This window comes from Periophthalmus magnuspinnatus, chromosome 10, assembly GCF_009829125.3.
Source record: "Periophthalmus magnuspinnatus isolate fPerMag1 chromosome 10, fPerMag1.2.pri, whole genome shotgun sequence".
Classification (NCBI taxonomy): domain Eukaryota; kingdom Metazoa; phylum Chordata; class Actinopteri; order Gobiiformes; family Gobiidae; genus Periophthalmus; species Periophthalmus magnuspinnatus.
Genome location: NC_047135.1, coordinates 1,735,096 through 1,879,274, shown reverse-complemented (window position 1 = coordinate 1,879,274; position 144,179 = coordinate 1,735,096).

Here is a 144,179-nt window from a genome sequence, read left to right as displayed (position 1 = left end):
AGTGGAACTTTGAGTCACACGGGTCAAATTTGACCCAATACCAGAGATGCCCCGAGCGTAAACGCCATTAAAGGAATAATACGTGTTTTTCAAAGACAGGGGGCAGTACGTGATCTCCACAGACCTGACTAGTCCTGATTTCTTCCTGTGGGACGAGCTTAAAGAAAAGGTGTTTGTGAATAAACCTCAGACAACTTAATAAAACGTGATATCGAGGATCAAATAAGAGCCGGAAATGATTTAAATGTGACGCAAAGTGTGTTGGATCGGGCCGTTCAGGGCGAAAACAAAATGGCGGACACTTAAAAAACATAGTGATAAGTTCAAGTGTTAGTGAACAATTATAACCAAAAATCTCAGAAGGTTCAGTTTATCTACGGTTAAAATTTGGTGAAATAAAAACCCCAGGATCATGTAGCGTGAAGAAGAAAAAAATCAAAATAATAATAACAAAAAAAACCCTCAAAATAACAAAAAATAATAATAATAATAATTAAAAAAAACTCAAAATAACAAAAAAACAAACAACTCAAAACACCTGCAAAATAACAAAAAAAATAAAATAAAGAAAATAAACTAAATTTTTTTTTTTTTTTTATCTGTAATAAAACTAACAATTACCCCTCAAAATAAAATAATAAATAAATAAAAACCTCAAAATAACAAAAAAAAAAAAAATAAAAAAAATAAAAAAAAAAAAACTTAAAAAATGAGTTTAACATAAGAATTACAGGAGCTACTGAAGATTTAAAAGTGTCAGTGACTTTTTGGTATATTTAAATTGGAAGAAATGTGTCCGTACAATGTATATTCTTCCCGAAATTAAAATGAAAAGAAACTGAATCGGCGCCAGAGTCGATGAAGCGGGAAGCGCGCCCGTGCTCACTTCCTGCTTAAAACGCGGCGGCTAACAGGTTAGCTAAGCGCATTTATATTCACAGTCTACGGTTTTCCGCCAATAACGTTGACACAAACTAACTTAATACTTGTTCTATTCCTCATTTCAATCATTTCTCTGTTTGTAATTGGCACAGGACGGCATTTCCTCTTCGGCGCCTCGCTCTGACAGGCCGGTGATAAAACGGCATTTGCGACTGGTATCAACTCTGGTAAATGAGCTTTAAAACTCAGTAAGGACACCACTGATATTTCTGTCAATGCAATTTGTGACTTTTATTTGGTCTTCTCTGTTGGACTTGCCAAAGTAATGTTGCGCTGGGAACAACATGGTTTGATGCATTGTGCTCCTAGCTGTCTCCGTAGACAATTAGCCTGACAGATGAATACAGAATATGAGGCCATTTCGCTCAGGAGATGGAGCGCTCCTGCTTCAGAGTACTGTACATCCATTCATCGGTTATGGGGGGCTATTTTCGCATGATCACAACAGGAAACATTAAAGCGTTAGCATTTGGTAATTGGGACTTTTAATAGCGCTGCTTTGAAAGTGATCCAAGGACATGTTTGATGAATTTGAACTTTTAATGTTACCTTTGAAATCAATGGCTCTTGACTTATTAAGGGAGCAGCGAGCAGAGCCTGGGAGGGATCTGTTTGCAAAAAAAATCTTACACAAAATAATTAGTTTGAGTGCAGGAGCTGGGTAATAAAATGGCTCTATACAAGTCCTACAGTGACATGTTCAGTTCTCACCCAGAGGAGGCTGTACATACTGTCGTCGTACAAAATTATACGGAATATTTGTTGGATTGTTTGGCCGTTTTCTTAGAACACATGTCAAACTCAAGGCCCCAGGGCCAAATGCGGCCCGCCATGTCATTTTATGTGGCCCGTGAGAAGGTAAATTAAGGCTTGACAGTCATTTTAAAATAAGTCTGTACTGATTTAATGTTTGTATTGACAGTAAATTAATGAGATTTTCCCAACAAGTGACACTGAGAAATATTTGGAAATAATCATCCCAAATTGTTCAGGAAGAGGAAAATTGTGGGCGTGGAAGGAAGTTTCAAGAAAGACGCTAAAGGTGAATACAAGTTTGTGCTTTAAGGAGAAAATCTGTGTGTTTTTTGTGTTATGAGGCGCGGTCGGTACAATCTACGTCGACATTTTGACACAAAACACGGAGCTAAGTGTGAAAAAGTGAGTCTGTAAGAAAAACGACAAATTGTCCAATAATTAAAAGGCTAAAAAAGTCTGTTTTTGAATCAGAGCTGAAGGTTCTGACCAGATCCACACTTTTAAAAATGTCAGTTTATCAGGAAATACACAGTTACACAGACACGTAATATTTGCAACTTGAATAAGTAATAAACACAGAAACAGTTATTTAACAAGTTTAAAAGTAGTTACATTTATTTTACATGACATTTGTTTACATTTAGTGACATTTATCCTGCCACAGTCACATCTGGCCCTTGACGGCGGCCATTTTGCGGTATCTATCTCCATGGAGATGAGCAGCAGACACCTCCAGACCCAAGTTACAGGTCAGATCGCAGGAGAGGCGTCCACGCTCGTAACAAGAAGAACACGTGTTAAAGTCTTATAAAGTCGCTGGTGAAACTGTGTGTGTTTAATGCAGGAATCTCCAACCTTTTTTCTCCAGTGAGACATTTTTACAAAACAAAAATGCTGGAGACATTTACAGTGATAATTGGCTTTTAATTGACCGCGTTTGAGCACGATACGAACAATACTGCATTTTCTGGACTATAAGTGTCACTTTTTTCACAGTTTTTTCTGCGGGTGCGACTTATACTCAGACTTATATGTGAAATTATTAAAATATATCATTTCACATGGTTATTGTCACGTTATTGTGAATTGTACCAGTATCTGCTCCTCCTGAACCACTGAACATTTAAAATATCAACATTACGGTGATTTAAAAAAAACATCTGAGAAACACTGAACCTCTGGAGTTGGTGGATTTGTTCAGAAGTGACACCGAGGATGAAGAATTTAATGGATTTATTGATTTGGAGTGAGATCCAGAGTAAACCTGTTGCTTGTTTTTTCTGCTTTATTTATCTGATTAACTGTTAATATCTTACGTTAACAAACCAGACACGTGTTCAGTTCTGTCTGTGCTTCATGGAGCTGAATAAATATAAATGTGTTACGTTAGCGTGATGTACTGATATTCAGCCTGTTGGTCCATTTTATTATTATTATTAGAACTTGACTTTAAAGATAAAATGTCTGTTCTTGGTCTTGGATTTTGTAAAATAAATTTCCCCAAAAATGCGACTTATATATGTTTTTTTCCTCATTATTCTGCATTTCTTTGCTGGTGCGACTTATACTCCAGAGCGACGTATAGTCCAGAAAATACAGTATATCACGATAATTATTAAAGTTGCAGACAGTTTAAAATGTTCTGCGTGTGAATAATTATAATTTTAATCTTATGAATCTTATGAAAGCAAAAACTTCTCCAGGAGAGTTAATTATAGGAAGTAAAGATTCACAAATACAGGAAACATTTTAACGCGAAATATTATCCCCGTCTTGTACTTTTTAAATATTGTTTCTTGGTGAAATGTGTATGTTCAGTGATAGTTTTAGTATCGATTAGTATCTGGGTGTCATAGAACAAAAAAAATGGGCTAATTATATATTATAACTTGAATTTAAAGATAAAATGTCTGATCTTGTCTCGGATTTTGTCAATAAATTTCCCCAAAAATGCGACTTATATATGTTTTTTTCTTCATTATTCTGCATTTTTTGCTGGTGCGACTTATACTCCAGAGCGACGTTTAGTCCAGAAAATACGGTAATTCAGAAATCTCTTGGTGAGCGATTTGTAAAGCGATTATGTAAGAAAAAACAGGTATAAAACATGGCGCTCCTGTCCATAAAATGTATTAAGAACATGGACTGTGCAGAAATGATCGAGTGACACATTAACCACAAATTCAACTCCATCTCAGTTTCCAAACGTCTTCACTCCTCCAACGTTCCATCCAGTTGACAGATTTTCTTTTCCTTTTGCGATGGATCAGACCTGGACGACCCCGGGAATGTCCCACAGTGCACCTTTAACTCACACGATATAGCCGCCGCCGTTGTTGTTGTTGTTGTTGTTGTCGTTTTTCTTTGCTAATAATAAAAAGCGTAATTAGCCGCAATGATGTTTTTAATTTGAAAATAGCCTTAAGCAGATGAATGTCAACTGTTGAACTAATGAGCTGCTCCATTTTAACTTTAAACAGAGAGCGCCAATAACATTTAGAGCAGAGAAACAAATAAATATTCTTTAGTTAGGAGATAATTAATTCCATTGAGCACGTCTATCACTGAATGTCACTAATGAGAGCTTTACATGGCCTGTTTATCCCGTGTTGGATGTGTCGACTTCAGACGACGGCGAAACTGCGACGAAAAATGAACACGGACTTATTGTTATTTATAAAGCAACGACTCTCATGATTAATTGTATATTTGTTGCGCAAAATAAAGTTTAGATGAATCTGCCAAACTTCCCCCAACTTGAAATGTAACTTTATGTTCAGAGCTTGTTGAGTTTTCCAACTTTTTCCATCAAGGTATTTAGACAAAATGCGCAAGTTATAAAGAGTTTTTTTTTAAATAATTGGCTTTTTGCGCAGTAGCATCTGTGAACGTCACCGTCAGCTTCGTTATTTCCCGTTCAGTTGTTTCCGACTCGAGCTAAAATGAGTAAATATGAAGTATTTTCCGGACGATAAGTGTCACTTTTTTCATAGTTTGTCCGAGAGTGCGACTTATACTCAGACTTATATGTGAAATGATGCTAAATTATTCAAATCTGCTCCTCCTGAACCACTGAACATTTAAAATTTCAACATTACGGTGATTTAAAAAAACATCTGAGAAACACTGAACCTCTGGAGTGGGTGAATTTGTTCAGAAGTGACACCGAGGATGAAGAATTTAATGGATTTATTGATTTGGAGTGAGATCCAGAGTAAACTCGTTGCTTGTTTTTTCTTCTTTATTTATCTGATTAACTGTTAATATCTTACGTTAACAAACCAGACACGTGTTCAGTTCTGTCTGTGCTTCATGGAGCTGATCTTGCGACTTATATATATATTTTCCCTCATTATTCTGCATTTTTTGCTGGTGCGACTTATACTCCAGAGCGACGTATAGTCCAGAAAATACAGTATATCACGATAATTATTAAAGTTGCAGACAGTTTAAAATGTTCTGCGTGTGAATAATTATAATTTTAATCTTATGAATCTTATGAAAGCTAAAAGTTCTCCAAGAGAGTTAATTATAGGAAGTAAAGATTCACAAATACAGGAAACATTTTAACGTGAAATATTATCCCCGTCTTGTACTTTTTAAATATAGTTTCTTGGTGAAATGTGTATGTTCAGTGCTGGTTTTAGTATTGATTAATATCTGGGTGTCATAGAACAAAAAAAAATGGGATAATTATATATTATAACTTGACTTTAAAGATAAAATGTCTGATCTTGTCTTGGATTTTGTAAAATAAATTTCCCCAAAAATGCGACTTATACATGTTTTTTTCTTCATTATTCTGCTTTTTTGGCTGGTGCGACTTATACTCCAGAGCGACGTAGAGTCTGAAAAATGCAGTATTTAAAGAGGTGGTGCAGGTGGATTAGGGGTCAGGGGTCAGAGGTCAAAGCTTAGGGTCAGACAGTGGACAGGGAGACGTCACTGATGTAAAATACTACACAAATAAAATTAATACTTTAGAAAGCGACATGTTTGTGTCTCAATGCTAACGCTAATGCTAATTTTAATAAACACTAAAACCTCGGCACAAACTTCACGTCGACACACCGTGAGCTAGCTAGCGTGTTGCTATTAAACGTTTTAACGAGAACTTTGGTCGACTTTACCCCGGTGCTTCCAAACATGTTTTATGTGTTTGAAAAATAACCTTTAGATCTTAAAGTCTCGCTGAGCCACAGTCTGACGCCGAAAACACCTCGATGATAAGTTTTCACGCGGCGTTTATCGAGTTTACGCGACAGGATCCTGAGCTGGAGTTTAACACCGTGAGATAAGAAAACAGAACCTCCGCCGCAGTGTTCAGAGCCGGAAAAGTCTGTGATACGTCCACATCTCCCTCTGTTTCCTCATCCCTCTGTTTCCTCAAACCTCTGTTTCCTCATCCCTCTGTTTCCTGATCCTTCTGTTTCCTCATCCCTCTGTTTCCTCATACCTCTGTTTCTTCATCCCTCTGTTTCCTCATCCCTTTGTTTCCTCATCATTCTGTTTCCTCATCCCTCTGTTTCTTCATCCCTCTCTTCTTCCTCCTCATCCCTCTCTTCTTCCTCATCCCTCTCTTCTTCCTCATCCCTCTCTTCTTCCTCATCCCTCTCTTCTTCCTCATCCCTCTCTGTTTCCTCATCCCTCTCTTCTTCCTCATCCCTCTCTTCTTCTTCCTCATCCCTCTCTTCTTCCTCACCCCTCTCTTCTTCCTCACCCCTCTCTTCTTCTTCCTCATCCCTCTCTTCTTCCTCCTCCCTCTTCTTCCTCATCCCTCTCTTCTTCCTCCTCCCTCTTCTTCCTCATCCCTCTTCTTCCTCATCCCTCTCTTCTTCCTCATCCCTCTCTTCTTCCTCGTCCCTCTCTTCTTCCTCATCCCTCTCTTGTTGGAGGATACACTTTCATCTGACTCGGTGCATAAACCCGTAGCTCCTCGTCTTTCGTCGTGTTGTGACTTTGTAGTTGATTTAGTAAAAATCTCAGTCAGAGGTGAAATTAAGAACCAGAGTAAAACAAAGGCTCATAATCTGCCTGGATAATTGGAGACTTTACCACAGGAGTCTGAACCAATCAGAGACAGGACGCACTTTTCAGAGGTGTAAACAGCCGGGGTCACGACCTCGTGAAATCACAAAATCCATGCGCCAACAGCGTTTTATTTGAGCATTCACCTGGAGCTAAGACGCGTTTACGGGCTCGTCCCGCGACCCTGGCGTCCTTGTGATTCTCGGAGGGACTGTGAGCGCTGATAGAAGGTTACCTCTGAGAATAAAACACTCAGCCTTCACAACAACAACTTTATAGAACACCTGTGGGAGCGCTTTATGAGCTCGCCGCTGCAGCGTTTTACATTTTTCACTTGGCAACGTGACATATGCTGCAGTGTGTGAGTCGCCCAGACAGCGCCCGGCTCCAGATGGGGCGGGTCACATGATCAGTGCGGGTTACGCCAAAATGACTGACCCTTTTTGTTGTTTAATGAAGCATTATATTCATTTATGGTTCCTCAGCGGCGAGCCGCGGGACTCGTTCTAGTAAAGAATATTTGATGAGCTTCACCTGATGATGCTACATCACATTTACAATAATATAACGAAATGATGAGTCAACAGCAGCCGAGCGCTAACACTCATTAGCTCCTTTTTAGAAGGGCCTTTCACAGTTCCCTCTGTTTCCTGCATTTTGCATTATGGAGATGGCATCAGTTATATATCTCTCCTGACGCTGCAGCAGCGATTCTTTCGGGGGCTGTTGAGATTCTGCTCAAGCCCAGTTTTCATTTTCATGGCTGCATTTACATGCTGTCCTTCTGTCTCCCTCTTTGAGTTATATCAGGGGCTTTATCACCTGAAATAAAGCAGAGATAAATGTTGCTGAGGAAGTGTAAAACAGCCACAGTGTGTGTGCACGTGCACGTGTGTCATTTAACGGTGTGTGTGCACGTGTGTCATTTAACAGAGTGTGTGTGTGTGCACGTGTGTTATTTAACTCTGTGCACGTGCACTGGCACACACACCGAGGAAGTGTCAAACAGCCCTCAGTGTGTGTGCACTTGTGTGTGTGTCATTTTACTCAGTGTGTATGTATATATGTGTGTGTTATTTAACGCTGGGTGTATGTGTGTGGGGGTGTGTGTGTGTGTGTGTGTATATGTGTGTGTGTGTATGTGTATGTGTGGGGGTGGGTGTGTGTGTGTATATGTGTGTGTGTGTGTAAACTATGAGCATTCTGCCGACTCGGCTCCTCGTGGTGGATGTGCTGATGGAGCAGAGCTGAGGGCTACAGGAGGTCACTGTCTCTCAAACGTGCACGTACACACACACACACACACACACACACGCACACACACGCTCACGTGCACACGCCTGTGCCTCGGTGACATTTGACACGAGCTGATCCAGCTGCCTCCAGCATCACTCCAGACTCTGGTGACATTTACCTGGGTCACACTGATCATTAGTTAAGGTCAGTTTCATAAGTGGAGAGGAAACAGGATCAGAGCCGGAGACCAGAGAGCCGAACCCAAAGAGCCGAACCCGGAGAGCCGAACCCGGAGAGCCGAACCCGGAGAGCCGAACCCGGAGAGCTGATTCGGTTCTTAACCTTGTTGTATTGAACCCCTCCAGTTCTATACGCACATTCACTGAACTCTTCTTAAAATAAAATATGTTTTTTCAAATTCAAGACACATGTTTGTTTTACTGGTGAACAAAATGAACCGAGCATTAACATCACTGTGTTCAAAGAATAAAACCAATAGTCTGCATGAACTCAAACAAATCACTTACACACCTTTTCACAAAGACTTGACCTTTTTAATACCACAATGAAATGATTTTAATGTTTAATCTTATGTATTCCAATAATGAACTTATTGTATTTATGCTATTTATTATTTTTAACATTTTAACACACACCGTAACTCCACAACCGATTGTGCTTCATGTAAATTCATGTCAAATCAGAGACATGAGGCTCTTTAAATATGTCACTGTCATTACAGTAATGTGCTTCTGTGGTCCCTCGAAGACGACCAATCAGAGCGCAGCTGTCGCCGGGATCCTCTCAGTCAATGGCGGGGCATCACTCTGGCCGTGTCTCAGGCTGTGTCTCTATTCACCAAAGTGCCAGAGACCAGAGACCCAAACACATGTATGTGTGCACATGTATGACAGTCTAGAGCAGGCGTGTCAAACTCACTTTCACCGAGGGCCACATCAGCAAAATGGTTTGTCTCAAATTTGCAAAGATATAAAAAATATGTCTGTGAAACTGCGTAACTCCTGATAAACTGACTTTTTAAGACAGTCATACATTTAAATTTACCTCGTCACGGGCCACATAAAATGACATGGCGGGCCGCGTTTGGCCCCGGGGCCTTGTGTTTGACACATGTGGTCTAGGGCATATCAGCCGTCTGCACAGAGCCTCTTTAGACTATAGATCCAAACACACGTGTACGATAGTCTAGAGCGTGTGAGCCGTCTACATGGAGCCTCTTTAGACCAGAGGCCCAAACGCACACAGGCCCCGCCCCCATCTCTCCATCGCCGCTTTAGGCCACATCATGTCTGTGCTTCTGTTGTTATTTTGTTTGTACTTAAACACTTTTTCTTCTCCTGAGCTCCTTTATTCTGGGATGTTTTGCGGTGAACTTTTAAGCTCTCCTGACGAGCCTCGTCTTTGAAAAGGCCGCTCTGGAGAATAGCCTGGGAAAATCAAAGCCGCGCGCTCGCACATATACGGTAAACACAAACACTGTATTGTACGTATGCGGCCGTGGTAATGAGCCAGTGCTGGGCTTTAGAGTGGGCCGACGCGCTCCGCCTGAATAATTAGCTTTCATCCACATGTCTATTTTCCAGACTTTCTGCTAAATTCCTCATAGAATCAGAATCGTTTAATATCCCGGCTCCTCTTTCTCATTCTATATGTGGAGGCTCGATTTCTCACAGTGCACGAGCCGCTTCCTCGTCGGACGTGGGCTCGGAGCTCGCCGCGGTGCATAGTAATAAATATGTCTATGGACAAAGAGAAAGGCACCTTTACAGCTCGGCGATGCAAATGCATTCATAAAGCTCTGGCCCGTTCATTAGGCTCCGGTCCATTCAGAGGCGGCTGACGGCGAGGGCGACGGCGAGATATTCTGATCACGTTCCACCGCCGTAACTTACTCTTTTCTTTATATTACATTTATATTTTTCTACTCAGCTCGTTGGACTCGTCTAGAGGCTTGTGAAAAGGTTTTATCTGTGAACGCAAAGCCACAGCAAACATTTAATGACATGAAACTTCACACAGATGTAAAAATATAATAAATATGATTCGTCCACATTCACGTGGAATTGTACAGTCCGCGCGTCGTTTATGTGGAGGCGAAAGGCGATAAAAACGACTGAGGAACGAAGGAGATCTGGACGTTACTGGACATTAACGTGGAGCGAGTTTGGATTTTGGGAGGTGTTTTGTGTTGTAAATAAACGACTTAATGCTGCTGTGGGGTTTAATACTGTGTTTAGCCAAAAGGGGGCGCTGTAAACAGGAGATGGTACAAGTACAAGAGCTTCAAGAGCGGACACGCCTCATTCAGGGCTTTTCTTTTCTTCTATTTTTACATCTTTCTACATTTTATTAAATATATGAAGTAAGATACATGGAATAATGTCGTAAAAAAAACAAAATAATTACTTAAAAAAAAAAATTTATAGTCATTTTTAATAATATTTTTGTAGGGCTATTTCACTGTTTTTCTTTGCTACATAATTCCATATTTCTTACCTCATATATTCGATGTCTTCTGTGTGTTTATAAAGTAGTAAAAATAGAGAAAAAAAAAACCTAAACAAAGCATTGAATTAGAAGTGTCCACACTTTTGACTGGTAGTGTAGATATACAGTTACTTCAAAATATATTTAAAATGAATTAAACAATTTACAACCACATTAAAGCATTGAAGCGTCTAACATCAGTAACTTTTCTTTCACTTTTACCACAAAAACAAATTCAAAACTATGTAAAACCGCATTATTTTAGGTTTATTGGGTCAAAATATATTATGTTTAATGCACAGACTGTTTATATGAATGAACATAGCTAACCTGCTAGCCGTTCCGCTCCAAACAGGAAGTCTGGCTCCCTCCACTCTGGCTCCAATTCACTTTCTATTGAAAAACTGTGTCCTCTCTCTGTACCTACATAGGTTAGACTCATTTCTGTCTTAAATGTTCGTATTAACCCTCTACATGATCCTGGGGTTCATTTTTTTTTAGGTATTTTGAGTTTATTTTTTTATGTACTTTTTTGTTGTTGTTATTTTTAGGTTTTTATTTTATTTCATTTTATTTTTATTTTGAGAGGTTTTTCTTTATTATTTTTATTGTGTTTTTTTTTTAGTTATATTTTTTTTATTTTGAGGGTTTTCTGTTATTTTTATTCGATTTTTTTGTTGTTTTGAGTTTTTTTTGTTTATTTCCTTTATTTTTTATGTTACTTTGAGTTTTTTGTTTGTTTTTTTAATTATTTTGAGTTTTTGTTTTATTTATTTTTTATTTTGAGTTTTCTTATTTATTTATTTTTTTTGAAAAACTGTCTTCTCTCTCTGTACCTGCTGCTGTCAGACTCTTCATTTTGGTCTTAAATGTTCATATTAACCCGCTCTACTTATTCTGAGGTTTTTATTTTATTTTTATTTTAAGGAGTTTTTGTTTGTTATTTTTATTATATATATTTTTTAAGTTATTCTGAGTTTTTTTTCTTTTGTTTTAGTTATTTTGAGGGTTTTTTGTTATTTTTATTAGATTTTTTTTTATTTTGAGTTTTTTTTTGTTTATTTCCTTTATTTTTTAAGTTACCTTGAATTTTTTTTTGTTTGTTTTTAAATTATTTTGAGTTTTTTATTTATTTATTTATTTATTTATTTTGAGTTTTTTTTTTTTTTTTTTTTTTTTTTTAGAAAAACTATGTCCTCTCTCTGTCTCTGCTGCTTCAGACTCATTTTGGTCTTAAATGTTCGTATTAACCCTCTACATGATCCTGGGGTTTTTATTTAAGACATAAACATAAACACTTCACTTTATGTTGCACAGTCGATGGTTAAATGTTTATAGCGTATATTTTATCCAACATTATTATAAATATTGTTAAGTTTGGGCGACAATAGCTCAGTCGGTAGTGTTTCTCCACTGACCCACAGGTTGACGGTGCAATTCCAGCTCCCACTGATGAATACTGCCATTGTGTCCTTGGGCAAAACACTTAACCACCTCCTCCCCAGTGCCTGTGTGCTCTGGTGTATGAATATGTGAGTTATTCCTTGATTTAAAGCACTTTTAGAGCTTTAAAAGTGGAAAAACGCTGCATAAAAAGTGACTATCTACCATGTCCATACTATCATTTTTTTGTTTTTTGTTTTGTTTTCGTCGCAGCCCGCGGTCCCCGGCTTTACACCAGCCGTATCCCGTCACATAATTGCTTACTCTTCACCTCTGAGTCCAGTTTAAACCAGTCACACGGGCGACTTTTTCACCAGATGCCATTGGCCGCGATGGTTAGCGCTGATTGCCCATTTATTACTCTGTCCACACAGGGCCATAATGTCATCCATGAGGTATTCCCAGAACCACCGTGACCCTCCAGATCATGAGATGTGAAATGTTCCACAATTTGAAGAATAGACTGTCCCATCCATCGTCCCCCCTCCATCTGGACCCATTTGGACTCCATAGTAAATCTGACCTTGCCACGAGCGGACCGCAGCAGACCGCTCTCCATCAGCAGACGTCAGGGCGGCTTCATCTGTCTCGGCTAAAATATGTTGACATTACAATGATAACTTTTCTCCAGCGTTCATTTAGGCGAAAAACTATTTGGGTTAAGTTATTCCGAGAATGTTCAAACCAACCCTGCGGCCAAACGCGGGCCTCAGAGCAGTTTTTGTGCCCTTAGGCTTCGTGCTGAGACGCTTTTAATGGCAAGTTTTGGAAATTCTTCAACATTAAAACCTCGCTAACAAACTTTGCTGCAAGATATTAAGGTTCAAATTCTTAGTCGCATTTTTCTATAGAGTTTTTCCAGCTTCAAGGCAAAATTCGAGCTGAGTTTTATGTTTGGAATTCTGACTACGAGTGTCACAGCGACCGAAGAGCCAATCAGGAGCGAGGATGTTGAAAGTAACGCCCCTTCCCGCCCGCACACTTAGCAACGCTGTCAATCAAACCTGTTGCTAACGCTAACCAGAGTGACTACGGGGAAAGAAGGCGCCTGATTTGTCTGTTATTAATGTTCATATCTTGAATCACGGACAAAAAAGTTAAATAAAAACACGACGAAGACAAGACGAAGATGAAGACGCCATGTTTTGCACCAAACAACATCGGATTGTTATTTATAGCAACGCACTTCCTGTTTGCCAACGTCTGCAGAATTAAGAACGGAGGGTTTTCTTTGCAGATTTCTGTCGTGGTGTTCATTTTCCTGGAGTTGTTTTATTATTTTGGACGATCTAGAAGTGACTGAGAGAGTGTGACGTCACCCACAGCGTTCAGCTCCAAATGGCGCTCGTCGACGCTCGTGGTTATAGCGACCAATTTAGAGCAGAGTTACATATTTGGAATTCAGTATCATAGCAACCAAAGAACCAATCTGGAGCGAGGTGGTTGAAGGTAACGCCCCTTCGCGCCCACATTGGTTTAACAGGGAGCGGGCGCTTAGCAACGCTGTCAATCAAACCTGTTGTTAACGCTAGCGAGAGCAACCGTGGAGAAAGAAGCCGCCTGATTTGACTGTTTTTATTGTTTATAGCTTGATTTACAGACACAATAGTGAAATAAAAACTTTAAAACTTTCACTATTGTGTCTGAACATTAATAACAGACAAATCCCGGTAGCGTTAACGTCTTAGGAGCTGACACATTTTGGGTTGTCTAGGCCGCAATACAAATGCTTTTCTCCACAAGGTCCTGGTGTCCACATATGAGGACATTATACTGCCTCTTAGTGGTGACAGAAGAGTATAACACATTAAAGTTTAGATTCAAGATGGACTTTGTTTGACATTGATCCAAGAGGCACAATTGTTGTTCCTCATTTTGTTTTTACTCAGGAAAAATGTTGCCGTGTTCAGACATTTAATAAACAGTTTTTGCAAATTATGATTCAAATGTGACTTTATTTTGTTCTTTTCAAAATGATTAAAAAGTAGAACGAATGCCCTCATATGTGGACATCATTTTTCTCATAATATAAAAAGATAATTCCTTATTTTTATCCCAATCAGCCCAAATAACAAAGAGAAATTAATAAAGCACGACACCAAAGCGCTCGGGTTTTAGGAGGATAACAACGGGTTTTGCTCGACCAGCGTTTCCTTCAAAAGCGTCGCTCCTGATTGGCTCTTTGGTTGCTATGATACTCACGGTCGGAATTAACTGCTCGTTTCGATGAGCTTCATTTGTCTGGAGCCGAACGCTGTGGGTCCATTTCTTTACGCGGCCAATGATCGTGTGTCAAAATTTGTTGTCGAATTACGTTTGTAGAAGTGGAAACTACAAGTACTTTAGATATTTCTGCAGAAAGAGAGTACCATAAATGTCAGACTATAGAGCGCACCTGAATATAAGCCGCAGGTTTTCATATTGTAACGTGAGATATTTACACAGAAAGACGGCGCACGGACACGCTTTTTTTAAACTACGACTGAAAATTGGCACCGACACGACATCAACACGGGATGAACACACCTGCAGGTTTAGAAAATAAAGCTGCACCAACACGGGCCTCTGCTTTTATTTCCTTTTGTCGTCTTTTTACATCGACCGAGTTGGATTCATTGACGCCGAGCTCACGTGCAGTGGATCTATTTCCTTCTTTATCTTAAAAACTGCATCGTATCCATTTCTTCGTGTGTTTGACCGTTCAAAATCAAAACTAATGAATTCTTCGGAGCGTAATCCGTCCCCACGTCTGTCTCACTTTTACGTTTGCAGCTAGAGAGCGCCCCCCGGTGGCCGTTATCCAGTAAAATTCCATAAATAAGCCGCGCTGTTGTATAGGATTCAAAGCGTGGGGGAAAAGTCGCGGCTTATAGTCTGAAATTTACGGTATTTATTCTTACTTTGGGCGCTCTTTTCTCCTAAATAAATGCCGTGTTTGTGGTTCGTGTTGCAAAGACGTGACCTCATGCGTTTCCTTTCCGTCCCGTCTCGTATAAGCTTGTTTATATGAGTTTTTCCAGTCTGCCTTTTACCCTATAAGCCCCCGCACACAGGAGCACAGCCCAAGGACGGCCTTCTCCTTGCTCTGTCAGTGACTCCACATGCATTGTGTGGAAATGGTGGATTACAGACAGATAGGGAAGCTTCCTCCGGGCTGAATAGACAGGGTCCTTCGTCTTTGCTCAGCACTTTTTGAGCTTGTTGTAAAACTTTTCGCCGTAGTCCGACACAAAAGAGATTCCTTTCCTGTCAGCACAATCCCGATTTTGTGCTCGGGTTTGGGGAGTGGTCGTTTGGGACACACACGCGCGGCGGAATTGAAATCCATTGTCCTTCGTGATAGCGTATACCACTAGCGCTACTACTACTTTCGCGGCCGTGTCATTGTAAGTGAATACAAAGAACCGCGGGCATGTGTGTTTCAGTGAGGGAATAAGAAGGACACTCTCCATTGAGAACCAACAAGCAGGAAACCTCTGGAGATTTCGGGCTTTTGGGCGGTGCGCAGACATTAGCCGGGGTCGGTGGAGGTGCCGGCTGGGATAATTACGCCGTGCACTAGCGAAACAGTCTATTGTTTCCATTCGCGTCTGGCCTCGCTCATGTATGTGTGTGTGTAACGCTCGCACGACTCTCAAATGGAGGCATTAATCTTTATGAAGTCTGGGCATTGACTGAGTGAATATGAAGACGTGATTCGATTTGGGTGCATCAGGCTTAAGAGTGAGCGAAAATGACGTGTTTCGGCCATTACGGGATCAGATGTTCTTTTTTAGTCTGGGATTCACATTCCCCTGATTGATATTCTTCACTTTATATCTGAAAGCAAAGTAACATGGTGAATATCCACAAAACATAATGAGTTTTGGAGGTTTTTTTTGGTATTATTTGGGTGTTTTAGTTGGTTTAGTTTGAACATCAGGCCTGTCGTTGTTCAGACGTCCCCTGCAGACACCGGAACGGGGCCCACGGACACAGGTTTGTTCTGTTTTTTAGTGCAATTTTATTTATATTGCACGTTTAAAATACAACTTAAACTGTCCAAAGTGCGTCACACAAACATATATACATAAAATACGACACATAAGCAAAGAACAAAACAATAAAACATCTGTACATCCTGCCGAGATAGAACCAAACGTCTTAAACTGCACTACAGACGTGAGGATCTGACAGGTAGAGGGCGCTGTTCCATTATCTGTTGATGTCACTCTAGTCGTTGTGCGATAACACCCCAAAATCATCTCATATATTGTAAAAATATGGGTTATTTTGCATGTGCTGTCCTGTAATTTTGTAGTTTTTAATGTTGATATATATTAACAGCATTATATATGTTCAAAATGACACTAGAATTAAAAAAATAAAAATAAAAATCCCATATTAATTAACACTACAGGAGTTAACTACACTTAAACTAACTGTATTCTCCGGAGTATGAGTCGCACCAGCCAAAAAATGCACAATAATGAAGAAAATAAACACGTATATTTCACATATAAGTCGCATCTGAGTATAAGTCGCACCCCCGGACAAACTATGAAAAAAAGTGTGACTTATTGTCCGGAAAACACGGTACATTTAAACTTAGATCGCAGCCAAATAAGACTCAGAATAAACATGTTAAGTGAGCGCCCCCTATAGCCGCCCATAGACTGTTTATATAAATGGACAGAGCTAACCTGCCGCGTGATCATGAGCGCACTCCCCGAACCATCGACTCTGGCTCCAATTCACCAATTCACTTTCCATTGGAAAACTGTGTCCTCTCTCTGTACCTGCTCCTGTCAGACTCATTTTAGTTTTAAATGTATTAATCCGCTCTACGTGATCCTGGGGTTAGTTTTTTTTTTTTTTTTTTTTAGGTATTTTGAGTTTATTTTTTATTTACTTTTTTTTTGTTTGTTATTTTGAGGTTTTTATTTTATTTTATTTTGAGTGGTTTTTGTTTGATATTTTTTATTATTATTATTGTTTTTATGTTATTTTGAGTTTTTAGTTTTTTTGTTTGGTTTTTTTGTTATTTTGAGGTCTTTTTGTTATTTTTATTAGATAGTTTTAGTTGTTTTGAGTTTTTTTGTTTATTTCCTTTATTTATTTTTATTTATTTTGAGTATTTTTTGTTTGTTTTTTAATTATTTTGAGGGTTTTTTTAATTTATTTTTTTATATTATTTTGAGTGTTTTTTTGTTTTGTTTTTTTAACTGTCTCCTCTCTCTGTCTCTGCTGCTTCAGACTCATTTTGTTCTTAAATGTTCGTATTAACCCTCTACATGATCCTGGGGTTTTTATTTCACTATTGTGTCTGTAAATCAAGACATGAACATTAAAAACAGACAAATCAGGCACCGTCTTTCCCTGAGGTCGCTCTTGTTAACGTTAGCAACAGGTTTGATTGACAGCGTTGCTAAGCGCCCATTCTCTGCTAAGGGAAATGGGCACAATTTGAACAGCCTCGCTCTGGATTGGCTCTTTGGTTGCTATGATACTCGGGGTCGGAATTAAAAATATAGAACTCATCTCGAAATTAGCCGCTATAACTGTTAGCCTGGATGAGCTTCATTTGGAGCTGAACGCTGTGACGTCACACTCACTTAATCCACTTCTTCACAGTCTGCGGTGCCGCCCCCTGGAGCCCGTTAACACAATTATCCATAAAACATCATATTTGTGACTTTCATTTCTTGCAGAATGTCTCAAAAAGTGTCTTCAATCCAATTAAATTCAAGTTTGTTTCTATAGCACGTTTAAAACAACTTCAGCAGAAACAAACTGCTTCACATAAAAGTCAAAAAATAAATAAATACTACCAACAATTTAACTATTATTTCTGTTTTGTTAATTACAGAATTTCCGTGTCTCTGGCAGTTAAAATATGTTGGAGTTTTGATTTGAAAAATAAAGGTGTGGATGCTTTGGATGACACGCTTCTGTGAGGAACGAAAAGAATGTGTTAAAATATTTGCAAACTGGAAAAAATAATTAAAAATGTCTCAAGAAATTTCAACAAAGTTTCATTATGATTCATTCACAGTAAATTAAACTTTTCTGAGTAAAAAAAAATCCAATATTTTCATGTATTTACAAAACCTAAATAATAATATACAGCTGTTGATAAAGTATTTTTAAAAACATATTTACAAAGAAAAGTGCTGCGATATATTAATTTGATTTGTTCTGTTTTATTCAGTGGTTATAAACGTTTTTAATCACAGTATTTTTGTTTTTGAGGCGTCCTGTTGATTAAAGAGGAGTCTTTTTGAATGAAGCTCTAAAAAATGTCTCCTGCTCGAGCGAAGACACAGTGTTTTATGGATTAATGAGACAAAATGGGAGACGCAAACTCAACGAAACGACAGAACAAAGTCACGACACCTCCTCCTGCGTCATTAAAGAGTTTTTTTTACTGTTAGCTTGAGTACAGTGGTCCCTCGTTTATCGCAGAGGTTGTATGTTCTAAAAACAACCCGCAATAGCTGAAATCTGCGAAGTATCAGCTTTATTTTGTACGATTTTTGTCTATGTTTTTGTCTGTAAAACCCCTCACCACACACTTTATACACTTTTCTCACACAGACTTTAACATTTTCTCACATTTCTCTCTCGTTTAAACTCTCTCAAAGTTCAAACCTTCGTAGGCGTCTTTGTCGGTGCAGAACGTTTCATCGACATTGTGGGTTTTGTCGGTGGAGAAAACAAATTGCAAACGTACAGCACTTCAGAGTCACACTGAGATCCAACGTTTATGTAAATTTGTCTGAACACATTCTGTACTGGACAGGAGACACGGCACGGAGGAGACTGATGGACAATGGTCTACAGTCCAACAGCCAATCAGGACGCACGACACAATGGTCTACAGTCCAACAGCCAATCAGGACAAAGAACACAATGGTCTACAGTCCAACAGCCAATCAGCACGCACGACACAATGGTCTACAGTCCAACAGCCAATCAGGACGCACGACACAATGGTCTACAGTCCAACAGCCAATCAGGACGCACGACACAATGGTCTACAGTCCAACAGCCAATCAGGACAAAGAACACAATGGTCTACAGTCCAACAGCCAATCAGGACGCACGACACAATGGTCTACAGTCCAACAGCCAATCAGGACGCACGACACAATGGTCTACAGTCCAACAGCCAATCAGGACGCACGACACAATGGTCTACAGTCGAACTGAAATAATTGACATACATTACAATTAGAAACATGTAATAAAATACATAAAATAACACATTAAAATTACAAACACAGACCTCGCTGGCTGACCCAACGTCTTTTTTCTTTATTTGTCAGGGACCGTGTACAAATTCATTAATCCAACAAAAGAAAAGATCATTTGTTCCAGATTTAGCGACGTTTACTTTCCCTGTGCCGTCCCGGGACAGTAAACACACATTAAACACACACATTTTATTTTTCTAACTGTGCATCATTGACATTAGCAGTAAAATCAGACTGACGTGGACACATTTGATTATCTAAAATGCACTTTTTCACATTTCTAGTGCAATTATTTGAATCTACAGACCCAGGATTTTTTTTGATACTATAAAATTTCGAGTGGATTGTGTAGTTTGTTCGGAATAAAGTTGAATAAATGTAAATTTAGGAGGTAGAACGACCTTTAATACACTTTGAATAACTTAATTTTAACTTTAATGTACTTGGATAGCCATATAAACCAGGCGTGCGTCTCTATAAGTGGTTGAGCGGAAACAAAGAAAACAACAACAGTTCCTACCTGACGACCAAAATAAAAACTCTAAAATATCATTCATCCATCCATCCATCCATTTTCTTCCGCTTATCCGGTGCCGGGTCTAAGCAGGGACTCCCAGACTTCCCTCACCCCAGACATGTCCTCCAGCTCCTCCGGTGGGACCCCAAGGCGTTCCCAGGCCAGAGAGAGACATAGTCCCTCCTCTAAAATACCAATAAATATTTAAATAAAAGGTAAATCAAAATTATGGCGGTAAAACCCAGAGTCACCTCTGTCAAGTCGCGCATGAAACAAAAAACGAGAAGTGAAGAAGAACATCTGAGGGGCCCGTGTAGAGGTGGATTAAATGAGGACAAACACGCGTCTAAAGTCTTAAATCGTAAAAAAAACTTTATGGACAACCTGTAGTTTTTGTGTCAGTGGCAAACACAGAAGTAATTTTGTTCCGTATGTTCTGATGTAAACGCCTCGAGAACGCCATGTCCAGGGGAGCGGTCACTCTTCTCACCGCAAAACAACACTGCGTTCTTGTGTTTTTCCGAGTTGGAGTGAAAATCTCTGGCCTTCGAGGGATTTCACTTTCACAAATCGCTCCCACTTGCAGAAAGATTGACGTGGAGCGGAGTGTACTTTTACTGCATGTGTACTTAGAGATAAACATATAGGAAAGCACGAGGCGGCGCGCTGAAGGATGTGAACAGTAGGGGGCAGTAATTGGATCCCTGAGTTATTGATTTCGCCTAAGTATCACGACAGGAGACTATGGTAAAGATGGGTTTCTCGCTACACGCTGATTAGCATACACTGCGCTAATAGCAGGCTTATTTTGATGATGTTTTTCTTTCGCTATAGGTGTGCCTTCAGTCTCACATAACACAGCAGGCCGTCGCCGAGAATCACGCCAATTTTCTCCTGTTTTCCTTTGATTTAGCGATCTCCCGGTTCCCTCGTTTTGTAATTGCGCTCTGGAGACGTTGCGTTGTTCTCGTCTTTAAACTTCAATTTGTGCGTCTGCGATTCTGCGAAATAAAACTAGAACTGACTGTTTAAACGCAGGGGAAGTGATAATCGAAATGATCTGGATTTTTTTGGTAGCAGGGTCGATACTTTGGCTTTAAGCGTCTGCCGATATCGACCGATAACTGAACATGTTATTTGTATGTTATTTATTTCCTTTAAACAAAAAAAATAAAATAATAAAAAAAAAAAAATCCAGAGGTGTTTTCTAACGACACAACAAATGTGAAAATACAAGTTTAATATTTTGAAACCAGTTTATAAATCAAATTGGGATATCGCCTGAACCGATATCTTGCAATCTGATATCCGATCCAGCTAAATTTTCAATATTGGAATTTCTACAAGCAAAAAAAAAAAAAAAAAGAGAAAGAACAACATCCCAAGATACTTGAACTCCTCCATTTGAGGCTCCACCCACCAGGAGAGGGCAATCGTTTATCGCAATTTATCGTCACGTTAAATTTCAGTATCGTCCAGTGATACTCAGACGTCTGTATAAAAAAGTACAACACTGTATGAATGAATGAATATATTTTATTATTGGGTCTTGCATACAAAAAATGCTGAGCCCTTAAATGGATTTATAAGACGAGATCAACAAAATACAGTCAAATACAATATTTCAAACACCAGCTGACTCATTTAAACAAACTTATTTACTGTTTCTTCCAGATTTGACGTAGACATGATGCCGATTTATTTAAAAATTAGACTGAAACAACCATCTCATCTTGTCGTCGTCTTTACCCCAGAACATCTCAGGGCTTTGGCTGAACATTTCATCAAATAAAGGATTTATAAATTCATCATAAAACGGACGAAACAACAACAAACGAGCTTCACTTTCCACTTCTCCAGCTCACATAAACCACAGAGTCTTTCTTCAGGGGCTTGAGAAAAAAACCTCCTAGATTCTAAGTCCAGACGAAGGATCCCAGTCGTACGATTCTCTTTGATATTCAATTCCAGTATCGTATCGTATCGTCCCTAAACTCCGCCAAACGAGACGCACTGACCATTTAGGTAAGCAGCTGTTGACATTAGCTACAAAATAATAAGAAAATAAAAATAACAGTAATAACAATAAAACATAATTTGTGCAGCTTTTGACACGTTCTATAAAATATCTGATGAATTAATATTATAAATAGAATCAGACGCTGTTGAGGTGATGGAAAAACAATCATTTCTGTTTCATTCTGTCAGTGTTTTGCTCCTGGATCCGCTCGACTCTTTGGTGAAAACTTGTGAGGAAATTCATTTCTTCAGCAACAATAAAGTCGTGTTTGAGCCTGGGCCGGGAGCCAGAGGCAGTATTCCGTGTTTTACAGTGTACTTCCTCAGAGACGGCGCCGAAGTGCAGAGAAGACACTTTACTCCTCAAGTCTCTGTTGTCCCCGGCGGACCCCTCCAGCCCTTTGGCCCCCGGGGATCCGCGCCAATAAGGACTCCACGTCTACGGATGCCACTTTGCATAAATGTTTAATAGCAGAGAAAACATTAGCATCAGTAATTAAAGCGGTAATTTAAGCCTCGGCGCCATCAACAGGCGGGCCATTTCCACGTGCGCCATTTCCACGCTAGAAAAACACTGTAATTAGCTTTGTGCTGATTGGACGGGGAGTGGGCCGTGCGTCTTCACCATGTGTCTGCCGTGTGTTTATTTGCAGCTCCGATGTTACGTAAAATTGACTCTTATGAACTTTTTAAGCCATATTAGAACGCACAGTTTCTAATCTATGTTTGTTGTGTCTGTTCCTTTTCGAAAACAATAAAATAAATGAAAAATAAACATACACACCCGGAGCAAAGACGTGTAAAGAAGTGGATCAAACGAGTGTGACGGTTCCAGTTAAATGAAGCTAATCGAGGCTAGCAGTTATAGCGGCAAATTTGGATCTGAGTTCTACATTTGAAATTCCGAGCGCAAGTATCTTAGCAACCAAAGAGCCAATCCAGAGCGAGGCTGTTGAAGGTAACGCCCCCTTCCTGCCCGCATCACTGGTTTTCGTAGGGAGCGGGCCCTTAGCAACGCTGTCAATCAAACCTGTTGCTAAGGGAGTGACCTCGGGGAAAGAAGGCGCCTGATTTGTCTGTTATTAATGTTCATATCTCGATTTACAGACACAAAAGTGAAATAAAAAACCCAGGATCATGTAGAGGGTTAATACGAACATTTAAGACCAAAATGACGAGTCTGACAACAGCAGGTACAGAGGGAGGAGCCGTAAGTGCGTCCATGATCACTTCCTGTTTGGAACGCGGTGGCCAGCAGGTTAACTACGTCGTTCTATATACAGTCTATGACCTGTGTTTTGTTTCATTCACACATGTTTGAGTAACAGAACAAACCTCAAAATGCTCCGTTCCACCTTCATTTAATTTCACTTCTATTTATTTAATTTAATTTCTATTTATTTCATTTCTATTTATTTAATTTTCATTTTTCTTTATTTCTTTAATTTATTTTTTTATTTATTTTTATTTATTTTATTTTTATTTATTTTATTTTATTTTATTTTTATTTTTTCAGAATCAGAAGACTTTTATTGCCATCATCAGTGAACACAGCTCACAAACTAGGAACTTACTTTGGTGATAAATTGCAACATAAAATACAACGAATAAATACAAATACAAATAAGAGCATGCACAAAGTTAAAAAAAGATATGATTAAAAATAAAATCAAATACTTATATATACAAAAATATATATACAAAAGCAGCATCAGAACAACAGTTTATTTATTTATTTATTTATTTATTTATTTCAAGCACATATATCAGGTTCACTTAAAGCACATTTTACAAATTAATCCTTATATAAGCTTGAAAAGGAGTGGGACGAAAAAAAAAAAAACACGTATTAAATCCCACCCCTATCTTCATTTAAGACATAAATGAAATTCTTCGTTTAAGCTTCCCACCTTGTGATGTCATAAAGTGGTAGTTTCCCCGTTAGCAGCTCCCCTTTACCTTTAGTTCAGTCGAGATAAGCGGCAACTCCTGCTCTAAAATGATCCAAATGATTCTAGAAATGAAGGTGTGCGGAGTTTAAAAACACAGTCGCGCACTTCCTGTATGACATCACAAGGTGGAACAGAGCGTTTTCAGTTATAAATATGCAGGATTTGCGGTTTTAAACATGTGCAAGTGAAACAAAACACAACTCCAGTTCTGTTTGTGACGAGGAAACGACATTAGAACTGATCAGAAAACAGCCCGATACGTCCTCTTTAAGCACACGGCCTCTGCTAGCTTAGCGTCGCCATTGATCCGCTCGCCCTCTCCTGGTCACGCTCATGATTGATTATCCGGTAGCTTGGACTCGTATCCAGGAAGTGCGCGCGCAGGGAGACGGATGGCTTTTGACATCGGTTTTGTCAGTGTTAAACATCAGGCCCGAGGAGGTCAAACATTCCGCTGGACGTCCCGGTGGAAGCTAGCGTTGTCCTATGTCATCACTGTGTCCCGCCAGCCTCTGCTTTTCCCTAATTCCCCTAAACTGTCCACTCTATCCTTCCTGTCCGTGCGGGGCCAACGGGGACGCTACCCTGCATTCTTTTTCATTAAAACGCTCCGATACCAGTACGACCGCGGCGTCTCTCTCCGCTGGCGTTAAAAATCGTTAGGAGTGCACAGAGGTCAGACCGGCTTTTAATGGCTCCTTAAAGTGAGGCCCAGGGGATCGGAGTCTCGCACACGGAGCATGCATCGCCGCGCTCAGACAGCAGGGGGCCCCGTACCAGCCGAGACTTTCAATCCTCGTTTCTGCCCGTTTGGCGCGTTCACTTTCCTCGGCCAAATAACTGCAGCGTTTGATGTATGGCTGAAGAGCACTGGGACAATATGAGTCTAAAGTCTTTGCTCTTTCCAGACGATTCAATCCATCTTTATTAATAAAAAACGGTATTTTTCTTCGTTGGCATTGGAAGCGAAAGGACGGCCGGTTTTGTCTCAAACTCAAATCGCAATTCCAAGAAAGTTTTATTCAAGGCCGTGACGTCGCCGCTGCAGCTTTCCTCGAAAACAAGTCGGCCATAGTCTGTTGTTAGGCAAAAATACAAAAAAAAAAAAAACAACTCACGTAAAAGTAAAATATATGGAAAAATCTACTGAAGTAAAAGTACAGATACCAAGGCTAAAAAAAAAAAAAAAAAAAAAAAACTCAAGTAAAAGTATCACATGAAAATATCTATTTAAGTAAAAATACAGACACCAAGGCAAAAAATAAAAAAAATAAATAAAAATACTCACGTAAAAGTAAATTATCATATGGAAAAATCTACTCAAGTAAAAGTACAGATACTAAGGCTAAAAAAAAAAAAAACAACAAAAAGAAAACTTAAGTAAAAGTATCACATGAAAATATCTACTTAAGTAAAAATACAGATACCAGAAAAAAAAAAAAAAAAAAAAAAACTCAAGGTAAAGTAAAAGTATCAAGGCAAAAAAAAAAAAAAAAAACAAAAAAAAAACAAACTCACATAAAAGTAAAATATCATATGGAAAAATCTACTCAAGTAAAAGTACAGATACCAAGGCTAAAAAAAAAAAAAAAAAAATTCAAGTAAAAGTATCGCATGAAAATATCTACTTAAGTAAAAATACAGATTAAAAAAAAAAAAGACCACTGGCACAAAATGAGTCTAAAGTCTTTGCTCTTTCCAGACGATTCAATCCATCTTTATTAATAAAAAACGGTATTTTTCTTCGTTGGCATTGGAAACAAGAAAGTTTTATTCAAGGCCGTGACGTCGCCGCTGCAAGTTTCCTCGAAAACAAGTCGGCCATATCGCGTCTGTTGTTATCAGTAATAGGAACATGTCAGAATCGGTGACCTTTGACCTCTCGTGAAAGGAACACGCTTCACTTTTGGCAGCCCCCGCGGCCCCGTCCCGGATGCTGATGGGGTTTCTCAGCAGTTTAATTAAGCATATTGAGTTTGCATCAACGTAAGGTGTTATATGGCCGTGTGGGCGCGCACACACACACACACACACACACACACACACACACACACACACGTGCAACAAGCCCACGTCCCGGTTCTGCCGTCCGTGCGCCGATCCATCCCGCTGACAACTCGCTAATTGCCGGGGGGTTAACTGGAAGTGGTGGTGTAATTGCATCAGAGTTTTAATTTAGGCCAGTCTCTTATTTATTTACCTCGCCATAGATTTTAAGGCGGCATTAATCGTCTGAGTGCGCGGTCCCCATTGACGCGCTGCACGCTACGTCCAGACAGCGTCCAGACAACCTCAGACAACCTGTAGATCACTCTCTCAGCGGGAGGAAGAAGAAGAGGAGGAGGGCGAAGAAGAGGGAGGTTGAACAAATGTTAACCCACAGTTTTCTAGGAAGTCTTAAAAAAAGCTTGAAATGTGACGTATCCAACGTCATTTTAGTTGTAAAGTCGACTCATCTAAAGCCACACTAAGGTTTTTATGCTGTAGTGAAACACACACATGCAGAAAACTGTGTGTTTGATGAATGTTTCACACGACGTCACAACATTCTACAGGCCAATAATAATTAAACCTACGGAGCCCGGTATAGGACATTTGCAAAAGATAATATTATAATTATCTCTCTCTATCACCAGAAAAAAAAAAAAAAAAAAAAAAAAAAAAAAAAACTCAAGGTAAAATAAAAGTATCATATGAAAAAAATCTACGTAAAAATACAGATACCAAGGCAAAAAAAAAATAAAAAATAATTTAAAAAAAACCCTCAAGATAATATTATAATTATCTCATTCCCTCAAGATAAATCTCGTTCCCTCAAGTTAATTATCTCATTCCCTTAAGTTAATATATATTTTAGAGTTTTTATTTTGTAAATATTATTCTTTTTCTTTCTGTCATCTGTGGGGCTCCGTATTTTACAGGTGGAGAAACTCAAATGAATATTGTTAAAATGTTTGTTTTTGTTGCAGTACAGTGAGTCTTGGGTCTCGTCGCTAAAAGAAATGATCAGGTTCAACATTTGTGCTTTTACCTTTTGGACATTTCGTGGCGTACGACGTAATGCTTAGGAAAAAAAACTGTCTCTTGCGCCCCCATCTGGCAGCACGGCGTCATCACAGTCTAGAATCTAAACACTAAGATAAGACATAAGAGTGTGATGACCTCATACTGCCAGACGGGGGCGCAAGAGCCAGTTTGTCTTGTTGATCACTCCGTACTTTGCCATGAAATATCCAAAAGTTAAACGCACAAATGTTGACCGTCTTCGACTCGACCCAGGACGTTATTGTATCGCAACAAAAACCTGCATTTTAATTTTAATATTAATCTGAACCGGCCCCATCTGTGGCGCCCGTGGATCGCCGTGATGTCATCTGAAACACGGCGTTCGAGGGTTTACAGATCATCCAGACTGAATCCTGATTGGCTGTTTAAAGGTGATTTGAAATGGTAATAATCCAGTGAGTTTTGTGCCGCTCTGGCCGTTTTTTCCTCCGTTATAATCTGTGGCAGTGATGAACGAGGAGCCTCTGCAGAGCGCTCTTATTATCAGGGCGTTTGAGCGAAACTTTGGTGAAATTCCTGAATATTGTCTGTTATGAGGCCTCGGTGCTCGGCTGTGTGGCGGTTATGACTTTCCCTTTTCCCGTTCTGACCTCCAGGAGACGCCGGAGCCTTGATAATCACATTTATTTGACGGGAAGCAACTTAAAAGCAGCTTTTGGTCTGAGGCTTTAGGGCAGGATGAGAGGAGGACTCTTAAATCTCTCTGAAACGTGTTTTGGTAAAATGTCATCTGCTTGATCTGTCGGACCAGAGTGGCTTTGAAAAATAAGGAGCATAATTGAAAAATTATAAAGTCTCTTTGAGTGGAGAGTCCTCTTTGATGGCGCCTCCTTTGTGTCTTTGGTTTTTACTTTCACACAGTGTAGTGGCGTGACGGTCCAGGACTTCAGACAGCTCTTTGGACTAAAACTTGTACCTGTCTCGACGCAAACGTTCAGAAGAAGAACCCGGGTCGACCGAGACTTTACGATCCACGACGGGGCATGAGTTAACTATTATAAGTTTCTTTCAGTTCTTGGATGTACATTCTATACTCGTCTGACTTAATAATGTCTCAAAACACAGTCGTATTTTTAAGTAGTGACGCCACGTCCCGAGAGATCTGTAAATACTCTTTAATCAATAATGCATTTTGAAGAGACTTGGATGTTTCTTTTACCCACGTCTGATTCTTTATTTAAGATGTAAGAAAATCAAAGCATCTCGGCTGAGCAAAATCTGCCTTAAATTCTTCTTCTTCTTCTTCTCCCGACAACAGTGTTTCTTTGGGCAGTTCACAAGAGAAACTTTGGACTTAGAATATTAGAGTTTTGACTTTTGTCTGATGCGTCTTCATTCATTTAATTAAATCTGAAGTAATATTCATGTTTAAGTTTGTTTTTTCGGAGTTTACATTGAACTGAAATAACTTCTATGTGTTTTTTCTACTTTATATTTCACTGTTAAACTGTTTCCTGAATTAACTTTATTAAACGTGTGTATTCTTAGCTCAGGAAGAAAAGTCAAACAGACCAAAAACAGAACAGACACATGAATAATTGTCTTTTATTTCTTAGTTTTGAAGATCTGTGTCCTCGTGTCTGGTTCATCTGGTTCAGCCTTGAATAAATCCAGTGTTGGAAAAAGAACTCAGGATTGTTGTTTAAGTAAAAGTACAGGGGCAAAAGTACAAGGTAAAGAAAATACTCGAGTAAAAAGAAAAGTATCAAAACTCTATCAAAATAAAAGTACAGATACTGAGGCAAATAAATAAATAAATAAATAAATAAAATCAAGTAAAAGTATCACATGAAAATATCTACTTAAGTAAAAATACAGATACCAGAAAAAAAAAGGAAAAAAAAACTCAAGTAAAATTAAAAGTATCATATGAAAAAAATCTACTTGGGTAAAAATACAGATACCAAGACAAAAAAAATAAAAATACTCACGTAAAAGTAAAATATCATATGGGAAAATCTACTCAAGTAAAAGTTCAGAGGCTAAAAAAAGCCTTAAAACAAAACAAAAACAAAACTCAAGTATCACATGAAAAAATCTACTTGAGTAAAAATACAGATACTGAAAAAAAATAAAAAAAATAAAAAAATCAAGTAAAAGTATCACAGGTGAAAAAATACTCAAGTAAAAGTAAAAGTATCACATGGAAAAATCTACTTGAGTAAAAATACAGATACTGAAAAAAAATAAAAAAATAAAAAAATCAAGTAAAAGTATCACAGGTGAAAAAATACTCAAGTAAAAGTAAAAGTATCACATGGAAAAATCTACTTAAATAAAAGTACAGGTACCAGGTAAGTAAGTAGTAAAAGGAAAAGTATCACATGAAAAAAAATCTACTTACAGGAAGTAAAAGTATTCAAGTACATTTTTAAACGAGTAAACTGAGAGTTGATGAAGAAACAACTGAATCCATCATTTTTTCAGCTGTTTTTATTCGTCTATTTTTATTTGCTCAAATTATGAACGTGTTAAAAATAAAATCCAATAATTAAAAAAAAAAAAAACATTTACTTTTCAGACCTGTTCAGAAATACAGTGGAGCAGAACGTCCAGCTACTGCTCTCAAATGTACTGAAGCAAAAACGTACTTAAGTAAAGTACATATACCTCAAATATACGTAGTACTTGACTGTTTTCGCCCTGTTACATTCCTCCAGTACGCACCGCGCGGCCTTGTATTACTTCACATCGTACATCAGCATAAAACATCACGGGGAGAGATCGGAAATGGTCTAAATTCCCAGAAGCCATTGAAATCTCTGGCGTATCTCCCCCACTTCCCCCCCAGCGCGCACTCCCAGACAATATCCACTCTCCCCCTCACTCCTCCGGACCCATCCATCCATCTCCTTGACGTGATTGTTCCTCTCTTGTTACTTTATGTTCTAATCCATCAGCTATGAGTAAAATGCCAATTACACCCCAACGTTCGATGCGGCCAGCAGACAGACTCAGAATTATGGCATGGTACATTACTGCAAATTGCTATTAAAGTTCCCCCTTTTTCCTCGGGAGCGTGGGGGGCAAGTGCGGAGTAATGGACCCTCATTATAAGGTACATCATTAGAATGGATTTAGTCATCTTATACTTTTATCTGCAGCTTGCAAATTTTCCGTACGCGCCAGAATATCCCGCCGTGTGAGTTGTGGCGTACGCTTTACGGTCTCTCTCCGCGTCTGAAGTCGAGGTTTTGTTCGACTGTGCTGAGTTGGAGTGTTTTGGGGTTTTTTTTGGGGGGTCTTTTACCGAATCATTATCAGCCGTGTATATGCGTAAAGATATTTAAGAAACGCTTCGAACAAGAGGTAATTGGACAAATGGCTTCTTCCGTTTCGTTTTAGTTAAGCTCAAAGGTGGAAACTTTCCGAAATAGACTAAAAAGGTTTCGTGGACGTGTTTAACTTTTTAATTTGCATATTTTGACGCGTCTTGGAGTCGTGAGGATTGTGTTTTTACTCAACGAGCTAAGTCTAAGCTAACGTTTAGCGAAGCTTTGGACAAGGAGGCGACAGAAGCTCAGGTGTTTGTCCACTGAGCTAAAAGTTGGTGATGCGATTCCAGCTCCCACAGATGAATACTGTTGTTGTGTCCTTAGGCAAGACACTTAACCCCCCCCCCCCCAGTGTCTGTGTGCACCGGTGTGTGAATGTGTGAGTGGTGACCATTGACCATCTACATGTTTAGGTTGGCTTTCCTGAAAATGCAGTTTCAAGTGATCTTGTTAGAAAATAAATAAATAAATACATAAATAATAAATAAAGAAAAAATAAATAAAGAAAAAATAATTACATAAATAATAAAACATAAGAAAAAAATTATAAAAAAATAATAAATACATAATAAATAAATAAATAAAAATATATAAATAATAAATAAAGAAGAAAGAAAAAAAATAAAAATAAATATAGAAAAATTAGTAAATACATAAATAATAAATAAATAAATAATAAAGAAAGAAAAAGAAAGAAAAAATATATAAACAATAAAGAAAGAAGAAAGAAAAAGTAAATAAAAAAAATATAAATAAAGGAAAAAAAGAATAAATAAAGAAAAAAAATACATTAAAAAATTAAACATTAAACATTAAAAATAAATGCATTAAAAATAAATAAATAAATAAATTCAAAATAAATGAAATAAATAAATAAAATAAATAAATTGTAAGCTTTAGCCTAAAAGACATTTTGGCATGTTTGGTTTTTAGATTCAAAGAAGCAATACCAAAAAAAACAAAGAAAACAATAGGGCTAGCCAGGATGCTAATACAGTAGGTGTGAAACCACTCATTAGGGGCTTGAATGATTATGCTAAGTAGAACTTAGCCTACAAATAGAAACTGTAAACAATACGTGTTTTTGTCTTCAGGGTAATTAGCTCCTCCTTCAGACAGATATAAGGACGTGTCCAACAGTGATCTGACCAAAACTGAAGAAGAAGAAGAAGTTTGGACGAGCAGCGAAAACGTCTTCACTCCTACAACATTTTGTCCATTTGACAGATTTTATTTTTCTTTTGCGACGGATCAGACCTGGACGACTGAGGATTACACAGATATTCAAAGAAGCTCTTGTGATTTTTGAAAATTTCATCAACATCTCACAAAAAAAACAACCAAATAAAGGCTGTGCGTGTAACTGCACTGAGCCGAGCTTCTGTGTAAATCTCTGTCTATGATCTCATCGTCTGTAACACACACTCAGATCACACAACATAAAACACGACTGTTCCTCTTGATGTGCGTCCGAGTGATACATGAAACTCCGCTTTTGCAGCCCAGGATTCAATTACATAATGAGCACAAGAGTAACCGCCAGCGTCACGTGAGGAGGGAATATGACAGGCCTGTGTGCGGAGCTGGAGATGTGAGTAGTGAAGGGGAAGTGCTGAGGCCGCCTGATAAGCCCCGTGCTGGGGGAGATGGATGGAGGTGCACGGGGGTGGAGGTGTCCTTGGTGTAGTAGTGAGTGTGTATGGGCCAGTGCTCAGTGGAACAGATGGAGCTGTGGGCAGATGAGTGAATAATGAAGTTTCACCCACTGTCGTGATTCTGCGCCCAGCCGCTCTCAGTTTAGTCCTCTGCAATGGTACTATAGTCCTCTGATGGTACTGTAGTGCTCTGAGAGTACTTTAGTCCTCTGATGGTACTGTAGTGCTCTGAGAGTACTTTAGTCCTCTGATGGTACTGTAGTGCTCTGAGAGTACTTTAGTCCTCTGATGGTACTGTAGTGCTCTGAGAGTACTTTAGTCCTCTGATAGTACTGTAGTGCTCTAATAGTACTGTAGTCCTCCGATAGTACTGTAGTCCTCTGATAGTACTGTAGTCCTCTGCGATGGTACTGTAGTGCTCTGATAGTACTGTAGTGCTCTGATAGTACTTTAGTCCTCTGATAGTACTGTAGTGCTCTGATAGTACTGTAGTGCTCTGATAGTACTTTAGTCCTCTGATAGTACTGTAGTGCTCTGATAGTACTGTAGTGCTCTGATAGTACTTTAGTCCTCTGATAGTACTGTAGTGCTCTGATAGTACTGTAGTGCTCTGATAGTACTTTAGTCCTCTGATAGTACTGTAGTGCTCTGATAGTACTTTAGTCCTCTGATGGTACTGTAGTGCTCTGATAGTACTGTAGTGCTCTGATAGTACTGTAGTGCTCTGATAGTACTTTAGTCCTCTGATAGTACTGTAGTGCTCTGATAGTACTGTAGTGCTCTGATAGTACTTTAGTCCTCTGATAGTACTGTAGTGCTCTGATAGTACTGTAGTGCTCTGATAGTACTTTAGTCCTCCGATGGTACTGTAGTGCTCTGATGGTACTATAGTGCTCTGATAGTACTTTAGTAGTCTGACAGTACTTTAGTCCTCCGATGGTACTGTAGTCCTCTCTACTGATACTACTCCTCGCTAGTGATACTGTAGTCCTCTCTGATGATACTGTAGTCCTCTCTGATGGTAATTTATTCCTCTGGTAGTACTGTAGTCCTGTCTGGTGGTACTGGTTGGTAATGTTTCCACGCTTTACTGTAGACCCCTCTGGTAGTACTGTGGTCCTCTCTGATAGTACTGTAGTCCTCTCTGATAGTACTGTAGTCCTCTGATAGTACTGTAGTCCTCTCTGATAGTACTGTAGTCCTCTCTGATAGTACTGTAGTCCTCTGATAGTACTGTAGTCCTCTCTGATAGTACTGTAGTCCTCTCTGATAGTACTGTAGTCCTCTCTGATAGTACTGTAGTACTCTTTGATAGTACTGTAGTACTCTCTGATGACTAGATTACAAAGGTTTGTTTTGAACATTCGTTTTTCTTAAAGTACACCTACGCAAATAAAATGACTCATCCCAGATGAACAGTTCGACTGTGAGAGGCTTAAACTCAAATTAAATGGTTATTGAAAAGGTCCTGTGGTGTCGTCCCACGATGGTAAAGGAATTATGTGGGAAAAATGTTTAATATTGACATTTAAAATTATATAGAACATGACAACTTCAGATAATCAAAGTGCTTCACACAAAAATCAACAAAAACAAATACACAAATAACAGTCCAGTTTGTATTAAATGCCAGGGAGAAGACTGACAGGCAGAGGGCGCTGTTCTGTAGTCTGGGTACTGCCTGGCTTTTACAGTTGACCCATAGACCCAGAGAGTGCAGACGTCTAAAAACAATCACATTTTGAATTTTCTGACATTTATCTCAATGTGTTTAAAGTTGAATTACCGTATTTTCTGGAGTATAAGTCGCACCGGCCAAAAAATACATAATAATGAAGAAAAAAAACATATATTTCCCATTTTAAATCGCATCTGAGTATAAGTCGCACCCCAAACTATGAATAGAAGTGCAACTTATAGACAAGAAAATATAGTATGTAACTTTTCTAGTGGAGTGTTTTCCTCCTGCTTGAATCCAGGAGGACGTCATAACTTTGTGAAGGTCCAGTCCATGGAAACGCACCGGGGACAATTTACAGGTCAACTCTGTGGACAATGCATGTTGTTTAAGGTATTTTTTTTCAGCTTTAAAACATCTGTAATTGAACATGCGCAAAGCCATAGACCAGCATGTAACGCACATGTGTCAAACTCAAGGCCCGGGGGCCAAATGCGGCTCGCCATGTCATTTTATGTGGCCCGTGAGAAGGTAAATTAAGGCTTGACTGTCATTTTAAAATAAGTCTGTACTGATTTAATGTTTGCATCGACAATAAACTCGCAACAAGTGACACAAATATTTGCAAATAATCATCCCAAATTGTTCAGGAAGAGGAAAATTGTGGGCGTGGAAGGAAGTTTCAAGAAAGACGCTAAAGGTGAATACAAGTTTGTGCTTTAAGGAGAAAATCTGTGTGTTTTTTGTGTTATGAGGCGCGGTCGGTACAATCTACGTCGACATTTTGACACCAAACACGGAGCTAAGTGTGAAAAAGTGAGTCTGCGAGAAAAACGACAAATTGTCCAATAATTAAAAGGCTAAAAAAGTCTGTTTTTGAATCAGAGCTGAAGGTTCTGACCAGATCCACACTTTTAAAAATGTCAGTTTATCAGGAAATACACAGTTACACAGACACGTAATATTTGCAACTTGAATAAGTAATAAACACAGAAACAGTTATTTAACAAGTTTAAAAGTCGTTACATTTATTTTACATGACATTTGTTTACATTTAGTGACATTTATCCTGCCACAGTCACATCTGGCCCTTGACGGCGGCCATTTTGCTGACGTGGCCCTCGGTGTAAATGAGTTTGACGTCTCTGATTTAACGCCTTCAATTAAACGGACATTTCTCCACTTAACTTAACTTACAATCCAAATTAATTTCTCTCGCAGTCGTATTTGGAAACCTTACCGCCGCATACCGATCTCCATGGCGACTCGTTCGTGGGGCCACGCGGGGACAAAAACGTTCTATATTCACTTTTTTATCAAACCTCACGACCTGCTCTTGATTTATCACCGTACTCCATTGTTCCATTTGCACTTTTGTTTCAGTTTCGACTCGTATATCGCCGTACGTTCCATCCTCACGATATTGCTCAATAAATCAAACCAATTCCGAAAGGACGACCCCATGAATCACGTAGAGTTTTCGCACCTCGCGTGACGAACCGGCGGCTTATTGGTCACCGGTTTAGCTAACGCCCGTCCCGTACTTGTCATCTTAGCGTACAGACAGCTAGCACTTCATCAAAATCAGCCAGTGGAAAGCTTACAAATTGCCCACGGGGTCTCGCCACGGAATGTAAAACAGCGATCAGTTTTGGCGCTGTCAGGGGTGATGTCATAAATGTAAACAGCGTCGTACATAACTTATGCAAATGGCTGCAGACGAGAGGGAAAGGAAACGACGGAGAGCGAACGCGGGACAGACGGAGAGATGGTTCTTGGATGATAATGTTCTTTATTATGGTTGGTTAAGTGATTAGCCGTGGGTACGAGACGCCAAATACAGTTGCCCTTGGGAGAGGGAGTAGATTCCGAACAAGAGTTTTTATTTTAACGATCTACGCGGCTGAATTATGCAGGAGATGATGGGTTCTCATGGCGCAGACAAGGCTCCGGGGACCTCTTCGTCAAATCATCGTCGAAACAACGGGAAAACTCTTTAATGCATTTGTGGCTGTTTTGGAATATAGTTATAATTACTGTCGCTATACACGCGGAAAGTACTTTTTGTTTCGTACAATTTGGAGATCTTTCATCATTTTGATTAAATACTTTTCAATGGGGGATCGTTACTGACGCTTTTTTTGCGCGCGGCTCCTCGTGACTCGGTTTAATAGGATTCTTTCTAGTTGGTGCTTGGGAAAAAAAAAAAGAAAAAAAAAGAAAAGCCCAAAAGATAAAATTGAAAATGAGCCTTTTGTTTTTGTCGCAAGAGTTTTTGGAGGGAAAAAAAAGTTGAAAAATGAAAAAGGGCTGTCAGGATATTTGTGATAAGGCGTAAATGGGGATGAAACGATGTGAAACTCTGAGCCCGTTGTGGCAATGACCTGTCAACTAGCAAAACGGAGCCAAGCGCAACTACAGCCTTTTTGATCCTTCCGAGCTCCCCTCCCTCCCTCTGTCCTCTCGGGGGGGAGTGTATTCTCGTCTCAAAGACTTGCAGCGTCACTCTTTCAACAACACAGAACCGTTTCAAGATGTAACAAAGAGGAGACGAGGAGGCTGGAGATTCACTTTTGGTAAATGGACGGGGTTTTTTTTTCCACTTTCAAGGCGTTTCAAGAGGTTTCTATCAAGGAATCGCACCGTCAACCTTCGAATCAGTGGACAAACGCTCTACCGACTGAGCCGCTGTCGTCCATTTTGAGTCTTTTAGCGCAGATGTTTCCGTTTTGCCTAAAAAGTTCCACAAAACGGCGTTAAACTTATATCTTTCCCGCGTTTAACCCAGTCTCGTTTGGTTTTATAGCTAAAAAAATGCATTAAAAAACGTGCGTTCTTACTCTGAGCGGGGCGGCCTCTCCACAGATCTGACATGTAGACTTAGACACACTTTATTGATCCACAGTTTAATAAAATAATGAAGAGCAAAGGTGTAAATGGGAATAAAACTTTCAGGATAAAAAGGAAAAACAGAAGAGGCTGGGGTCAAATAAGGACGTTATAGTTATATAACTGTGTGACTTGGTGTAGTCATGGTGATCAGTTTAATGCCAGGCTCTGGAATATTCCAAAAGTAATGATGTTTCCATGGAGATAAGTAGGTGGCAGGTGTAGGTGGGCCTCCTTCCTCCTCATCCCTGTTACTCCCTCCTCCTATCCCTCTCTCCTTCCCGCTCCTTCCTTCCAATTTCCCCTTCCTCTCTCTCTCTCTCCTCATCCTCCTTCCTCTCTCCCCCATCCTGTTTCCCTTCAGCTCCTCCTCCTTCCAGCTCCTCCCTCCTCTCTTCCTCCCTCCTTCCAGCTCCTCCCTGCTCCTCCCTCCTCTCTACCTCCTCGTCTCTGCTCCTCACTCCCTCCCTCCTCTCTCCTGCTCTCTCTCCTCCTCTCTGCCTCTCCCTGGGGGGATCTCAGAGACTGGCTCCTCTCTCCCTCCTCTCTCCCTCCTCCTCTCTACTCCTCTCTCCCTCTCTGCTCCTCCCTCCTCCTGTCTGCTCCTCTCTAGGAAGATCTCTCTCTCCTCTCCTCCTGCTTCCCCTCCTTTCTCCTCTCTGGGGGGGATCTCTCTCCCTCCTCCCTCCTCTCTCTCCCTCCTGCCTCCTCCTCCTTCCTCCTCTCTGCTTCTCTCTCCCTCCCTCCTCCCTCCCTCCTCCTCATCTCTGGGAGGATCTCTCTCGTCATCTCTCCTCCCTCCTCCTCTCTGGGGGGATTTCTCTCTTCATCTCAGGGACTCGCTCCTCTCCCTCCTCGTTTCTCCCTCCTCTCTCCCTCCTCCTCCTCCTCTCTCCTCCTCTCTGAGGGGATTTCTCTCTTCATATCAGAGACTTGCTCCTCGCCCTCCTCTCTCCCTCCTCGTTTCTCTCTCCCTCCTCCTCTCTCCCTCTCTACTCTCCTCCCTCCTCCTCTCTGGGGGTATCTCTCTCTCTTCATCTCACAGACTGGCTTCTCTCTCTCCCTCCCTCCTCTCCCCTCTCTCCTCCTCCCTCCTCTCTCTCCCTCCTCCTCCTTTGTGGGGGTATCTCTCTCTCCCTCTCTTCTCCTTCTCCTTCTCCTCCTCCTCCTCTCTGGTCTCTCTCTCTTCATCTCACTGTCTGTGTCACTGACAGTGCAGCAGTATTTATATATTTTCAAACGTTCTTCTTCCTTCCGCTCCTTTTCCTGTTGGCTCCTCTCGTTCACCCTGGAGTCTGGTGGAGTCGGTTGGACTCGTTGGAGAAACACCATCGCTTCAAGTCGACACAACAATCTGTGAGTTGTAAATCTGAACAGCATCACAGAAAAACTCCCCAAAAAGACGCCTCCCAAGTGTCGACTCCGTCCACTCAGAGCTTTAATATGTCGGATAAAAAGACGTTTAAATCAGACTTACTGAGCTTGTGTCTCTATAGTTCTCATCTCTGACATTTGTGGATCATTTTTGTTATAATTTACACATTTTAAATCACAATATTCACCTAAAACACATATGTCAAACTGAAGGCCCGGGGGCTAAATACGGCCCGCCACGTCATTTTATGTGGCCGTGAGAAGGTAAATTAAGGCTTGACTGTCATTTTAAAATAAGTCTGTACTGATTTAATGTTTGCATCGACAATAAACTCATGAGATTTTCCCAACAAGTGACACTGAGAAATATTTGGAAATAATCATCCCAAATTGTTCAGGAAGAGGAAAATTGTGGGCGTGGAAGGAAGTTTCAAGAAAGACGCTAAAGGTGAATACAAGTTTGTGCTTTAAGGAGAAAATCTGTGTGTTTTTTGTGTTATGAGGCGCGGTCGGTACAATCTACGTCCACATTTTGACACCAAACATGGAGCTAAGTGTGAAAAAGTGAGTCTGCAAGAAAAACGACAAATTGTCCAATAATTAAAAGGCTAAAAAAGTCTGTTTTTGAATCAGAGCTGAAGGTTCTGACCAGATCCACACTTTAAAAATGTGTTTATCAGGAAATACACAGTTACACAGACACGTAATATTTGCAACTTGAATAAGTAATAAACACAGAAACAGTTATTTAACACGTTTAAAAGTAGTTACATTTATTTTACATGACATTTGTTTACATTTAGTGACATTTATCCTGCCACAGTCACATCTGGCCCTTGATGGCGGCCATTTTGCTGATGTGGCCCTCGGTGAAAATGAGTTTGACGTCTCTGGTCTAAAACGACTTAATAAAAGAAGCAAATCCACTGACTTCCTTGTTAGAAAACTGCGTAGCTGACGTCGCTCAATGACTAGAACACGGTAAAACGGTAAAACGGTAAAACGCTCTGAAAAGTCGATTTTACAGATTTGACAAAAGCAACAGCCCCTTTTATTTATGTGGCTTTTCTTCCCATTCCAACGCGCTCCGCTGATGCACGGGATTGTTTTTTTTCTCCACTGTATGTGCGATGTAAACTTCGAACTACCAAATGAGCCGTGGACCTTTAGAAACGTGATCGAGAATATTTAAACGCGCTAAAGATACAGTGGAACGCCGCGGTCCCAGAGTAACCTCGGCCGACGCCATCACGAGACGCTGCGATGTGTGAAGTTGCAGGGATTTATTGAAATGTTTTTGGCCGTTCACCGGAGCCATGGACGAAGAAACGGACCGATACCAGTTTGACCAGTTTTATGAAATCAAGTCAAAATGTGAGAAACGCAGAGAGAAAAAAAAAAGCACTTTACATAGACGTCCATTTTGGAGTCAGGTGTCACTCGTTTATTTTTATTGAAGAGAAAATCACTTCCACTGGACTCAAAATTTAAATTCACAGCTTTGCAAAATCCTTTTTTTACAGAAGTAATGAAACCAAGTCAAAAATAAACAATACTACAGTAAGAAAACCAAGAAAACGCAGCACGTTTCCCAGGCGTGTGCTCTTTTCCTCGTCCGTGCTGTTGCTCTTAAAATGACGGTAACATATTTACGCAAAACTTTAAATAATAACAGTTCTAAAATATTTTAACGCCAACATTGATGCAATAAAATCAATGTAACTTATGTGTATAAATCAAATATTAAATCTTTCAATATATAAATAAATAAATTATTAATGGAAACATAAAACAGCAAAAAATGCAAAAAAAAAAAAGCGTGTTTAACTCCACAAAACAGCAAGATCACTATATTTTTGTTTTTTGATTATATTGTGGCATGAAAAATCACAGTTAGAGTCACATCATTAAGGTGAAGGTACTTTATTATTCCCACATTTCTCCAGTGCATTTGACCCGTCCTTTATTGTCGCTGGCGTTAGCAACGGGTTTGATTGACAGCGTTGCTAAGTGGGAAGTGATGTTACCTTTGATTGGCTCTTTGGTTGCTATGATACCCGCGGTCAGAATTACAAATATGGATTATAACCGCTCTGGCCTCGATGAGCTTCATTCTGACGCTTCGGGCGACGTCGCAATCACTTCCTTCGTCCACTTCTTTACTCCGTCTTCGGTTCGGTCGATCGTTCCGTCGTCTGTAGTCGGGCTGGATCGCGGTTCACAAAGAGGTCGGACTTGTGAACGTAACAGTTTTGAACAGGACGCCGCCGTATCCGACCTCTTTGTTTTCATATTTAATGACAGTCGCATTCAGGACGAGCGTCTCAGAAAAGCAGATTCACCGTGACCCAGATCGGTGTTTTCATGCAGCGAACTGAAGAAAATCCCTCTTTTTTTGTGCCATTCCTCACAGCTCCAAATTTTGACAAGCACAAAATGGCCTATTCACAAATTGGCAAATATAAAACCATTTTTTTAAAATAAATCTACATCAACACCAACAGCTCCGCGCGTATTATTCTCCTGAGACCCGAGCTTTAATCAAATAAAATAATAAAAAAATAAGTAAATAAAAAATAAAATAAAAATACAATAAAAATAATAATAAAAACAAATAAAAATAAAATAATTAAATAAAAATAAGTAAATAAAAAATACAATAAAAATAATAATAAAAACAAATAAAAATAAAATAATTAAATAAAAATAAGTAAATAAAAAATAAAATAAAAATACAATAAAAAAATAATAAAAACAAATAAAAATAAAATAATTAAATAAAAATAAGTAAATAAAAAATTAAATAAAAATAAAATAATAATAATAATAAACACAAATAAAAATAAAATAATTAAATAAAAATAAGTTAATAAAAAATAAAATAAAAATACAATAATAATAATAATAAAAACAAGTAAAAATAAAATAATTAAATAAAAATAATTAAATAAAATACAAATAAACAAAAAAAATTATATTCTAAACTCTTAGAAATATTCAAAATTGAACATGTTCTTGTTGCTGTTCTTCTAAAAAATTTGCACTGTGGCCTAAACAATCCAAAATGTGTTGTCCACAGATGAGGACGCCAGGTCTCAGGAGGTTATTTTAATTTACAATATGATTCGATTGAGAGGTTTTGTCTTACTTTTCTCCGTAGACAAAGACGACGCAGTAAATGTGTAAAAATGGAAGTAAAAAGGCAGAGATGCAGAGGCAGAGAGCAGCAGCGCCGCTCTGGACTGATCTGAACTTAAAGTGGCAGCTCTGATCTTCTAAAGGTCGACGGTGACATCAGGACGGCCCACTTTAGGTTTGATGTGGATTTGTGCTGATGACTCCATGCTGCTGAAAACTCTCTTTTATCCCGCGGCTTAACCCTTTCGGCTTTTTTTCCGCACGTACCTATTCGCAAACGCTCACAGAAGGGCACGTGCCGAGGAGGGTGGAGCCTAAAGTGACCTCAGGGACGAGCGGCGTTGCTAATCGTGTAAAGTTGTGGACTGGATAATTGCTCGAAGTGAGAGGTCAGGAGTTTTTGGTGAGTTTAGATGCGACGTTAGATTTATGTCAAGTCAATGCAGCGAGTATTTTTAAAGAGTAAAGAAATGAATAAATACGTGTGGAGTTAACAAACTTTACTCCAGCCAGACTATGACAACTTCAAGGTACGTTAAACGAGTAGAAGTAAAAGTATGATGTCAAAAAACGAGTACAGTTCTCCTTCGTTAAATTGCATTTTCGTGGTCTCGCTGTTTCGTGGATGTTTTTGGCGCAATTTTTGATGCTTTTTTCTGCGTCCTGATTGGCTGTTGGACTGTAGACCATTGTGTCGTGCGTCCTGATTGGCTGTTGGACTGTAGACCATTGTGTCGTGCGTCCTGATTGGCTGTTGGACTGTAGACCATTGTGTCGTGCGTCCTGATTGGCTGTTGGACTGTAGACCATTGTGTCGTGCGTCCTGATTGGCTGTTGGACTGTAGACCATTGTGTCGTGCGTCCTGATTGGCTGTTGGACTGTAGACCATTGTCCATCAGTCTCCTCCGTGCCGTGTCTCCTGTCCAGTACAGAATGTGTTCAGACAAATTTACATAAACGTTGGATCTCAGTGTGACTCTGAAGTGCTGTACGTTTGCAATTTGTTTTCTCCCCGACAAAACCCACAATGTCGATGAAACGTTCTGCACCGACAAAGACGCCTACGAAGGTTTGAATGAATGAATGAATGAATGAATGAATGAATATTGTTTATTTGAGCATAATAAAAACAAACAAAAACAAAAACAGTGTACACCCAGATCCCAAGTTTGTGCTCAAAAGGAGTAAGCCGAAGTAAAATACTTGTGTGCGCTTACCCCCCATATTTAACTAAATAACACCATTTAGATTACATTGCAGTGGCAAACCTTCACCAAACCTTCACCATCTGTGCGTGTGTATGTGTGTGTGTATGTATGTAGTGTGTACGTGTACAACATCCATACACATGCACGCACACACCGGGTGTGCATGTGCATGTGTATGCAAGTAAAGTGTATGTGTGTATCATTCAAACACATGCACATACACACCGGGAGTGCATGTGCATGCATGTAATGTGTGCGCCTAATGTGTACGTAGAGTAAAGACTCGCTAAATTACAGTTCATACAAAGTACATTGCGGCAGTAGATAATGAATGACAGAATTATTAACCAACAAAATGATGAGTATTCATAGTTTTACTATGATCCTTCTTTAGTAGCATAGTTTTTGAATATATTTAATCTGTATAGTCGTTTGAAGTTTACTAGAGAGTTACTACATTTTAAATTTTCTTCCAATTCATTCCAAAGATCAACTCCACGTCGGGTAATGAACAAACTTTTTAGGGTAGTACGAACACACTGTTTCCTAAGATTCAATTGTCCCCTCAGATTATATTTATTATCTCTAATTTGAAACATGCCTTGGATATTATTTGGGAGCAGATTGTACCGTGCTTTATATACAATTTGTAGAGTTTTGAATTTGATTAGATCTTCAAATTTAATTATTTTTGACTTAAGAAACAGAGGGTTTGTATGTTCCCTGTACCCAGCATTATGAATTATCCGTATTGCCTTTTTTTGAAGAATGGATATAATATTAATATTTGTTTTGTAAGTATTTCCCCACACCTCTATACAGTAGTTAAGATAAGGCAATATTAATGTACAATATACAGTATAAAGTGCTCTTTCATCCAGCAAACATTTAGTTTTCCTCATAATTGCGATGGATTTGGCTATCTTGTTTTTTACTGCAGTTAATTGAGGCTTCCAGCAAAGTTTATGGTCAAGAATAACTCCAAGGAAATTATGTTCACTCACACATTCAATGATTTCATTATTTATAGTCATCTTGGGTTCAGTGTCAATTTTTTTGTTACCAAGTACCATGAATTTAGTTTTTTTCAAATTTAGCGACAATTTATTACAGTCAAACCATTCTTTTAGTTTATTCATTTCCCTGGAGACCTCTTCCATCAACTGTTGCAGGTTTTTCCCAGAGCACAGAATTGTAGTGTCATCGGCAAAGAGCACCAATTTAAGCTTTTTGGAGAACACAGGTCATTGATATATAGTAGAAAGAGAATTGGGCCAAGTATAGAACCCTGAGGCACACCGCAAGTGATGTGCCTCAGAGTGGAAGAATACTCGCCCATCTGGACAAATTGCATTCTGTTTGATAGATAAGATATGAGTTTGAACTTTGAGAGAGTTTAAACGAGAGAGAAATGTGAGAAAATGTTAACGCCTGTGTGAGAAAAGTGTATAAAGTGTGTGGTGAGGGGTTTTACAGACAAAAACAGAGAAAATAATGTAAAAAATAAAGCCGATACTTCACGGATTTCGACTATTGCGGGTTATTTTTAGAACATAACCCCCGAGATAAACGAGGGACCAGTGTATTGTTCTTTTTGGTTTGATATCCACATCCTTTCAAGTTTCACACACACACTATTTTTAAAGATATACTCAAGTAGAAGTATCAAAGTAAATGTACAGTACTCACTTACAGGTAGTGCACAGGTTTGTAGCGGTGGGAATCGGTCGTCTCACGATTCATTTCAGTACAATTATGAGTCTCAGAAGATGCAGTTTTACCTTCAGATCAAGTTAGTGTCTATTTTTTAAACAGACTGAGCTGCAGAACTCGGCACAAACTTCATCTAAATGGTTCATTATATCGTTTTTATTTTGCACAGGATCAGTTTATCAGCCGTGAAATAATAATTGGCGTTATAACAGCACGTCTATTACAGAGTGGCTGTTAGCGGCGCTTGATGCTATCTGTTAGCTTCTCTGCAAACTGTTATAAGTGGAACTAGAGCCCACGCAACTTTTATTTAACACAATGACTTCATCTAAACGGCTCATTGTATCATTTATTTTTTTTCTGCACGGGATCAGTTTATCAGCTGAGAAATAATAATTGGCTCGTCTATTACAGAGTAGCTGTTAGCGGCGCTTCATGCTACTATCTGTTAGCTTCTCCGCAAACTTTTATAAGTGAAACTACAGCGCGGACGCCTCTTTGCTCTGTAGAGACTCTTTAGGTTTGATCTAAAGCTGCTTTTCGGTGCGTAACATGAAGCTGTCTCCGTCTCCGGCTCTGAAAAAAGTTTATGCTACAAGCTAACGGAGCGCCGCTACAAGCTAACGGAGCGTCGGATCAAGGGTGTCATTTTTTTTTTGAACCATCGGGCCCTTTGCCAACCGCCAAACACTCAACATTCAAACGCAGACAAAGCGACTACAAGCGCGACTCATTTTTGCAGCTGCGTCCAACCTCTTTGCTAACGACACCGCGCGCGAAAACCCTTTCCCGAAAACCTCAAACGTGAACGAAATAACACCTCGGACAAATCCTAAACACACAGACTCGACGATGCATCTGAAAAACTATTATTTCTCCCTCCCCGACAGTCTCGTTCGCTCGTGTTACCGCTGACCGATGAGGCCGTGTGGTCAGCGCCTCTGTGATGTCGGGAAAGAGCTGAGCGTAAGTGGCTCTATAGCTGCCGGAGTGAGCCTTTTAAAACTCATTTGACCTCGGCCGGTCTTAAAGAGAGGTCCGATCAGGTCAGACGAGGCCCTCTTGTCCATCTAACTGACTCCGGACCTTTGAAGCGGCTCCTCGTGGCAAGTGTCTATTAGATGTAAGATACCACTATTGTTAAGAGCGTAATTAAAGAAAATATTTAGCTTGCGCTCGTTTGCGTTAGCTCGGGGGCATGTGGCGTTTGAGGTTAGCGCACAACAAATGAGGATATTGTCGTTAACCTCCAGCGACTCTTCTGAAAACGCCGTTAATGCGAGTGTCGCTGTTAAATGTTAAGTTGATCGTATTAAGTAGCTCCTTCAAACTCGGAGAGCAGACGAGAGCAAAGACTTCACCATGACAACGGGAAAGTCCTCCGCACATCCCTCACGTCGGTAAAAGATGACAATGACTTTGATCGTGCGGATTCGAGGCGTCGGGAGTGAAAGGTGGTGCCGGTTCATGTTTAAGCAGGAAAACAAAATGATGGTGTTTAAGTTAAATCTGAGGAGAGTGTTTACTGTCCAGAGCACGACTGCTGCTCGGGGCGGGACTAGAACCAGGAAGTACCAGCACATGGGTCCTGTGGAGAAGAGAAGAGACTTTAAACCAAATCTGAACCAGGATTGAGCAAGGATTAAACCGGGACTAAACCGGGACTTAACCAAAACTAAACAGTGAATAAATCAGGACTTAACCAGTGCTAAACTGGAGCTAAACTGGGACTAAAACAGGACTAAACTAGGACAAAACCAGGTCTAAACATGGACTAAACCAGGTCTAAACATGGACTAAACCAGGACTGAAACAGGACTAAACCAGGACTAAACCGAAACTAAACCGGGACTAAACAGTGAATAAATCAGGACTTAACCAGGGCTAAACTGGGACTAAACCAGGACTAAACATGGACTAAAACAGGACTAAACCAGGTCTAAACATGGACTAAACCAGGACTGAAACATGGACTAAAGCAGGGCTAAACTGGGACTAAACCAGGATTAAACCAGGACTAAACCAGGACTAAACTAGGACTAAACCAGGTCTAAACCAGGACTAAACTAGGACTAAACCAGGTCTAAACCGGGTCTAAACCGGGACTAAACCAGGTCTAAACCAGGACTAAACCAGGACTAAACCAGGTCTAAACCAGGACTAAACTAGAACTAAACCAGGTCTAAACCAGGACTAAACCAGGACTAAACTAGAACTAAACCAGGACTAAACTAGAACTAAACCAGCACTAAACTGGGACTAAACCGGGACTAAACCAGGGCTAAACTAGGACTAAACCAGGTCTAAACCTGTTGAATCAGTGTTTGAGTTTAGTTCAGTTTAACCCTCTCTCTTCCTGTAGATGTGACTCAGACCTCGACTTTGACAAAGTTTAAATCCAGACTCAGTTCTGTTTTAATGTTTTAATGTTACTTTTATGATGATTATTTATGTTTTGTACCAAATGCACTTAACTTGCTCTTCCAACAATAATCTCATTAGTTAGTTACAGTTAGTATTATCTGGTTCCCGTGGAGGTGGTGAGGTGCAGGTGAAGCCACAGCCGCCCCGGGGCAGACCTTTGGATCCACGTCGCTGTTTTGCTCCATTGGCCTCGTCTGCCGATCCCCAAACTCTCACACTCCACATTCACACACAGACAAAGCGACGTGAGGCTCGACTCCGTCTTTAAAATGGCGTGGCGTACATCTTTCATGTGGAAACACCAGAATCGTCCCACTCTGCTCTGAAAGATGTTTTAATATTTAATTTAATCAACTTTCATCCACACAGTTTTATGGGACAGTGTAACTTCAAAGGCTGTTTTCCCAAAATGCATTTTTCCTCCATAGAGACATAAGAATCAGGCCTTAAAGCAGCTCATACACAACAAACTTTACAATCTTGGACCTGGACGAGATTTTGACGAAACAAACAGAAGGATTTTTATTTTTAATTTTTTTTATATCCAATTCCAAGTCTGATTTATTCAAGTTTCAACTCCAAAAAATGAGGCAAAATTTGAATTTTTAGGCTAATTCAGTCAGTTCTAGTTTACTCAAATACTAAATTAGATCCAAATTTCCCTTTTTGTATTTTTAGTATTTAAAATGACAACACAAAGAAGCAAAAAATGATGGTTCTTTTCATGTTTTTGTTTCGAATGTCCCAAAAATGGTGAATTTTCTCTGTCTTTTCCACATAAAACACCTTATTTTTTAACATAACAAAACATTACACGGTGAAAAACTTGTAGCACATTTATTTCTTACATTGAACTACAGAAAACTTCTCAAATCGACATATGTAAGTGGAAGATTTTGTCCTGTTTTCCTGGCGTTTTGCCGAAGGATCACAGCACTCCGGACTCTCGGCCAACGCCTGCGGCTCTGAGAAATCATCAACGAAACAGAAAATTAATGTGTTTTTTGCTGCGTGCTATGGGCAAACTATGAGTAAAGCTAAAAAAATGGATGGTTTTTGAAACACACAACACACAACAGCTCACTCTACCCACTCAGTTACAGCTTCCTTAATCCCGTCTAAATGAAAAAATATGAAAAATCCAAGGATATCCAAGATTTGATAAACCATATTCCTGTTCTTTTACCCAATTTTCCGACATATGTGACAACAGCCCCTGCTCCCGGCTCCAGGTTGCCGGATAAAACTCCATCATTCTTTCCCTCATTGTCGACTTGTGTCACGACCAAGGCTCCATCGCTCCATCCTTATTACTGAAAGAGAGGTCATTGTGAGTTCACCCTTACATCACTCACATTCTGACAGCGCCGCTACTCTGGGCTAAGTGAGAAAAAGCAACAGACGGGCCGCACAAGATCAGGCCGGTCTGAGGCAAGAAACACACACCAAATCATTTGAGTTCATAGCGAGATTTCTCCCGCTATCCCACAGCGAACCAACAGCCCACGAAGTCCGTCAACCAGCGCAGTCGACTCCGTGTTACTCCGGCGTTAAGTAGAGACCGAAGCCCTCCAGACCTGTCAGGAGAACAAATTCAGAAGTACGATCATAGACTGTAGTGGAAAAGTGGACCAAAAGTGACGTCACCCACAGCGTTCGGCTCCAAATGAAGCTCATCGAATTTGGAGCGCAGTATCATAGCAACCAAAGAGCCAATCCGGAGTGAGGATGTAGAACAGAGGGCGTCAAACACATTTTTACCAATGGCCAAATCAGGAAAATAGTCACTTTCAAACGGCCAGAAGTAATCTAAAATAAATATTAACTTTTATTTTATTTATTTATTTATTTTATTTATTAATATTTTGTGGTATTTTATTTCATTTTTATAACTTATAATCTAAAATAAATGTTAACTTTTATTTTATTTATTTATTTTATTTATTTATTAATATTTTGTGGTATTTTATTTTATTTTTATAACTTATAATCTAAAATAAATGTTAACTTTTATTTTATTTATTTATTTTATTTATTTATTAATATTTTGTGGTATTTTATTTTATTTTTATAACTTATAATCTAAAATAAATGTTAACTTTTATTTTATTTATTTATTTTATTTATTTATTAATATTTTGTGGTATTTTATTTTATTTTTATAACTTATAATCTAAAATGAATGTTAACTTTTATTTTATTTATTTATTTTATTTATTTATTAATATTTTGTGGTATTTTATTTTATTTTTATAACTTATGACCTAAAATAAATGTTAACTTTTATTTATTGATTTATTTTTTATTTATTTTTATTTATTTTTTATGGTATTTTATTTTATTTTTTATAACTTGTTCATAAACTTTCTGTATTTTTGTCAAACACTTTTTCACCAAGGGCCACATCAGGAAAATAGTCGCTCTCAAACAGCCAGAACTAATCTAAAATAAATGTTAACTTTTATTTGATTTTATTTATTTTTATGGTATTTTATTGTATTTTTATAACTTTTTCATAAACTTTCTTTCTTTTCTTTTTTTTTTTTTAAATATGGCTGTATAACTTGCTCTCTCCTGATAAACTGACATTTTAAGACAGTCGTACCTTTTAATTTACCTTGTTGTGGGCCACAGGAAACGACTTGGCGGGCCACTTTCGGTCCATGAGCCTTGCGTTTGACACATGTGCTGTTGAAGGTAACGCCCCTTATTCTCTGTCCATTTATATAAACAATCTATGCGTGTGATATTTCGCGGAAGTAAATAATATTGAAACCAAACCGTGAAGCAATTATCCTAAAAAAAAAAACTATGTTAAATGTACAAATGTGTGAAAACATATGAATTACAATGAAAAAATAACAAAATACATCACTTAAGTTGTGCGTTTGTGTCTATAATGAGTCATAAAAGTTCATAATTCGACGTTCTACAGCTCAAATCTCATCACGGTTCAGAAAATTAACCAAATATTTCCCACTAGTGCAAAGAAAAAGTCCGGAAAATAAACACGGACCGCCAAAATATTGCGTGTTGTAAACGGCTCTATCAATAACGTTCGTTTGATTGATTGATTGTGACAGGCCCACACCCGTCTCTTCAAACGCTGTACCAGATTTGTGCTTGAACATATCACAAGAGGCAGCGTTAGCGTCCAGAATACCAAACGCAAACTCCCGTCTCAAAAGGATATAGAAAAAGAAAAAAAAAAAACCCCTGGCTCAGATACTAAAGGCGCTCCCATACGCTTTTATACGAGCCCCGACATCACAGCCAATCGATTTTCAACAAAGCGAATCCAGGTAGCCATATTTCACCACTTTCTACCTTTTCAAGTGTTTGTTTGAGTCGCGGCCATTGAAACGCTTCCTTTGCCTTCTCTATTCCGGGCGCCGCTGTAGGGCTCCCAGCGCTTCTGTCAAACATGAGTTGATAATACTTTCCGACGTATTTTCCAAAATTTGATCAGTGTTGTTTTTTCCAGTCTGGTTTTCACTCTTTGCTCCGGCATCTGCCCTTCTTCCTGTTTGGATTTTTCTTGCCTTAAGTCACATTCTTCCCCGCTGCTCTTTTACTCGTACCAGGAGAAAGTCGGTTTTCCTTTTTTTTTTCCCCCCTTGTTTTCTTTCAAACATCTTTCATCTCTCCAGGTAACCACACCTCCTCCGTCTCGCCTACCTCCTCCGTTGTTTCTTCTCGACTGAAAGCTCGGAGTCGTGAGCGAAGTCGCGGGGTTTCGTCGAGGTCTTTGGCACGCCTGAGGAGCGACGCGCAACACGGAAAGGCCAAACTTTGTTTTATTATCGACATATTCCTAAAAGCTCATGCCTGTAAAGCTCGATCAATTTTATCCACCCTTATCCTATTATTAAAAGCCGGCCTGAGGGCTGAGGAGACGGTTCGACGGGCGAAGCAAAACTCGCACACGGCAAGGAGGAACGTAGCAACGGCAATCCACTCCGCTCCCAGCTCCGCGCCTGCTAAAACATGTATCTCGTCTGAATTTGATTTTCCAATACTGTCATTAATATACGAGGTAGCGAGGCCCCGGGTTGAGGCCTGTGGAGCGGCCGCGCTGCTGTAATCCGCCCAGACAGGAGTGAAGATAGAGACAATCAGAGCTCCTACGAAAAACACTTCATCACTGTCACATTTGGGCTGAATTCAATTTGCAGATGTTGGAGCGCCCCCCCCCTCCTCCTCCTCCTCCTCCGCCCGTCCGACACACACACACACACACACACACACACACACACACACTGTTCTTACTGTACCGTACAAAAGCACATCAGGTAGAGATAACTGTGTTAGAGGCAGGAGACGTGAGAGCACAGCCGAGCGCGCCAAATGCTTTCCGGGACCTACGTACGGTTTGATCAATGAGCCCGCTTTTGTACGCCTCAATCCGGGAGCTGCGTCATCCTTATAATAGCACAAAAATACAAACTAAAGTAGCGGAAAAAAAACACGGAAGATTAGAGTTTGGCTATTATACGACGCACAATGTGTAATCAGTAATCAGGGGATCTTTCACTGCAGGGTGTGGGATTTTAAAGCCTATTACAGCGCATTTTCTTTACAACAATAAAGGGGCAAAATGTTTGGTTCTTAAAATAGTTTGGTTCAGTTGACTGTGGAAAATTGCCAACTCGGAAACGGCGGAGGAAAGAGGAAATAAACAATCCTGTAATTATCACGAGAGGGAGAAAGGAGGGTTATTAGAGCGGTTGGCGGTTCGAATCCCACTGTAGACGTAAAAATAGAGCCAATCCGGAGTGAGGATGTAGAACGGGGTCAAATACATTTTCACCAAGGGCCACTTCAGGAAAATAGCCTAATCTAAAATAAATGTTAACTTTCATTTTATTTTATTTATTTATTTATTTTTTATGGTATTTTATTTTATTTTTATAACTTGTAATCTAAAATAAATGTTGACTTTTATTTTATTTATTAATTTTTTTATGGTATTTTATTTTATTTTTATAACTTGTAATCTAAAATAAATGTTGACTTTTATTTTATTTATTTATTTTTTATGGTATTTTATTTTATTTTTATAACTTGTAATCTAAAATAAATGTTGACTTTTATTTTATTTATTAATTTTTTATGGCATTTTATTTTATTTTTATAACTTTTAATCTAAAATAAATGTTAACTTTTATTTTATTTTATTTATTTATTTTTCTTATTTTTTATGGTATTTTATTTTATTTTTATAACTTGTAATCTAAAATAAATGTTGACTTTTATTTTATTTATTTATTTTTTATGGTATTTTATTTTATTTTATTTTTATAACTTGTAATCTAAAATAAATGTTAACTTTTATTTTATTTTATTTATTTATTTTTCTTATTTTTTATGGTATTTTATTTTATTTTTATAAATTGTTATCTAAAATCAATATTAACTTTTATTTATTTATTTATTTTATTTATTTATTTTTTATGGTATTTTATTGTATTTTTATAACTTGTTCATAAACTTTCTGTATTTTTGTCAAACACATTTTCACCAAGGGCCACATCAGGAAAATAGTCACTCTCAAACAGCCAGAAGTATCGAAAGAATCTAAAATAAATGTTAACTTTCATTTTATTTTATTTATTTATTAGCGAGCGCAGTTGGGAGAGCGGTTGGCAGTTCAAATCCCTCTGTAGACGTAAAAATAGAGCCCTTAGATCCACTTATTCACAGGCTGGTTATAGATAAATGTCGTCGTTTCGTCCTTGAGCAAGACACTTATCGCCCCTCGCCCCCTCTGTCTGTGCGCACTGATGCTTGGAGTGTCTTGCAGGTTTTCCACCAGCGGCGTATAAAAATGTGACCAAAGTTTAATCGGGCGTCACGGAGCGATCATGTGACACGAGCCGCTGATCCCGTCGCGTGTCACATGTGAAACTGAAGCTCGGCGTCGTTAGCGTCTGTCACTTTGTGTGTGTTTCCTGACGAGAAGAGACGGCGGCATCAAACTGACACTCCTCACTGTCCACGTTGGTCCTGTTTTGACACCGACTGAACCGATGTTTATCCGCTCGGCGCCTCCTCACTCACTGTTAGCGTCACTGTTAGCGTTAGCGTCACTGTTAGCGTTAGCGTCACTACTTCCTGTCCAGTTATACGTGACCGCTGGACTTCTGCTAAGGCTAAGGAGCCACGAGACACAGCGGGAACTTTGGGAGACAGTCGCCTTTAACCCTCTGAGGCACATGTGTCAAACTCAAGGCCCGGGGGCTAAATGTGGCCCGCCATGTCATTTTATGTGGCCCGTGAGAAGGTAAATTAAGGCTTGACTGTCATTTTAAAATAAGTCTGTACTGATTTAATGTTTGCACTGACAATAAACTCATGAGATTTTCCTAACAAGTGACACTGAGAAATATTTGCAAATAATCATCCCAAATTGTTCAGGAAGAGGAAAATTGTGGGCGTGGAAGGAAGTTTCAAGAAAGACGCTAAAGGTGAATACAAGTTTGTGCTTTAAGGAGAAAATCTGTGTGTTTTTTGTGTTATGAGGCGCGGTCGGTACAATCTACGTCGACATTTTGACACCAAACACGGAGCTAAGTATGAAAAAGTGAGTCTGCGAGAAAAACAACAAATTGTCCAATAATTAAAAGGCTAAAAAAGTCTGTTTTTGAATCAGAGCTGAAGGTTCTGACCAGATCCACACTTTTAAAAATGTGTTTATCAGGAAATACACAGTTACACAGACACGTAATATTTGCAACTTGAATAAGTAATAAACACAGAAACAGTTATTTAACAAGTTTAAAAGTAGTTACATTTATTTTACATGACATTTGTTTACATTTAGTGACATTTATCCTGCCACAGTCACATCTGGCCCTTGACGGCGGCCATTTTGCTGATGTAAAAACAACACAGTCGACCAAAGTGCTGCACACAGGTTAAACACACACAAAAAAAGAACATGATAAATGTCAACTCTTTACACGGAGTTAAAAGCCAAGCTAAAAAAAAAAAAAAGTTTTAAGAAGAGATTTAAAAACAGGAAGTGGAACAGGAACCAGTTAAAAGACGAGCAGCAGCGTTCTGGACCAGCTGAAGACGGGAAAGTTAGGTTTTTTATTGGGGAGACCAAAGAGAAGAGAGTTACAGTAATCAGGAAGTTACAAGGCTGTGGACTAGAATGGAGCGGTGGAAATATGCAGAGCGGGCGACGTTATTGACGTGTGAGTGAGAGGAAAGTGTCCTGTCGAGGAGGACGCCCAGACTCTTGACCTGAGGCGAAGGATGGACAGTCGAGTTGTTGATATCAATGGAGAAGCTGTTTGAGAGACCAAGGCTGCACGTAAAATTAAACACCAGGTGTGAACAAAAAGCAGCATTTTGTGTAATTATATATACAAAGGTCATTCAATAAATAAGGTGAATTTTTCAGTATAAGGACTTTTAATACAGACAGAAGCTTAGTATTTAATTTTTTACTTGTTTTTCACATGGATTTAATTTCTTTTTGTCGTAACGGGTGAGTGTAGTGGCCCAAAGGATGCAGACTCGGGGAATATTTACAGGATTTATTGTAGAAAAAGGACAATGTACAAACAGTGGGTGATCCGGAGGTGAACAGGTGAGCAGGAACACAGGAAACACAAGGACCGAGGACATGAAGGGATGAACGGAAGACAGGCAGACCAGACGGGCGTAGGGCAGAGCAGGCAGGAGACATCCAGGGCTGGAACACGGAACGCAGGAACAGCCAGGAATGCAGGGACAACAGGAATGCAGGGACACGACAGGGATGAAGTGAACACGACAATGATCTCGCGCTGAGTCTCTTCTCCCAGCTCCATTTAAGCACAGCAGGTGTGTTGATTGTGCTGAGGGGCTGCAGGTGCGCGCAGGAGGAGCCAGGAGCCCAGCCCAGATCTGGCAGGTGAGGGAGGGAAAGAGCAGGACAAGAGGAAAACCAGGAGTGGACAGTGCAGATCATGACACTTTTGCAGATTAAAAAAAAAACAAAACTTTGAGAGTTTTGGCGATTAACAAAGATGGCCGACCAAGAAGCTCCAGGATTGAACAGCGGTCAGTTATCAAGTTTTTTTTTTTTCTCCTATGAATTTCAACGGGTTTGCACCTTCAGCAACCAAAAACTTGATAACTGACCGCTGTTCCATCCTGGAGCTTCTTGGTCGGCCATCTTTGTTAATCGCCAAAACTCTCAAAGTTTTTTGGTTTTTTTTCTATCTGCAAAATAAATTAAATCCATGTGAAAAACAAGTAAAAATAAATAAATAAATAAAAATAAGCTTCTAACTGTATTAAAAGTCCTTGATTAATTTAAATTTGTGATCTTATATTTGACACTTTTTTTTTTTTTTTTTTTTTAAAGTTAGCGTTAGCTTTGAGACGCAGTGGGTTAGTGTGGTAGAAATTTTCCTCAAGATGCACCGCAAAACGTGTTAAAGTTGCGCTCGTCTCTGTCAAATCCTTCAGTCTCACAGGAGGCTACAGGTAACTTGGTGTTTTTCCATTTACACGTCTGCTGTTTTATTCCATCAATAAATCAAACTTTTTTTTTTTGTGTAGCACTTTACAACAGCAAAAACTGAACCAAAGTGCTTTTCAAGTGCATTAAAATGTAAAAACAACAATAAAAATTCTATATACAAAACAACAAACAATAAAAACAGTCATTAGCTGAAGGCAAACGTGAACAAATGAGTCTTTAGTTTTGGCTTTAAACAGGGACAAAGGAGTGACTGAGCCTAACTCTAGGGGTAAACAGTTCCAAAGTTGGGCACCAGCCACAGAAAATGAACGTGAATATGAGCCGTTAACAGCTCGCAAAGATATGAAGGTTCAAGATCACGCAGAGCTTTAAAAAACAAACATTAAAAGTTTAAAATCAATCCGTTCATGTCTGTTGTTTGATCGTCTTCGCTCGGACGCTAACGTAAAAGTGTTACTTCTCCAAACTGCAGCAGAACCTTCGTGTGTCAGAAGTGGGACTGTTTGTTCACCGGCGCAAACGTAATAAATCAACGTACGCAGTCTTCTTGTACGTTTTGGTGTTATTTTACAGTTAATTTCCACGACAGCTAGCTAGCGCAATACACAGGGCCTATCGTGCTGGTGGAATATCTTCTGCAGGGCTGGTCCGGTGAGTGACAAACTATAAAAAGCTCCTGAACGCACGATTTCTTGTTTTATTTCTTTACTCTTAAACCTCGCGCTGATATTGTGCGTCTCAACGTTGAGGTGAACTTGTTTCTACACGTGATTATTTTAAGACGTCCTCACTGCCACCTGCTACTTCTGTCCAAGACGTTTTGCAATCCATCTTTTTCTAGCTTCTGGTAACAGTTAACGGCCTACACGTTTATGACCTTATAAAATATGTAAAATGAGTTTAAAATGAGTCCTTATGCGACCAGTTTCTATGGACAGGGACAGGGAGAACCTTTATCAGAGTATAAGTACTAGAGGCTCCGTTGTTACGCATGTGTAGCTGTCTGTACCTCCAGAGACGTCAAACTCATTTTCAATTCAATTCAATTCAATTCATTTATTTTTGTAACGCCCAAAATCACAACAACAGTTGTCTCGAAGGGCGTTCATGTTTTGGTTTTGGTTGATGGGGGAAACCGGAGTACCCGGAGGAAACCCATCCAGACACGGGGAGAAACATGAAAAACTCCACACAGAAAGGCCTGGTGACCCGGGGATCGAACCAACCTTCTTGCTGTGAGACATGAGTGATGGCACTCAGTCACCGTGCCGCCAAGACACAAAAAACAAAACAACAGGAAGAATCAGACACAACAAGAAAAATCAGACACAACAGGAAAAATCAGACACAACAGGAAAAATCAGACAACATAAGAAATCGGCCAGGAGACCAGACGAGGAGGAGGAGAGCCGGGCGAGGAGGAGGAGAGCCAGGCAAGGAGGAGGTCCAACTGTCATCGGGGCATCTGAAAGAGATACACTCCACAGGGGGAGTGGGACAGGGGACAACATGTGAATAGCATTGCTGATGAGAAAATAGGGCAAAGTAGAGGATAGTGCTCAGGTTGCCATACTTCCCCCAGCTAGTTACTCCTACTGCAGCTTATCTTATCCCGGGTTTTAATAACCCTAACTCCCTCACTAAGTAACCTGGTCATACGCTATACCGAAGAGGAAGGTTTTAAGCCTGGTCTTAAATACAGAGACTGTGGGGGCCTGTTTAACATCAGCAGGGAGTTGATTCCATAGCACAGGAGCTTGGTAACTGAGTGCTCTCCCTCCCACTGTACTTTTGGACACTCTAGGAACCACTAATAGTCCTGCATTTTCACTGAGGGCCACATCAGCAAAATGGCCGCCATCAAGGGCCAGATGTGACTGTGGCAGGATAAATGTCACTAAATGTAAACAAATGTCATGTAAAATAAATGTAACTACTTTTAAACTTGTTAAATAACTGTTTCTGTGTTTATTACTTATTCAAGTTGCAAATATTATGTGTCTGTGTAACTGTGTATTTCCTGATAAACACATTTTTAAAAGTGTGGATCTGGTCAGAACCTTCAGCTCTGATTCAAAAACAGACTTTTTTAGCCTTTTAATTATTGGACAATTTGTTGTTTTTCTCGCAGACTCACTTTTTCACACTTAGCTCCGTGTTTGGTGTCAAAATGTCGACGTAGATTGTACCGACCGCGCCTCATAACACAAAAAACACACAGATTTTCTCCTTAAAGCACAAACTTGTATTCACCTTTAGCGTCTTTCTTGAAACTTCCTTCCACGCCCACAATTTTCCTCTTCCTGAACAATTTGGGATGATTATTTGCAAATATTTCTCAGTGTCACTTGTTGGGAAAATCTCATGAGTTTATTGTCGATGCAAACATTAAATCAGTACAGACTTATTTTAAAATGACAGTCAAGCCTTAATTTACCTTCTCACGGGCCACATAAAATGACGTGGCGGGCCGTGTTTAGCCCCCGGGCCTTGAGTTTGTGACATATGTGCTCTACTGGTATCAGATAAAACTTCTTTCAACTCTGTACCTGGTCTGCAAACACTTACTTCATGATTACAGATACTTTTGTGCAGAAAGTCGAATGTTACAGTGAATTATTTTCTATATTTTAAATGTGGCGTATAGAAATTACACATTTCCAGTCTCCTTTGCTTCCTCAGACTCTCAGGATTTCATCACCAAATATCTGCCCGGTCTCTCATTCCCGTATTTCCATTATTTTTACTTTCCACAGTTGGTTCAGGAAGGTTCAAGGTTCACTGATCGACTGTGTGACTCAAAAAAAGGCTAAAAACATGTGTCTGTCCTTCTTTTTCATAATGATGATCTTGATTTTCAGTTTGATTTTATTTGGTCTTATCAAATACAATTAAACGTAGCGGTCAATATTCATTTCCTGGACGTAAACGGTACAATACAGACTTTTTATCATTCCAATTTAACACGAAAATATGTCAAATTTGTTCGTCTAAAGTCTGAACTCTGCTCCGTCGCTTTTATGGATTCCTCGATTAAAAAGACCAAATATATTGACGATTAAACATGACGGATCTTAATTAAAAGTTGATTAATTGCGCAGGACTTTAAATCAGGACGTCCAGCTTCTCCGCACGCATTTGTAACGGTGCTAAAGTCTGAACGAAACCGCACGAAACAACGTTCTAACTTACGGTCACGAGTTTTAAACGATTTCCCACGCGCTTTGCATCAAGGAACGCGGACATCAGGAGCTGGAATCGCACCGCCAACCTGTGCGTCAGTCGATCTAAACGCTCAACTCAAGATTTTCACGTCCGGAGCGGGATTCGAAACGCCAACCTCGTTATCACTGGACGAACGCTCAACCGTCTTCGCTCCCGTCGCCTTATCGCTCCATCGTCGCCGATCTGTGAAAGACATTCCATTTTACATCTCAGCGGAGAAGACACGGACGCAAATGAAAATACTTTTTGTTACTTCAAATGTTGTTTTTCTTCCCACTGATTCGGAGTAAACCAAACATCGCCCGGTTTATGACGTCCCGTATGTCTGCAAAACTATTCCCGTCACTAATACTGAGTCTAAATGAGCCGGCTGGGATTCAAAACAACGCGCTTATAAACCCGGACGCCTTCTCATTTCAAGTAAAATAAAACCAAGAAGAACTGTCAAACTCTCTCAAATAATTCACCACAAAAGCAAATAACTGTACATTATCCTCTTTCTGGGCTTGTTTTGTTTCTCTCATATCTTGATTTAACTGGACAGAAATATCTACTCTATAATTCGAATATGACAGTATGCTATTTCCTTTTTAAACCAAAGCTTCTCAGACGGTGCGGGAGCGGCGGTGGGAGCGGCTGTGGGAGCGGCAGTGTGGCTTTGTGTGCGTTTTTCTAATTTATTAACTACAATGGATTGTTTTCTGTCGCCGGTTTGACACGGTAATGGCCGCCCTGTGATGCATTTGGCCACTTTGCTTCTTACTTTCAAATCAGTACACATAATAGGTAGTGATTACGGCGGCCCAACGGCGTACGCGCGGCAAATATTTCTTGTAAAGAATAGCGCGGCGTGAACCCTTTCAGACGACGCAGATTCGATCGATTAACAACCGCCTTTCGTTTCTCAAACAGTGATTAGTTATTTCATGTTTCCATTGGTAAACCGTTTTATTTCTGTGAGTAAAGCGTTTACGTCGAGCCCCGGGGTTCGTTTAAGTCGATGGGCCGTGCTCGATGGCGCGTGTCGCTAATTTAGCCTTTAGCGGCTACGTACGTCCGGTCCTGCCCCGTGACCGCGCGCAGTTGAGGTGCTCCCCCCATGAGGCTTTGAGCGACGAATGCGACGAGAGCGAAAAAACGGGCGCGAAAGAGTCAAGGAAATAATAAATAAATGATAAATGCTGTTTGACGTGGCAGGAGTGAACAAACTTTTCTCGTTTATGGCCACGAATAAAAACACAGACAAACCTGAGGCCGATTAAGGGCCAAAGAGTCGTCAAGTTAGACTGAACCTCTAGACCACATACGTCAAACTCAAGGCCCGGGGGCTAAATCCGGCCCGCCACGTCATTTTATGTGGCCCCTGAGAAGGTAAATTAAGGCTTGACTGTCATTTTAAAATAAGTCTGTACTGATTTAATGTTTGCATCGACAATAAACTCATGAGATTTTCCCAACAACACTGAGAAATATTTGCAAATAATCATCCCAAATTGTTCAGGAAGAGGAAAATTGTGGGCGTGGAAGGAAGTTTCAAGAAAGACGCTAAAGGTGAATAAAAGTTTGTGCTTTAAGGAGAAAATCTGTATGTTTTTTGTGTTATGAGGCGCGGTCGGTACAATCTACGTCAACATTTTGACACCAAACACGGAGCTAAGTGTGAAAAAGTGAGTCTGCGAGAAAAACGACAAATTGTCCAATAATTAAAAGGCTAAAAAAGTCTGTTTTTGAATCAGAGCTGAAGGTTCTGACCAGATCCACACTTTTAAAAATGTCAGTTTATCAGGAAATACACAGTTACACAGACACGTAATATTTGCAACTTGAATAAGTAATAAACACAGAAACAGTTATTTAACAAGTTTAAAAGTAGTTACATTTATTTTACATGACATTTGTTTACATTTAGTGACATTTATCCTGCCACAGTCACATCTGGCCCCTGACGGCGGCCATTTTGCTGATGTGGCCTCTGGCGTAGACGAAGCTAACTATTAAAAGTTGTGAAAGCTGTAGATCCCCCAGTCGAACACGAGCAGATTGTGATTACATTTTTTCGTTGTAGTACCAATAAGTGGCCACTAGTCCAACCGTCTCCACTCATTCTAACAGATCCGTGGTTTATGTGTGCAGGCGCGGACCCCGTAGACTGATTTGTTGCAATGCTACCTGGGAAATGTATTCTTAATTGCGTCGAAACCTTGTTGTAGCCGCAGACTGACAGGTCACAAATAACTAGCCAGCTGCTGCTCTGTGGGCGCAGCAAGGGGAGTGTGGAGTTGGAAATGGATGGATGGGAGAATGGGAGTGTACAGAAGGGAGAGGTATTCCGGGCGCTCATCAGGGAGGCTGCCGGTGTCCTCATGTCAACGCCGGACAGACTGAGGTGTGATGGGAATGTCTGAGCTGGAGCCAAAAGTCTTTGTATAAGAGGCAACTTTTGTCAAACTCTTTCCAAAGACCTTAATATGTCAATGCCTGGTCTAACGCAAACTGTTTTTTCATGGATTTTATTTTTATTCAGCTTTATTTATACAACGAGAACCCGACGAGACACTGTTTTTTCACGAGCGCTATGTTAAAAAAGCAGAACAATACGAACGAAAACAAACATATCTGTCATTTACGTCCATTTAAAATGTTAAAAACAGGCCCAGGTGTGATTAGAAATGTTTATCTCCACATTTTTAAAGCGCATTAGCCGCACCAATCTATCCAGTTTTGCGTGTCCTTGAAATGTTTTCCATTTTTGGGAAAGAAAAATAACCAAATTTCCCATTTTCAGTTCTAGCGCGGCCAGTTTTTAGACATAAAAACTGGATTATGGACTTTCTGGTGGGGGAGTGCCATCTGCTTTTCTCCACAGAGATATTATTACTTTGCCCAGAAACTTCCCCAGAATGGCATTAAATGTATTTATCTTGATTTTATTCAGTATATGAAGCTGTCAGAAGGGGGCGATAGAGTTTAGATCACGCCAAATTTCCAGGTTGAGTCGTTTAAATCCTCTCTTGATGACTCTTTTCTCATGAGTTTAAGAGTTTAAAGATGCACTAGCTACTTAAACACATTTAAAATGCAAAATTCAAGGCATATACATCATATCTTTAATGCCAAACTGTGGAACATTCCAAGCAAAGCGATAATTTGACTGTGACGACCCAGTCCTTGAAGCTGCATCTTCTCATAATGAAGTTTCCTAAATACGCGATTTAAAAAGTGCCATTGATTCCCATCTGTTTTTACGTTTTGCCGATCACGAACCCGATCGGAGCGTTTTTTGAGGTATTTTGAGTTAATCTTTTAATTTAATTTTGTATTTATTTATTTTTGTTATTTTGAGGTTTTTATTATTATTTCTTTTTTTTATTTTGAGGGGTTTTTGTTTGTTATTTTCATTATATATATTTTTTCAGTTATTTTGAGGTTTTTTTTAAAAGTTATTTTGAGTTGTTTTTTTATTATTATGATTTTTTTGGTTGATTTGAGTTTTTTGTTTATTTTGTTATTTATTTATTTTTTGTTATTTTGAGGTTTTTATTATTATTTCTTTTTTTCTTTTTTTAAGGGGTTTTTGTTTGTTATTTTCATTATACTTTTTAAGCTATTTTGAGTTTTTGTTTTTTTAGTTATTTTGAGTTTTTTTTTGTTTGTTATTTTGTTTTTTTATTATGATTTTTTTTTTAGTTTTTTGTTTATTTTGGGTTTTTTGTTATTTTTTTATTTTTTTTTTAATTATGATTTTTTTTTTTTTGCTTTTTGTTTATTTTGTTATTTATTTTTATTTTTTAAGTTATTTTGGTAAATGAACCTTTTCTCATGAGTTTAAGAGTTTAAAGATGCGCTTGCTCGTTAACCACGTTTAAGATGCAGAATTCAAGGCATATACAACATATTTTAATGCCAAACTGCGGAACATTCCAAGCAAAGCGATAATTTGCCTGCGACGACCCAGTCCTTGAAGCTGCATCTTCTCATAATGAAGTTTCCTAAAGACGCGATTTACAAAGTGCCATTGATTCCCATCCGTTTTTACGTCCTGCCGATCACGAACCCGATCGGAGCATTTTTTGAGGTATTTTGAGTTAATCTTTTAATTTAATTTTGTATTTATTTTTCTTATTTTGAGGTTTTTATTATTATTTCTTCTTTTTTTTGAGGGGTTTTTGTTTGTTATTTTCATTATATTTTTAAGTTATTTTGAGTTTTTGTTTTTTTAGTTATTTTGAGGTTTTTTTTGTTATTTTGTTTTGTTTTTTTATTATGATTTTTTTGAGTTTTTTTATTTTGTTTTTTTTGTGTTATTTTTTATTTTTTTAATTATGATTTTTTTTGTTTATTTAGTTTTTTTGTTTTTTATATTTTTTATTTTTAGTTTTTTGTTTATTTTGTTATTTTTTATTATTTTTTTTAAGTTATTTTGATTAAAAAAAACTAACTTCTCATGAGTTTAAGAGTTTAAAGATGCACTAGCTGCTTAACCACATTTAAAACGCAAAATTCAAGGCATATACATCATATTTTAATGCCAAACTGCGGAACATTCCAAGCAAAGTGATAATTTGCCTGCGACGACCCAGTCCTTGAAGCTGCATCTTCTCATAATGAAGTTTCCTACAGACGCGATTTAAAAAGTGCCATTGATTCCCATCCATTTTTACGTCCTGCCGATCGGAGCGTTCGCCTAAATGAAAATGACTGATGTTTATTGGGCGCTAATAAGCTATTACCTCAACCTCGCTGGAAGATAGAAGTCAGTCCGCGCTCACTTCACTGGCGAGGCGGAGGGGAGGGGGCGGCGCCGTCGACCAGAGAAGAACGATCGGGAGGGAGGGCTGGAGGTATTAAGGAGACAGAGGCCGGGGAGAGATAAAAGCCAGAGAACATCCTCGTGTTTGTATTTCCAACGTGCCGAAAGTAAACCTCGGCTCAGAGCAATTTATACACCTGTGAAAAATGGTCCGAGCGGATAATGGCGGTGGAATTAGCTCGGAATGGAACGGCACCTATTTCAAGGGCAGGGCTGTTTCAGATAAGCATCAGCATTTACTGTAATATTGAGGCCGAGGATAGAGTCCTGTTACAGAGGAGATTAATGAAGACTCAGTATGTGGGCTGTTTAAGCGCCTCTGTGGGGATTGTATTTATACCTTCCTGGAAATGTTGACGATTCCAGGAGTAAAGACCTTAATATTTTCTTATTTTTGACACCGGACACCGCACACGCATTGATTGTTGCGCTACAGCTACGAGCGCGACCCCAGAACAGTGCCATCTAGTGGTCGCATACGTCACCGCAGCCGTCAGGACCCATTTTCCTCATTTGCATAGACGTTCGTACTCGCGCTGTGCCCCCACGATTTTTTATTTGCGTTATCTTTTTTTCCCCCTCCAAATGATCGATGAGTGTACAGTTTCTGCTCTATTGATTGCATGCTTTTATGGAATTACATCTCGGGAGCAGGTTTGAGAGCTAAGACAAATAGGCCCGGGCTAAATGAGAGTAAGCGCAATCCGCCGTGGAGTGGGCAGAGATGTTGCGCGCGAGGGCAGCTGAGGGCCAGGACGCACCCGACGCACAAATACACATCTGTCCTGGTTTGCCACGACAGGATCAGAGAGAAGCACCAAAACAAACAGGACAAAAAGGGTCAGCAGGTGCGAAAAATGCTCCTAAAGTGACTTAATATACTGCAGTTTTGGACGTGTTTTTATATTACATCATTTTGAATATGTGGATTAGACTGTTTATATAAATGGACGTAGCCAAACAGGAAGTGACCATGAGCGCACTTCCAGCTCCATCGACTCTGGCTCCAATTCACTTTCTATTGAAAAATCGTCTTTTTTTGTTATTTTGGGTTTTTTTCTTTTTTCTTTTTTTTTTTTTTTTTGTTAATTTTTATTTTTTTTAAATTTCATTTTATTTTGAGTTTATGTTTTATTTTTTGTGTCCCTTCTCGGTTACTGCTGCTGTCAGACTTATTTTTTGCATTTGTTTATTTTATTTATTTTTTCACTTTTTTTTGTCATTTTGAGTTTTTTTTAAAGTTATTTAGAGTTAATTTTTTATTATTTTTTATTTTTATTTTGAGTTTTTTTTTCACTTTTTTGTCATTTCTTAAGTTATTTTAAGTTATTTTGAGTTATTTTTGATTAATAATTTAATTTTAATTTTTTAAATTTAATTTTATTTTGAGTTTATGTTTTTTTGTTTTTTGTGTCCTCTCTGTACCTGCTGCTGTCAGACTAATAACCAAAAAGTAAAAAAAGTAAAAAATAAACTCAAAATAACTAAAAAAAAAACCCAAAACAAACAAAAAAACCTCAAAATAACAAAAAAAGGAAAATAAATAAATAAATAAACAAAAAAAAACCAAAAAAAGGAAAAAATAAACTCAAAATAACAAAAAAAGGAAAAAAATAACTCAAAATAACTTAAAAAACAAAACAAAAAAAAATCAAAATAACAAAAAAGTAAAGAAAAAAAAAGTTAATTAATTAACTAAAAAAATAATAATAATTATTAAAAAAAATGGAAAAAATAAACTCAAAATAACTCAAAAACTCCAGGATCATGTAGAGTGGGTTAATTTGAATACGAACATTTAAGACCAAAACGACGAGTCTGACAGCTGCAGTCTCACTTATATTTCTGCACCAACACAAGAAATTAAAGCAACACCAAACGCATTGATCCACAGCTGCTCCATTACAGCAGAATGTGATCAGCCTTTGACCAAAATAGGCATCGGAAAGTGTTGATTTTAGAAACAGTATCTCTCCCCGTGCGCTCCAACGATAACACACACACACGCAGACACACACACACACACAGACACACCCCCTCACACAGACACACACACACAGACACACACACTCACACAGACGCTGCAACACTGATAGCACTGCTCCACCGTGATGGGTTTTGCCTCCTTCGCCGCAACATTTAAAGAGAGCTGCTCTATTTCCCTTATTGATTATCATGGAGGCATTTCATTAGACAGGAAGCTTCATATCCAACAAGCAATTATGAATTCAATAGCACAAATGTAAACTGGGCGAGGTGCAAAAGTCATTAGGCTCAGTCTGCACCAGCCTCTGTCACATTATACATGCACACGGCACCAGGACTTCATTAAATAACTCAAAATAATAAACAAAAGAAAAAAACAAACAAACAAAAAACACTCAAAACAACAAAAAAAAGGAAAAACCAAACTAAAAAAAAAAAAACAAAAAAAAATGGAAAAAATAAACTCAGAATAACAAAAATATAAAAAATAAACTCAAAATAACAAAAAAAAACAAACAAAAAAAACCCTCAAAATAACAAAAAAGTAAAAAAAAAAACAAACAAAAAAACACAAAAAGAATGGAAAAAATAAACTCAGAATAACAAAAAAATATTAAAATAAACTCAAAATAACAAAAAATAAAATAAAAAATAAACTCAAAATAACTGTAAAAAAAACCCAAACAAAAACAAACAAAAAAACTCAAAATAACAAAAAAGGAAAATATATAAATAAACTAAAAAAATGAAAAAATAAACTCAAAATAACTAAAATAAAATGAAAAAAATAAACTCAAACAAAAAAACCCCTCAAAATAACAACAAAAAAAAGAAAATAACGCCCATGTGGGTAACGACAGTGACACTTGGAGGGGCGTGATTGGGAGGAACGGCCTCCCCGATCTGAACCCGAGCGGTGTTTTGTTATTGGACTTCTGTGCTAGTCACAGCTTGTCCATAACAAACACCATGTTCGAGCACAAGGGTGTCCATCGGTGCACGTGGCACCAGGACACTCTAGGTCGGAGGTCGATGATCGACTTTGTTGTCGTGTCATCTGACCTCCGACCGCGTGTCTTGGACACTCGGGTGAAGAGAGGGGCTGAGCTGTCAACTGATCACCACCTGGTGGTGAGTTGGATCCGCTGGCGGAGGAGGAAGCCGGACAGACCTGGCAGGCCCAAGCGTATTGTGAGGGTCTGCTGGGAACGTCTGGCGGAGCCCTCTGTCAGGGGGGTCTTCAACTCCCGCCTCCGGGAGAGCTTCTCCCTGATCCCGGGGGAGGTTGGAGACATGGACTCCGAGTGGGCCATGTTCTCCACCTCTATTGTTGATGCGGCTGCTCGTAGCTGTGGTCGTAAGGTCTGCGGTGCTTGTCGCGGCGGCAATCCCCGAACCCGGTGGTGGACACCGGAAGTAAGGGATGCCGTCAAGCTGAAGAAGGAGTCCTATCGAGCCTTGTTGGCTCGTGGGACTCCTGAGGCAGCTGATGAGTACCGGCAGGCCAAGCGTGCCGCGGCTCGGGCAGTCACAGAGGCAAAAACTCGGGGTTGGGAGGAGTTCGGGGAGGCCATGGAGGAGGACTATCGGACGGCCTCAAAGAGATTCTGGCAAACCGTCCGACGCCTCAGGAGGGGAAAGCAGTGCTTCACCAACACTGTTTACAGTGCGGGTGGAGGGCTGCTGACCTCGACTGGGGATGTTGTCGGGCGGTGGAAGGAATACTTTGAGGATCTCCTCAATCCCACTGTCACGTCTTCCGAGGAGGAAGCAGAAACTGGGGACCCAGAGGCGGACTCGTCCATCACCCTGGCTGAAGTCACTGAGGTGGTTGGCAAGCTCCTCGGTGGCAAGGCTCCGGGGGTGGATGAGATCCGTCCTGAGTACCTCAAGTCTCTGGATGTTGTGGGACTGTCTTGGCTGACACGTCTCTGCAACATCGCGTGGCGGTCGGGGACAGTACCTGTGGAATGGCAGACCGGGGTGGTGGTCCCTCTGTATAAAAAGGGGGACCGGAGGGTGTGTTCCAATTACAGGGGAATCACACTCCTCAGCCTTCCCGGTAAGGTCTATTCCAGGGTGCTGGAGAGGAGAATCCGACCGATAGTCGAACCTCGGATTCAGGAAGAGCAGTGTGGTTTTCGTCCTGGTCGTGGAACACTGGACCAGCTCTATACTCTCCATCGGGTCCTCGAGGGCTCATGGGAGTATGCCCAACCAGTCCACATGTGTTTTGTGGATCTGGAGAAGGCATTCGACCGTGTCCCTCGTGGTGTCCTTTGGGGGGTGCTCTGGGAGTATGGGGTCCGGGGCTCTTTGCTAAGGGCTGTCCGGTCCCTGTATGACCGGAGCAGGAGCTGTGTTCGCATTGCCGGCAGTAAGTCAGACCTGTTCCCAGTGCATGTTGGACTCCGCCAGGGCTGCCCTTTGTCACCGGTTCTGTTCATTATATTTATGGACAGAATTTCTAGGCGCAGTCAGGGGCCGGAGGGGGCCTGGTTTGGGAACCACAGGATTTCATCTCTGCTGTTTGCAGATGATGTTGTCCTGATGGCTTCTTCGAGCCAGGACCTGCAGCACTGGGGCGGTTTGCAGCCGAGTGTGAAGCGGCTGGGATGAGAATCAGCTCCTCCAAATCCGAGGCCATGGTTCTCGACCGGAAAAAGGTGGTTTGCTCTCTCCGGGTGGGTGGTGAGTCTCTGCCCCAAGTGGAGGAGTTCAAGTATCTCGGGGTCTTGTTCACGAGTGAGGGAAGGATGGAGCGTGAGATTGACAGGCGGATCGGTGCAGCGTCTGCAGTGATGCGGACGCTGTATCGGTCCGTTGTGGTAAAGAAGGAGCTGAGCCGGAAGGCGAAGCTCTCGATTTACCGGTCAATCTACGTTCCTACCCTCACCTATGGTCATGAGCTTTGGGTAATGACCGAAAGGACAAGATCGCGGATACAAGCGGCTGAAATGGGTTTCCTCCGCAGAGTGGCCGGGCGCACCCTTAGGGATAGGGTGAGGAGCTCGGTCACACGGGAGGAGCTCGGAGTAGAGCCGCTGCTCCTACACGTTGAGAGGAACCAGCTGAGGTGGCTCGGGCATCTGCTCAGGATGCCTCCTGGACGCCTCCCTAGGGAGGTGTTCTGGGCATGTCCCACCGGGAGGAGGCCCCGGGGAAGACCCAGGACACGCTGGAGGGACTATGTCTCTCGGCTGGCCTGGGAACGCCTTGGGGTCCCACCGGAGGAGCTGGAGGACGTGTCCGGGGTGAGGGAAGTCTGGGAGTCCCTGCTTAGACTGCTGCCCCCGCGACCCGGCCCCGGATAAGCGGAAGAAAATGGATGGATGGATGGATGGATGGAAAAGAAAATAAATAAATGAACTAAAAAAACAAAACAAAAAACAACCCTCAAAATAACAAAAAAAAAAAATTTGAAAAAATTGAAAAAATAAACTCAAAATAACTCAAAAACTCCAGGATAATACAAACATTTAAGACCAAAATGACGAGTCTGACAGCAGCAGGTACAGAGAGATTTGGCGTCAGAAGCGTCTGTTCTTTACTTTACGTCTTTGATCCTACGACCGAATCAACAGGAAAACGAAACTCGTACCAAGGGCAAGTTTGACATTGTCCAACTCACACTGACCGACCACGACGCGCTTTGACAGTCGCCCGCTCGCCTCCTCGTGCGCGCGGGGAGTCGTGCGGGTGCGTGCGCAATTAGCACAGTAGCGCCGCGGTCCATTATCACAATCAGAAATATGTAGATGGCGCTATCTCAGGTTCTCACACAAACAAACGGAGAGTCACTTTATCACTCTAAGCTGCTGGAGACGGCTATTCCATTAAAATGCATAATGGTGTATAATTATTTTGATAAGAACGCCGCTTCTCGGAGCTGCTTCTCGGTCTAATTTCTGAGTGATGTAAATTATTCGAACATGTTGTAAACAACCAAAAATAATGCAATGTTTAATTAACCTGTCATTGTGTAGATACTGGATTGATTGAAGAATGGCGACCCAAATTACACCGCGTTACGTTCAAAGGAGTCGAGTTGTTTTGTTGAAATATTTCTGTCTCCAGTTATAGAGCAACGATGTTTTCTCAGAGTCGTCATCGCCGCCGTGGAGCACAATTTACCTGACGAATCAGTTCAGGTGATCTCAGAGGATTTTGGACTGTACCCTGGTTTATCGCGGGGGATATGTTCTAAAAATAACCCACAATAAGCGAAATATGTGAAGTATCAGCTTTATTTTTTACATTATTCTCTCTGTTTTTGTCTGTAAAACCCCTCACCACACACTTTATACACTTTTCTCACACAGGCGTTAACATTTTCTCACATTTCTCTCTCGTTTAAACTCTCTCAAAGTTCAAACCTTCGTAGGCGTCTTTGTCGGTGCAGAACGTTTCATCGACATTGTGGGTTTTGTCGGGGAGAAAACAAATTGCAAACGTACAGCACTTCAGAGTCACACTGCGATCCAACGTTTATGTAAATTTGTCTGAACACATTCTGTACTGGACAGGAGACACGGCACGGAGGAGACTGATGGACAATGGTCTACAGTCCAACAGCCAATCAGGACGCACGACACAATGGTCTACAGTCCAACAGCCAATCAGGACGCACGGCACAATGGTCTACAGTCCAACAGCCAATCAGGACGCACGACACAATGGTCTACAGTCCAACAGCCAATCAGGACGCACGACACAATGGTCTACAGTCCAGCAATTACAGAGAGAGGGGGGCACAAAAAAAAAAAAAAAAAAAAACTCAAAATGACAAAAAATAAAAAAATTAAAATAAATAATAATACAAAATTAACTCAAAAAAAAAAAAAAAAAAAAAAAAAAAAAAAAAACTCAAAATGACAAAAAAAAACTAACTAAAAAAAGAACTCAAAATAAAAATAAAATAAAATAAACAAATGCAAAAAATAAGTCTGACAGCAGCAGTAACAGAGAGAGGGGACACAAAAAAATAAAAATAAAATAAAAACTCAATATAAAAAAAAATAAATCTAAAATTAACTAAAAAAAACAAAACAAAAAACAAAACAAAAAACTCAAAATAACAAAAAAAGTAAAAAAAAAAAAAAACTAAATAAAAAACCTAAAAAATAAATAAATACATCAATAAATAAACTCAAAATATTCAAAAACCCCAGGATCATGTAGAGCAGGTTAATACAAACATTCAGTCGTTCAGTCGTTGGCGTCAGAAGCGTCTGTTCTTTACTTTACGTCTTTGATCCTACGACTGAATCAACAGGAAAACGAAGCTCGTACCAAGGGCAAGTTTGACATTGTCCAAACTAACAAAGGCTGAGATGTTTACGTTGTCGTGTTCTGAGCAGGAGAATGTAAAGAGGCGGAGCTCGTGAGCTGAACGTACTTCACTACGAGGAAATATCGTCTCTTTGTTTCCCGGCGTCGTCCATCACTTTTATTCTTTGTTTATTGACCTGAGCTACGTTTCCATCCAAACCCCGACAATACAAGAGAAACGACGTGAAGGACTCAGGAGTGTTCAACGTGTTTTGTTTTCAAGATCAGACACGGAACAGAAAAGAGGAGAAAAGTATAAAACTGAGAACAACACTGTGTAAATGTATTTATCAAAGTATTTATGAAAGTATTTATGAAAGTATTTATGAAAGTATTTATGAAAGTATTTATACGGGACGACTGAACTTTGATACAGGAGCTTTTAATACAAGATCTCATGGTGGTCTACGGCTAAAAACTGAGCAACAGAGAGGAGGAAAGAGGGAGAGAGGAGGAGACAAAGAGAGGAAAGACGTAGGAGAGCAGGAGGAGAAAGGGAGGAGAGGAGAAGAGTCGGAGAAGAAGTTTTAATACAAGATTTCATGATTGTCTACGGCTAAAAAAAACAGGAGAGGAGAGAGGGAGGAGGCAGGAGAGAAGGAGAGAGGGAAGGAGGAGAAATAGGAGAGGAGAAGAGAGTGACGCAGTGAGAGGGAGGGAGGAGGAGAGAGAGGGAGAAGAGCACAAGTGGAGAGAGAAGACAAAGAGAGGAGAGGAGGAGAGCGGAAGAGGAGAGGAGGTGAAGAGGAGGTGTGAGAAAGGAGAGGAGGGGAGGTGGAGAACTTTTAATGCAAGATCGCATGATGGTCTACGGCTAAAAACTGAGCAATAAAGAGAAGAAGAGAGGGAGAGGATGAGAGAGGAGACAACGAGAGGAGAGGAGGAGAGAAGGGGTGAGAGAAAGGAAAAGAGAGTGACACAGTGAGGGAGGAGGAGGAGAGGGGGAGAAGAGCAGAGGATGAGAGGGAAGACAAAGAGAGGAGAGGAGGACGGAGGGATGGAGAGGAGGAGAGAGGAAGAGGAGGGGAGAGAAGGAGGAGAGGAGGCAGGAGGAGGAGAGAGGGAGGAGGAGGGGAGGGAAAGAGGAGGCAAGAGGAGAAGATAGGGAGAGGAGAGGAGGAGAGATAAAGAGGAATCGAGAACACAAAGAGAGGAGAAGAGAGATAGAGGAGGACAGAGGGAGGGAGAGAAAGAGGAGAGGAGGAGTGAGGAAGGAGAGAGGGAGAGAGAAGGAGACAGAGAGAATAAGAGGAGAAGAGACGGGGAAGAGGAGAGGCGAAGAAGAACTTTAATAAATGAAAGAATGAATGAGTGAGTGAAAAAATAAAATAAATAAATGAATGAAAAAATAAAATAAATAAACAAATGAATGAAAAAATTAAAAAAAAAATGAATGAATGAAAAAATAAATAAATAAATGATTTGAGTGAATAAATAAATAAATATATAAATAAATAAAATAAAAATAAAACATTTGAGTGGAGCTGCACACTGTGGGTGACGTCACACTCACTTAGTTCACTTTTTTTACAGTCTATGTTTTTTTATTTTAACCGGACGCTCCTGAAAATAGAGTCTGCTGATGTCATTGGTTGCTCCCTGTAGAAATAAAAATACGTTAAAAAAAAGAAAAAAAATGACAAAAACACTTCAAACCCTTGTCCTCCTTCATTAAATGTTCTGCTTTCCATCTAATCAGGATTTTTCCAGATCACACTCAGAGTCAAACCTACAAACTACTTCATTACAGCCTTTATAACGTAACACGACGCCGCTCAAGTGCAAAGAAACGACATCAAACTTTTCAGACGTGCAGTGGAAAAGATGGGCTGAAAAATCTCCGCCAAAAGCAGGAAGTGGAGACGTGTGCCATGTTTTTAACGCCTCAATCCCCTCGAGTGCCTCCACCGCAGAGAAAGAGCGAGAGAGAGTCCACCAAAAAGGAAGAGACGTATTCCTCTGGCTGATTTGTAACACGCCGATAAGCTACGCAAACATCCCCGCAGGACGACGAACTGACCGCCGCCGCACGCACCTCCGGCGTGGAAACACCGGGGGGCGCTGCGCTTATCTGAACGCGCATCCGGCATTACCCTCTGTCTTTAAAATCCCTTTTTGTCAAACACGAACCGTCTCCGTTGGACGTTTTAGTCGTTGGCGATTTTCATATCCGTCGCCGCGTGAAAGGCCCGTCAGGTGCGGCGGCGTGCGAGCGGTGTGCGGCTATCGGGTGCATTATTTAAACGTAAACAAAAAGGAACGAGCCCGAGCGGAACAAATGTGAGCGGGGCCCGTGTGTGTGTGTGTGTGTGTGTGTGTGCTGCGGGGCGCTGTGTAAACACGGCGATGGGTGGCGACCAAACACACGCTTTAGAATAATGCCCGAAGACGCCACGTGCAAATGGAAATTGATTTTGATCATTGCCGCTAAGCCGGGAAAAAGGATGCGGCGCGACTCGCTTTATAAAACCCCCCCCCGGGCTTTGAATCCTACGGCTCGTGACATAATTGTATTTATCAGGAATCGTTGTGGTTCCCAAAGGAGCCGTTCCTGGTAAGAGTTTCTATCGGACGGAATATTGATACTGGAAAACCCGCTCTCCTTAAAGGGTCCGTGTGACGCTATGTCGTTTCCTCGTCAAAAAACAGAGCTGGAGTCGTGTTTTGTTTCATTCACACGTGTTTATTATTAGTCTGTAACATCTCCAAACCTCAAAACGCTCCGCTCCACCTTGTGATGTCATCAAGTGGTAGTTTTTAACAGCTCCTTTTACCTTTAGTTCAGTAAAAAACAAAAAACAAAAGGGCAATTCCAGGAGCTGAAATTATCCAAATGATGATATAAATGAAGTGTGTGTGGAGTTTAAAAACACAGTGGAGCACTTCCTGTGTCACCACTTGATGACATCACAAGGTGGAACAGAGTGTTTTTTTCCTGTTTGAAAGTACGACTGAGTCTTAACAGACAAATCCTGCAAATTTAGGCTGAGTTCTTCTCTCAAACTGAAAAAAAAAACACTCTGTTCCACCTTGTGATGTCATCATGTGGTGATACAGGAAGTGCTCCAAAACACTGCAGGTTTGTTTTATGTTTAAACTTTCAAATAGGTCTCTAATCAGGTCATATTTAAGTTAATAGTTTTACATTTGGCTGTTGCTATATTGTAGTTCATCTTCCGCGGTCTGCGTCCTGATTGGCTGTTGGACTGTAGACCATTGTGTCGTGCGTCCTGATTGGCTGTTGGACTGTAGACCATTGTGTCGTGCGTCCTGATTGGCTGTCGGACTGTAGACCATTGTGTCGTGCGTCCTGATTGGCTGTCGGACTGTAGACCATTGTGTCGTGCGTCCTGATTGGCTGTTGAACTGTAGACCATTGTGTCGTGCGTCCTGATTGGCTGTCGGACTGTAGACCATTGTGTCGTGCGTCCTGATTGGCTGTTGGACTGTAGACCATTGTGTCGTGCGTCCTGATTGGCTGTCGGACTGTAGACCATTGTGTCGTGCGTCCTGATTGGCTGTTGGACTGTAGACCATTGTCCATCAGTCTCCTCCGTGCCGTGTCTCCTGTCCAGTACAGAATGTGTTCAGACAAATTTACATAAACGTTGGATCTCAGTGTGACTCTGAAGTGCTGTACGTTTGCGATTTGTTTTCTCCCCGACAAAACCCACAATGTCGATGAAACGTTCTGCACCGACAAAGACGCCTACGAAGGTTTGAACTTTGAGAGAGTTTAAACGAGAGAGAAATGTGAGAAAATGTTAACGCCTGTGTGAGAAAAGTGTATAAAGTGTGTGGTGAGGGGTTTTACAGACAAAAACAGAGAGAATAATGTAAAAAATAAAGATGATACTTCACGGATTTCGTCTATTGTGGGTTATTTTTAGAACGTGACCCCCGCGATAAACGAGGGACCACTTCTTCTATTCTACGCACTTCTTCTTTCTCCAGTTTTCTTTTCTTAATCGTTGATACTCGTAGGATTCGGCAGCGTCGCGTCATTATTTTGGCACAAATTATCCTCGTTTGTACAATTTGCTCACTCATAATAGTAATAAACTGGAAACAAGATCCAGCTTTTTCAGTTCTGATACCGATTCTGATGCTGCAACTTTAAGCATCGGTCGATACTCGATACCGACCGATACCAGAGACTCAAAACAGCATGGATTTCTTTGCACGATTCTCTGTTCTGTGTTCTAATGTCGTTTCCTCGTCACAAACAGACCTGGAGTTATGTTTTTTTTTTTTGTTTAACACTTTTCTCAAACTGAAAACGCTCACTTCCACCTTGTGACGTCATCGTGTGGCGATACAGGAAGTGCTCCGCTGTGTTTTTAAACTTTCTAGAATCATTTGGATCATTTCAGCTCCTGGATTTGCCCATTTCTACTGAACTAAAGGTAAAAAAACTCCTTGAAAACTACCACTTGATGACATCACAAGGTGGAACGTCGCATTTTGAGCTTCGGAGACGTACACAGACTAATAATAAAGTGTGACTCAAACAAAACGATGAAACAAAACACAACTCCAGGTCTGTTTTGGAGGATTCTAACATGATTTAACGCTCACAGGAGTCCATTTTGCTCCATTTTGCGTCATATACGGCGTTTGAATAAAGGCGGACACACTCGCTCGTATAGAAAGTGTGCGTTGGGTATTACTGCAGAGGAGATGATTTGAAAGGTAGATGCTTTAGTAGATATATGACCAGGAGCGAATTAAACCATGTGGATTCAAATAGCCTGAATAAGAGCTCTGAAATGACTCCACACAATATTCTTCTTCCACAGGAATCTATAAATGGGCCATTTAGCATCTGTGACCCCGACGCCTGCTACTGAAGGAGAGTTATGGCCTTTCAAAGGGAAACTCTCATAGATTTTAGTGAAGAAAGAAAATGTCCCCAGGTAGCGCTACAGCGAATGAAATTATGCATGACCTCTTCATTACTTCCCTTAATAAGTGATCTATGGACTGGGGACAGTGAGAGATCCAGATGTCAGGCGTATGTGTGAACAGAACGGGAAGATCAGGAGGAACCAGGGAAAAAGAAGGAGGTTTTATAACAGAACAGGCCGAGTTTGAGCAAAGTTTAAACCCAAACTTTAGCCGTTTCACTTTCCAAACGTAGATTATCAACTGATGTTTTTGTATTTTTTTCGCTTTGATCGTGGATCCGTGACTTGGCCTCAGAAAAATTACAATTAAACTGGATGAAAACTTTGAATTAATTAAACCCCGATGATGCAACGTAGCCACGGTAGCTTTGCTTTTGGTTGTCGTTGAACGTTGGTTGTACGTAAACAGCTTTGAGGGGTTTTGTCTCCGGGTCAAACTCGTAATACGGTTTGAAAATATCGTCTAGACGTTTAAAAAATATATATTTAAACACGCCATGAAACGTGAAAAGGCAGAACCACAGCAGCAAAGTGTGTGGACCTGCTGTTTTAGATCCACACTCTGCTTTACAATGAAAAAGATCACACTTTGTAACACTGGCCACTTTAAATCACGTGTCAAACTCCAGGCCCGCGGGTCAAACGTGGCCCTCCACATCACTTTATGTGGCCCTCGATGGCAAATTAAAAGGTCTGATGGTCTTCAAATGTCATTTTATCAGGAGATACACAGTTACATGGCTATATTTTTGCATAATATTGTAACTTGAATAAATCAGAAATACAGAAAAGTAGTTAGAAAAAAAAAGGATTTAGATTTATTTTACATCTGGCCCATTGAAGGCAGCCATTTTGCTGATTTAGCCCTCGGTGAAAATGTATTTGACACTTCTGCTTTAAACTATAATGATAATAATGACTCCAGTCGCTTCTGCTCTGTATTTTGTATTTATTTAGGACGCAGTGATCCAGCTTTTTCGATACCCAATATAAACCGATACCAGTGTAGGGACGAATAATGTCTTTTATTTCCTTAAAACACTGTTCATTTGTTCCGCAGAGATCCAGTCGTGTTGTGTAATGTTACGTTTCCTTCACATCACGACTCAACAGCTTTGTATAAGTGAAAGTTTAAATGTTATGAGGCGTTTAGACCAAAATCAGTCTGTAAATATTCTCATTACATCCATTAAAAGTCCAATTATAATATCGTCTCAATCGATATTATGGAATCGATACCCAATACAGCTACTTTTTCAGTTTCGGCGCCGATATTTGACACCAATATTGCATCGTTCACCCCTGATATTTATACATCAAAGTCTATTTTTTATTCTCCTCACCGATTCTGATGCTGCAGCTCTAGGTATCGGTCGATACTCGATACCGACCGATACCAGAGACTCAAAACAGCATGGATTTCTTTGCACGATTCTCTGTTCCGTGTTCTAATGTCGTTTTCTCGTCACAAACAGACCTGGAGTCGTGTTTTTTTTTCTATTTAACACTTTTCTCAAACTGAAAACACTCTGTTCCACCTCGTGATGTCATCGTGTGGCGATACAGGAAGTGCTCCGCTGTGTTTTTAAACTCCACACACCTTCATTTCTAGAATCATTTGGATCATTTCAGCTCCGGATTTGCCCATTTCTGCTGAACTAAAGGTAAAAAAAAAACTCCTAACTCCTTGAAAACTACCACTTGATGACATCACAAGGTGGAACGTCGCGTTTTGAGCTTTGGAGATGTGACAGACTAATAATAAAGTGTCACTCAAACAAAACGATGAAACAAAACACAACTCCAGGTCTGTTACTTTTTATTGTTCTGTTTTTTATCTGTACAGAACTTTGCATAAATAAAAGTTCAAACATTATGAGACTTTCTGGGTCAAATGTGATTTCAGAAAATAATATATACAATTATAATTATTGTACAGGATAATAAAAGATCCTCATTTTATACGTTTCTAAGCTACTGTACAGCTGAAGAAAGAGAAAAAAAAACGATTTGTGCTAAAAGACACGATCACAATACGACGCTATAGAAACAAACAGTGCAGTATTTTTGCTACTTCTTTTTTTTACTTCTACTACTACCTACAACTGCCTAATACTACTATGATATACTACTATACTTACTTAAGAAAAAGGGACTGATTTAGCTTTTTCAGTTCCGATACCGATTCTGATACTAGATCTTTAAACATCAGCCGATCCCCGATGTCAACCGATACGAGAGGAGAGACTGAAAACAGGATTTATGTACTTTAAACAAACAAAAGAAAAAAAAAAGACAGAACTGATCCAAACGTGTTGGAAAATACTCATCCAAGGGCAAAGACACGGAAGAAGAAGAAGAACAAGAAGAAGAAGAACAAGAAGAAGATGAAGAAGAACAAGAAGATGAAGAAACTATCACTGTGCAACAAAGAGAGAAGAATGTGAAGAAGAAGAACAAGAAGAACAAGAACAAGAAGAACAAGAAGAAGTACAAGAAACTATCACTGTGCAACAAAGAGAGAAGAAGAAGAATGTGAAGAAGAAGAAGAACAATGTCAAGAAGAAGAAGAAGAACAAGAAGAAGAAGAAGAAGAGATCATCACTGTGCAACAAAGAGAGAAGAAGAAGAATGTGAAGAAGAATGTGAAGAAGAATGTGAAGAACAAGAAGAAGAAGAAGAGATCATCACTGTGCAACAAAGAGAAGAATGTGAAGAAGAACAAGAAGAAGAAGAAGAATATGAAGAAGAAGAGATAATCACTGTGCAACAAAGAGAGAAGAAGAAGAAGAGGAAGAAGAAGAATGTGAAGAAGAAGAACAAGAAGAGATCATCACTGTGCAACAAAGAGAGAAGAAGAAGAATGTGAAGAAGAAGAAGAAGAAGACTGAACAGTTTTGGTAAATAAAAGTTCAAATATTACAACATTTTTAGGACCAGTAAATGGTTTTATTACATCACTTTATGTCCAACCAGGAGCCGGTATTTGGGAACCTAAACGCCTGAAAAGTTTGAAAACACTTCCTCTTTACATCACATATGTCAAACTCAGGCCCGGGGACAACATTTGGCCCGCGGTGTAATTAAATTTGGCCCGTGAGTTCATACCAAACGTGCATTAGAGCTGGGCCCCTCTAATACTACAAATCCCAGAATGCTTTGCAAATACACATACTCACCTCGGCCAAATGAAATACTACAGAGAGAGACATCCTTTATTTTATTTATTTGAACAAGAAATGAAAACTACTGATGTGCCGTTTATTTCACATTTAATTTCTCTCCGTTTGTCAAAGTTGAGTCGTTCCAGATTTTGTGTTAAAGCAAAACCCAAAGTTCGTTTCCAGATGAAAAGGTCAAACATTACATCAGGTGCTGTCAATTTTTCAATAAATATAAAGTTCGACCTGTGAATTTGTCTCAGTTTTTTTAATTTTTGGTCTTTTCATACAGAAAGTGTTTTTGTCACGTGCCAAACCCCGACCTCGTCCTCGTGTGAATCTCTTCGTCGTCACCGTTTTGTGGCTCTCATTGATATTCATCGACCCTGGGATGGAGGGAACGGGCGTCGCAGTTTTCATTTAATCAAACTCTTGTGTTCGCTGGACATTGGCTGTCAGCAGATATTAGCGCCGACTTGTCAAGGTGGAAGAGCGAGGAGCCGCCGGAACCTGCAGCGGGGTTAAGTAATTGGTTTCTTGTTCAATAAAAGTTTGGCTGCGGTGCCTCGGGTGTGTGCATGTTTGGATCATGTGTTTTCGCCCGGGCTCATTTCTAAAGTGTCGATGCCGTTTGGACCTTTCTGACGCTTAAACGATGCTCTGTGAACGCTCTCTGCCCTCGCCAAGTTTGTACACGTCGGATTAAAACAACGGAAGAGATTTGAATGTATTTGTTCGATCAAAAACGTTAAATCAGGCGTGTTCTGCAAAATAGACTTTTCACCGCAGGGTTTAGTCGTTTTCGTCTTATTTTACGTCTGAAGTTGGATTTGGAGTGAGTCATGTTTGTGTAATCTTTATTCTCTATTTTTAAGACGCCATTTTGTCAATCTGCCCCCGGTACACGCCCACTGTGACACGCCCACTGTGACACGCCCACTGTGACCTCCGCACTTTCTTCTTCTATTTTATTTTCTTAATCGTTGATACTTGTAGGATTCGGCAGCGTCGCGTCGTCATTTTGCTCCAAATTTTTAAAAATGCTCTGCTCTAGTGCGACGTGCGTCTGTCCATAGGGGGCGCTGCAGCTACACTCCTCTTTATTGTCATGACGTTTACGACGACTATTGGACACTACAGTTTTCTAATGTGAAAATAAGCGGATTTCTTTCGATTATTAAGTCATTTTAGATGAATATTGTGATTTAAAAAGTGTAAATTATAACAAAATGATCCACAGAGATGAGAACCATAGAGACACAAGCACAATAGAGCGGATTTAAAGTGATTCTTGTAGCTTTAAGTCATGTTCTAATGCTGTTTCCTCCTTAAAAACAGACCTGGAGTTGTGTTTTGTTTCATTCACACATGTTTGAGTCACACTTTATTATTAGGCTAAGTCTCAAAACGCTCTGTTCCACCTTGTGATGTCATCAAGTGGTAGTTTTCAACCATTTTAACAGCTCCTTTTACCTTTAGAGATTAGAGATTAGTAATGTTTAAGGTGTGTGGAGTTTAAAAACACAGAGGAGCACTTCCTGTATCGCCACATGATGACATCACAAGGTGGAACAGAGTGTTTTTTTTCTGTTTGAGAGAAGAACTCAGGGAATGCGGTCCCTTTAAAGGTGTGTGTTTAGCAGTTTGATGGTGTTAGGGTTCACAGCTGTCCATAGGGGGCGCCGACAGCACGCGGCGCTTTGTTGTTTCAACGTTTACGGCGACGTCAGCTCCTGTTGGACATTTTCTAACTTGAAATCCGCTGCGGTGTTTCTTTTATTTAGTCGTTTTAGATCACACGTGTCAAACTCAAGGCCCGTGTGCCAAATGCGGCCCGCCACGACACTGTATGTGGCCCGCGACAAAGTAAATTAAAAGGTATGACTGTTTAAAAATGTCAGTTTATCATTAGATACACAGTTAAACAGACATTTTTTCATATCTTTGCAAATCCATATGCAATTTTTACAACTTGAATAAATAATAAATATAGAAAACGGTTAATTAACAAGATTCAAAAGTAGTTGCATTTATTTTACATTAAATTTGGTTACATTTAGTGACATCTGGCCCTTTGAGAGCGACCATTTTGTTGATGTGGCCCTTTGTGCAAATGAGTTTGACCCTGTTTTAGACGAATATTGTGATTTAAAATGTGCAAAATCTGGCGTATTGATCCACAGACGTCACAAACTACAGAGACGCACGAGCTCGACGGGGCTGATTTAACCTCATGAAAGACAAAAATCTGCCACGTGTCAGGTCTGAACGGAAACACGAGCTCCCGCCCGCCGTCCCCGGACACGTCCATGTCACAAATTACATTTATAAAACGTCGTAAAAAGCGCGGCTGCATTTCAAAACACTCGGCCTTTTGTCGCACACGAGGCTGAACAGAACAAAGTCAATTGAATGAGTGAATACATGATTAATACAAAATACGTAATTTGCCATTGATAACCAGGCTCCGGTCGCTTTGTTAAGTGGACGTTGGTTTGAAATGCTCCCGTCTGCTCCGGTGTGGGCCAAATTGGTGGGTTTTGGTCCAATAATATCCTGCTCCAGACCAAATTAAACCAAGGTTAGATCTGCTGGCAGAGTTAGAACGGCTTTGGAACAGTCACCGCCCAAAATCACAACGATATTTTTGTCTTAGTTATGGGTTTTCTCCAACTAATTTCAATCCAGACAAAAAATTAAATTGGATGGAATTGGAACAGCTGCAAAGAACTGGATGGATTTGTTTGGGGGAAAATACTCAAACAAGGGCAAAGACACGGACGATGGTGAAGAAGAAGGACCGGAAAGGTTGAGGTGGCTCATGAGGCTGCAGAGGAAAACGTGAATTTACCCAAACTCCCCAAAATGACGACGCAACTGACCTGAGATTTTAAAAGCAAATAAAATGGCTGCTGGTAATAATTTCAACTGGAAAAACATTTAAAATCAGGATTAATGTCGTTGATTTGAAGATCAGGTTGTGTTATTGGACATATTTTGCTTCTGTTTACTCCTTTTGTGTGTTTATTTAAAAAAAAAAAAATTATCCTTGTGTTATACTGTCTAACAAGTTCCAAAAAAAAAAAAAAAATTAAATAAAAAAAATAAATAAAAAATAAACATATAAATAAATATTAAATAAACACATTTTAAATAAATAAATATTAAATAATAAATAAATAAAGACATAAAGAAATACATATTAAATAAATATTAAATACATAATAAATGAATAAATAAATAAATAAATAATGAAGAAGAAATTCACCAAATGATACTCTTTTAAAAAAATAAAAATTGATAAAATACAGTGTCATCATTTTGAAAATAGATCTGGAAATGGTAAACGGACACATTTTCATACAGCGTTTTTCCACCTTCAAGGCTCAAAGCGATTTACATCAAGTAACACTCACTCATTTCACAAGATGGATTAAGCGTCTTGCCCAAGAACACAACAGCAGCATTCATCTGCAGGAGCTGGAATGGAATGTTTACGTCGAGAGCGGGATTCGAACCGTGAACCTTTGGAGCATTGGTCAAAAACTCTAACCAACTGCGACACTGAACCAAATGTTTGATAAAAAAGAACATGTTTGGAGACGGGACGGGACACAACAAAAGTGTTTATCACGAGAAAGAGACTAATTCAAACAGTTGGATGAATATGGAAGTTTTTCATAATATTCAAATTAAAATTACTCATATCCAAAAAACAGATTTCCAAAGCATTTTAATCCTTTTCCTGACATAATCATTAATAATCGTGACACCAAATTTCAGTATCGCCCCAGACCTGATCCTGTGTAATCGACTTAAACATATAAACCGTGCGTCTGGTTCTGTTTGGAGCTGCTCCGTTGTCGCTGATACTGTAACTGAATCTCACCTCGACCGCGGTCCGGGTTTGGAGCGGCGCCGCGACTTCGACTTCCATTAAGTGCACGTTCCAGCTGTGTGGGCTTTTTACCTTCCATTTTGATTTCCCGCTCTAGATATGGAGTCTCCTGCAAATAGTGGACAGGGCCGATAAGACGAGTGTTACTGAGCCGCAGCCGCGTGAGGACCAGGACCGCGGAGCCGCATCGCCTCTTACACGCCAACGCTGACGGCCAATCGGGTTTAAATGTCACCTGGTGCTTAATATCTACGTGGATTGGCTTGGAGTTGGGAAACCGTGCATTGATCTGTCTTCTGTGCATCCTCATTAGTGTCAAGAACGTGAAGCTCGCTCTCCTTCCCGGGATCGGCCCCTCAGATCCCGATGTGGAAGCTCCGGGCTGGTTTAAGGCGTTAGACCATCGACTGAATCGGGGGAAGCGTACGGTAGGAGCGGGTTACTTCAGTTCTCCAAATTAATTTAATGATTTCTATCAGATCATTAGAAATCTGACACTGTCGCCCCATTAAAAATATATACGGAATAAATAAAATAAACGACAGCAGCTCAGTCCGAAGGCTGAGGATTGTGATTCTAGGTCCCTCCTATTTAACTTCAGTTCTCATTTTAAGCTTTTCGTTGTCTTTTTTTTATAACGACACAGTTTAGATTAGGTTTGTACGTGCATTTCGTCTTTGTTAAGCCTTTTATTTGAAATCTTACACACATTTACGTCGCCTAAAGTGTTTTAAACAGGATGATAACAGAACAAAACTATTCTCGATGCCAAGGCAGAGACGATAGACTGTTTATATAAATGGACGTAGCTAACCTGCTAGCCGTCGCGTTCCAAACAGGAAGTGATCATGAGCGCACTTCCTGCTCCGACAGCTCTGGCTCCAGCTCCTCATCATTCATCATTTTGGTCTTAAATGTTCGTATTAACCCTCTATATGATCCTGGGGTTCATTTATTTTGTATTTTTTTAGTTATTTTGAGTTTATTTTTTTAATTTTTATTTTATTAGAATTTTTATACATATATTTTTTTATTTTGAGTTTTTTATTTTAAGGCTTAGGTTTAATGTTTATTTTCTTTAGGTTTTTTTGTTTATAAGGTTGTTGTTGTTGTTTTTTTAGTTATTTTGAGTTTTTTATTTTGAGAGTTTTTTTTATTATACTTTTTTGTTATTTTGAGGTTTTTTAAGTTTATTTTCTTTATTTTTTATTTGAAGTTTTTTTTTTTGTTATTTTGAGTTTTTTATTTTGAGAATTTTTTTGTTATTTTTATTATACTTTGAGTTTTTTAAAGTTTATTTTCTTTATTTTTTTATTTGGAGTTTTTTTATTTATTTTTTTTACTTATTTTGGGGAGGGCTATTTTAAGTTTATTTCTTCTTTTTTTTGTGTCCTCTCTCTGTCTCTGCTGCTTCAGACTCATTTTGGTCTTAAATGTTCGTATTAACCCTCTACATGATCCTGGGGTTTTTATTTCACTTTTGTGTCTGTAAGTCAAGATGTGACATGTTGGAGACTGAAAATATAATTAATTTCCTTTAAACACAAACATCTAATAGTAAAGCAGGGTCCATGTGTTTTGTAACTGTTGTCTTATTTACTGTTTGTCTTATTAAATCAGTTTATAAACCAAAATGAGATATCGACCATGAAAAATGTCAAATACCAGTGTCATATCGGTGCATTCCCACCAACTGTCAAAGAAAAATAATAAATATAAACACATGAATCATAATCATGAATAAAATCTCTGTGTTGTGCCTAATTATGTCTGTGTTTGTCGACATTGGTTCGTGTTACTCTGGAAACATCTCTGCTCCTCGTCCTGCCTCCTCCTCATTATCACCGAGCACATGACACTCCGCAGTGTGACCTGAAGCAGCCCCCGGCGTGTCCCGCTGTGCCCGGGGGGGGTCCCCTCCCGGAGCCGTCCCGGGAGCCGTCCCGGGAGCCGCACATCCACCTTGCCTCTTGTTATTAGAGTGAGGGCCGAGCGGCTGTGGCCTCCGGCCCCGGACGGGCCCGGTGCTGTCAAGAACACTGAGGACAATCGCTCAGTGGAGAAAACTCATTTCGGCCGGTCCTGTCTCCAAACAGAACTTGTGACCAAAACATCAGGGTCAGAACCAGAGTCGTCTGGGAGAGCGATAATTTGGCCTTCTGTTTCCACACTCTGGGGAGTTGCACTGAAGTTTCATCAGCTGTTTTTTTTGTGTGGAGCCGACCATAAGACTAATATCAAAGTCATGGGCATCATCCCAATTCAGAGGGGAGCGTCCCGTCACAACCAAACAAAAGACGGCTTTAGGCGTCTGAAGTTACTCACTGTTGTCCTTTCTCTTTTATCTCGCTAAAAGAGTTAGCGCAGAATCCAAAGGTGGGAATGAGGCTCGGAGCAGAATGTTCCACAAAGGAATCCTTTGAAACGTCTTTGAAATTCAAACATTAAAAGCTCCTTTGCAGACCCCGGTTAACAATTATTCAGTGGCACGTTCATTTGTGTTTAGAGCTTTTTTTTTTTTTTTTACCAAATAATTATTTCAATATTATGAAGTGAAGCTCTTTGTGCCAAACATGTGCCGTTATTAAAGGGCCAGTTAATGATGTAGATCTTGAGTAATTCTCTCTCAGCTCATAAAACTGAACTTTGAAACAGCCGTTGCCTCCATTTGTCACTGTGGAGTTTGTTTTATGTGGAACAAGCCTCACACGCCTCTCAAAGTATTATCCATTCACTCTGGGCTGACTGTTCGCCGTCCTGAGGCTAACGGACGGCGACATGGGCCCGACGTGAGCCGACTGCCCTCCCATCACTCACACGGGACATTAAAGAGCCACAACACACCCGGAGCTGTGTTTTGTTTCATTCACACATGTTTAACACAAAAAAACTGCATATTTAGGCTGAGTTCTTCTCTCAAACTTAAAAAAAACACTCCGTTCCACCTTATGATGTCATCATGTGGCGATACAGGAAGTGCTTCAATGTGTTTTTAAACTCCACACACCTTCATCTTCATTTCTAGAATCATTTGGATCATTTCATCGCTGGAATCAACGCCAATCTCAACGGAACTAAAGGTAAAAGGAGCCGTTAGTGTGAAAACTACCACTTCGTGACATCACAAGTTGGAACGTCACATTTTGAGCTTTGTAGATGTAATTAAGTGTTACGCAAACAACAAACATGCCCAGGTCTGTTTTTTGAGCAGGAAACAGCATTAGAACATGATTTAAAGCTCATAAACGTCAATTTTGTTTAATTTCGGACTTTTAAAACGCAAGCGAATGGCGTGAAATGTCTTGCGTAACGAAACAACAACGGTATCCTGTGTTCTGGAATCGAACCGTCAACGTTAAGGCAACAAAATAATAATAATTCCACCCAATATTATATCGTATATGTATTTATTTTGTGTGTTATGTGTGAAAAGCTGCGACAGGACCAATGTGAATCCCATATGTGAGTGTTTACCACCGACTTTGACCACTAGAGGGCGGTACATCAAGACCAAACATAGATTTCCTTGTGACCTTTTACCATATTTTGTACTTTTGGTTTGACAAAGTGGGTCACATTTCTACTTTTCCTCCTTCTTCTTCGTTTAAGTTAATTAAAAGTCTCATTCGTCAGATTATCGCACCTTAACTGATCTAAAAACGTGGCAAACTCTGAAACGATTCGCGATTTCCGCCAATTATCTTTAATATAATTCAATTCAATTTCAATTCATTTATTTTTGTAACGCCCAAAATCACAACAACAGTTGTCTCGAAGGGCGTTCATGTTTTGGTTGATGGGGGAAACCGGAGTACCCGGAGGAAACCCATCCAGACACGGGGAGAAACATGAAAAACTCCACACAGAAAGGCCTGGTGACCCGGGGATCGAACCAACCTTCTTGCTGTGAGACATGAGTGATGGCACTCAGTCACCGTGCCGCCAACACACAAAAAACAAAACAACAGGAAGAATCAGACACAACAAGAAAAATCAGACACAACAGGAAAAATCAGACACAACAGGAAAAATCAGACAACATAAGAAATCGGCCAGGAGACCAGACGAGGAGGAGGAGAGCCGGGCGAGGAGGAGGAGAGCCAGGCAAGGAGGAGGTCCAACTGTCATCGGGGCATCTGAAAGAGATACACTCCACAGGGGGAGTGGGACAGGGGACAACATGTGAATAGCATTGCTGATGAGAAAATAGGGCAAAGTAGAGGATAGTGCTCAGGTTGCCATACTTCCCCCAGCTAGTTACTCCTACTGCAGCTTATCTTATCCCGGGTTTTAATAACCCTAACTCCCTCACTAAGTAACCTGGTCATACGCTATACCGAAGAGGAAGGTTTTAAGCCTGGTCTTAAATACAGAGACTGTGGGGGCCTGTTTAACATCAGCAGGGAGTTGATTCCATAGCACAGGAGCTTGGTAACTGAATGCTCTCCCTCCCACTGTACTTTTGGACACTCTAGGAACCACTAATAGTCCTGCATTCTGAGAGCGGAGTGTTCTGTTTGGCTGGTACGGGACAATAGCATCTTGCAGATAGGATGGGGCCAAACCGTTTAGGGCTTTGTATGTCAGGAGGAGGACTTTGAATTTGATTCTAAGCTCGACAGGAAGCCAGTGCAGATATTTTAGTACAGGACTGATGTGGTCTCTTCTTTTAGTTCCTGTTAGGACTCTGGCCGCTGCATTTTGGACCAACTGGAGGCTCCTTATAGTACTTTTGGGGCAGGCGGCAAGCAGGGAATTACAGTAATCAAGTCTGGAAGTAACAAATGCATGGATGAGTTTTTCAGCATCGTTTTTAGGTAAAATATTTCTAATTTTAGTTATATTTCGCAGGTGAAAGTATGCGGTTTTACAAGCTAGGTTTATATGGGCTGTGAATGAGAGATTTTGATCAAATAGGACTCCAAGATTTTTTACAGTAGGGCTAGAAGCTATATTCACATTGTCGAGTGAGAATATCTGGTCTGACAGAGAATCTCTTTGACCTTTGGGACCAACGACAATGACCTCTGTTTTTTCAGGATTTAAGAGCAGGTAATTCAAGGTCATCCAGGTTTTGATGTCCTTCACACAGGCACTGAGTTTATCTATTTGATCAGTCTGATTTGGTTTCATTGATAAGTACAGCTGAGTGTCATCAGCGTAGCAGTGAAAATTAATGCCATGTTTTCTGATAATGTTACCCAATGGCAACATATACAGAGTAAATAGGATTGGACCAAGCACAGATCCTTGTGGAACACCACAGGCTACTTTAGAACAGGGAGAGGTGCTCTGGTTTATACTAACAAACTGGTACCTATCTGATAGATAGGATTTAAACCATTTGAGGGCGGTCCCTCTGATTCCAGTGTCACATTCTAACCTCTGCAGTAGAATGTTGTGATCAATGGTGTCAAACGCTGCACTGAGGTCCAGTAGGACCAGGACTGAAGCCAGCCCGTTATCAGCAGCAAGTAGTAAGTCATTTGTTACTTTAAGCAGTGCAGTCTCTGTGCTGTGGTGAGCTCTGAATCCAGATTGAAATTTTTCAAATATATTATTGTCCTGCAGGTGGCGGCAGAGCTGTTTCACCACAACTCGTTCTAGAATTTTTGAGAGGAAGGGAAGATTAGAGATAGGTCTATAGTTGACTAATTCATCAGGATTTAGGTTAGGTTTTTTCAAAAGGGGTTTAATCACAGCATACTTAAAGGACTGAGGAACGTAGCCATTTTCTAACGACATATTTAATATGTTATGGATGGAATCTATTATTAGGGGGAGGGCTTCTTTGAGGAGTCTGATTGGAATAGGGTCGAGCAAACAGGTTGATGGTTTTGACGACATGATGACTGAGGTAATCTCCACCTCATCAACAGGAGTAAATTTATCTAATATTATTAGAGGATCCATATGGGATATTGGCATTACAGACTGGATTTGCTCAGAGCTGATTTTTGGAGTAGCTTTGTTAATTTTGTCTCTAATGGTTGTGATTTTGTAATCAAAGAAGTGAAGAAAGTCATCACAACTAATGTTCGAGGGGATAAGAGACTCATTAGCAGTGTGGGAGTTTGTCAGCCTGGCTACAGTGCTGAACAAAAATCTGGGGTTATTTTTGTTTACTTCTATTAGATTTGAATAGTATCTAGTTCGGGCTTTCCGCAGAGCGGCCTTATAAGTGAGCAGGCAGAGCTTCCATGCCTTCAGAGACTGCTCAGAGCGCGAGCGGCGCCAAAGCTTCTCTGTGCGTCTTACATGTTGTTTGAGTGTCCTGAGCTGTAACGTGTACCATGGAGCCGGAGGTCTTGGTTTAATGTTTTTCTGTTTTAGCGGAGCTACAACATCGAGAGCAGATTTTAAGGTGAGCATTGTTCTGTCAACCAATCGATCAGTGACAATTGGATTAAAATTATTGCCATTGTCACATGACATATCTTTCAGTAATGGCTCAATAATTTCTTTAAACTCTGTAACCGATTTATCTGATAATGTTCTTTTCATTATAGTTTTTTTCTGTGGGGCTGGATAGTCTTTTAGTATAAATTGAAAGGTAATTAAGAAATGGTCAGAGAGTATAGGGTTTTGAGGAAGGACAATTAGATCATTAATCTCAATACCATAGGTTAGAACGAGATCTAGAGTGTGATTGTGACAGTGAGTTGGCTTATTCACACTCTGGGTGAAACCGATCCCATCCAGGAGTGCACCAAAAGCATTACTGAGGCAATCACTGCCGTTATCTACATGAATGTTGAAATCTCCGACTATAACAATCCTTTCCCAGTTCAAGACTAAACTTGAGATGAAATCAGAAAACTCTGTCAGGAAGTCGGCATATGGACCAGGAGGTCGATAAATTATTATAAATATAACAGCTTTTTGGTTTTTCCAATTGGGGCACGTAATGGAGAGTGCGAGGCTTTCAAAGGAGAGGTAAGTATAGTTGGGTTTGGGGCTGAGAATTAGACTAGAATGAGAGATGACGGCCACACCACCACCTCGACCTGTGCTCCGGGCACTCTGAAAGTTCATGTGACTTGATGGTGTAGATTCGTTTAGTCTAACATAATCATTTTCCTGAAGCCATGTTTCAGTTAGGGCTAACAGATCAATATTAAGGTCGCCAATTAGTTCATTTATTAAAAGAGATTTGGAGGAAAGAGACCTGATGTTTAGCAGTCCACATTTTACACACTTATCATTTTGTTTATTCGCGGCACATTTATTTATTTTTGTTAAGTTATGAGATCTGACAGCTTCCTTGTCAGAGTTTAGGGGTGTTTTATTTGTGCTTTTTGTACGTGGGGCACACACAGTCTCTGTCTGTTTGGAGCTGTTCCCTCTGACTGAGTTGTGCTTCACTGGTCTAAACTGCTCCCTAACGTCACTATCACTGTCACTGTGCTTCCCTGAGCTATTCTGCGTGCTAGTCTTACCTGGTCAATCTAGACTAGCAATCATATTCTGAGCTAACAGGGCGGAGCCAGCCTGCGTGGGATGGATGCCGTCTCTACGTATAAGCCTAGGCTTCCCCTCAAATGCCCTCCAATTATCTATGAAGACGACACCATTCTGCGGGCACCAATTGGTCAACCACTGGTTGACTGCTGAAAAGCGGCTGTACATTTCACAATTGGTATAGGTTGGGAGGGGGCCAGAGAAGTACACGGACTCCGACATATAAAAAGCACATGTTTGGTGCCAACACTTACCACACAAATGTTCGCCAAAATGTGCAGTTTTAAGTGTTTTTTAATGCAATTATTTCTTCTTCTTGTGCGTCGTTGCTAAACAGACGGGGACCTCGCAGGTGTTTTGGCTAGCACGCAACGCTACGCTCACTCCGTTACTGCAAAAAACGCGCCTTTCGATCCGATGAGACCGAAGCGGGCTCGAGGCAGCGGCGTAGATTTGACCGGTCAGCTGTGAAGAGCGTGAGCCGCGGCGTCGTCCGGTCCGGTGCCACCCCCCCGACGTCCAAACGCGAAGCTACACGAGCGCACGAGGCGTTTTAGCGCAGCCTGGAGAAGCTAAATGGTGTGAAGTTAAGTGTCGTCCATCTCTCTCCGGGGGATAAACAGACAGCGGCGAGAGTGAGGGAGTTAGAGGAGAAGAAAAGAGAGATAGATCGGAGAAAGGGTGAGAAGAGGAGGGATTGGGGTCAGAATCATTAATACGAAGCCTCCCAGACGACTGCGGGTCCATCTGCTCGGGACGGAAAACCATCCAGCAAACAGACGCGGAGTAAGGACACTTCTGGACCCACTTCCTCCACTTTCGGTTTCATTTCTTCGTCCCAGAGCAGATGTTTTATAAAAAGGTCGAAATGACGCGACGATCTGCTGCCTGCATCGAACTGTGAAGTGTCTGTTAGCATGCTAGTTTAGTTTAGTTAGTTAAAAGTCCGAAAATTGAGAAAAGTGCTCAGAAATTCTCATTCCAGTGAGTAATTAGGACACTGGGAATTGGTTTGGGAAAGTGAGGAGAAGTTTGGAACCAGTCAGACGCTGGAATCAGTTTAAAAATAACTAGTTCTGTTTGTTTATTTATTTTTTATATTTTTAGGGCTGTAAAAATCTGGTGCTAACTCTTTTATAGATCAGAAAAGTGTGTAGTTGATGCATTACTTCTGTTAGTTTAAATAAAATGGACTTAAACCCGTCACACACTACAGGATTTTTTATGTTGTGGAATTTTTAATCGTAAAAACCTTAAAAATATAAAATCGACAGAGACGTCTTGAATCAAAGAGTGAGTCTGGTTTATTGAATTGTTCTGCACAATCGTCCAAGAGCTGTTGACCCTCAGAGTCAACAGCTCTGTTCACTTTGTTATATATGTTCACTCTTCAGCTGAAGAGTGAACATATATAAAGTGTATTTATACACATGAACATACATGCAGTGTGTGTGTTTACACCATCAGGACAATTGGACCAGTTTAGTCCAAGAGACTGGAGGCGCTGGACGCACAAACAGAGACGCACAAACAGAGACACACAAACAGAGACACACAAACAGAGACACACAAACAGAGACACACAAACAGAGACACACAAACAGAGACACACAAACAGAGACACACAAACAGAGACACACCTGAGCACAACTACAGACGCTACGACAAAGGTCAGGTCAAAGGTCAGGTCAAAGGTCAGATCCATAATGAAGTGAAGGGTAAAAATGACATAACAATGTATTAATTAAATATGGGACAGTGTGTTAAACATGAGTCTGTGCAGTGTGTAAAAGAGCCAAAGTACACACACACACACACACACACACACACACGCATACTGGGCTAAACAGTTACTCCAGTATCACATGAAACAATCTACTTAAGTAAAAGTATTTAAGTACAAGTTTAAAAATGTACTTTAATAGCAGAAAGTAAAAGTATTTCACAAAAGTGTTGATCATTTCAAGTGTAAATGTAGAGAGATGGATAAAAACAGAAACAGAAACAATATTAATCTTAATTTTCCTTCAGATTTTTGTGTTTTTATTTTTACTCAAAGTTGAAGCTTGAACTCTTAAACTTTATTCAGGATGTTTCCACGAACATGGTAAAAAATAACCCCTCTACTTTTTACATTTCAGTCCTGCTCTCAAATGTAGTGGAGTAAAAGTAAAAAGTACACACTGTAAAATGTACTTTACTAAAACACAGATTACTTTTACTCCATCACCTTCCACCACTGCACATGACAAACACTGAGCCCTAAAACCTCCAGCTCCAGATTCATTTACTGAAACATAAATCGACGTCGTGATTATCGAAGCTGAAAAAGGTGAAAAAGACTGAGACATGGAGGAGCAGGAGGCAGAAGATGTTCACTTTGTTTCCGAACTCTTTTGGAGGAAACTGCAGAGAACAGTTATGATTCATGTCTCTAAATGATCGCTCCCGAAGTCGCTCGAAAGTTCAAAAGCAGCGGAGTGAGTCAAACGTCATTAGCTCGAGTGTGAACGATCGTCTCCAGAGCTTCTATCAGTTGCATCTCAGGACAGCCTCTATCAATAGCACTTGGCAAAACACCATCATTTCCATAACGTCTTTAATTAATGTGCGCTAAGAACGGCATTAGCCATGGCTCTGGTCCTCCACCGCGAGACTCCGCTGGCACCGGCGTCGGGCCCCTCACAAATCCGGTCTCTGCACATCTGAGCCAGAAGCGTCGGTGTGGGTGTGTTTTGATGTGCGTCCAGTAAATATCCTCAGTGTGTAAATCTGATTTAAAGTCATATAAAGTTAAGTTTTTGAACAACTTCTGCTATTAATAATCATGAATAATGGTGTAATGTAAAGTTAATGGGGTTTTATGGAGTAGCTTCACTTTAGCGTTAGCGTAAGGTCAGCGCGACTCGTTTTTTTTTTCCTTGTTTGGAATCGACTCGTCTTTACACATAAATTACGCTGCAGTGTTTTAAATAATCTGTAACGTTTTGCATTTGGTGTGAGATTATAAACTTGTGTAATGAACTTTGAGGAATATAAACGTTTATAAAAGTAGCATCATAGACTGTGGACATAGCTAACCTGCTAGCCGCTACGTGCAAACAGGAAGTGATCGTTTTGGGGTTTTTTTGCTTTTTTGCCTGATTTACGTCGCTCTGAGTTGAAAACGGTGGAATAGATGAGGTATGTCGCAACTGATAATGTAATAACAGACAATGACATAACAATTTTGGCCAATTTTAAATGTAATAAGACGATAATGTTGTAATGCCGTGTCAATAAAGTAATAAAAGAAAAAAAAAAAAGTCTCTTTGAGCTTTAAATCATGTTCTAACTTTGTTCCCTCCTCAAAAACAGACCTGGAGTTGTGTTTTGTTCCATTCACACATGCTCCGTTCTACCTTGTGATGTCATGAAGTGGTAGTTTTCATCTTAACAGCTCCTTTTACCTTTAGTTCAGTCGAGATAAGTGGCAAGTCCAGGTCTGAAATGATCCAAATGATTCTAGGAATGAAGGTGTGTGGAGTTTAAAAACACAGTGCAGCACTTCCTGTATCACCACTTGATGACATCACAAGGTGGAACGTCGCATTTCGAGCTTTGCAGATGTAGACAGACTACTGGAGTTGCCGATCTGCTACTGAACTAAAGGTAAAAGGAGCTGTTAACTTGAAAACTACCACTTCATGACATCACAAAGTGGAACGGAGCATGTGTGAATGAAACAAAACACAAGTCCAGGTCCGTTTTTGACCCTTTGGGCTTTAAGTCGTGTTCTAATGCTATTCCCTCCTCAAAAACAGACCTGGAGTTGTGTTGTTCCATTCACACATGCTCCATTCCACTTTGTGATGTCATGAAGTGGTAGTTTTCAAGTTAACAGCTCATTTTACCTTTAGTTCAGTAGTAGATCGGCAATTCCAGAAGCTGAAATGATCCAAATGATTCTAGAAATGAAGGTGTATTAAGTTAAAAAACCTAGAGAAGCACTTCCTGTATCACCACTTGATGACATCATGAGGTGGAACGTCGCATTTCGAGCTTTGCAGATGTAGACAGACTAATAATAAAGCTACTCAAACATGTGTGAATGAAACAAAACACAAGTCCAGGTCCGTTTTTGACCCTTTGAGCTTTAAGTCGTGTTGTTCCTCGTCCGTTCCGTGTCATACAGGACGTTTAAACGACTCGCCGCAGCGTTTAATCCAAACACAGAGTCGTTCCAACGTTATAAATCTGCATTTTCCCTCTGCTCAAATATGCAATTAAAATGCATGGAGTGGCTGGTCAGTGTGTGATGTATTGATTTACTTAACCTTACCCGAGTAAACCCGAGTGTGTCCCACGGTCCCACTGCAATACTCCGAATGGCTGTTGTTCTGAACTCACGCCTTGATTCATGGAAATTACCCAAGCTCCTTCAGTTTCCTCGGAGATAACATGAAAATACATTCCTGGCTCCGGCGTGACTTATTTCCTGTGATATCTAATAACCGCACGCAGTTTCACAACAAAAACTCAAGGACGAACGCGGATTACAAAGCGTGTATTTCAGGCGGAGTGGGGGACGAGTGCGAGCGTTTAAAGTTTGTCGTGAGCGAGATGGATGCGCCGCACAAACACGCCGTACACTTGTGCCACGTCAGCGCTAAAGGTTTAACGGTGTGTCTTCATTACGTCACGGGCTGTAACTCCAGAACCTTTCAGATGTTCTTCAAGCCGGTGGTTTTTAAATGGTCTGACGCAGGAACAATTTTGAGCCCTGGTAATTTTAGTGTGACCTAATTATCGTCGACTATAAATGTTATGGCAGATGTTTCAACTGCGCGGAAAATAAAGGCGTCCGGATGACCTTTGAACTCTTTCCTGCTGTGCATCATCCCTGAACAAATGAGGGATTAGACAGACTCGTTTATGAAAAATGGTTTATTATTTACAGCGTATGAACGTGCATTGTGTCGTGCGTCCTGATTGGCTGTTGGACTGTAGACCATTGTGTCGTGCGTCCTGATTGGCTGTTGGACTGTAGACCATTGTGTCGTGCGTCCTGATTGGCTGTTGGACTGTAGACCATTGTGTCGTGCGTCCTGATTGGCTGTTGGACTGTAGACCATTGTGTCGTGCGTCCTGATTGGCTGTTGGACTGTAGACCATTGTGTCGTGCGTCCTGATTGGCTGTTGGACTGTAGACCATTGTGTCGTGCGTCCTGATTGGCTGTTGGACTGTAGACCATTGTGTCGTGCGTCCTGATTGGCTGTTGGACTGTAGACCATTGTCCATCAGTCTCCTCCGTGCCGTGTCTCCTGTCCAGTACAGAATGTGTTCAGACAAATTTACATAAACGTTGGATCTCAGTGTGACTCTGAAGTGCTGTACGTTTGCGATTTGTTTTCTCCCCGACAAAACCCACAATGTCGATGAAACGTTCTGCACCGACAAAGACGCCGACGAAGGTTTGAACTTTGAGAGAGTTTAAACGAGAGAGAAACGTGAGAAAATGTTAACGCCTGTGTGAGAAAAGTGTATAAAGTGTGTGGTGAGGGGTTTGACAGACAAAAACAGAGAGAATAATGTAAAAAAATAAAGCTTATACTTCGCAGATTTCCCGTATTACTTTTATTATTAGAACATAACGAATTACCACTGTAGTTTACAAATTATTTACGATATTCGGTTTATTCCTGGTCGTGTTTTACGCAGACCCGAGCAGAGATTCGCTCGTGTCCGGTGCGACTGACCTCTTCTCCGCGGGGTCGTATCTGGGATTAAACCCGTCTCATTCCCTCGCTCTCTCTGCTTCTCGTACCTGACACACAAACCTCCGCACAAACACCGTCTTCGGCCATGACCCTTCTGGTTTTCCCTCCACTTCTGTCTGATAAGTCCGGTAGTTGAAGACAGAAATACATTTAATTACCCATCGGCAACGCACCGATCCCCCGTCCGGCAGAAACACTTCCACATCCACGCCGTCTAGCGCCTTATTCAGCAGCCTTCACCCGAAAAGCAGACTGACAAGACTTATGTAACTGTCCTAAGGTTGAGTACGTGTGCGCACATAACTTTCTTTTTTGGTTCGGGATTGAGGGCTCGGACGGAGGACTGGCTTGTCTCTTTGCCTTAGCTTGTTAAAGTCTACAGGGAATAGATCGACTGCGACGTGTCCGCTGGTCCGGCCGATGCGGAGCGGTTACATAAAGCTTCAGTTTGAGGACCGCGGGTTGACGGGCGGGTTCGGGAGGTGTAGAGACGTGGAACAGGAGAGCGAGAGGTGGAGGTGCGCGGAGCCGGAGCGGTTCAAGGACAGGGAAAGTTTCGGTGGGTTTATGTAACGGGTGGACATCAGAAACATGAGCGCGGTTATGAAAGAGGAAAGAGTCGTGCGTCCTTGTTGTTTACAGGAACACGGTCGATATAATATTAGAAAAAATGTATTAGAAAATATAAAAACAATAATTAGAAATGGTAAAGTACAAGTACATTTAGTGAATTGTACTGTTTTGATTATGCAACATTATACAAAACAATATTCAAGATAAACTTATATGTCGTATTACAGTATCGGTACATTTTACAGCGAATACTTTTTACTTTTACTTCACTACATTTGAGAGCAGTGTCTTTACTTTCTACTCCACTACATTTTTGAACAAAACTAAAAAGTAAAAGTATTTTTATTGCTGCTGAAAAGGCTGAAGGTTTATTTTTATCAACAAAAATGTACAAATATAACCAAAAGATTGATTCAGTTCAACTAAACTTAGCACAAATCTGCGTGAAATACTTTTACTTTTCACTTTTTAAACACGTTTTTAAACAGGTACGTTAATATTTTTACTTAAGTAGATGTTTTCATGTGATGCTTTAGCTGTTGAGGATTTTTTTTGCTCCGGTATCTGCACTTTTACTTACAAACCCGAGTACTTCTTGTACCACTGAATGTTTCCCAACCAAGAGCCAAGACTTTGGATTTAAGCCTCACATCATGTGAACCACTGACAGCTCGAAGAGTGTGAGGAAAAAAGGAAACGAAAGAGACGGAGAGTAAAAGATACTCTGTACACATCTGTTCAAAAGTCAAATACATATAGTGTGTGTGTGTGTGTGTGTGTGTGTGTGTGTGTGTGTTGCTGAATATACATATAAATACATACAGATAAAAGGTCGTGTGGGGCTATTTCAAAACTGAAGATTTGACTCAGAATTTTGTTGCTGCTCTGGCTCCTGTTTCATATCGGGTCAATTCAAAATGTTGATGATTGTGCTTAAATGTGTGACTCTATGTGTCCTCCATCTGCGCTCTATGTGTCCTCTGTCTGCGCTCTACGTGTCCTCCGTCTGCGCTCTACGTGTCCTCCGTCTGCGCTCTACGTGTCCTCCGTCTGCGCTCTACGTGTCCTCCGTCTGCGCTCTACGTGTCCTCCGTCTGCGCTCTGTGGGTCCTCCGTCTGCGCTCTATGGCTCCTCTTTATTTGACGGAGTTCCTGCAGCTCTATACTCCACCCAGATCCCTGAGGTCAGAGGTCAGCTGACCAGCTCCTGCTCAAACCCAGAGGAGACTGAGCCTTTTCTGTGACTATGGAACAGCGCCCTCTGCCTGTCAGATCCTCTCAGTCTTTAACACAGTTTAAGACTCGACTGAAACCCACCTCTTCTCCCTGGTATTTAACACTACACAGGACATACAGGTGTTTTATTGTTCTTTTCTATGTATCGTGCATCTGTATATTTGTTTTTTCTTGACTTTTACATGAAAATCTTTGGTTCAGCGCCACAGAAATCAACTTGAACTGAACTGAATCCATCTCATAAACCAAAGACGTCAAACTCATTTTCACCGAGGGCCACGTCAGCAAAATGGCCACCGTCAAGGGCCAGATGTGACTGTGGCAGGATAAATGTCACTAAATGTAAACAAATGTCATGTAAAATAAATGTAACTACTTTTAAACTTGTTAAATAACTGTTTCTGTATTTATTACTTATTCAAGTTGCAAATATTACGTGTCTGTGTAACTGTGTATTTCCTGATAAACACATTTTTAAAAGTGTGGATCTGGTCAGAACCTTCAGCTCTGATTCAAAAACAGACTTTTTTAGCCTTTTAATTATTGGACAATTTGTTGTTTTTCTCGCAGACTCACTTTTTCACACTTAGCTCCGTGTTTGGTGTCAAAATGTGGACGTAGATTGTACCGACCGCGCCTCATAACACAAAAAACACACAGATTTTCTCCTTAAAGCACAAACTTGTATTCACCTTTAGCGTCTTTCTTGAAACTTCCTTCCACGCCCACAATTTTCCTCTTCCTGAACAATTTGGGATGATTATTTGCAAATATTTCTCAGTGTTGTTGGGAAAATCTCATGAGTTTATTGTCGATGCAAACATTAAATCAGTATAGACTCACAGTTGCCACACAGTAAAGCCGTGTAAGACAACATTCTTGAAATAGTGGACGTCTTGGCTGGCATAAGGCTGACTGAACTGAGCCGAGTTACTTGGTTGGACCGGAGGCTTTAGTGAGATCTTGGTAGTTTTGAGGTAACCCGTCTGGGCTTGTGCAGCGTCACAGCGAGCAGCCCTGTGTCCACACTGTCAGACTCTGTTAATACGGCGGCCATCTGTGGAGCTCAGCCTCGGCCAAAGATAACGCCTCCCCCGCCTCCCCAACACGAGCCCGTCTCCGAAACACGAGACCGCCCCCGAAACACCGGCTCACTTTATTTATTTTGTAGGATAAACCCTGCGACTAGAGGGAATTAGCTGCTTTTTTTTTTGTTGCTTGGACCCTAACACCACCCCAGACACTGAGATATTAGCTTTAAAGGGACCGTATTCCCTGAGTTCTTCTCTCACACTGTAAAAAAACACTCTGTTCCACCTTGTGATGTCATCATGTGGTGCGTCACTGTGTTTTTAAACTCCACACGCCTTCATTTCTAGAATCATTTGTATCATTTCAGCGCTAGAATTGCCAATTTTCTACTGAACTAAAGGTAAAAGGAGCTGTTAAAATGGTTGAAAACTACCACTTGATGACATCACAAGGTGGAACAGAGCGTTTTGAGCTTAGACTAATGATAAAGTGTGACTCAAACATGTGTGAATGAAACGAAACACAACTCCAGGTCTGTTTTTTAAGGAGGAAACAGCATTAGAACATGACTTACAGCTACAAGAGTCACTTTAAATCTGCTGTATTGAGCTTGTGTCTTTATGGTTCTCATCTCTGTGGATCATTTTGTTATAATTTACACTTTTTAAATCACAATATTCATCTAAAACGACTTAATAAAAGAAACACGGCAGCGGATTTCAAGTTCGAAAACTGCGGTGTCCAATGGAGCTGACGTCGCCATAAACGTCATGATAATAAAGAGGCTGTGGCGCCCCCTATGGACAGACGCACGTCGCACTAGAACAGCACTTTTTTGTTAATTTGTACCAAAATGATGACGCGACGCTGCCGAATCCTACGTGTATCAACGGTTAAGAAAATAAAACTGGAGAAGGAAGCGCGGACGTCACAGTGGGCGTGGCACAGGTGGAGGTGAAAACGGGGATTTATCAACAAAATGGCGTCTTGAAAATAGTCGATTAAAGATTAAACTCAAACATGAATCACTCCAAATACGACTTCAGGAGAGTAAATGAGAAGAAAACAAGTAGAACATGGATAAAATCTGTGAAAAGTCCAGTTTGTAGAGTTTTGTCTGATTTACAAAAACATGGTACAAAACAGAACTTTACTTTTAACTTTAGTTTTTTTGGCGAATCGATTCAACTGAAACTTAACTTCACTTTGAATAATCATAATAATCGATGAAGCAAATCGTCGTGGGAAAGTCCAGTCTGTTTTTTTCTGTTTTTTACCTTTAAAAAAACAAATAAATGGCTTTGGTGAGGTGAGTTAAGTGTCTTGCCGAAGGACACAACGATAGGATTCACGAGTAAACATGATGAAAGAGGCGTGTCCAGTTTCCTGCCTCCACGGCGCCGCTCCGACCCCGCTGTCCTCTGTTTTTTTTTGCCCTAATCCCTGGACCGTCAGCGTCGTCCGTGGGGCAGCTGTCACCTGCTTAACACAGTCGCTGATTTCCTTATGCCCTCGGTTAGTCCAGGTCCTAACGGCGCCACCTCTGTCCAAAACGTTAATAGGATCATTGTCAGACGGGGCCGGGCGTTGAAGTTCCCGTCTGCTTTCATCGCTGCCCACCTGTTGTACGGCAAATTACTCATGAAATCCAACCAAGAACCAGACGCGATCGTGCTCCCAAACATATTTATCCTTGAATTCAAACTGAAGGGTTTTCACAATAGATTTGCACAAATACGTTTTAAGGCGAGTGGGACAGAAAACAAGGCAGAACATGTGTTTTATCTACCTGAAAATGAGTGTATTTGATCAGAGCCGCACCTGTCGGAAGCGTCGGCAGATTTACAGGGATCTGATGTGTCTGGGTGGGATGTACAGTTGTTGTGTACAGATATTACGAGATAAACAAGAGCTGCTTCTGTCCTCGGCGGCTCCCTCTGATACACGCACATAAAAACAGGCTTATTCAGGGTTTATTTTAGTCTTACCTTCATCCCTTTTTCATATAGAATCACCTCGAAACAGTGTAAGTGTTTCGTCGAGAGGTTTGTGTTTCTCTCAGTTGATTTGGGGAAAACTAAACTGCTGTCCGGTCAAATCTACGCTTAAACAAAAAGAAAGTGTGTTTTTTCTTTATTTTTTTTTTTTACTATTCTCTATTTTTAAGATACAAGCGAAAAACAAGGTGAGTTTATTTGTACAGCAGCACAACAGGTCAACAGAGGAATTTAAAGTGTTTTACAGAATAAGAAAGACGTGAAAATCACAAAACAACAAATCAAAACATAAATAATGATCAAAAAATGTCCTTTCCTCTCACATTTTCAGGAAGAATGTTCCACATTTTAACTGCACAAAACTCAAACACTGATTCAACATGTTTAGTCCTGGTTTAGTCCTGGTTTAGTCCACATTACTCCTGGTTTAGACCTGGTTTAGTCCCAGTTTAACCCTGGTTTTAGTCCTGGTTTTTATCCTGGTTTAGTCCTGGTTTAGGTCTGGTTTATTCCAGGCTTAGTCTCGGTTTAGTCCCGGTTTAGCCCATGTTTAGACCTGGTTTAGTCCTTGTTTAGTCCTCATTTAGTCCTGGTTTACTCCTGGTTTAGTCCACGTTTGGTCCTAGTTTAGTCCTGGTTCAGACCCGGTTCTAGTCCCAGTTTACTCCCGGTTTAGTCCTGGTTTAGTCCTGGTTTACTCCCGGTTTAGTTCTAGTTTAGTCCTCAGACTGAGATGATCCATGTGGGAGATGTTTTTTGGTTTAGAATTGTGTAGAAAAAAAGTTAAATAATAATAATCTAAACATTTTTTTCTACAAAGCAAAGAACGGCTGAGAATGAGAACATAACATTTAAAAAAAGTTGTTCGATCACATTTTTTCACAGCTCTTTTCCACCTTCAAGACCCAAAACCACTCATTTATACATTCACTGAGGGCGAGGTGGGTTAAGTGTCTTGCTCAAGGACACAACAACAGCATTCATTTGGTGGAGCGGGAATGATGTTTGGGATTCGAACCACCAACCTTCGAATCCACGGATCTAACCCTCGACCAACTGAGCTACTGTCAGCCATGTTTAACTTTTATTCTTTACTACATACTTCCATATTTGTTACGTCATATATTTGATGTGTGTCTATAAAAAGGCAGAAAGTCAAAAAAATAAATTAAAAAAGGTCCAAACTTTTCCAACTCTTTGAAACTTTAAAACATTACGACGTCCAGAAACAACTCGTTTGACCGAATTTCTCACGATTCCAAAATGGCGTCTCGCAGAACACGGCCCCGACTTAATAAAACAACTCAAGAGACAGAATAAAAAAGCGTTTGACGAACTTTTTCTTACATTTTTAAATAAACCCGACCCAAGAAACTGAAGAAATATGAACGTGGTCGTCATGAAGATTTAACTTTTACCGACAGAAAACCTTATATGAAAGTTACACAAGTCGACATTATTCTTTTTTACTTTATTCCCGATGAAAAAGTTTGAAGCGTAAAACACCTCAGGCTCTGAAACGGGCTGATCTATCAAGAAGAAGCGTCCGACTCGAGCGTTTTGACAACTTGAGAAATTGTGGTCAGTTTTTGGGACAGTGATGGCACGTTACAAATATATTTCCTGTCAGGTGTTGAATTGAGTCTTAACGTAAAGCGCGCGCGAGGGAGAAAAACGGGAAAAAAGTCTAAAAAAAAATGAACGACAAACGCGTGCCGAGGTGATGGAGCGACGGGCGAGGAGGAGATTGAAGTCCGGACATTAACAGAGACGGAAAAACAAGCGGGATGATTGTCAGGCGGAGATGGGCAGATACAAACACGGGAACGGAACGGGAGGCAGCGGACTGTGGAGCATCTGCGTGTCGAGTATCTTTAACAGACAAGTCGACACAAACGCCAGTCTGTCTCGTGATGGGCGGGGCAGGGCTCACTCCGCTCCCGTCTCATCTATCACTCAGATCTGAGGCCGGACGCAGACAGCCGCATCTGTCACGACGAGGGGGGGGGGGGAACGTGCTCGCCGTCGACTCCCGGGTTCCTCCGAGTCGTCCGTTCGAGATTGAATAATACGAGTGTTTCGTTTCATTTCGTGTTTTTATCCGCGCCGAGACCTTTGTCCACCTTCGCGCGAATCCGGCGTCGCGTCATTACACACGTCGGCCCGTGCGGCGGTCGGCCACGTCTGGGATTTTTCAGGCACTCAGCGGAGCGTGAGATGGTCCCGGGCAAAGCGTAAAGGACGACGGCGGCGGCGGCGGTTTGCGGAGCTTTCAAACAATAATCGATTTGTTCTCATTTGCGTTTCAGAGTGATTAATGGACTCCGCCTCCGCCGCGACGTAACCCGGATAATAACCCAGTCATTATATTTTAACTATTTAAACTAACCAGGGCCATGTGGGATTAACGGCTCATTAAAGGCCCAGATTTTACGCCGTTTTCTGTTCCGTGTTTTCGTGTTTCTTCACCTGGAGCTGAGTTTTGTTTCATTCTCACATGTTTCAAGCACAAACCTGCACATTCAGGTGATTGCAACCCTGGAATTGACAATCACCTCAACTGTTAAATGACTCCAGTCGTTTACAGTCCGAGCTCAGGTCTGTGGCTCAGGTCTGTGGCTCAGGTCTGTGGCTCTTGTGGCTCAGAGACTTTAAAGCAGCTCAGTGTGAACAAGTCTCTCCATGGACCAGAGAAACATCTCCCACATGAGCCTCAAGAACCATCTCACATGAGGAGGACTGAACCAGGACTAAACCAGGATTGAACATGGACTAAACTAGGTCTAAACCGGGACTAAACCGGGACTGAACCGGGACTAAAGCAGGACTAAACATGGACTAAACTGGGTCTAAACCGGAACTGAAACAGGACTAAACCAGGACTAATCTGGGGCTAAACCAGGACTAAACCAGGACTAAACCAGGATTGAACCAGTACTAAACCAGGACTAAACATGGACTAAACTAGGTCTAAACCGGGATTAAACCGGGACTGAACCGGGACTAAAGCAGGACTAAACATGGACTAAACTGGGTCCAAACCGGGACTAAACCGGAACTGAAACAGGACTAAACTAGGACTAATCTGGGGCTAAACCAGGACTAAACCAGGACTAAACTAAGTCTAAACCGGGACTAAACCAGGACTAAACCAGGACTAAACATATTGAATCAGTGTTTGAGTTTAGTTCAGTTTAAATCTCTCTTCCTGTAGATCTGACTCAGACCTCGACTGTGACAAAGTTTAAATCCAGACTAAATTCTGTTTATCTGCTGTGACTGAAAGGGGTTTATTCTGCACTTTTCTCTTTTAATGTCACTTTTTATGATGATTATTAATGTTTTGATTTGTCGTATTGTGATTTTAACGTCTGTCTTTTTCTGTAAAATATTCTGAACGACTTTGTGAACCAATTGTGCTTTAAAAATAAACGTACGCAGCTTTTCCTGTTTGACATTTTCAAATTAGACCTGCACTTATGTAATCTTTATTCATTTATTTATTTATAACAAAAAGAGACCACAGCAACGTAGAACCATTTGGATTCTTTACGTAACACTGTACATTCATGGATAAACAGCTAAACAAATGTAATCACACACATAAACAAAGCACAGCATTAACATAATAAAATAAAACATTTATAAGGAATCTCTTTGTTATGTAAATGAGCCGATACAGTAACCAGTCGTACCTGTGTAATCTCCCGCTGGAGCTAACGTCCTTGAGGGACACATTCGAACCGTAAAGGACGTCTGAGCTCAGGTAGTGAAAAGTTATCTTGGCAGCTTCAGCCTTGGCGTCTTAGCAGCCTCTTTTTCCCCTTTTTTTTTACTACGAAACACTGCAAAATGGATGTTTGACTCTTGCGGCGTTGGCAAGGTGTGCAGTGTCCTTGGGTTGTGGAAGTGTGTACAAAACGCACACAGGAAACCATTTTGCATCTCGATCCTGAGCCTACACCAGCTGCTTTATGGCGGCGTTAATTTGAAGTTGGCAAAATGACAAGTCTAAGTGTCACTCATGAGAAAGATGGATGCACCGGGTAGAAAAAATAAATGTCTTTGCGAAAACGAAGATTGGAAGCGGAGACATGGGGCAACAGATGCAGAATATCGTGCTCATTTATTTAGGCCCCGCTGTGTTAATGGTTATGTAAATCTGCTGGTCTCTCTGAGTGTGGGAGCGCGGCATTGGCAGCTCTCAACAGCACAGGCCTAATTGGACATAGAGCCGAACAACAAGCCTATAGTTTAGCCTCGTAAATTACTCGTTCACCACCCAGACCCATTTCACAACTTTGTTTTTATTTATATCCTCTTAAAAAGGAAATCGTTGTTATTTTGTTTATTTGCGAGTGTTAAATCTCAGGCCAGACAGAGCCATGCATTCAGTTAGACTCAGCTCTATTGTTATTTATCACAGTGGTCGACTTTATACGCCCGGATTTTGGATTTCACTGGAGTTTGTCATGAAACGTCTAAAGGTAAATTCATAAATGTTGAACCTGATCACTGCTATTAGAGACTAGACCCAACAACTCTTTATATAACAGCACAAAACTGCATTTTAACTTTATATATTTTAGTTGTATTAAATATTATAGGTCAATAAGATGCAGTTATGTCATTTAAAACACAAAAACGTCACATACAAACACACGGATGTAACATATAAACAAACACACGGGTGTAACATATAAACAAACACACAGATGTAACATGTATATAAACACACAGATGTAACATATACAAACACACAGATGTAACATATACAAACACACGGATGTAACATATATACAAACACACACAGATGTAACATGTATACAAACACACTGATGTAACATATATACAAACACACACAGATGTAACATGTATACAAACACATATACAAACACTCGGATGTAACGTATACAAACACACGGATGTAACATATATACAAACAGATGGATGTAACATATAAACAAACACACAGATGTAACATGTATACACACACGTGCACATTTACACTCTCATGTTTCATACATATAGACTTCCTGTTTACACATCTGTGCCAATATATGAACCATGGATAATTGAAATAAACTCATTGGTCGTGTTTCTACCATTTAGAACAAAATCAAACTTCTCTCCTCCGATGAATCACGTTTACAACTTCACAACTGATTCTGCAGAAATCCATGTTTTTCCAAATATTGATTCAGGTTCAGGTTTATCCATGAGTGCCCCTGATTGGCTAATACACCTGTCAATCACGTCCACTTGACGTCAGACTAACCATCTATGTAAAGCATGGTGTATTTGGTGTATTTTTAACATAAACAGTTTATATAGATGGACATAGCTAACCTGCTAGCCACCGTGTTCCAAATAGAAAGTGAGCATGGGCGCACTTCTGGCTCCAATTCACTTTCTATTGAAAAACTGTGTCCTCTCTCTGTACCTGCTGCTTCAGACTCATCATTTTGGTCTTAAATGTTCGTATTAACCCTCTACATGGTCCTGGGGTTCATTTTTTTTGTTATTTTGAAGTTGTTTTCTTTTGTTTTGAGGGACTTTTGTTTATCTTTATTTATTTAAATTTTATTTTTTTGTTTTGTTATTTTGACGTTTTTTGTTTGGTTTTTTTTTTGTTATTTTGAGGATTTTTTTTCCTAATTTTTTTGTTATTTTGAGGGTTTTTTTTAGTTTGTATTTAAATTATTTTGAGATTTTTTTCCTTTTTTTATTTATATATATATTTTTTTTTTAAGTTAATTTTTTGTTGTTGTTTTTTTAAACTGTGTCCTCTCTCTGTCTCTGCTGCTTCAGACTCATTTTGGTCTTAAATGTTCGTATTAACCCTCTACATGATCCTGGGGTTTTTATTTCACTTTTGTGTCTGTAAATCAAGATATGAACATTAATAACAGACAAATCCGGCGCCATCTTTCCCCGCATTAGCAACAGGTTTGATTGACAGCGTTGCTAAGGCTTGCTCCTGTGCTAAAACAGTAGTGTGGGCGAAAAAGGGGCGTTACCTTCAACATCCTCACTCTGGATTGGCTCTTTGGTTGCTATGACACTCGTGGTCTGCTCCAAATTTTCCGCTACACCCGCTCTGGCCTCGTTGAGCTTCATTTGGAGCTCAACGCTGCGGGTGACGTCACACTCTCTCACTCTTCTTTATACAGTCGATGGTTTTTGGCCAGGTCTCCACTCCTCTAACGTCCCTCTCTTCTTTTTTTTTTTTTCTTTTCCTCTGCTCTTCCTACTTGCCCTGGACCCCTTTTTACCGCGGGTTGTAAAGCCGGGGCCTGCGCAGATTGAGCACTAAATTAAATTAATGTAGGCCATTTCTCAATCATTTTTCATCCGGCTAAAATGATTAAAGCTGACGTAAGAAGTTCATTAAAACAGAAAACATTAGGCTCATTAAAAAGCTATTAAAACTATCGCGGGGAGGTGATTTATGCCCCACGACGACTGGAGGAGGAAATGATTGGACAGAAGGAGGGGCAGAGGAAGTCCGAATAAAAGACGATGCAAATGCGTTTTAGAAATGTCACTCTAGTAAATTCAGGATTCATAAAAGTACAGTGGGGAGAAGGAGACAGTAGGTGGTAAACATTAGAAGGTTTTTTACGAGATTTGGTAATTTTGCGCGAACGTGCTGAGCCGGTGCAGCGAGCGTCGTGTCGCTAAGGCCGACGCGGCGGACGCACCCGAGCTTCACATCAGACATCATTAACTGTCTTTAACTCTGCCCATTAAGCGCTGGCATTTACCAATCTAAATGTCATTGTACCTAATCATTCCGTACGCCACGTCTGTGTAGTGTGTGTCAGGGTGAGGCGGGAAACAGCCGGAAACATGAAACATCTCACAGATTTTTTTTTTTTTAAACCGATGGGACAAAAACGCTGGGCTCAAGTGTAAAAAAAAACAACAAAAACATCAACAAAATGGTTATAATGGATTGTATTTGAGTTTTTCACTGATCTGCATTCTGCCAGTGCGATTCCAGCTCTCACAGATGAATACCGAATACTGTTGTTGTGTCCTTGGGCAAGACACTTAACCCGTCTCGCCCCCCGCCCGGGTCTCAGGTAAGCGGTTCCTCGATGCGAAGAGCTTTGAGTGTCTTGAAAGTGGAAAAGCGCGGTGTAAAAATGTGGCAAAAAGAGAGGAACGTCGTCAGCACCGATCGCAAAACGTGAAGAGGAAGTGAAAGGTTTGAACAGGCATTTTAACAATAAATAAATAAATAAATAAACAAATAAATATTGTAGTGTGTTTGCCGAGTCATAAGGTTTTCTGCCTGGCAACGTCACAATAAGTTGGATTAGTTTATTAAGAAAGACAAACTTGTTTCAGACGTGCCTTTAAGTTGTTCCAGTTCCAGTTGTTTCCCCTAAAGTCAAATATGAAAAATCAGTGTGTCAAACTCAAGGCCCACGGGTCAAATATGGCCCTCCACATCATTTTATGTGGCCCTCGACAGGGTAAATTAAAGGTATGATGGTCTTAAAATATCAGTTTATTAGGAGATACACAGTTGCACAGCCATTTTTTCATATCTATGCAAATCCTTATGCAATATTTGTAACTTGAATAAGTAATAAATAAAGAAACAGTTAATTAACAAGTTCAAAAATGTGTTAGATTTATTTTACATTTGACATTTTGCTGAAAATGTGCCCTCGGTGAAAATGTGTCTGACACCTGCTATAAACAATGAGATTTTGAAATTAAAATGGTTCAAAGGTCGACAAAAATAAAATAGTGTCTGTGTCCGAATGTCTCTCCCAGCCCCTGACCCCTTGTTCCCTCCACAGTCCTGCACGTTTTATCAGACTCTATAGAGCGAGAGAGATTTGGACACTCAGACGTGACTCTGGGTGAAAAAAGTCTAAAGATTAAACTCTGATAAAACTCGATTTGTGTCATAAATAAAGCTCAGATTGGACCGACACGAGTCTTTATGGACCGATAATAATCAGACATGTTTTTGTGAAAATGGATCAGATTTTTTAAAAACTGTTACCGCTCTGTTAACAACTCGAGCTAAAGTGGCTAACGCTAACAACTTTACACAGCAGCGGTTTATTTCAGAGTATTTCATGCGTTAGCGACAGACTTGGAGCGGCTCTTTAACGTTAGCGTATTAGCACATTAGCACGTTAAACATTTTTTATGCCAAAAATGCAGCTTCACATAAAGAACAAAGACGAGAAACAGCCCAGACGCAGAGTTTAGACGACAACGTGACGGAGATTATTACACTTAAAACATTTGACGAGGAATTCAAAAGAGTAAACGCCATTTAAATTAAAGTTTTATGTAATTTGCGGCTGATTTAGTGAATTGTACGTCCCAAGGGCATTTAAAATACAGTACAATAAAACAATAAAACTAATAAAACGGCGTCCGAATGTCCACTCAAACCCTAACGTACGCGGCTAATGCTAACTATTTTACGCAGTGGCGGTTTATTTCGGTGTTTTCTTCATAATCAGGACCAACAGTGACATAATCCAGCTCTTCTGCTTCATTCAGTCGTGTTGTGTCCCACTGCTGTTTTTCCAACTCCCCCAGTGCATTGTGGTCTATATCGATCGACCCAGTGACCAGCGATGGACACGACTTTTCAAGGTGCATTGCGGGAAATTTTGAGCGCGCTATTTTCTCACCAACTGGACATTCGGACACAACTACAAACGGCGTGACCCCTAAATCCCGCCCCCTGTAGGCAGCAGTGTGGACGTTCAGACTCGACTCGTGGTTCGTTGTGTTTTCGTTTATCGCCATGACAACGTTAACTCATAACTCCTAGCTCATTTGACAAGACACGAGGGAGCGTTTCCGTCCCACCGCTGGAGACGCAAAGACGCAGAGACAGAACATCCCGACGACAGCCTTCAGAAGCGGCGGCGGGTTGAGCGGTATGCTAATGCTAACGCAGCAGTGACTCGGGAGTCCCAGCAGAACGGAGCGTCAGACTGAGCTCGAGCTGCAGGCGAAGACGCGCTCAGATCTGCCTTTAGAGGAGCTGTCTGTAAAAGCAGTCCATCAGCACACTGCACGCCGCGGGGAGACGCCGGCGCCGCTTTAAAGGCCTTTAAAGACACGACGACGTCTGTGGAGCGAGGATTTACTGAGCGAAAACTCCAGCGCGTACGCGAGCGAGAGTCTGGACACGCCCTCTCGCTCACACTACAGTTTATACACACAAGAATCAAATATATGAAGCAACGTGTATGACATTATGTAGTAAAGTTAAATAACGCTACTAAGTATGTTTTAATATGTACTTTATATTCAAATCCTTGTTATTTAAAGTTTTTTATTTACTACATAATTCCATACATCTTACTTCCACATTTTATAAACACACAGAAGACGTCAAATATATGTAAGTAAGTAAAAAAATAAAAGTTAAATAGGTCTACTAAGTATTTTTTGACAAAGCAAAGGGAGGAACTTTGAGGATTTGAATAGAAAATACTGTATATATGTAAAAAAAATAAATAAAAAAAATAAATAAAAAAATGGGTAGAGGTATTTAAAAAAAGTTCATTTTTTTGTAAATTTTTTACTACTTTTCACATTTTTTTACACATATAGAAACATCAAGATATATGAAGTAAGATATATGGAATTATACAGGGATTCAAACGGATAAACTTCAGCTCTACGCTCTACCAACTGAGCCACGACGCATTGCTCTTCACCTACGCCGCGTTTCTCCGACAGTTTCACCAATCAAAACCTGAAACCCCTGCTCCGTTTTCCCTCCGTCGCTTCGGTCAAAACGCGTCGGCGCCGTACGTGTCTCCTCCCCCTGGCGTACTCCTTCCTTTAGGTGCGCGGCGGCTTTACTTTGAAGAAAGACAAACAAAACAACACGCTCAAACCGCCGCAGATGTTTAGAGCGAAGGGGGTTTCCAGCCACAGTTTACGCACGGGCCAGTTGAAGCTTTTAACCCAGAGGCGTCCGTGTGCGTTCGCCTTAATTGTGTGTGAAGCTGCCAACTGTGTGTGTTTAGTGTGTAACCATCCAGCTGACGCACAAACGCTTTTGATTTATTAGCAAACAGTTCGGCTATTAGCGGTCTGCTGCTACGGACAAAGAGGGTTTTTTTATGTTTGCGTTTGCCTGCGAGGAAAATGTGTGTAAGAAGATTCGAGCGGTTATGGAGCTTCTGTCCAAATTGTTTTCTTTGTTGTTTTTTTTTTCTTCAGACTCAAATTGGTGGAGCAGCTGCAACAGGGAATAGAAGGAAATTGGCAGGAACCTTGACCTACGAAGGGCCAAACCAGCAGTTGATTAATTCCAGACAAATTTGATTTTGAATGTATTATGTAAAGCTTTCATTTTATTATTTTTTTCGATACAACAGAGGCGAGGTGTCACGATGCAGCGATTTTAAACATTATTTCAATTACAGACGGTGTAAAAAAGTGGATTAAGTGAGTCAAATGAAGCTAATCGAGGCTAGCAGTTATAGCGGCTAATTTACAGACGATTTCCTTATTTGGAATTCTGACCGCGGGTGTCATAGCAACCAAAGAGCCAATCCAGAGTGAGGATGTTGAAGGTAATGCCGCTTCCTGGCCACAGCGCTGGTTTAGCAGGGAGCGAGCGCTTAGCAACGCTGTCAATCAAACCTGTTGCTAACGCTAACAGGAGCGACCTCGGGGAAAGAAGGACCTGATTTGTCTGTTATTAATGTTCATATCTTGATTTACACAATAGTGAAATAAAAACACAAAAATCATGTAAAGGGTTAATACGAACATTTAAGACCAAAATGACGAGTCTGACAGCAGCAGGTACAGATGAAGGGACAAAAAAAAAAAAGCTCAAAATAACAACAAAAAATATATAATAATAATTTAAAAAATCCTCAAAATAACAAAAAAATGAAAAAACTAACAAACAAACGTATAATAATAATAATAATAACAATAATAATATTAATAAAAAAAATAAATTACTCAAAACAAAAAACAAAAAAAATGAAAAAATAAACTAAAAATAACTCAAAAACCCCAGGATCATGTAGAGGGTTAATACGAACATTTAAGACCAGAATGAGTCTGAAGCAGCAGAGACAGAGAGAGGGGACAAAAAAAAAAAAAGCTCAAAAAATAAAAAAAAATAAAAATAATAATAATAAAAAAAATCCTCAAAATAACAATAAAAAGGAAAAAAACAAACAAAGAAATGTATTATAATAATAATAATAATAATAATAATAATAATAATAATAATAATAATAATAATAATAATAATAAATTACTCAAAACAAAAAAATTGAAAAAATAAACTAAAAATAACTCAAACACCCCAGGATCATTTAGAGAGTCAATATGAACATTTAAGACCAAAACGACGAGTCTGACAGCAGCAGGTACAGAGGGAGGAGCCGGACGTGCGCCCGTGATCACTTCCTGTTTGTAACGCAGCCTCATTAAAAACCTCATTAACTATTTCTATACTGCAATGACAATAATAAAACGCACACTTTTTAATGACAATAGAATGCAACTTTCAACTCAAAATGTATTTCTTATAGCGCACGTGTCAAACTCAAGGCCCGTGGGCCAAATGTGGCCCGCCATGTCATGTATGTGTAAAGTAAATTGAAGGTCAGACTGTCTTAAAATGTCAGTTTATCATTAGATATACAGTTAAACAGTTATTTTTTTCATATCTATGCAAATCCATATGGAATATTTGTAACTTGAATAAGTAATAAATATAGAAATGGTTAATTAACAAGTTTAAAAAGTAGTTGCATTTATTTTACACTACATTTGGTTATATTAAGTTACATTTATACTGTCTTAAAGTTACATCTGTCCCTTTGAGAGCAGCCATTTTGTTGATTTGTCCCTCTGTGAAAATGAGTTTGACGCCCCTGTTATAGCGGATATGATTATTCTAACACTATTGTAATTATTATTATTTTTATATATTTATACTTTAAATCAAGGGAGTAGACAGGTAGAAACAAAGGGATTTAAGTGCCCAGAATTAAACTTTCATCCTATTTATTTATATTAGATGGGGGCCCGTGTGTGGCTTCTTGCCCCGGGCCCCGAAATTTCTGTTAACGGCCCTGCTTCAAATAAATATCTTGTTTTAATACGAGTTTTAATATTGATTTGTACGTCTGGGTTTCCTAAGAAAAGTGAGGTATGGATAAATAAAAATTACACTACAAATAAATACATTAATTTAGTTTTTTCAATAAAGAAAAGACGAAATACAAAAGAGAAAAAAACAAAAAAACAACTCAGAAACTGAAACAAAGTGCAAACTCTTAGACCAATTTCAAGCTCTCACAAAAGGGTTCGGTCGCATCGTAAAGGTATCGGGTAAAAAAAAAAAAAAGCCAAAGAAATCATTTGAACACACTTTGAGAGAGGTGATTTTCTATGGCGCCTCCTGAAGGAAAAAAATAGCGTTTCATTTTGAATTCAACTTCTAAACAGAAACGTGTATATGCCTGAAGAAAGATCCCGCCTGGAAACTGCGGCGTTTTTTTCCCACTTGTGTCTAAATGGTTTTCTTGTTGGTTTTTGCTCAGAATTCACAGACATTAGATTTCAAACATCCTCCGCCGTCTTCTCATTTCTGCTTTTTTCCCTTTCGGTTTTTCACGCCTTCACCCTCGTCGCTTTTATTGCATAATTTGTAGAAAAAATCCCGGTCTCTGTTCGGCTCCGGAGCGTCCCGTCGACACATGAATTATGGAGCTGGACTTGGTTCGACGCCGTTTCACGCGGCTCTTTACATCGTGTCTGTGTGTTTAAGAGCGGAGGGCGAAAGAATAAAACACGACGGGGCATCTGATGTAATATTTACTCACAACACAAGACGCGATATGAGTTTGTCTGATTTTTCCCTGTGGAGTAAAACGACCAGTCAAAAGTTTGGACACTCCCTCTCGTTCAGTGTTTTTTTTTTTTCTTTTGCACGACTTTCTGCGTTTTATATAATCACAGAAAACACAGATATATTAAGTAACATATATGGAATTATGTAAAAAAAAAAAAAAAAAGAATAACTCTAAGGTGGACACTTTGAGGATTTGAATTTTTTTTTTAAATTATTTTATTTATTTCGAGCACAAGTAAGATATGTGGAATTATGTAATAATAATAATAATAATAATAATAATAATAATAATAATAATAATAATAACAAAAAAATAAAATAAAATAAAAAAAATAAAAACATTAAATAACTCTAGGGTGGACACTTTGAGGATTAGATTTTTTTTTTTTTTTTTTTTATTTCGAGCACAAGTAAGATATGTGGAATTATGTAAAAAAAAATAAATAAATAATAATAATAATTAAAAAAAAATTAATTAAAAAAAAACTCTAGTGTGGACACTTTGAGGATTAGAATTTTATTTTTTTTTTTATTATTTTATTTATTTCGCGCACAAGTAAGATATGTGGAATCATGTAAAAAAAAATAAAATAAAAAATAAAATAAAATATAATAATAACTCTAGGGTGGACACTTTGAGGATTTGACTTGATTTTTATTTTTTTTTATTGATTTTTTAAATTTATTTATTTATTTTGAGCACATTTATCAGGTACACTTAAAGAACATTTTGCAAATTAATCCTTATATAAGCTCAAAAAGGAGCGGAAAGAAGAAAACTCATTAAATCCCACCCCTCATTTACCTTTTTTACTTATCTATTTTACTTCATATATTTGATGTATGTAAATAAAAATGTAGAACTAGTAAAAAAAAACAAAAAACAAAAAACAATAACAACCTGTGCATCTCCAGACCTTCGACTGGTAGTTTAGACGTTTTATTTCAAAAACACTTCTGTCGCTTTAACTATTCACATCACGCTCAGAGTCATGTCGGAAATAACTTTTTTCTTTTAACTATAATTATTTTCTCAAATATTAGGACAGTTTTCATGGTGTTTGAACAGACAGACAACCGTAGACTGTTTATTTATCTGTGTATTTGTAAGCTCCGCCCCTCGCAGTAGCAGGTTGGCGACTGCAGGGGGAGCCTATAAAGACAGATTACGTAATATTTATATGTTTGTAACTTGTCCTTTCGACCATTAAAGGAGAAGATCGCGGATACAATGGTCCAAATGAGTTTCCTCCTTAGAGACAGGGAGAGGAGCTCGGAGTAGAGTCGCTGCTCCTCCACGTCGAGCAGCTGAGGTGGCCGAGATGCTTCTCTGGGGAGGTGTTCTGGGGAAGACCTGGGACACGCTGGAAGGACATGTCTCTGGGTTGGACTGGGAGCGTCTTGAGGTCTCACTGGAGGAGCTGGAGGACGTGTCTGGGGTGAGGGAAGTCTGGGAGTTCCTGCTTAGACTGATGCCCCCACGACCCGGCCCCGGATAAGAAGAACGTGGATGGACGGAGGTCACAGGAGTAAAGCTGAGTGACTCCACCATGTGTCTTTCATAAACCACATATGTCAAACTCAAGGCCCGGGGGCAAAACGCGGCCCGCCACGTCATTTTATGTGGCCCGTGAGAAGGTAAATTAAGGCTTGACTGTCATTTTAAAATAAGTCTGTACTGATTTAATGTTTCAATCGACAATAAACTCATGAGATTTTCCCAACAAGTGACACTGAGAAATATTTGCAAATAATCATCCCAAATTGTTCAGGAAGAGGAAAATTGTGGGCGTGGAAGGAAGTTTCAAGAAAGACGCTAAAGGTGAATACAAGTTTGTGCTTTAAGGAGAAAATCTGTGTGTTTTTTGTGTTATGAGGCGCGGTCGGTACAATCTACGTCGACATTTTGACACCAAACACGGAGCTAAGTGTGAAAAAGTGAGTCTGCAAGAAAAACGACAAATTGTCCAATAATTAAAAGGCTAAAAAAGTCTGTTTTTGAATCAGAGCTGAAGGTTCTGACCAGATCCACACTTTTAAAAATGTCAGTTTATCAGGAAATACACAGTTACACAGACACGTAATATTTGCAACTTGAATAAGTAATAAACACAGAAACAGTTATTTAACAAGTTTAAAAGTAGTTACATTTATTTTACATGACATTTGTTTACATTTAGTGACATTTATCCTGCCACAGTCACATCTGGCCCTTGATGGCGGCCATTTTGCTGATGTGGCCCTCGGTGAAAATGAGTTCGACGCCTCTCCTTTAAACGATTAAAACTTATGCTTTTTTCTGTCTATACTTGATTCATCTGAGCGTATAGACAGAGTTTTATAGAGTTTAACGTGTATATCACTTTAACATCGCGCCGTTTCCTTCGATCTCTCTGAATCGCCGCATCCGACACGGAGCACGGTGACATTTAAACCCGTCGAGTGTTGACTTGTCAGTGGAATCTCGTCTTTTCAGAAGTGGTCGTGTCATCTTTGTGATACCTCGAAATCGCAGAGCTGTCATCCTCCAAGTTTTGTGAAATATATTTTGGATTTATTTAGAGAAAATGTGACACGCGGAGCTATTTCCTTCGCTCTGAATAGGCTTCAACTGGGCGATACTTTGGTACAACGTTTTATTTTTATGTTTTTAAGAGGACGGCCGCAACATTTGAGCCGGGGTTGTTGAATTACTTTGAGGCGGCGGCGGGGGTTTTGTAAATATGTTGTTTACAGATGAGAGGAAAATGCAATATACGCAACAGTTGTTTTGGTTTGACGTTTTTAAAATTTGGTTTTTCAGAGTGGCGTTTTTCCGCAAACCGCAAACTGTTATTTACGTTTTTTTTAATACATTATGCAAAAGTACAAACACATCGCTAAAGCCGTCGTTAGGACTGAGTAACTCTCCTGCCGACGGACTTTTGAGTTTGTGTTCCGTCCAAAACCGCCGGAAACCGCATTTCCATCACGACTGCGGCGGTTTAAATGCATAATTAACCCAACGAGATCTGCCGGTGTGTGTGTGTGTGTCAGGAGTGTTGCCGTGGAAACCAAAGCAGGAAGTGCAACCGACGCGAGCTCGACGTTTCACTTCACGAGACACGAGTTAAAATCACGGAGATGGTTTTATTGGCGGTTATTTCAATGCGTTATGTAGGATTCATATTGTAGCGGTGGAAGAAGTACTCGGTTTTGTTAGCTACTCGAGTAAAAAGTACAAATATGGAAGTAAAAAGTTACTCAAGTAAAAGTAAAAGTATCACGTAAAAATCTGCTTAAGCAAAAGTATTTAAGTAACTGTTTAAAAATGTACTTTAGGAATATTTTACACAAGTTTTGGCCATTTGTTAAAGTGTAAATGTGGAGATATTGATTCAGAGTTTTGTACAGGTGAGTTTCGTACAGGTGAGTTTTGTACGGGTGAGTTTCGTACGGGTGAGTTTTGTGCAGGTGATACAGGTGAGTTTCGTACAGGTGAGTTTTGTACAGGTGAGTTTCGTACAGGTGAGTTTTGTACAGGTGAGTTTTGTACAGGTGAGTTTTGTACAGGTGAGTTTTGTGCAGGTGATACAGGTGAGTTTCGTACAGGTGAGTTTTGTACAGGTGAGTTTCGTACAGGTGAGTTTCGTACAGGTGAGTTTTGTACAGGTGAGTTTTGTACGGGTGAGTTTCGTACGGGTGAGTTTTGTGCAGGTGATACAGGTGAGTTTCGTACAGGTGAGTTTTGTACAGGTGAGTTTCGTACAGGTGAGTTTTGTACAGGTGAGTTTCGTACAGGTGAGTTTCGTACAGGTGAGTTTTGTACAGGTGAGTTTTGTACGGGTGAGTTTCGTACGGGTGAGTTTTGTGCAGGTGATATAGGTGAGTTTCGTACAGGTGAGTTTTGTACAGGTGAGTTTCGTACAGGTGAGTTTTGTACAGGTGAGTTTCGTACAGGTGAGTTTTGTACAGGTGAGTTTCGTACAGGTGAGTTTTGTACAGGTGAGTTTTGTACAGGTGAGTTTCGTACAGGTGAGTTTCGTACAGGTGAGTTTTGTACAGGTGAGTTTTGTACGGGTGAGTTTCGTACGGGTGAGTTTTGTGCAGGTGATACAGGTGAGTTTCGTACAGGTGAGTTTTGTACAGGTGAGTTTCGTACAGGTGAGTTTCGTACAGGTGAGTTTTGTACAGGTGAGTTTTGTACGGGTGAGTTTCGTACAGGTGAGTTTTGTACAGGTGAGTTTCGTACAGGTGAGTTTCGTACAGGTGAGTTTCGTACAGGTGAGTTTCGTACGGGTGAGTTTTGTACGGGTGAGTTTCGTACGGGTGAGTTTCGTATGGGTGAGTGGTACAGGTGATACAGGTGAGTTTTGTACAGGTGAGTTTTGTACAGGTGAGTTTTGTACAGGTGAGTTTTGTACGGGTGAGTTTCGTACAGGTGAGTTTCGTACAGGTGAGTTTCGTACAGGTGAGTTTTCAGAGCTTTTTTGAAGACGTGAGTGTGGATGAGTCTCTGACGTGTTGGTGCAGACTTTCAGAGGGTGGAGCCAGCGGCGGTGAAGGCCCCGCCCCTTCAGATCTTATGTTTAGTCCTGATGGGCGGAGTCAGGAGGTTCAGCTGATCAGAGAGCTCGGGTGGGTGTGCGGTGGTGGAGGAGGTGAGTTCTTCTCTCAAACTGAAAACACTCTGTTCCACCTTGTGATGTCATCATGTGGTGATACAGGAAGTGCTCCACTGTGTTTTTAAACTCCACTTCTCCTTTTCATCTTTTCCCTCTTCTTTCTCCTTTTCTCCCTCTGCTTCATTTTCCCATTTATCATTTTTCTTCCTCTTCTCGCTCTTCCCCTTCTTCTTCTCCCTATTCCTTTTCTCCCTCTTCCTCCTCTTCTTTCCCTTCTTCTTCCACCTTTTCCTCTTCTCCTTCTTCCTCCTTTTCTGCCTCTTCCTCTTCTGCTTCTTCTCCCTCTTCTTCCTCATTTTCCTCTTCTTCCTCTTCCTATTATTCTTCCTTTTCCTCCTCCTCTTCTTTCTCCCTCTTCCTCCTCTTCTTTCCCTTCTTCTTCTACCTTTTCCTCTTCTCCTTCTCCCTCCTTTTCTCCCTCTTCCTCTTCTGCCTCTTCTTCTTCTCTCCCCTCTTCTTCCTCATTTTCTTCTTCCTTTTCCTGTTATTCTTCCTCCTCCTCTTCTTCCTCCTTCTTCCTCCTTCTCTCCCTCTTCCTCTTCTCCCTCTTCCTCCTCTCCTCCCTCTTCCTCTTCTCCCTCTTCTGCCTCTTCTTCCTCTTCCTCCTCTCCTCCCTCTTCCTCTCCTCCCTCTTCCTCTTCTCCCTCTTCCTCTTCTCCCTCTTCTTCCTCTTCCTCCTCTTCTTCCTCTTCCTCCTCTTCTCCCTCTTCCTCCTCTTCTCCCTCTTCTTCTTCTGCCTCTCCTCCCTCTTCCTCTTCTCCCTCTCCCTCTTCCTCTTCCTCCTCTCCTCCCTCTTCCTCTTCTTCCTCTCCTCCCTCTTCTTCCTCTCAGTCTGTTTCTGGGGTAACTCGTCTTAAACTTCACTCTAGTTCATTTTGTGACTATATCATATTTTGCCGTAGTAAAAATAATTATTACTTTTGTTATTTCGACTGAGACGTTTTGAAAAGCGTCTTATCTGGAGGCGTCACTCACGGCGGCGTCCGCGGCCCCGGCCCGATCGCAGCGCCCCGCGGTGGACTTCAGTCAAACGAGTGACACGCGCGGCCAACTCCGGCTTTTAATGAATTAGTCATAACTGTCATCATCAATCAATCCACCTGTCAATCACCCGTCAGCCCCGCGGCGCCGCCCGGGACATTTATTATGAATCTGAGTCCGAACGAGACAAACCGCTCTTTTCTCCTCCGCCGCCAAACGCCTTTTGTAAACGTCTGCGGCTTTAGACTCGGAGAAGCAGCTGCGGCGGGAATAAAACGGAATCGACGGAACCTTGACCTATGACGACTCGACCGACGCTTCATTAAATCTGGACAAACCTGATTTTCAATGTTGGACTTGAGTAAATGAAATTATGCAAATCAAAAGTTCAGCTCACGTCAATAAATCTGAATATTGTAAAAATGAACTGATGTCGGAGATAAATATTTATAAATGTAAAATGGAAATAGGTCGATGTTTAAATTTCACAACATCCCACAGTTTGGTTTATGAAAATATTTATGCACAATGTGTTTTTGCATCACTCTTCTTTCACTTTTTCTTCCTCCTCTTCTTCTTCTTCCGCCTCCTCTTCTTCCTCTTCCTCTTTTTACTTACTTTTCTTCCTCTTTTCCCTCTTCCTGTTCTTCATTTTCTGCCTCTTCCTCCTTTTGCTCCTGTTCCTCTTCTCCTCCTTCCTTCTTCTTCCTCTTTTTCTTCTTCATTTTCCTCTTCTTCCTCTCTCTCCTCTTGCTCTTCTTCTTCTTCTTCATCTGTTCATGTTGTGTGTCTCATAATGTTGGTTAAGTAACTAAACACACACACACACACACACACACACACACACACACACACACACACACACACACACCTACACACACGGTATTTAACTGTATTTAACTGTATTTAATGGTATTTAACTGTATTTAAATGTATTTAATGGTATTTAACTATATTTAACTGTATTTAATGGTATTTAATGGTATTTAATGGTATTTAACTGTATTTAATGGTATTTATCGGTATTTACATTACATTTTACAGTGGATACTTTTTACTTTTACTTGAGTACATTTGATCACAGTATCTGTACTTTCTGCTCCACTACATTTTTGAACAGGACTGAAAAGTAAAAAGTACTTTTCATATGATTTGAGGGAGTATTTTTACCTGAATTAAGTTTTCGAGTTCAAGCTTCGACTTTGAGCAAAACAAAAATAAAAACAAAAAAATTCATAAGAAAAATTAAGAAGCTGATTTGTAACATTTCTCTTTTATAATATTCCAGCTTTTACTTTTTACCCTTTAAGTACATTTTTAATCCGGCACTTAGATACTATTACTTAAGTAGATGTTTTCATGTGATACTTTTACTTTTACTCGAGTAACTTTGTACCTCTGTGTTTGTACTTTTACTCGTGTAACATAATTGCGTCTTTGATCCGTCGCAGCCCGGAAATAAACGTGAAACAGCCCAAGACAAACCGAGTCTCCGTCTGGACTTAAGTCAGGACCAGACACCGCCTTTGCCTTCGCCGCCTTCGCCGCCTTCCCCGCCTTCGTCTTCGCCGCCTTCGCCGCATCGTTCTCCTGTCTGTTATTGTCAGTTTTTACTTTTTTAACCCTTGGACGCTCCACATATTTTATTTATCTGATCATGTTCTTTGTTCGGAGTGATCCGGCTCCCTGGAATCACAAACGCTTCTCCAAACTCTGAGGTCAGACGGGCCGATGAAATATGTAACACGTCTCCCTTTAAAAAGCCCGACTCTTACTCCGGCTCTTCGCACCTCGGCCCCTCCTCTTCCTCCCCCGCCGCGTCCGCCGGATTCATAATTAATGATCTATAAATGAAAAATGTATCTTGTGCAGAGCTGAAACATGAACCTGTGGAGTGTGACCGTGTCCGCCCAAACTCCGACCGTTGTTTGCTATTAATTTCAGTTTTCCTTCCTCTTCTTTCGCCGCGTCTCCTGAGGAAGGACGGTGGCGGCGGCGGCGGCGGCGGAAGCTTTGTTCGTCTTTGGGAATTTCCTGCAAAGTTGGAAAGTTGCATGACTAATTAAGAGACGAGTCTGCAGAGCGCTGGCGTCGGCTGTTAAGTGAGTTTCTTCGCCGGTTCGTGCGGTTTGGCGACAGTTGGAGGCAGATCTGGAGGTAGCGGAGCTTAAAATGCGGTTCTCTACGGGAGCCGCGACGGGACAAACCGCGATCGGGTTCATCGCGGGGACAGCTCTTGATTCATTTATAACGTTTTTAAAGAAAAGCAGAGGGATTTTAAGGAGCGTTGTGACTCCGCAACTCGACTTTATCAAAGCGTCTAATCTCGAAAGTGGAGGGAAAACTGACAAAACTTGGAGACAACCCCAGGCAGGTCTCGAAACGTTTCCTCCTATCGACGCGAAACACACACGATCGGTAAAATCCTGCAGCTACGTTAGTCCTGACCGAGGCTCGTTCAAGGTCTGGAGTGGCCTCGGTCTGGTCCTCAACGACGGGTCAAACGCACAGAGATTTACGAGAAAAATAAAGTGAACCCAAAATTTAATGATAGACAAAGCAACAGGCACCAGTAGATCATCAATACTGTCAAATTTAACTTTTTTATGCAGAGATGTAAAGTCTGGGGCCTTGTTTTATTTTCCTGTAGATCTGAACGACAAAACTGACAAGACGATTGACCAGAGAAGTGTCAGATCCAATCACTTTAATCGTTTTTTTTTTATATTTTAAGTTCATTTCCTGTTCATAAACAATCATTATTTTAAAGAGCTCGTGTTACGCTGTTTTCTGGTCTGTGTTCTGATGTTTCCTCGTCACAAACAGACCTGGAGGTGTGTTTTGTTTCATTCACACACGTTTAACACACAAACTGCAGATTTAGGCTGAGTTCTTCTCTCAAACTGAAAACACTCTGTTCCACCTTGTGATGTCATCATGTGGCGATACAGGAAGTGCTCCACTGTGTTTTTAAACTCTTCTTCTCCCTCTTCCACCTATTCTTCCTCTTCTTTCTCCTTTTCCTCTTCTTCCTCTTCTCCCTCTTACTCCTCTTCTGCTTCCTCTTCCAATCTTCTTCTTCCTTTTCTCCCTCTTTCCATGTGCCATTTTTCTTCCTCTTCTCCCTCTTCCTCCTCTTCTTTCTCCTTTTCCTCTTCTCTCTCTTCCTCCTCTTCTTCCTCTTCCTATTCTTCCTCTTCTTCTTCTCCCTCTTCTTTCTCCTTTTCCAATCTTCTTCCTTTTCTCCCTCTTCTTCCATGTGCCATTTTTCTTCCTCCTCTCCCTCTTACTCACTCTTCTTCTTCTCTTCCTATTCTTCCTCCCTTTTCTTTTCTTCCTCCTCTTCTTCTTAATCTTCCTATTCTTCTTCTTCTTTCTCCTTTTCCTCTTCTTTTTTTCTTCTTCCTCTTCTCCCTCTTCCTCCTCTTCTTCCTCCTTTTCCTCCTATTCTTCCTCTTCTTTCTCCTTTTCCTCTTCCTCTTCTTTCTTGTCTTCTTCCTCTTCCTCCTCTTCTTCTTCTTCTTCCTCTTCGCAGACCGCAAATCCCCTAAAACATAAAGTGACCATTTTGAGTTCATAAACTGCAGTGTCCAGTGGAGCTGACGTCGGCGTAAATGTCGTCGCGTCAAAGGCCCGTGGAGCTGTTGGCGCCCCCTATGGACAGCTGCACGTCACACTCGAGCGGCGGATTTTTCACAGATAAAACCGAGAAAATAAAAGTGGAGAAGGAAGTGCGTGCGTCACATCGGGCGTGTCACAGTGGGCGTGTCACAGTGGGCGTGTCACAGGTGGAGGTGAAACGGGGGTAGAAAGACAAAATGGCGTCTTGAAAAGTGTCGATTAACGATTAAACTCAAACATGAATCAGTCCAAATACGACTTCAGAGGCTCGACGAGAAGAAACGACTATAATAACATCGATAACGCTCGTCGTAAAACAGTTCTGCGACGTTCCAGGACTCGTCAGAACTAAAAAAACAGCTGTAAACTTTGTGAAACTTCCGGAGACTTCACTCAAAAACTTTTCATCCAGTCGACAGGATTAAATTTTCTTTTGCGACGGACGACAGAGATTACACAGACAAAGGGGGAAAAGTGATTTATTTTCCTCAGATGTAATGTTCTATAAATGTAAATGAACTAAACAGACAAAACAATTCAAAGTTTTATTGTTGAAAAATAAGAAAACGCCGCATACATCAGCCGTGTACTCGCACCTGGCGGTACAGTTACCTCAGACGAGTGGGTTTCTCCGCCGCACCCCCCCCCCCCCCTCGCTCCTGCCCAAAACGAGACGACCCATTAATCAGCAAATAGTGCATTACCTTTGTAATTAACATTCAATTGAGTTTCACCCAGCAATATTTCATTAGTTTATATGCAAATAATTTTGAGCGATTGCCTCATTTGTGGTGTGAGCTCCGTGATGTATGGGTGCGGCGAGGAGGACGCAGTGTGTACGTGTGACTGCAGGTTTGTACATCGCTCTGAGCTCACTCTGCCACTGTGCAAACTGTGTCCACGAAAAGAAAAAACATGGACTAGACTGGGGCTAGACCAGGACTACAAGAGAACTAGACCAGGACTACAAGAGAACTAAACCAGGACTACAAGAGAACTAAACCAGGACTACAAGAGAACTAAACCAGGACTACAAGAGAACTAAACCAGGACTACAAGAGAACTAAACCAGGACTACAAGAGAACTAAACCAGGACTACAAGAGAACTAAACCAGGACTACAAGAGAACTAAACCAGGACTACAAGAGAACTAAACCAGGACTACAAGAGAACCAAACCAGGACTACAAGAGAACTAAACCAGGACTACAAGAGAACTAAACCAGGACTACAAGAGAACTAAACCAGGACTACAAGAGAACTAAACCAGGACTACAAGAGAACCAAACCAGGACTACTTCACTAAATTCAAGACAAACCTGGATTAAACCAAGAGGAGTGAGCACATGTTGGTTTGTACATGTTTGTTTGATATATATTTCTCAGAGACCTTCATAAAAAGCAAAAACATGGACTAAACCAGGACTAAACCAAGACTTTAAGAGAACCAAACCAGAACTACTTCATGACTAAACACAAGACAAATCTGGACTAAACCAAATGGAGTTTAGTCCTGGTTTGTCTTGTGTTTGTCATGTTGGGTTTGCACATGTTTGTTTGACATTACAGTGACTCACGTTTATATATATATATATTTCATACATATTTCACCTTCACAAAAAGCAAAAACATGGACTAAACCTGGACTAAATCAGGACTTTAAGTGAACCAAATCAGGACTACGTCACAACTAAACATGAGACAAACCAGGACTAAACCAAGAGGAGTGAACACGTGTTGGGTTTGGACATGTTTGACATTTATTTCTCAGAGACCTTCACAAAAAGCAAAAACATGGACTGAACTGGGACTAAACCAGGACTTAACGAGGACCAAACCAGGACTACTTCATGACTAAACACAAGACAAACCTGGACTAAACCAAGAGGAGTTTAGTCCTGGTTTGTCTTGTGTTTGTCATTTTGGGTTTGCACATGTTTGTTTGACATTTATTTCTCAGAGACCTTCACAAAAAGCAAAAACATGGACTGAACTGGGACTAAACTTGGGACTAGACCGGAACTTTAAGAGAACCAAACCAGGACTACTTCACTACTAGATGCAAGACAAACCAGAACTAGACCAAGAGGAGTGAACACATGTTGGGTTTGCACGTTTGTTTCGCATTTATTTCTCGGAGATGTTCGCAAAAAGCAAAAACATGGACTAAACTGGGACTAAACCAGGACTTAACGAGGACCAAACCAGGACTACATCACGACTAAACACAAGACAACAAAAAGAAAAGGTCACACACTCTAATATTCCTTGTTCCGCCTTTAGCTTTGATGGATTTCACCACAAAACGATTCCATATGTGTCGTGTTTTTAATGAACATGAGCTGCAGAGGATCAGGAAACACAAAATCACTCAGAGAAGGATTTATCTTCAGAAAAGCACAAAAAATAAGAAAAACAAAAAAAAAGTGCCCACTAAAACACTATAATAAATCAACCCTGCTCATTCAGTTTATTCAGGTGTCAGCTGACCTCACGCTGAACCTCCACCAACTGCACCAACTCGGACCTTTTTGCTTCGTTAAATCCAGACACAAACTGAAAACCCTCTGTTCCACCTTGTGATGTCATCATGTGGTGATACAGGAAGTGCTCCACTGTGTTTTAAAACTCTTCTTCTCCCTCTTCCACCTATTCTTTCTCTTCTTTCCCCTTTTTTTCCCTCTTCTTCCTCTTACTCCTCTTCGGCTTCCTCTTCTAATCTTCCTCTTTCCATGTGCCATTTTCTTCCTCTTGTCCCTCTTCCTCCTCTTCTTTCTCCTTTTCCTCTTCTTCCTCTTCTTTCTCTTCCTCCTCTTCTTCCTCTTCCTATTCTTCCTCTTCTTCTTCTCCCTCTCCTTCCTCTACTTTCTTCTTTTCCTCTTCTCTCTCTTCCTCCTCTTCCTATTCTTCCTCTTCTTCTTCTTCTCCCTCTCCTTCCTCTTCTTTCTCCTTTTCCTCTTCTTCCTCTTCTTTCTCCTTTTCCTCTTCTTCCTCTTCTCCCTCTTCCTCCTCTTCCTATTCTTCTTCTTCTCCCTCTCCTTCCTCTTCTTTCTCCTTTTCCTCTTCTTCCTCTTCTTTCTCCTTTTCCTCTTCTTCCTCTTCTCCCTCTTCCTCCTCTTCCTATTCTTCCTCTTCTCCCTCTTCTTCCTCTTCTTTCTCCTCCTCCTCTTCTTTCTCCTTTTCCTCTTCCTCCTCTTCTTTCTCCTTTTCCTCTTCTTCCTCTTCTCCCTCTTCCTCCTCTTCTTCCTCTTCCTATTCTTCTTCTTCTCCCTCCTCTTGCTCTTCTTTCTCCTTTTCCAATCTTCTTCCTTTTCTCCCTCTTCTTCCATGTACCATTTTTCTTCCTCTTCTCTCTCTTCCTCCTCTTCTTCCTCTTCCTATTCTTCCTCTTCCCCCTCTTCTTTCTCCTTTTCCAGTCTTCTTCTTCCTTCCTCCACAAAAAATAAGAACAAACTGCCGACTAAAACACAATAATAAATCAAACCTGGTCATTCAGTTTATTCAGGTGTCAGCTGACCTCACGCTGAACCTCCACCGACTGCACCAACTCGGACCTTTTTGCTTCGTTAAATCCTGATGTCGACCTGTTTTTTTGTCCGGGCAACGTACAAACTTTACTTCTCAGACATGAACCTAAACCTAAACCTTAAACTTAACATATTTGAACTCCTCTCTGAACGTTAAACCGCGTCGTTGGTCTAATAACAAAGTTCTTACGTCATCGTTTTGCCGATTTCAGTCGCCGAAAGTGAAACACGGCTCCACCGAACTGAGCGCGTACAGACCTGCGTCCCCGCTCTGTGATAAATACCCGGCGCACACTTCAGATGCGTATGATCGATCGCCGGGGCCGTTCATCCCTGTGCCCACTTTTTAAAGGCGTTAAACTCTGGACTCATTTGAAATTCGCTTCACTCCATCAAACCTGCGTCTGCCGTGAACTCTCCGGTTAATCCTCGCTCACTTCGCGCGGCGTACACAAAAGCAGATTATAAACGTGTGTTAAATCAACGAGGAAACGGAAATATTCAGAGTAAAGTCGTCTGTTGTGATGCGTCTGTGCGTTTAAGTGTCGTAACGCTCGGCGGCTCAAAGGGGGAACGAAGATACAGAACTCGGGGGAAGATTTACAAACGAGAAGCAAACGGGGAACCAGGAACAGGGCGTGAGTCGTAGTCGTAGTGGAGCTGGATCAGAGGCAAAAGAGCAGAGCGGGTCCGAGGAGCGGGAGCAGGATCTGGCAGGAGCAAAAATTCCAGCTTAGAACACATATGTCAAACTCAAGGCCTGGGGGCGAAATGTGGCCCGCCATGTCATGTTATGTGGCCCGTGAGAAGGTAAATTAAGGCTTGACTGTCATTTTAAAATAAGTCTGTACTGATTTAATGTTTGCATCGACAATAAACTCATGAGATTTTCCAACAAGTGACACTGAGAAATATTTGCAAATAATCATCCCAAATTGTTCAGGAAGAGGAAAATTGTGGGCGTGGAAGGAAGTTTCAAGAAAGACGCTAAAGGTGAATACAAGTTTGTGCTTTGAGGAGAAAATCTGTGTGTTTTTTGTGTTATGAGACGCGGTCGGTACAATCTACGTCCACATTTTGACACCAAACACGGAGATAAGTGTGAAAAAGTGAGTCTGCGAGAAAAACGACAAATTGTCCAATAATTAAAAGGCTAAAAAAGTCTGTTTTTGAATCAGAGCTGAAGGTTCTGACCAGATCCACACTTTTAAAAATGTCAGTTTATCAGGAAATACACAGTTACACAGACACGTAATATTTGCAACTTGAATAAGTAATAAACACAGAAACAGTTATTTAACAAGTTTAAAAGTTGTTACATTTATTTTACATGACATTTGTTTACATTTAGTGACATTTATCCTGCCACAGTCACATCTGGCCCTTGACGGCGGCCATTTTGCTGACGTGGCCCTTGGTGAAAATGAGTTTGACGTCTCTGGCTTAGAATGAAAAAACAAGAGCTAAGCCAAGCGTAAACTACCACTGACGTACGCGGACGATCTGGCGCCGAGTGTCAGGTCCCGGCTCCTCTTATTCCTCTCAGGTCCTCGGGTGCGGCTGATTGGGAGTCCGCTCCAGGTGTGCACAGGGAGGAGACAGCGCTCCGCCCCAGCTCCATGACATGAGCTCCAGACACGTGACCAAGACGGGGACGGGTAACCACGGGTGACAGGACGGGCAGGATCGTGACAGAATGTGAATAAAACACATAGTTAAGTGCAGTCTTGAGGTCAGCAGTTCGAATCTCGCGCTCGACGTGTTTCGGAGAGCAGTCAAATGGCGGCGTAATTCCTGCCTGTGTTAATTGGTGAGTGTTTTTTTTTTAATATAAAGCCCTTTGAGAGCCTTGAAGGTGAACAAACGTGATAAAAATGTGACTTTTTACTTGATTTTGGAAAAGTAAATGGAACAAAACTGAAAAAAAAGGTTATGCAAATGATAGATGACTGTGTAAAACTGCTTAGTAATTGTAATGATTCTACTAACTTGTGATATTTTAGCAGGTTTTTCAAAGGTTTTAAAATGCAAAGTTACACAAATATACTGTATACTCTGGCTCCAATTCACTTTCTATTGAAAAACTGTCCCCTCTCTCTGTACCTGCTGCTGTCAGACTCGTCGTTTTGGTCTTAAATGTTCGTATTAACCCTCTACATGATCCTGGGGTTTTTATTTCACTATTGGTATGTTACGCTTTTATTTAGATAGGAACAGGTCACAACATTACATTGATCTTACAAAACAGAAAAGATTTGGCGCCAGGTTATAGCAAAAATACGAATTTCCACGTGTCGTCCCTGGACAGACTGATGTTAAGTAAGAACAGTTTGGTGTAGGTGAAAGACCTGTAAACATATGGTACATACATCTAACACACAAACTCACCCCTCAAATACGACAGTTCTAAAAACATTCAGTTCACACACACACAACCATATGTTTTTATTTTGAGTTTATTTTTTCAATTTTTTTAATTATTTTGAGTTATTTTTTAAATTAGTTTATTTATTTTAGTTTATTTTTTTTGTTATTTATTTATTTATTTAATTTATGTATTTATTTATTTTTTGTTATTTTGACTTTGTTTTATTTATTTTATTTTATTTTTATTATATTTTATTTTATTTTTATTTTATTTTATTTTATTTTTGCTCTACATGATCCTGGGTTTTTTACTTCACTATTTTGTCCCTAAATCAAGATACAAACTTTAACACTAGACCCTCTTTCCCCGAGGTCGCTCCCACTGACGTTAGCAACAGGTTTGATTGACAGCGTTGCTAAGCGCTCGCTCCCTGCTTAAACCAGTCTCTCTCCTGATTGGCTCTTTGGTTGCTATGATACTCGTGGCTGAAATTCCAAACATGTAGCTCCAGATTAGCCGCTGTAACTGCTTTAGCCGCGGTGACGTCAGACTCACTTCTTTACAAAGTTTACGGTCAAACTCAAACGGCTTCATTTCGAAACATGAGACGGCAGCCTGGGTTTGGCACACGTGCAGTTCTGTAAACTCATTTATAACTCGTCTACTCAAGGCTGTGACATATTATTGAATGTGAAGCGATGTCAGAAAACGCTTATCGTCACAACTCAAGAGCAGACGTAACGGGAAACGGGACGGTCTCCTCCCTTTATCTCTATACATCCAGGTTTCCAACGCAGGCGACGCCAACACTTTGAAGCAAAAAAAAAAACGATTCTGTTTTGTGAAACTAAATTGCAGAGCAGGTGGAAGTCATTGATGGCTTATAACTGTATGGGATGCAGCGAGGAGAGGACAGGCGCTGTATGGAATTGAGATCACCGTTAGCTGTCAAAATGTTACAGGAGTCTCAGAAATTGCATTCACTTTCATTCATTTTAGCGTCTAGTCAGATATAAATTGGCTGGCTCATAAATTTAAATGCTGATAGGTATGTCGAGCCCAAAATCCCTCTTTATTTTGTATTCCAGCGAAGCGCATTGACATTTATTCAGTCTGCCGTCTGAGCCTTTCATCCAAATGAACCGAATGCAGCCAGAATTTCAGCTCATATTTTTCAGAACTGCAGAGAAGAGGTGGAAGAAACAAAAACAGAAATATAAACATACAAAAGAGTTCATGGATGAGGTAATTTACTTCAATGCAAGTAGATCCCATTTGAAAAGCGGTTTGCGTTTTGGTTTGGTGTGTGACTTATACAAATAATACTATTACATAAGGAAGTAGTAGAGAGACTAAAGTCACAAGAGAAATTAAAAGTTTCGGCTTTTGAGCACGATTTTGAAATTGCTTTTGCTGCCGCTTTTGGCTATTCTTTTCTTTTCCAATCTTCCAATTATTTTACCTAAATGGCAAATGGGCACATTTTTATACAGAACTTTTCCACCTTGGAGGCTCGAGGTGCTTTACATGAAGGAACTGCTCCCACATCCACACACCGACGTGCACAGACACACCGGGGTGAGGTGGGTTAAGTGCGTTGCCCAAGGACGCTGTGAGAGCTGGAATCGCACTACCAACCTGTGGGTCATTGGATCTGACCGCTCTCAACTCAAATGTTTTTACTGACGATTAAAAGTTGGACAGAGGAACACAGAAGTTTGAATGTTTGAGTAAATCCGTGGTCTTTGTTTTCACACTGAGGGTCAGAAAGACGTCGTTCCTCTGGGCCTTGAGCTGCAGTGATCAGTCAAACTAAAGGCCCGGGGGCAAAATGTGGCCCGCCACGTCATTTTATGTGGCCCGTGAGAAGGTAAATTAAGGCTTGACTGTCATTTTAAAATAAGTCTGTACTGATTTAATGTTTGCATCGACAATAAACTCATGTGAATTTCCCAACAAGTGACACTGAGAAATATTTGCAAATAATCATCCCAAATTGTTCAGGAAGGATAAACTCCACAGATCACAAAAAATCCACACTCCACACGGTTTAAAGTGTCTATTTATAAAGTGCGTATGTGGCTAAAGTTCTTCCAGTCATTTTAAAGTGCTGTAGTGTTGTCATAAATAAGTTAATTTAGTTTAAATCCAGTTCAGTCCAGATGTGTTCGTCGCCTCCTGCCGCTCAGAGACGACCAAGACGCTGGAGTTTACACAGCAGGTCCTAAAACATTTATACACATATACAGATTTACATATTAACAGCAACAATATTGGGTTTGCACATGTTCGTTTGACATTACACATACGCTGCCTGGCCAAAAGAAAGTCGCCACCAAAAAAAAAAAGGTCACACGCTCTAATATTTGGTTGTTCCACCTTTAGCGTTGATTATTCGCTGTGGCGTTGTTTCGATTTCACTTCTCCAACGTCACAGATTTATTTCCATCCAGTGTTGCATTAGTTTTCCACCTGTTGCATTGATGCTGGTCGAGTCTGACGCTGCTCAAAGTTTCTCCAGCACAAAGATTCTCAATGGGGTTAAGGTCTGGACTCTGTGGTGGACGATCCATGTGTGAAAATGACGTCTCACGCTCCTTAACCACTCTGAATCCTGGCATTGTCGTCTTGGAATATGCCCAAAAATCCACTGATGGAATAACCTGGTCATTCAGTATATTCAGGTGTCCGCTGACCTCATTCTGCTGAACCTAGACCGGACCAACTGCAGCAACTCGGATCTATGTGCTTAGTCAAATCCAGATGGCGACTTTTTTTTTGGCCGGGCAGTGTATTTGAATGTGACGGCAAACTAAAAAAATGGCAGTATCTTTGTATTGCCCGAAAATAATGGATTGAAACATGTAAGAAATAAGATTACACTCCATCAACAAACTCATTTACCATTTTAAACAAATTTGAAGATCGGTTTGGTCCAAAATGACTTTATACAAACGACAAAATGCACGAAAACGAAGACAAAAATTCAAATCCGAGCCCTCCTGCGACCCGCGGGCTTGACTTTACCTCCGTATCCTCCATATTTCTCAGAGATATGTGCGAGACTGTTCCTACGGCGACCGACACTCAAGGCAATATCATTACATGACAACTGCCAATGTGTCCACTCCCGCTGATTCATAGGCCCCCGAGTCCGAAGCCTTGCCCAGAAAAGACGGCTCTCCATCAGCCGGAAAGTGAACGCGCTCTGGCTCCGACCTGACAGCTCGCCAATATGCAAACTTTCTCTGTTTATTTATTTGCGACTTAACGACCTCGGGTTCAATCCAAAGCGGCGTTTTTTCATTCTCCCGCTCAAATGTATAGATCATCGTCGTTTTCCTTGATCACACTGACGTAGCGGAGGCGGTAACTTTGACGGGAAAGTTGCCCCCGCACTCGGATTGATGGATGTCTTTGAAAGTTTACCCTCTAATACCAATAAGTGGTTATGTCATTGGCGCGCCCATACGCACACGCATTTGGGTTGGCGGTCCGCGTGTATCCTCTTACCCCGCTCCCTGCCCGCTTTAATCAGAGTAATGCCGCGCCATCACGCCACAATCGCCCGGGTTGGACAACGGGACAGGTAATGAGATTATGCACACCACCGCCGCGCCGTGTGTCGTTAAGATGGCCGCCTCCTCCCGTCCGCGTTTGGAAGGGCATTCAAATGAGCCGGCCGGGCACAAAACGTAGCCCGAGCGCTGTCAAATAGGATCTTGGCGTAAACGCGGATGGTAGTTACCTCTGGCAGTTTGTCGACCCGTCTCACTTGAGAAAAAGATGAGAGCTGCTTCCAATTTTGACGTGTTGTTGTACGTTTGTCCAACTCAATTCCTTCGAGTCACTTTTCAAGTTGTTTTGTCTGATTCAGCCCCCAAAATTGTCGAATCTATCGTGAATTTTAATGGATTCCGCGGAGTTTCCCAAAGCGAGACGGTCTCACAGTCAATAGATCTGTCTGTAAATAAAAGCTCAAATGAAATCCATCCATCTGCCAAACGTCACTTTCGTTTTGACCCGTCTATAATCGTCTGCTGCTTCACTACATTGTTCTACAGCACATGTCAAACTCAAGGCCCAGGGGCTAAATGCGGCCCGCCACGTCATTTTATGTGGCCGTGAGAAGGTAAATTAAGGCTTGACTGTCATTTTAAAATAAGTCTGTACTGATTTAATGTTTGTATTGACAATAAATTAATGAGATTTTCCCAACAAGTGACACTGAAAAATATTTGGAAATAATCATCCCAAATTGTTCAGGAAGAGGAAAATTGTGGGCGTGGAAGGAAGTTTCAAGAAAGACGCTAAAGGTGAATACAAGTTTGTGCTTTAAGGAGAAAATCTGTATGTTTTTTGTGTTTTGAGGCGCGGTCGGTACAATCTACGTCCACATTTTGACACCAAACACAGAGCTAAGTGTGAAAAAGTGAGTCTGCGAGAAAAACGACAAACTGTCCAATAATTAAAAGGCTAAAAAAGTCTGTTTTTGAATCAGAGCTGAAGGTTCTGACCAGATCCACACTTTAAAAAATGTCAGTTTATCAGGAAATACACAGTTACACAGACACGTAATATTTGCAACTTGAATAAGTAATAAACACAGAAACAGTTATTTAACAAGTTTAAAAGTAGTTACATTTATTTTACATGACATTTGTTTACATTTAGTGACATTTATCCTGCCACAGTCACATCTGGCCATTGACGGCGGCCATTTTGCTGATGTGGCCCTCGGTGAAAATGAGTTTGACGTCTCTGACCTACAGCCTTTTTCTCTTTAAACATGGAGCTCCACTGTGAACTCCTGACAATTCTTCTTACCTTTGCAAATAGAGGGGGGCGAGTGCGTGAATTAATAACAAATTTGTCTTAGAGATACGGAAAATTATAATACATTTGCACCAACCTTCGATTATAGCAATGTTCTTGTAGATTACCATAATATTGTCTGGTTATAAATATTCAAACGAGCGATCACAGACTGTATAAAGAAGTGGACTGAGTGAGTGCGACGTCACCCACAGCGTTCAGCTCCAGAGGCCAGAGCAGGTATAGCGGCGAATTTGAAGCCGAGGTCCAAATTTGGAATTCCGACCACGAGTATCATAGCAACCAAAGAGCCAATCAGGAGAGAGGCTGTCAAAGGTAACGCCCCTTCGCGCTGTTATGGTGTTCTTTGGTTTAAATCAGAGACGTCAAACTCATTTTCACCGAGGGCCACATCAGCAAAATGGCCGCCGTCAAGGGCCAGATGTGACTGTGGCAGGATAAATGTCACTAAATGTAAACAAATGTCACGTAAAATAAATGTAACGACTTTTAAACTTGTTAAATAACTGTTTCTGTGTTTATTACTTATTCAAGTTGTAAATATTACGTGTCTGTGTAACTGTGTATTTCCTGATAAACTGACATTTTTAAAAGTGTGGATCTGGTCAGAACCTTCAGCTCTGATTCAAAAACAGACTTTTTTAGCCTTTTAATTATTGGACAATTTGTCGTTTTTCTCGCAGACTCACTTTTTCACACTTAGCTCCGTGTTTGGTGTCAAAATGTCGACGTAGATTGTACCGACCGCGCCTCATAACACAAAAAACATACAGATTTTCTCCTTAAAGCACAAACTTGTATTCACCTTTAGCGTCTTTCTTGAAACTTCCTTCCACGCCCACAATTTTCCTCTTCCTGAACAATTTGGGATGATTATTTGCAAATATTTCTCAGTGTCACTTGTTGGGAAAATCTCATGAGTTTATTGTCGATGCAAACATTAAATCAGTACAGACTTATTTTAAAATGACAGTCAAGCCTTAATTTACCTTCTCAGGGGCCACATAAAATGACGTGGCGGGCCGCATTTAGCCCCCGAGCCTTGAGTTTGACATATGTGCTCTAAATCTTTACTTGTATTCATATGTAATACTTTCTATCTCTTTGACCTAATTTTCGTGACACTCTGTTGTTACGCACGGGCATATCTCTCGTTTATTAGCGAACGAGACGATGTGTGCAGCCTGAAGTCACTTGGACTCGATTAAAACTGGTGCGATTATTTTGATGATTTAAATACGCCGTTTGTTTGCTCATTTGGCGACTGAGGTTGAGACGACACTGTGACGGACAACAGCTCTTTGACGATTGTGCACAATGGATTCGATAAATCTGACTTTTCTGATTCAAGACAACTTCTCTATTGATTTCATATATTTTTAAGATTTTTACTATTAGAAATTCCATGACACCGCCCGTCAATCAAACCTGTTGCTAACGCTTGATGGAGCCGGTAGCGCGCTCATGCTCACTTCCTAGCTAGCACGTTAGCTATGTCCATTTATAGCTAGTTGTCCCTCGCTAAAAAGCAGTTCACCTTTCGCGGTCTCGCTGTTTCAAAGATTTTTTTGTGCAATTTTACGTGCTTTTTTGCAGCATATGAACGTGCATTGTGTCGTGCGTCCTGATTGGCTGTTGGACTGTAGACCATTGTGTCGTGCGTCCTGATTGGCTGTTGGACTGTAGACCATTGTGTCGTGCGTCCTGATTGGCTGTTGGACTGTAGACCATTGTCCATCAGTCTCCTCCGTGCCGTGTCTCCTGTCCAGTACAGAATGTGTTCAGACAAATTTACATAAACGTTGGATCTCAGTGTGACTCTGAAGTGCTGTACGTTTGCGATTCGTTTTCTCCCCGACAAAACCCACAATGTCGATGAAACGTTCTGCACCGACAAAGACGCCTACGAAGGTTTGAACTTTGAGAGTTTAAACGAGAGAGAAATGTGAGAAAATGTTAACGCCTGTGTGAGAAAAGTGTATAAAGTGTGTGGTGAGGGGTTTTACACACAAAAACAGAGAGAATAATGTAAAAAATAAAGCTGATACTTAAAGATTTGCTGGATGAGATATCCGCTTCAGTCCATATCCTGGTTTCACATATAAACTGATGTAATGAGAGTATTTACTGGTAGTAGTTGGCCCAGAAACTACCGTATAAAACTTTTATTTAGCCAAAGCTGTTCAGTATTTACTTGAGGGAAAAGTAACAGCTACACAACAAATTTGGATCAGTTTTATCTCGTTTTATTTTTGTTTAAATGGAATAAATGCTGTTTTCAGTGTGTGCTCTGGAATTGGACGATACTTACAGCTTTAGTATCGAAAACGAGCTTTGGGAACAGAACGGAAAAGCTGGATTGGTGCATCTCTAATTAAAACAATCCCTAAACATAAAGAGATATTAAGTTTAAGTCGGGTTTTTCCTCTCCCGCATTGCAAACTTGACATGAAATACTCACAAAAACAGAAGTCTTTCTCGTGGGAGTTGTCATTTCTCTGTCCAAATTGCTCAAACTTGTTTTTTTTTTCATGATGACTTTATCCTATATCCGGATTATAGTTGGCTTTTCCGTGCTTTGTTGATATTCTTTGCGAAAATCTATGTTGTTGTTTTCTTGGCGAGGCATGGCTCAGGGCAGACAGCTCCACTCTTCATCAGTATGGGCGTGCGAGTGTATACATTTATGCATGTGGAGGACGCGGCGGGTGGCGAGCGAGACTCAAAGCCGGTGCGGTTCATTTAGATGTGCAAAAGAAGCTCTCTCCGTGTTAGCGTCCGAAACAATTACTCTTATTAAAGCCGTGTATTAGTTTTGCCAAAGATCAGCGTCGCCCGGAGTCATCGGAGGAGACAGTCGACGCCGGTGAACCCCCGTAAATATACAGCGTCGCAGCGGGATCGTGTTGTATAATTTATCCGCGGCGAACGGCGTGTGGTCTCATTTGTATGGGGCGTACGCGTAGACTGTGTAAAGGAGTGGACTAAGTGAGCGCGACGTCATCCGCAGCGTTCAGCTCCGGTCAAATGAAGCTCATCGACGCTAGCGGTTATAGCATAGCGACCGAAGAGCCAATCCGGAGCGAGGTCGTTGAAGATTACGCCCGTTTCTGCCCACGTCGCTGGTTTGGGAGCGGGCACTTAGCAACGCTGTCAATCAAACCTGTTGCTAACGCTACCGGGAGCAACTTCGAAGAAAGAAAGCGCCTGATTTGTCTGTTATTAATGTTCATGTCTTGATTTAGAGACACAAAAGTGAAATAAAAACCCCAGGATCATGTAGAGGGTTAATACGAACATTTAAGACCAAAATGAGTCTGAAGCAGCAGAGACAGAGAGAGGGGACAAAAAACAAAAAATAAAATCTAAATAACAAAAAAATAAAACAATTCAAAAAATTCAAAAATTAACTAAAAAAAAAAAAAAAATCTTAAAAGAACAAAAAAAAAAAAAAAAAAAAACCTAAAAAAAAACCAACAAAAAACTAACTAAAAAAAATCCAAAAAACCAAACAAAAAAAACCTCAAAAAAGTAAATGGAAAAAATAAACTCAAAATAACTCAAAAACTCAAAAATGTAGAGCGGGTTAATACAAACATTATTTAAGAGCAAAATGATGAGTCTGACAGCAGCAGGTACAGAGAGAGGAGACAAATAAACAAAAAATAAACTCAAAATAACAAAAAAAATTTAAAAAATAAATAAATAAAAATAAAAATAACTAAACAAAAACATTTAAAAGAACAAAAAATAAATAAATAAATAACTCAAACTAACTAAAAAAATGGAAAAAATAAACTCAAAATAACTGTGAATTGTGAAAAGTGAAAAGTGAATTGGAGCCAGAGTCAATGGAGCCGGAGGTGCATCTATGCTCACTTCCTGTTTGGAACGCGGCGGCTAGCAGGTTAGCTACGTCCATCTAAATAAACAGTCTATGGTCTGACACTCAACGTAGAACCCGTCTTATTACAGTTAAAACTGGCCAAAATTGTTACGTTATTGTCTGTTATTACATTATCAGTTGCGACGTTCCTCAACTGTTCCACCGTGTTCTACTCAGAGTGACGTAAATCAGGCAAAAATGCAAAAAAAAAAAAAAAAGAAAAAATCCTCTATCTGCACCTACGCCGCAGTGGTCGATCTCTGACGCCGCATTCGCACATCTCATTTCAAACTCGCTGATCTGCATTAATGAAAGATGATCTGGACGCCTTTGAAGTTCTCGTTCCTCCCTTGGGAACGGCGGAGGAGCCTTCTCACATCGGATATTTCTGCTCTGAATGCAAAACACCAGCTCCCACACCTGGGTCTGTGCCCTCGTAATCCCGCTATAATCTGACCGTCCCAGGGATTACGACACAAACCTCCTCCATATTTTAGCACCACACGAGACGGTCCAACCTTTTCAACTGCAAACGGGAAGCACCGAGAGGTTTACATTAGGAATAATACGATTTGTTCTGCAACTCATGACCGCCAATGTGCGCCATAGCAAATATAAAGTAACATTACGGAGCTTTACACACAAATTTGGTCCAAAGAAATGAAAAAAAATGTAAGAGTTGATCCATTTGTTGATCCATTTTTTTAAAAAGTGTTGAGAAATTTAGAAAGAAGCATCATTTCTGGAAAGGAATAAGCTGTAGTGAAAGAAGTACAGATACAAGAGCAAAAAAAATACTCAAAAAGTAAAAGTATCACGTGAAAAATCTACTTAAGTAAAAGTATTAAAGTGTGTGTTTGAAAATGGATTTAAAGAGGAAAAAGTAAAAGTATTTCACGCAGATTTTGAGTCTTATAAAGCTTCAAATGTGGTGATTTTGATAAAGATTTAAGCTGTTTTTTACCTAAAATGTACCTAAAATGATACCTGAAGCGTGTACTGTCGAGTTCTGGTGTAAGCAAACACGCTGAAGTCTTCTGCTTGTTTATTTTTCGAACACGAGGGCGACTGGCGGCCGTAACCCACGTCAAAACAAAACCAAAACAACAGTGTCTCAACTCACCAGAGCCAGTCTCCAAAACAAACCAGGAACTGAGGAATAGAACCTACACATAGCAACCGGCATAGCAACCAAGAGTTACATACAAAAGAATTAACATTAACTCTGAACTAAACTCAAAATATCGGATCATTAACACTTAAGCGCAGTACTTTACCACTGCGGAAATAAAAATCTATAATTGAAATAAAGCGTAACATAGAAATAGAAATAGCTTCATGCGTACATACGACTTTGACTGTATAAATGGACATAGCTAACCTGCTAGCCACTACGTACCAAACAGGAAGTGATCATAGACGCACTTCCTGCTCCATCGACTCTGGCTCCACTTGACTTTCTACTGAAAAGCTGTGTCCTCTCTCTGTACCTGCTGCTGTCAGACTCGTCATTTTGGTCTTAAATGTTCGTATTAACCCTCTACATGATCCTAGGGTTATTTTTTTTTAGGTATTTTGAGTTAATTTTTTAAAATTTTGTATTATTATTGTATTTACTTTATTATTATTATTATTATTATTATTATTATTATTATTATTATTATTTTGTTATTTTGGTTTTTATATTTATTTATTTTTATTTTAAGGGGTAAATTTTTTAAAATATTTACATTTTTTTTGTTATTTTTAGTTTTTTTAATTATTATTTTGATTGAGATTTTTTTCTTTTTCTTTCTTTGTTTTATTTTTCAAAAACTGTCCTCTCTCTGTGTCTCTGCTGCTGTCAGACTCATTCTGGTCTTAAATGTTCGTATTAACCCTCTACATGATCCCGGGGTTTTTATTTCGCTGTTGTGTCCCTAAATTAACAATTATGAACATTAATAACAGACAAATCCGACGTCTTTATTACACGAGGTCACTCCCGCTTGCGTTAGCAACAGGTTTGATTGACAGCGTTGCTAAGCGCCCGCTCCTTGTTAAACCTGGGTTATCTTCAACAGCCTCGCTCCTGGTTGGCTCTTTGGTTGCTATGATATTGACCAATAAAGAGTTTTATCATTATCTTATCTTTATCATTTCAAAGTTTGTGCGTTTTTGTTTCCATGGCAACATTTCAGTAAAATTCCTCCATCCTCGTAGACGGTCAACATCATGGACGAGCTGTTCCTGCCCGGGGCTTAAGCAATCTGCATCCCGAGTGTCACCGATGACCACAACCAATCCTCCCCCGTCCCCGCCTCCCGCCCCATCGGCCGATCCATCACCATGGTAACACGCCAACGGGACGCGACTCCTAATGCAACAATTGATCAACACGCAAACTGTAATTAAAACCAATGCCCTAATAAGTACTTTGGGAGCGAAGATCGATCGGTCGAAGGTGATCGAAGAAAAAATGAAATGGGGGTGAAAGAAAGGAGGAGGAGATGAGGAGGTGGAGGAGGTGGAGATGGATACGGGAGGGATTAAACGTGAGTAGAGTTACACGGATGGAGCCAAAGAGCACTGCAGGGCTGGAACGACGAGACCTGAGTGAGAGGATCAAAGCTCAAGTGTTACGATGGGTAAGATTGAAAACCGTGGGGTTAGGACGGGGCGTGTGGAGGGGGGAGGCGGTGATGGGCTTCGCTGGCTGAATATCTAACACGAGAGGGAGAGGAAAGGGGAGAGGGTGGGGCGACACGGACCAGTTGCAATGGGAAAATCTCATCTGTAAATTATGAAACCCTGCAGAGCTCTGTATCTCCGGACAGATGTGTCAGAGGCTTTGCAAATTTAACTGTGTTTGCCGCCACCGGCCCGACTCCCGGCGCCGGCTGGAGACTTGGGTCAGTTCCCTTTTCCCCCTCGCACAGACTTGGAGAATGCTGCACCAGATTTTAAAAGGATTTTTGTATTTACTTGCAGACGGCATCATGGCTGGAGCAGATTTACGCCAATACAGAACAAAATTAAACTTATGAACAAGAAAAGCACGTTACGTCGTCATAAATGTCACTCATGGAGATATTAGTGCTTTGCTTGGAATGTTCCGTGTAACCCGCACGTCCTAAGACTTTTATTTTGGGTCTCATCTGAGTTGAGTTGAGGGGTCACAGAGGTCACTTCCCTGACTCCTCCCCCCGGTCGTCGCTCGTCTCTGTGGTTGTGGCGTGTTCAGGTCGGCGTCCACGATAAAACTGAATTTCTGGACTAAAACATCTTTTTCTCATTCTGAATTGTCTCTCAATGTTTTCTTGGACTGAGAAAAGAAATATGGAATACAACCCGCACACCAAATCCTGGGTTAGTCCCGGTTTAGTTCAAGTTTATTTCTGATTTAGTCCTGCTTCAGTCCTGGTTTAGACCTGGTTTAGTTCCGGTTCAGTCCCGGTTCAGTCTCGGTTTTTTCCCGGTTTAGCTCCGGTTCAGTTCTTGTTTGTTTCTGTTTAGTCCTGGTTTAGTCCTGCTTCAGTCCTGGTTTAGGCCTGGTTTAGTCTCAGTTTAGTCCTGGTTTAGTTCTGGTTTAGTTCCGGTTCAGTTCTTGTTTGTTTCTGGTTTAGTCCTGGTTTAGTCCTGGTTTAGTCCTGCTTCAGTCCTGGTTTAGACCTGGTTTAGTTCCAGTTCAGTCCCGGTTCAGTCTAATTTTTTCCCCGGTTTAGACCTGATTCGGTCCTGGTTTAGTCCTGGTTTAGTTCGAGTTTAGTCCTGGTTTAGTCCCAGTTTATTTCCAGTTCAGTCCTGGTTCGGTTCTGGTTCGGTTCTGGTTTAGTCCTGGTTCAGTCCTGGTTTAGCCTTGGTTTAGTCCTGGTTTAGTTTGAGTTTAGTCCTGGTTTAGTCCCGGTTTATTTCCAGTTCAGTCCTGGTTTAGTCCTTGTTTAGTCCTAGTTTGGTCCTGGTTTGGTCCTGGTTTGGTCCTGGTTTAGTCCTGGTTTAGTTCTAGTTTAGTCCTGGTTCACATAAACGTTGGATCGCAGTGTGACTCTGAAGTGCTGTACAAACCCACAATGTCGATGAAACGTTCTGCACCGACAAAGACGCCTACGAAGGTTTGAACTTTGAGAGAGTTTAAACGAGAGAGAAATGTGAGAAAATGTTAACGCCTGTGTGAGAAAAGTGTATAAAGTGTGTGGTGAGGGGTTTTACAGCAAAAACAGAGAGAATAACCGCAGTACCGTCACGTCCTGCAGGGGGAGCCGCGCTGCAGACGTCCCGGTGATGGAGCTGTGCCTTGGGGAGTCCGTGTCTGGATTGATGGATGAAAATTAAATATTTAAATCCTGCTTTTGTTGCCTAATCCAGTTCCGTATCTGATTAACCAGAACCTTCTTAATTAAAACCGTCTTTCTTAAGTCTCAGCTGCAGCCAATCGCGCGACTTCCAACGACTCGACGAATATGAACCCGCCCTTTCGATAAACCTTTGTTGGGTTATTCTCGCAAATCCCTTCATAAACAATTAGGCGAGTTATAGAGTGTTTAATGAGATAAAGGCAGATACGGTCTCGTCTTTTGTGCGGCGGTCTGCGGGGACGGCGGTCTTGAAGTCGGTTTGTGTTATCGGTGGGTTTTTTTTCCCCCGAGGAGGTGGAGGCTGCACGGCTGGAGAGCTTCAGGCATTATCAGAGCTCACCGTGGGTCTGACTTCAACACAAACGCTCCAGGTGAAAATCCCAGTTTATTCAATTAGTCTTCGTCTGTTCGGACGCTCCGCTCGACTCCGCCGGGTTTGGATTTTAAAATAGGAAACTGAAGTGTCGGGTTTTAGTGTCGGGTCGGGTTTTGTTCTTTGGTGAAATTGAAGAGCTGTTTTCAGGGATGGTATCGGTTGGTTTCAGATATCGGCAGAGACTTAAAGGCATAATATCGAAATGATTCTATCGATTTGAAGATGAAACTGTTTTGAAGATTTGTAATAAAACGAGATAAAAAATAAAAATGTACTTTGTTTTGGAAAATGCATTTGTTTAATACATAAATCTCCAATAATTCCCAGTTTAGTCCTGATTTAGTGTTGGTTTAGTTCTGATTTAGTCCTGGTTTAATCCTCTTCTAGTCCTGGTTTAGTCCTGGTTTAGTCCTGATCTAGTACTGGTCTTATCCTGGTTTAGTCCTGGTTTAGTCCTGGTTAAATCCTGGTTAAATCCTGGTTAAGTCCTGGTTTAGTTCTGATCTAATCCTGGTTTAATCCTCTTCTAGTCCTGGTTTAGTCCTGGTTTAGTCCTGGTTTAGTCCCAGTCTAATCCTGATCTAGTAGTCCAGTTCTAGTCCTGGTTTAGTCCCGGTTTAATCCTGATCTAGTCCTGATCTAGTCCTGGTCTAATCCTGGTTCAGTCCTTGTTTAGTCCTATTTTAGTCCTGGTTTAATCCTGGTTTAGTCCTGATCTAGTCCTGGTTTAGTCATGTTCTAGTCCTGGTCTAATCCTGGTTTAGTCCTGCTTTAGTCCTGGTTTAGTCCAGATCTAGTTGTGGTTTAGTCCTGGTTTGGTCCAGGTCTAGTCCAGGTTTAATTGCATGTTTCGTACTGTCACTTGTCGTGTGCGAGTGTGAATCCTTCTTCTTCTTCTTCTTCTTCTTCTCCTCCTCCTCCTTCTTCTTCTCCTTCTTCTTCTCCTTCTTCTTCTTCTTCTCCTTCTTCTTTTTCTTCTCCTTCTTCTTTTGTCTAAAGCTCGAATCTCTCAGATCTAACCAGTTTATTTAATTTAGCGTTCTGTGTTTGCTGCTCAGCGTCGGGCCTCTTCTTCTTCTCAGTTTGAAGCGACGTTATCCGCACAAACCTCAGACGAGAGCGTGAGGCACGTTCCACCGACCCAGGAGGAGGCAAATTAAACAAGTCTGAGAAAAGCCCGGTCTCTGCTCGTGTTCGTGCGGCTCCACTTTGGGAAGCATGAAATGAGGGAAGCCCGGAGAGTTTATGAGACTCAGAGTCGGACACTCAAAATCTCATTTCCATTCACGATTCACGCGCCGGGAGCTTTTCACCAACAAAAGAACTCAAACCTGGAGAAGGAATTACAGCTCGGACGACTCCAGAGCCTCGAGTCTCCACGACGACGACGCTCAAGTCTCTCAACGGAATATTTACAATGGAATATTTACAATGGAATATTTACAATGGAATATTTCTGCTGGTTTAGCCCTGGTTTAGCCCTGGTTTAGTTCTGATTTAGTTCTGGTCTAGTCCTGGTCTAGTCCAAGTTTAGTCCTAATTTAGTCCTGGTCTAGCCCTGGTCTATTCCTGTTCTAGTTCTGGTCTGATCCTAGTTTATTCCTAGTTTAGTCGTGATTTAGTCCTGGTTTAGTCCTGATTTAGTTCTGGTCTAGTCCTGGTCTAGTCCTGGTCTAGTCCAAGTTTAGTCCTAATTTAGTCCTGGTCTAGCCCTGGTCTATTCCTGTTCTAGTTCTGGTCTGATCCTAGTTTATTCCTAGTTTAGTCGTGATTTAGTCCTGGTTTAGTCCTGGTTTAGTCGTGATTTAGTCCTGGTTTAGTCCTGGTTTAGTCCCAATTCAATTCTGGTCTAGTCCTGGTTTAGTCCTGGTTTAGTCCTGGTTTAGTCCTGTTCTAGTCCTGGTTTAGTCCTAGTTTAGTCCTGGTCTGATCCTGGTTTAGTCCTGGTTTAGCCCTGGTTTAGCCCTGGTTTAGTCCTGTTCTAGTCCTGGTCTGATCCTGGTTTAGTCCTTGTTTAGTCCTGGTCTGATCCTGGTTTAGTCCTGGTTTAGTCCTAGTTTAATCCTGGTTTAGTCCTGTTCTAGTTCTGGTCTGATCCTGGTTTAGTCCTGGTTTAGTCCTGTTCTAGTTCTGGTCTGATCCTGGTTTAGTCCTTGTTTCTGCATTAATCATAATGTTGCTGGTTTGAGTCCTGTTGTTGTGTCTTTGGGCAACACACTTCAGCCTCTGCCTCTTTAACATTCACTAAAAACCATTTGCTTGTTTCATGGAGATGAAGTGTTTTGCCAAAATGGTTCCACAGTAAAGCATTAAACTTACACTACTGCGGAACATTACAGGTGAAGCACTGACATCTCCATGGAGACAAGCAGGTGACAGACGCTCCACCGTAAAAGTTACATAGTGCAGTTTTAAAGTCACGTAATGAGTGGAGTGGAGTGTTTGCCCACTGACCAGAAGGTTGCCGGTTTGAATCCCGCTCTGGACGTAAACATAAATGGTAGAGCGGTCAGATCCACTGACCCACAGGTTGGTGGTGTGATTCCAGCTCCCACAGATAAATGTTGCCGCTGTGTCCTTGGGCAAAACACTTTTCACCCCAGTGTCTGGTTCCTTGATGTAAAGCACAAAAACAGACATTTACCCCAATAAACTCTGCATAATTCACTTTACTTTTGTGTCTTTTGTTAAAATGGGTAGAAAAATAAAAAAATACTATCACAAAAAATGAAACAGCTGTGATCCATAAATTTAAGTCCTACTTTAGTCCATGTTTAGACC